This window comes from Apus apus, chromosome 2, assembly GCF_020740795.1.
Source record: "Apus apus isolate bApuApu2 chromosome 2, bApuApu2.pri.cur, whole genome shotgun sequence".
Taxonomy (NCBI): Eukaryota; Metazoa; Chordata; class Aves; order Apodiformes; family Apodidae; genus Apus; species Apus apus.
In genome coordinates this window covers 132,855,265-132,970,954 of record NC_067283.1, presented here as the reverse complement: position 1 = coordinate 132,970,954, position 115,690 = coordinate 132,855,265, and the positions used below count along the sequence as shown (strand labels likewise).

At 42.5% G+C, this 115,690-nt stretch overlaps 2 protein-coding genes across 6 annotated transcripts; both read right to left on the bottom strand.

The window, feature by feature from the left end:
* Positions 1-1,129: 1,129 nt before the first annotated feature.
* On the bottom strand, positions 1,130-54,533 carry LOC127380810 (neural-cadherin-like; the record flags this gene model as incomplete). The annotated part of the gene is given in 35 exon segments (XM_051610292.1): positions 1,130-1,916; positions 2,302-2,456; positions 3,365-3,618; positions 4,997-5,177; positions 5,760-6,024; positions 6,689-6,855; positions 7,249-7,429; positions 7,512-7,644; positions 7,782-7,909; positions 8,714-8,841; positions 9,143-9,357; positions 10,794-11,071; positions 12,418-12,650; positions 13,280-13,464; positions 14,230-14,323; positions 16,065-17,682; positions 18,622-18,905; positions 20,536-20,638; positions 20,640-20,680; positions 20,840-21,026; positions 22,957-23,084; positions 25,764-26,013; positions 26,906-27,073; positions 27,188-27,360; positions 30,386-30,556; positions 31,769-31,937; positions 32,269-32,441; positions 32,713-32,855; positions 33,790-34,039; positions 37,130-37,241; positions 37,645-37,849; positions 39,159-39,384; positions 40,032-40,226; positions 53,540-53,780; positions 53,862-54,533. Coding segments are annotated over 35 exon segments (8,508 nt in total), but the record flags the coding sequence as incomplete, so codon positions are not given.
* Positions 54,534-59,616: 5,083 nt separating this feature from the next.
* Positions 59,617-93,875, bottom strand: DPY19L4 (dpy-19 like 4). Of its 5 annotated transcripts, none has more exons than XM_051610200.1 (19): positions 93,756-93,871; positions 90,967-91,074; positions 89,873-89,949; positions 89,118-89,208; positions 87,294-87,415; positions 86,306-86,451; positions 84,365-84,488; positions 83,779-83,913; positions 82,396-82,527; positions 82,213-82,311; positions 80,839-80,912; positions 78,892-79,050; positions 77,409-77,528; positions 76,187-76,307; positions 74,642-74,698; positions 70,245-70,327; positions 68,377-68,509; positions 67,924-68,082; positions 59,617-64,799 (listed from the first exon to the last, which is right to left on the bottom strand). In XM_051610200.1, the coding sequence occupies exons 1-19, from the start codon at positions 93,763-93,765 to the stop codon at positions 64,635-64,637; spliced, it is 2,115 nt and encodes a 704-aa protein (XP_051466160.1). In that variant the 5' UTR covers positions 93,766-93,871; the 3' UTR covers positions 59,617-64,634. The 5 variants fall into 5 exon arrangements, with proteins under 5 accessions (XP_051466160.1, XP_051466159.1, XP_051466161.1 ...); XM_051610199.1 differs by having other exon boundaries at positions 89,873-89,997; positions 93,756-93,870; XM_051610201.1 differs by having other exon boundaries at positions 82,396-82,470; positions 89,873-89,997; positions 93,756-93,870.
* Between the last annotated feature and the right edge of the window lie 21,815 nt (positions 93,876-115,690).

Here is a 115,690-nt window from a genome sequence, read left to right as displayed (position 1 = left end):
GTAGCTCCTACTGACTCTTTGCTCCAAATCTCTCTAATAACTATTGGTACTTTAGTATCCTTTAGAGACATACTTATATGGAATGAACTCAGATTGTTTTACTCCATTTGCATGGTGTTTTTGTTCAATCAATTTTCAGTGTAAATTATACTTGTCTTAATAGTATAAAAATCTCCCTTCTAGTAAAAACTAATTTACATTTGCATTTTTTATGCCAAGTAAAATGATGATCAGTGGTGAAAGACTCAATTTAAAAACCTTATTTGTAAATTAAAGGAAGTGTCAAGACTTCAATTAAAAAAAAAAAAAAAGAAATAGAATCATGTTGTACTGGTAATGAAAAAAACACTGAGTAGAAAACAATTTAAAAAACGTTAGCACTTTGGAGCTTTCAAGCAGTCTGTAAGCACCTTTGTTAACATTCACACATCACCCCAGGCATTGGGAGCTGCCAATATTGCAGAGAGGTACGAAAGAGAAAGAACAAAGTGATTTACAGATGGTCACAGAGCAGAGTGTTCCAAGTCAATGTTAGTTTTCAGAAGCTCCTGACTGCCTTTCCATGCTCAAACCAGTCCTTTTTTGGGAAGTGGGAGTAAGTAAAGGGGAATAGGGTAGGTTTCTCATGCTTTCTGAGGATCCCAGTTTTTACAATTACTGTCCTGATTGACAGAGATCAGTTCCAACTTTTGCCTGGATTCTCTTCTAGCTTCTGTTCACACCTTCTATCCCCTTGTCTGTTTTCCAGCTGCAGACTTTGAAGAAGGGTTCGTCATGGAAAGCAAAGTTGGAAAAAAAAGCTTACTGAATATTGACTTTTCCCAAGTCTGAAAACCACTTTTAAGAGTGTGAATTGCCATGTCAGCATAGTGCTATTCACAGCTTGGATCTTTCCACTATTTCTCCCTCTTTACAGATAATTAGAAAAAGGGTCAGGCAGAAACAGTGTCACATGGTTGGGCAGCCTGTAACGGTGAGTGGGATGGTGTGTCTGATGGTGAAGGAAATTAGAAGGGTAAGACACAAGTTGACAAGAAACCCAGAAATTTAAAATGTTTTATATTTGACATTTGCGATCATTACTTCACAGTCTAAAATGAATGCAATTAAAAAAAAAAACAAAGTCCTACCCATTGCTATCCACCTGATAGTAATCATATTAATACTAGGGAGAAAATAATTCAAGTTCTTGCATCCAGGACAATTCTAGTAAGTCACTGTGGTCTACACAAATAAAAAGGGATATTATAATGCTATTCTATACAAATCCTACATTCCAAAGTTTTCAAGAAAAGTCATGCTTTAAAAGTCTCCACATTCCTACCATTAAATAACTGTACAGCGCATATAAAAATACTGGATTATCACTTCTGGGAAAAGTGAGTATATCATACAACTGTCACTAAAAACTCGCATCAAGTTAAGTGACTTGATGTACCTTATATATAAAATTGGGCGTTTTTAAAAGTAGTGTCCGCATGTCATGGCAACGTGTCCAGTTCCTTTAACTCCGGTTACAAGTGTTCATTTGGGACCTTATAGAGTTCTTTAAGCTTGTTAAACTTTGACCCCCACTCTTGAAGGCAATCATAATTTATATCTTCATCACCACAAAAGGAGTCTAAGGAACTAAGGCTCCCTGCTAGAGAGCATTGCCCTTCTAAGCAGTAAAAATGTATAGTGTCAGCTGGAAGACTCTGTAGATCATTGTCTGCATCCCAGATGATTTGAGAAACATATTCCTTGAAGTCTGGGATGCTGGTAACAGCTACTGTTGATTGTTTCTGATGTGCATGTTTCTGGAGGGAGTCTCTTTTTGGGCCAGCGGGTGTTCTGGAGTGTGGAGCAGCTGCTCTCAAGGAGAAGTGGGGAACGGTACGCAGAGGTTTCTTCAGTTCATCTATATCGTAAGCATTCTGGGGGGGGGTAAGAGAATGCAAATATCAGAAAGAAACAAAACAAAAATAAATGGGCTCAAAAAATATTTTAAAACTTAAACACAAAACTGGATGATGTGAGTTTTGAAGAAAAGAGAGAGCCTAGTTCAGAGAGCTGAGTTCAGATCACACTGAATCCCTTTGAGTGGTAACAGTCTTCAGCTAAAGCAGGAATGCTGTGTACAGAGCAGCCCACTCAAAGGTGGCCACAGATGAGCATCATGAAAGGTATAGAGTGCATTGAAGCAGAAGCCTCTCACTCACAGTTAAAATAAAAGCCAATTGGATCAGGACAATAAATAAATAGTCAGGGAAAATAAGGTTGGGGAAAATTTGCAAAGACTGGATTCACACAGCATCATACCTGGTCATGTTCTCCACCTCCTTCTTCATTATAATTGAACACATTTTCTCTAACATCCTCCCAGCTTTCACGCTCTTCAGGAATGTGGTAAATTCCTCCTTTCCGAAACCCTGAAGTTCCCCACTGACTCCACACTGTGTAGGAGACCAGGAGTGCTGGAAGAAATAAAGAGACATATATGTTACCTGACCAAGTACGATGCATGATAAACTAGTAATTATATGACTCCTGAGATATTAAATCAACTCTTAATTTGACAACCAAATTCCCAGGTAGAAATGCATAATTGTTAATATATAAAAACAACTTATATTTGGGAAAGTAAAGAATCATCTATGCATATTACATCATAAACTTCATTAAAAGGGTATTTTACTTACCTAAAGGAATCCATTTAAATAGAAGGCATTTTGGCCAGTCTCTGGCCTTTCACCAATCCTGAGTAAATAAGATACCCAAAGTAAGTAAAACACTGTTTTAATGAAGGTTACAAGTGTAATATAATAATGGAGTCTTTGCTAGTCTGAGATGTGTGTGCACTTTATCAATATGAGAAAACAGTTTTGTGGTGTTATAAACTTTTCAGCCAAAGTGTGCCTGAAACTGGACACACCATGAACATCTCTCTCTGCCTCACACTCTTCCTGAGGCTTGCCTGTTAAGATCATAAACTTTCTAGAGAATGATCTCTGCCTTCCTAATCTGTGAGTAGCATGTACTATAGGTCCTACCTAATTCAAATGTAAGGGTTCAGGGCAAGCAGGGGTTTTAGGTTGATGTGGCTGCACACAGATTTGCCCACATAGATGGAAAGTTCTTATTTAAGAAGGACTGAAAAATAAATGATTCTGAAATAAGTCCTAAATTTGCTTGAACTGGCTTCAAAGCAAGTAAACTTAACTATGTGCTGATACCAGTCTTTTAGCATTCTCACATGAACTCCCAGCTGGTGATCTGCAGAAAAAGTGAAATACTGATCACAATTTCCAAGGCTAAAGCAGACTTGATTCAATAGAGCAAGGTACCAGAATAAAAAGAAAGAAAAAAGTACTTGCTTTCCTACCTAGGAAGACAAGGAGGCACATGCTGATTGCCAGAATAGAGCCAGAGCTGAGTCCAACAGGTCTTCCAGCCTTCACCTGGCTAATTTCACACCATTTTCCCTTGTAACCGTCAGGGCACTGGCAGACAGTCTTGTCTTGGGCTTGAGCCACACAGGTACCCCCATTCCTACAGGTCCAGTGTCCACAGGGTGATGGGGTACAGTGTCTAAGCCCTGTAAGGTTGTCAGTCACTTCTTCTTTCCCAGCTGGACACCTGAACAACAGAGGCAGAAGATACCTTTTAGGCAAGCAAAGTCCCTGGAGTGGTATGTTGTCTTATGCAAAGTTTTTTACTATTTCTTTAAAGCCAGTATTAAAATCTTGTCCAGCAAACCACAAATCCACATCGAGAGTATGAAATAGGTGTGAACTCTAACACAGTGATCTAGTAGGCTTATGAAAACATGAACATATGTTCTGCTTTCCCCATCTAGAAGATATGCAGAAGAGCTTCTCTCCTTCCTTAAAAAAATGAAGGAGTTTGTTAAAAAAAGGAAGGATTCTGTTTTGCTTCTGAACAGAATAACCCTTTTTCTACAAACTTGTTCAAAACCCCTGGTAGGATGCCCAAGATCAATGGCTTTAGCATGCACTTAGTATGAGCTTTGCAATGTTCATCTGAGCCTCTGCAAGAAAGATGTCAGTGACATCCTCAGAACGACCTGTCTTGTCTTTTAGAACTTTAATTGCCAAGTAAAGTGATTTCTTCTGATGTGTAAATGGAGAGGCCATGCAAGAATACTGTAAGGAGCATAGATCTACTTCCTTGCAATCTAAAAAAGAAATACTAGTGAATACATGAAAGAGCCTTCATATTGTTCTTTCACAAGTAGACTGAAGAAAGGAGTGTCCCAAGGCACACACTTAAGAACATCTCACAGCCTCTTTCAGCAATCACCATGTATCAGAAGTGCCAAATTTTGGCTGAATTGAAGGAATTCAGGTGGCTTCTTCTCCTAGTCCTGCATGTGTTTATGTTTTGCTTCTTTAAAAGAAATGCCTGTATTTTTATTTGTATATTTTAATATATATTTTGAAAATTTTATTTAAAGAAAGAAACTAACTGCATAGGATTCCAGCTGGTGGGCTGTGATTCTGACCCTGGGCAGCCAATTTTACAATCCAGTTTTGTAGACAGTTTTGTGACAGTCTGATTTTGAAAGTCTCATTGTTTCATACAAAACATGATTAATTTTTTACAAAAAATATATGAAAATATATATTCTATATGCAATATATGTTGTATATATGCATAATATATATATGCTGTATCAGAAAATGTATTTTCACACAGAGAAGGAGAACCTAAAGCTTTTGCAATCCACCTTGTACCAAAGGGCCTTTCATTTCCTCAACGGCCTGTGATCTTTTCACCATGGAAAAAATGGTGGGATAAATAGGCTCCCTGTCAGACTTGCAGGAAAGGACAAGTTTGTTCACAATGGGAGAGAGGTTGGAGAGCAGGATTTGTCCTTGGGATGCCCCTCTCTGACCAGCAGCAGTAGGGGGTTTCACTGTTAAAGCGAGCTGCCTGAACTGAGGTAGAAAGAGCTTCCCAACCACCCTTGGATGAAAACAAAAGCTTTATGTACCGGCATTCGTATTTTCTCCACAGGTCTACACAAAGAAAAGGGCTGTAACAGGGCTGGCTGCTGCAGGCACTGGAGTGGCATCCCATCGTGACACCTTGCCTCCTCAGAATTGAGCCGAACTCCGTGCTTTTGCCTTCCACCAGGAGCGGCTGGCCATTCAGCTGGACATCCCTCATACAACCTGCATCAAAGGAGGGGAGCACACAGAGAAACAGGTTCAGTTAGTGACTTCCCCACCTCAAGCCCTGCCCCCGACACGTGCAGAACTCAGAGTATTGTAGAAAAATTAAAACATTGATTACACTGCTTATTAGTTTTATTTCAGAAGAAGAGCTACAGGAGATGTCTATGTGCCCTGGCCAGTCTACAGATGGACGATACTTCTCCAGGACAGCTTGGTTGTACCAATACAATGATTTAGCAGAACTGTGCTGTGAATGAGAACAGCTCCACTAAATTAATCTAGAGTTAAAATAGAATCTTTAAAGTAGGGCTGAATGAGAAGCAGCAGAATCCAAAAAGCTGTCTTCTGTTGAGCCACAATCTCCAGTCCCAGCACCCCACCTCAGGAAATGGAGACTGTACTGTGAATTGCCTTGCAAAGCCTTCTCCTCTTACCAGGAGGTGTTATATATTTGTCAAACTCTTCTGAGGCAAAAAGGGAGTGAAGATCACAGCATGGGTTTTAGACTCTCCAATACACCCAAACATGCCACTTTTATGTTTTAACTCCCTCCTTTGGGCAACCCATCATGTCACTTACCTTGGAAATCGCTCTCGGAAAGATTGGGAAGGCGGTTTCCTAGCACGATGCTTGCCCAATCCATTTCAAACCATCTGTTTGTACCCAAGACAGAGGTCACTTCTTGATCGCCTCCACCACTGTTAATGCGCAGGGTAAATTCATTGTTGTAGCGCTCCATGGTCAGAAGAACCCATTGGCCATTGTTTATACGCAATGTCCCCAATCTCAGAGAGTGATTTTTGTCCCCTAAGCTGAAGTTAACGCTAAAGAAACCCTCAACAACCTAGAGGAAGACAAGAAAAACCTTTAATAACAGAAATGCACTTCTAAATGTTATTATACAGTTCTGCCTCAAGAAACGGACCTGAGTATTTAAAATGAAAATGGCACTCTTGTCTTTAAGTGCTTTATTCCCAGATAGAAATTACCACAAGAAAACTGCAGCTCCAGGAATAATAATGTCTTTTCTTCATAGGCCACTCTTCTGACTCAGATGAGCCTTTCCATCAATCTTCTCCCTATTGATGTCTACCTCTAAGTCTTCCCAGCTCACTCTCCCGTTACAACTGGAATAATTTGACTCTGTTTAGCTAATATAATCCAGACAGCTTTTTTCAACAGCAACAAAAGTGTAGAGACAAGTTTTGTAGCCAGACAGACAGAAGCAAAGGGAAAAGGCAAACAAGACAAAACAATCTTCCCCACTCACGTGTATCACGTGCACTCACTGTACTTTTTGCAGAGAAAGAACTGGAACCTGTGTTATGAAAGGGTTATTCTGAGATGGGCAACACGAATGAGAGTAGGTACCCTCATGTTAGAAGTTGTTGCTTTTTATTACATTAAAGAACAAGTGTCCTTAATTGGAAACTGCATCCTTTTATTTTAACAGGATACTCCAGAGCAAATTAAGAGCACTGAAGTGGCCTGGCAGTTGGACTGCTCACCTCCAGTCGGACGTATCTGTTCCCATCTGCGGAGGCCAGGCTGAGGAGGGTGCTGTGGGAGATACGGGTGCGCACCATCAGCTGGATCTGGGTGCTGCGAGTGCTGAGGATGCGTCTCAGCTCATAGTGGATCCAACTGTCCCTTCCAAACGCCCATTCTGGAAGAACTAAGTACACCACACACAAAACCAAACAGAAAATCTCAGAAATTACTGTGCTCTCAGATCTCCACCAGTTCTGAATGTCAGGATTTTAGTTCTTAAGAGGCTGTGACAACATAAGAAAGCATCAGGGAAATCACACCCCCACTGTAAATTAAGAGAAAAAGAACAAATCAAGGATACAGAATGCAGGTAGGAAAGGGACAATTACATAATGTCTCTAACACTATGCCTGTCAGAAGCGATACATTCCACCCAATCACTCCTACACTGAGCCAAATAACAAAGAGAATTCAGTATTTCTTTCAGTTAGTTTAGTCAGTTGCTTAGTCCTGTGGTTAGTAACCCTCACTGTTAGAAAATAGGCACTTCCCATCTTCTCCCTAAAACGTGCAGTACCTTTTGCACAGGCTGGTCCAGCATATCCCGGGGAACAGTCACAGTGAAAGAAATTCCAACCACCAACACATTTGCCATGGGCACCACAGGAGGCCATCCCACTGCTCTGGCACATTTCATCTGTAAGGACACAGCCAGGAGCGCTGTTCAAGGACTCTGCAGGGTGCTCTAAATCATAGACCTGGCAAGTGACACAGAAAAATGCCACATCAGGTGTCTGCAGTTAACAGCAGTTAACCCAAGACTGGTCTTGGCAGCCCTACCTTACTATCAACAATGAGATTGCGGATGCAGCCTATAAACCCTCTGAAGCGCCTTTGCGAGCTGTGGAACGGCAAAGTCCTCTTCACTCCACCCAGCTGCAGGGGCCGATGGCCACTGAAGAGCTCACCCATGCTGAAGGCAAGGGAGGGAAAGAAGTAATTAGTGGCATGCAAAATACAGCAACTTGGCTGATATTTTTTCCCCTTTTCCCTTAGCTCTTTTGAGTTATTATGTTTCCATTCCTTGTTGATCCTTTTATTTTTTTTTACCTTTGAGATCCCACTGTCTCTCCAGAGGCTTCACAGGTAGACAGATCCATTTGGGAGCTCTTCTTAATGACACTGTCATTGTCTCTAACTGAGACATTTACGCAGTGGTCAAGAATCAGCTTCACTTTCTAGAGAAAGGCATTATTTACAACAATAGCACCCAGAGATGTGGATACATTTTCATTACACATTTTCTTTCACTTAGTAGAAGGGGGAATAGTAACTAGTAATTACAGTGCAGGAAACATTATTAAAATAATCAAACACTTTCACATACTAATCTGGAAGGTTACTGCACATGATGTATGATTAAAAAGGCACACAAAAGAAAAATCTGACTCATGGTAGAAGGAAGGTGGAATTTTCTTGGAGTTTTCTGCCAAATCAGAATCCAGAGACACAACCTAGCAGAAGAGACAATCTGCCAGGCTCCCCAGCCCAGATCCTACACATGCTTGTCTTATGGGGGAGTGGAAGGGGGAGCCTAGCAGATGTCTTGTATCAGCAAGATGTTCACAAAAGCAAGATGTTCCCTTACACAAAAGCATCTCTCTCCTTTGTGCTTCATGTCAAAAGGCACTTGGTGGACAGAGTTTCACACTCCAAGAAATTAAGGATATTTCACTCCATCAGTACAGGAAACATTTAGCCCCTGGATTATCACAACTCTGTGATCAAAGTGGATAGGATGATTACACAAAAAAATTTGCAGGCCCCATTTAAAAGTTGGATCAGACTTCTCCAGGCCTCCTTCTGCTTCACTGGCTCAAGACTAAGGGGATGTCTCAGCTAACAAACTTCAATCCCTGCTGTTGCAGAGATGATGAAAGACTGATTGATGAGAGAGCTCTACAGAAGGGAGAAAATACTTAGGAGGGATAACTAGGTACATGGATTACTGCTTCTACAGGATTGTCCGTGTTTATACTCACCTTTCCATCATTTATAATTTTTATATTGTGCCAGCGGCGATCTGCAACATTAACTTTTTGTGACAGCTGCAGGAAAAGCCCACCAGAGCTGTGGCTCAGGGTCAGTGATGGGATGCCTCCAGAGAGCTCTGCAAAGAAAAGACTCTTACTGGATGCACACGAACCATGTTCCCACACAAACTCAGGTGAGCCAACAGTTGTAGTTAGGTTTTAGTTTCAGAAATTCTTTAGCCAGTTAAAAAAAATCCAACTTTTAACACAGGATACAAACTGGGCATGCTGGCACATCCTTCTGGATTCTCCTTTTTCTCCAAAATGAACTTTCTGAACCTTTTATTAAAAAAAAAAAAAAAGCCTATCAACTAGTACTTTCAACAAGCAGAATCTCAGCTTCACACAAAGAACAAATCCTCTCTGAAAGCTGCTCACCTAGAGCAATGAAATCTTCCCGTTCTCCAGGCTGCCCCCACACCACTGGCCCGTGGTACAACAAAAGGCCATCGGCGACTTCAGTGATGAACTCCAGGGAGATGCGGCTCTGGAAGCAAGGCTTAAGAGGAGGGAACCAGGCATAACCAAAGCCTCTGAAGCTGTGTTTTGTCTGCTGGCAGTCTGGTCCGTGGAAATTTGCAGAACATTTGCATCTGGTAAACAAACAAACAGATAAATCCACTATCCAAGCAGAAATTGCAAAGGGCTCTTCCCACAATAAGGACTCTCCTCTTCAAACCCAGGAGCCCATGTGGCTTAGGCTGTAGTGCCGGTTAAACACTAGCAAAACTTCCATCATGAAATGTTGCCTATTGACTTGTTTCTATATACACAACCTAGCTTTAATTCTACATGATAGCATGTAATAATTCTGTGAACAAATGACAGACACGACATAATACAGAAAGCACCTGAAAACCTCTAATCTCTTTAGCCAAGATAAGAAACCCACTTTTCACTAGGCTTATTTATCAGCTTGTTTAAAGACTTTATTATGTTGACAGGGAAAGCAAAGGAAAGGTGTGGGAAGGTAATACCACCCAGAAAAAGTGAGAAAAAGGATGACAGCTGTAGATTTTGGTAACTTCACTCTTGCTGTCAGCTAATTACTGGTTTATTTCCTTTACACTAGGAAAAAATAGATGCTTGGGGTTCCTTCCTTAATACTCAGAGGATTCCATAGAAAAGAGTAATCACAACATGACACTAACAAAAAACTGTAAGGGGAAACTAAAGGAGCAACAGAAACGGGCAGGAGAACAGGGAGGGAAAAAGCTGGGCCCCTATTTCTTAGTTTCTGCATCCCATGGATTGCTAGTACCTCATGAGAGCAGAGCTTCAGGGATAGGATGCAGGAAAAGATCACTCGAAAAAACACTGAAAACAGAGCAGACGTAAGGAAGCCTCAGAGCTGAGCAAATGACAAGTGGCAGAGGCCACCCAAGGCCTCTGGGAAGCAAAATTTCCCTGGTTGGTTACATCCAAGCAGCAATGGCAGGTGTAGATCTTTACTATGACCAGGCCTTCTCCATTGTCAGTCTGAGTCCTGTCACCCATATCAAGGGTCCTCAGAAAAGGCAGGAGAGTTGTCTCTGATTTCCTATGTTAGGATGACAATTTTTTAAGCAAACATGCTCAAGGCTTGCCTTCTGGAAGGAAACCAGGCTCATTCTGAGCTACTATAGCTCCATCACTTTTTTCACCTTCATACTGTTTTGTCTATGACATGTCATTTTTGGATTAACAAAAAAATGAGGCAAGGAATGTGGGGAAGAGGTTATTATGTGACATGATTCAAATGTTTAACAACGTGAAGGTAGCCTGCACAAAACAAGAGCATTTTGAAGGATGATATTAAAGGAACCAGTGCAGCCTGCAAACTTCCCAAGGCTTTTCCAGAGACTATGATGAACCTAAGTACCTACCTGAAAACAGATGTTTGTTTGCAAGGTCTGTGAGTGAATTATAACAAAATACAGATCTGCCACAGTGAGAAGACATACAGTGATGCCTTCTAAAGCTTCCAGTCCTCCTCCTTACAGACTGAATAGAAGCATTTTGTTTGCACACCAGACAAAGCTTTACCAACCTGTAGCCCAAGTCAGTATCCACGCATGTGCCACCATTGAGACAAGGGTTTGTCTGGTATGAGGAGCAGGAGAGGTGAGGACTCTCCCGAGCTGCACAGCCACAGTGGGCATGACTCAGGACTGTCACAGACACCAGCGAAACACTTCCAGCTGTGGTTATTGTTGGCAGATGAGTTTGCTCATGCTTGCTGATGCATCCGCTGCTATGACTGCAGTTTGCAGTCACACATTCATCAATGCCAATCTGGGTGATATTTATATCCAAGATGTTTTCCAGCTGTGGAGAACAACTAGTTGCATTCATCTGGCTTTTCCACAGAGAAAAAGCTCACAAATGACAGCCACAAGAAGCCCAAGTCTTATGTATTATCAAAACTTATTGCTGTGCCACTTCCAACATCTATCTCACTCTACCCAGTCTAAGGCAGCTCAGGCTGGCACCTGCTAAAGCTGAAGCCTTGCTGTAAGTCAATTATAGTGTAAGCAAGCACTTAGAAGACAAAAACAGTCATATCATAAACTGAGTGGATAAATTTTAATGTCTGATGGTTATGGGGGACTACTTACATAGCTATTTGTCATTTTAACTTGGACTTCTGTCTTTAAAATCTTGGGAAGGGTGGGCCTTTTCTGGCCAGAGTGAGTTGTTACTGCACCACTGATTCTAAACATAATTCTTATTTCATGCCCTGGGTACCAACAGACACACTTCCAAAAGGGTGAGTCATTTAAATCACTTCACTCAAAACTTCCCCTCCCCCCGCCCCCCCCCAAGAGGGGCAGGGACTTTACTAAATTGTCAATGCACATTCCCAACCTGTTTTTCCTCTGGAGAATGGTAATTTTACTGCTTTGCCCTCTTAACTTAGAAAGTTGGAACTTTTGTCCAGTTTGTGAGTTTCAGCTATGGAATGTTTCTGTGGAGATGACTATAAATTGAAATATTAAGACACCATTTAGAAAGGCAACACCCAAACACATAGACTGTAAGTCTTTTCAATAGGAAAAACACGTTCACATTTCTAAAAGCTGTTTGTATTTCAGTGACTTACCCTGTATTTATCAGCTGGCTTTTAAAACATTCATATTTGAAACTTGTAATATAAATGTTTAAGGACAGTTCAACTGTTTGTATCCTGGCCTGCAACAAAGGAAGTGTGGCCAACAGGTCAAGGGAAAGGTTCCCTCTCTACTCCACTCTCACAAGACCCCACCTGGAGAACCGTGTTCAGCTTTAAACTGGAAGCGGGTAGATTTAGGTTAGACATTAGGAAGAAAGTCTTTAGTATGAGGATGGTGAGACACTGGCCCAGGTTGCCCAGGGAAGCTGTGGGTGCCCCCTCTCTGGAATTGTTCAAGGCCAGATTGGATGTGGCTTTGAGCAACCTGATCTAGTGGGAGGTGTCCCTGCCCATGACAGGGAGGTTGGAACTGGATGATTTTTAAGGCCCCTTCCAACACAAACCATTCTACAATCCTATGATCAGTGATTAAAACTATCCATCTTTCTCACACATTACTCCCTCTGTCATTCTAAGTGCACACATTCACTAGGCAATGCATATTATCTGAATAGATACAATGAGAAGATGCTGTGGTTTCATATGTAGTATGGATACTTACCCATGCTCTGGAGGCAGCTACATTGCCATTAAGTTTCTCTGCTTTATAATAAGGTGGACCATAAACTGCAAACCAAACATCAACTCCTTGGGTTTGATTTGGACTATTTAACACACTGAACATGTGAACATTTTCTAGTTGGACTGGTATAATTTCTGAAAGCAGCTTCTTCATCTGGTAGTATTTACTCTGTTTTTCAGGGGACTGGGATATAAACTCCTCTGGAGTGATATCTGTAATAGAAGTTAAAAGCTTGACAAACACATATCTTGTAACTGCTGCAGCAATAAAAGAGAGGAGCACCACAGAATAATATTAAGGTTGAAGAAAATGCATTCATCTGCAAATTCAAGAGTATTTGCATTTTAGGTTCTGAAATTTTCCATGTTAGCTTCTGCTCAGGGTTTCTGTTCTGAAGCTTTTTGACTCTTATTAATTCAACATTTTAAAAAAATCTTTTAAATCAGAAACAAGTTTAAGAAGATTTTACTTTTCCACAAAGATTGACATAATTTGGTGAATTTCAGGCAGACACTTGTTCAAAAAAAGGTTTTTTTCCTGAAATATAAATTGCTGTTTTGTTAAAAAGTTGGTGTAGAAATCTTTCACCTATTTTCTACATCAGACAAGGATTTCTTGCTTTTTTCTCCAGAGAAGTGCCTTCACATGCAGTGTCAGAGGACCATGCAAGATGTATTTTCAAACCCTTACCTAGAAAACTATTAACTCTCATCCCATTTCTAAGGGCGTTAGAATTACCAGTGACACAATAGTCACATTGAAGAGGTAGATTTCAGAATTATGATCCTAACGTGATAGATTTCAGAATGATGATCCTAACGTGTTTCATCACACTGCTTACCTTTTATTCGTATAGAACCAGCATTATGGAGGGCATCATCTTTGATTTCCTTCACTATAACCTTTACGGTTGAGACAACATCTGGCCAGACTCCATCAATGACTCTAACTTTTATGTTGTATGTTCCTGGTGGGCTTCCTTCTTTAATAGTCAGCAAACCTGAGTTATCGTTAAGGATAAAGTACCTGTAATAAGGGTTAAGCCAAGGAACAATGTATGAGAAGTTCAAAAGCTAAGAAGCAATTATAATCACTGCTGTTTTTTTCTGATCCACTTTATTTTGGGGAAGTTACTAAAGAAAGTAGATGTCTTCCCCCATGAAAGGTCAAGACAGAACAGAACTTTTTAACATTGCCTCTGTTGGCTCCTAAAGATTCTTCACCAGTATGGCAAGAAGGTTTCTTCCTCATTCTATGCCATATTAACTGTGTAGGAAGACTCAGGCTACTATAGCCATAATTTTAGAAACAGTGCAAACTCCCAGTTTAGATAGATTCATTGAGACTGACACCTCTGCCAAAACCTCCAAATGCCACGTGTACATCTCAACCCTGGTCACAGTCCAGGCACTTTGGTATGAACACATCTAATATAAATAAGGTCTTAAATCCAGTGGTGATGCAGAAACATCAATTCTCCAAGAGCTTGGATGAAGGAGGGTGGAAGTCAGTGGGTGTTTCTTCTCTAGTGGGTCTGATTATGGGCAGGACTGTTAATAAAAATTTGGAAGTGTTCTAGCCCATCAGGAAATGGAAAGCAGACCAGTTTGGCATACATTGTTGCCTACTGGGACCTCACACTCAGAACAGCTTTTGGAGAGCTACAAACAAGCATCTAACAAAATTCTTTTGCCCACTTGTTTTCAAAAAAAAAGAGAGTTTAAACATGTTCTTGTGTGTGCACAAGTCTTGCATACACGTCACCCAACTCCCGTTTTTCTCTCCAAATACCTTGATGTTTTCCCTTCAAATTGGTAGATTTTGCGATCCCAATCATCATCGTCAGGGGCAGGGACCTGGCCCAGTACAGTTGTGGGTAGGATACCTAAAACAACATTGCATGTAAGTGGCATGCTCAGGCATCTCACACAAACAAGTTGGCCATGCAAGTTTACTGGTTTAAGTCTAAAACATCTACAAAAATAGTTGTGATGGCTCCTGAGATATGTACACCAACTGCAAATTCCACATGGCATCCCGCTTATCCTGTTTGCTGTATGGCTACATGATTTAATTCAACAGCTGGCTGCAATGAAAAGCAGATGAGAAGGAAAAAAGACAAGCCACCTCTGAGGAAAGATGTAAGAGATATTCAGAAACAACATCAGAATTACTCATCTTCGCTATTTTGGCTGCAGTATTCAACCAGCTTACAGAGTAGTTTAGACAGGGATTGGAGTTTGGCAGGTGAAACAATACAATTTGGAGGAAATCACAGCAAGATAGAGAGGATGTCCAAACTACAGTAACCAGACTTATTTTTAGTAGATGGTGAGTGTTTGGGGTGAGATGGAAAGCAGCATGTATTCTGCTGGTTTTGCATCCTCTCAGCAAAGGTAACAAATCAGTATTTCATTGTTTTACAGAAGTTGTTTCTGAACTGAAAGATCCACAGATACCTGAATGAATACATCTACGGAGTAGAGATTCAAGGATGCACTAAAAAGAGGAAAAAAAGTGAGACTTCACCTTGTGAAAAGGAACAGCACAAACCCTGACAACTGAGTGACTGCTGTGCAAAAAGGAAAGTGTACCCTGCCTGCAGCTGTGGCAACATTCATTGGATATTTTGCAGGAGCCACATACAGGGTGCCCTGGAGTCTGGCTCTCACATTATATGAATATAACATACAATACAATAGTAGCCTTTTGATTCTGTCTCTCCTTAATATTTTAAATAACCAAAGATCTGAGGACTTCAAGAGACCCACCCAGAAATTAAGAGCACAGATGAGCTTAACTTTTAACAATGCAACTGAAAGGGAATTCAGGCTTACTGAAAAGATCTGGTACTTAGGCTGCAGGCAGAGTTTCTCATGAAACAGCAATGAGACCTGGTTTCAACTTTACAATAAGCTGAGCTTGATACTAAGCACACCACAGGCAGAACAACACGTCAGTGCAAAAAACTGGTCAACAGCGTCTACACAGAAGTAGTTCCGAGTGTGCCCACAATAGGCAACCTATTTAACATGCTATCAAACCACAGGATACACAGCAGACCAGAGGAAGAGGAAGGAATGACCTGAGCCTCCATGGATGCTAGCATCCCAGGAACTTGTAATCTGTGTGGTTTATTTTGCTGTTGAGTTTATTATGTGGGGACCCTGGATCACAAGAGAACTGCTAGCTAATTGCCAAAGCAAGACAGGAAAGGTGGCTTGGCTCCTCTCACACTGCCTGCAGACAACATGCACAGAAAATCCCCCCATACCAGCACTTGTCAGCTTAAGGCTTATATGAATATCTCAGGCAGTTTACATGTTAGCTCATCTAAGAGTATTCACTAAAACTGAATTCAGTCTGCAGGAGGAAAAAGGTTTAAGGAGGAGGAAGAAGGTTCTCAGCATTTAGACTCATGATTTTGCAGCAACATCATGAATTTCGTTAATACTTTCCCTCTGAAATGTTCATGCTGCTGGAAAACTGCATCTGAAAACAGGAGATCATTACGCACATCCCTACTCAGATTTTAGCTTATGTGGACAGATTCCTCGTGTGTATCTCACAGCTGCTCCTCTGGCCTCACTGTTACACTTGGAAGTAAGGATCAGGCAGTAATTTACCATCATAGCTGTAAATGAGACACTCCATGTGGCCAGGGGAATGTGGGTGATCGTTTTGGTCCCCGATATTCACGGTCAGCGTGTTAGTGGAGCTCATCGGCGGGATCCCGCTGTCCGTGATCAGGATGGGCAGGTAGAACACCTTGTCCACTTCCCTGTCAAAGGTGCGCAGCGCCGTGAGCAGGGCACTGCCATTGTGGAAGTCCTGCAAGTCGAAGTTAGTCAGGCTATCAAAGTCACTGAGAAGCTGAAAGGAGAAAGGGGCTCCGTTAGCAGCAGTGTCTCGGTCCTTAGCATACAGCAAAGTAGAGGTCTCATTCATTTGGACAGCCTGTGGAGAAGCTGTGTTTTCCCAGACCACTGGGTTATAATGAGCCTCAAACTCTGGCCCGTTGTCATTTATGTCCTGCAGAGTCACTAAAACAGTGGCACTGCCAGTCAGAGGGGGCTGCCCCATATCAGTGGCAATGACAATGAGCTGGTACTGTGTTACTGTCTCATGATCCAGCAGTCCTGCAACTATCACCCACCCGTCGCTAGCCACAGAGAACTTGCCACCTGGATCAGACTTGTTTAGCAGGTGGAAAGAAAACCTTCCGTTCAGGCCAGAATCCAAATCAACAGCAGAAACCTGAACAACTTTGGTGCCAAGAGGTGCATCTTCCCCCAGTGCAGCCACTTCATAGAACTGGGGGTAGAAGACAGGAGCATGGTCATTGGCATCCTCCACATAGATCACACAGTGAGCGATGCTGAAGAAATCCATGTCCTCTGCTTTCACAGTCAAATTGAACACCCTCTCATGAGGCTTCTCAAAGTCAATCTGCTTCCGTAGCCGGATAAACCCACAGTTATTGACTTCATCTGTCTCTATGGAGAACTTGCGGTCATTGTCTCCATCAAGGATGCTGAATGTCACCATGGCATTTTCTCCCTCATCTCTGTCCATGGCAGACACCACTGCAACCTCAGTGTTAATACTCGCATTCTCAGAGACAAATGCAGTGTAGATCCTTTGCAGGAAGACTGGAGCATGATCGTTTACATCAGTCACCAAAATAGTAGCAGTGCCTGTCCCAGTGAGCCCTCCTCCATCTCTGGCCTCAACCACCACTACGTACTTGTCTTCCTTCTCCCGATCCAGGGACCCAAGCACTGTATAGATGGTGCCACTAACTGAGTCAATTGAGAACAAATTCAGATTAATTTCATTCTGGACATTCTGAATGATGCTGTATGTTAGTACAGCATTTGTACCAGCCTTTGGGTCATCGAGGTCCACTGCTGTCATTTCCATGACAGACGTTTCTGCTGGAGAATCCTCAGGGACATAGCCCATGAAACAGCCATCCAGCACACACAGGAAAAGGGGTGCGTTGTCGTTCACATCCTTCACCTCTATGATCACATCTGCAAAGCCAGTCAGTCCCTCTCCGCCCTCATCCGTTGCGAGAACAAGGAAGCGCCATGTCGATCGCTTCTCATGGTCCAACCTTTTATTTGCACTGATCTCACCTGTGTTCTCATTGATGCTGAATTCACTACTGGCCCCCTGCCCGTGCAGAGAATAGTTAATGGCGTTTTGATCAGCTGCTTGGTCAGGGTCTGCTGCAGAAACCTGGAACAAGCCACAGCAGTTAAGTGTTTATGTGAAAGAAGAGGCGAAATCACTGTTCCTATATTGATGGCGGTTGGTGTCGTGCAGGCTAAATAAACACTATGCATTTTAACAGCAAACATCTATTGGTTTGAGTAATTCAGGTCAAGTACTCTTTCAATAAACATAATGCACAGCCTAGAGAAACAAAAAGATCAGTTTTAGACAAACTAATGCATTCTGCTTCCCAGTACATTTGGGAAAGAGGAAATAACTGCAGGGAGAACCAAGTGGAAGTAATAACAGATCTGCTGAGCAAATGTTTCCTGTAGAACTCTTCAGAGCTGGAATACAAAGGCAAACAGGGGCTGTTTCTCTCCAAGTGCACAGAAGGCTGTGAAAATGTGGTGGCCATACATCCAAGCTGATTTATCAGCACAGGCCAGAGAGACCTCCCAGCCCCTGATTTGCATCCAGGGATTGTTTAGGAGACTGCTACTTGGGCCAGCCAAGAAGTCCTCATCCCAGGGACTGCTCTAACAACAAAACAATGAAGATGATCAAGTTCCAGAGGCAAAGAACAATCCCTGCTAATGTTCATTTGATAGTATAAACGTAGCCACAGAGTCTGTGACTTAAATGCATGAGGTACATGTATGCTTATACAGTTACTGAAAATATGCTAACTGCTTTGCAAAGGAAAGCCATCACGTTTTTCAACATCTAGAATCATAGAATCATTTAGGTTGGAAAAGACCTTTAAGATCACAGAGTCCAACCATTATTTTTGCCGTTCAAGGGAGCAAGTCTATCACACAAATTCAACCAGGCTTTCTTTATTCTCTTCCTTACAGGTAGTTGCTAGCTAAATCCTAATGCCAGGGCTCATCCACCCTAAAGAAACTATATGTTTGGATTTGTGTGAATGGCTGGGATTGAGCTACGTGCCTACTGTTTTACCTTTAGGACAAGTACAGGCAGATCTGTGAGCTCCTCTAAGACACTGCCCTGGTATTCGTTTTGAGTGAAAACTGGTGCTTCGTCATTCTTATTGACAACATTGATGATGATAAGAGTGTGGTTTTCCCATTTTCCATCAGAAGCTACAAGGCGGAGCTCGTAACGTTGTTCTTGTTCATAATCCAGCGGCTGAGCAATGAAGACAGTTCCAACCTCAGGTTCCACATCAAAAACTCCTTTTGCATTTCCCGATGTGATCTGATACCTTAGTTTGGCATTTGCACCTGCAATATAAAGCACATGACTGTCCCCTCTCTGAATGCTCACTCCAGCTACACACAGTGGGCATGTATCCAAGAGAGACCTCGTTTGCCCAGACTGTTGCAAACTAGTCTCTTTGCAAATGAGTGTGTGGGAGATTACACAGCCACAGGCACAAACAGAATGATCTGTGTATCTCATTTGAAGAGGTTGTGTATGGTAGATTGGGGTTGGGTCTGCATTTATATACACACATATAATTTCCAGTCACAGAGAAGCACCTGTTTATTAACAATGAAGCAATCATGTGCCTCTCATTTATTTCGCGTTCATTTGCCAATAAGAAAAAGGTAACATACTATTAAAATACCGGAAGCTATTTTTTCCTAATGTTGCCTAAACATCCCATTTCAGGTGCCAACAATCCTTGAATATTTTTTTTTAACCACTGGATGGTGCTAAAATACAACAGAAATCCTCTATTTTGAGCAATCATTCATCTCAGAAGAACACTGCATGTGTACAACAGCACTTGTTTAACTGCTGCAAAACTTTTAGGAATTAAAAAAATTAAATTGGTGCTTCAGGTCTACTTACTTGAAAAGGGGAAAAAAATGACACTGCATTCAAGGACAAAAAGCAATTTCCCAAATTATATAGAGGAACTGCTAAGAACACAAAGAACGTTCAGCATTTCAAGTTGTGAGTCATCTGTGGATGAGAAAACTAGAACAACATGGATGGCAAGAAAGTCAAAAGGCTGTTCTCAGCACTGTTTTGTGCTTGGAAGAGTCTGGCTGCCTTTGCAGGCTGCCTTTCAGCACCACTTGCTAGCTGCTTTTGCCAATTCCTCTCAAGTGCAGCAGTCAGGTTTAAATGACCTCTTTTCTTCTCCATCACAGGCCCTGAGGGGCACACAAGCACTGCCACCAAAAGGAATGGTCGACTCCCACCTGCTCCCAGCAGCATGTTTCTCTGGTGCTCATTTGGGCTCTGTCACCAGTGAACCCACTTGCTGTTGTTTTAAAAACAGGTTTCTTTTCCTCCAGCAAGTTGAGATGGACCAACTCATAAAAGGAGCAAAAGAGCCCCTGCAGACACAACAAAGGGAACTGGCTGGTGATTGGTGCTATTGGAGTGGCTCAGTGGTTCCACATCATGAGAGCTGCCTTATTGCTGCCTTCTCCCTGCTTTCATTTCTGGCCAATGTCATCTCACATTTTCCACTGTGTGACAAATTCTTCCACAAGCAGATTCAACTCATTAACTCATGAAAAAGCCCACAGGTTTGGTTTTCTTGTAACAGTAATAAGTAAAACTGGCTCACAGGCAACTCTGGAAAGCACAGGACTCAGCACAAAACAAGCACATGCTCAGGAGTGAGTTTTTATGTTACCTCCTCTGAAGTTACAGCAGGGTTGTGACTCCAGGTGATTTCATTTTGCCCCAAAGAGACTGCCAGCTACCTTAACCTCTGCACTGCCAACCTGAGCACCTAATGAAAGAAATGCTGCCGTATGCCCAGAACTTGTCTCCTCACTTTTACAAATCTCCTGAATGCAGAGATTTGTTTGCCCAAGAGGCAGCCCTATACACAACAGAGTAACATGAAGAAGACTTACGGAGAAGGACATGCAGGGCAGATCTACTCACCCTCATCTTCATCATCTGCTGTTGCTGTCACAACAGGACTTCCAACATCCCTGTCCTCGTCTATGCTGACCTCATACACTGACCGAGGAAATGCTGGAGCGTTTCACATTCACATCACTGACAAAAATCCTTACGTAGGCTGTGTCTAAGGAGGAGATGCAAGAGGAACATGCAGACTAGAAATAGCAGAAGTGAAACACCTTGGTGTATTCCAGACAACTCACATGCCCCTCAAGTCCAGCAAAGCTGAGGAACCCGTAAGCTGATATCTTTTACCCAATATATAATTCCTTACTAGTTTTACCTGTGTTGGGCTGCCCATGAACACCAGGTCTAGCAGATTCTGAAGAGTCCTGAGACTGAACTTCAATCAAATAAGAGGCTCTCTTCTCTCTATCAAAAGATGCGTAGGTGGAAATAATTCCTGTCTCAGGCTCAATGGTGAAGAACTGGTAATCCTCACTAGCATCTTTCAATATTAAGTAGTGAACCTAAAAAGGAAATAGGAGAGGTTGCATTTTCCACTTTCATTTGTATGCCCAAGTGCCAAGAGCTCCCCCTTCCCCAGTAGCCTCCTGGGGCTGCCAGCTAAGTAGCAAGGCTCTAAGTTTTTTGTAGTCTTTTTTGCACCTGTGTTGGGGCAATCCCAAGCAAAAATACAGGCTGGGTGAAGGTTGGATGGATAACAGTCCGGAGGAGAAGGACTTAGGGGTGATGGCAGATGAGAAGCTCAACATGAGCCAGCAATGTGTGCTTGCAGCCCAGAAGGCCAACCATGTCCTGGGCTCCAACAAAGAAGCATGGCCAGTAGGTCAAGGGAGGTGAACCTGCCCCTTTACATGGCTCTTTTGAGACACCACCTGGAGTACTGTGTCCAATTCTAAAGCCCCCAACATGAGAAGGACATGGAGTTCATGTTGAGAGTCCAGGGGAGGGCCATGAAGATGATTTGAAGGCTGGAGCACCTCTCCTACAAAGACAGGCTGAGAGAGTTGGGGCTGTTCAGCCTGGAGAAGTGAAGGCTCCAGGGGGACCCTATAGCAGCCTTCCAGTACCTGAAGGGGCTGCAGGAAAGCTGGGGAGGGGCTTCTTTCAAGGGCTTGTAGTGAGAAGACATGGGATAATGGATCAAAACTAGAAGAGCCGAGATTTAGGTTAGACATTATGAGGAAATTCTTCAGTGTGAGGATGGTGAGACACCGGCCCAGGATGCCCAGGGAACTTGTGCAATCTCCATCCCTGGAAGTGTTCAAGGCCAGGTTGGATGGGGCTTGAAGCAACCTGGTCTAGTGGGAGGTGACCCTGCCCTTGGCAGGGAGGGTGAAACTAGATGATCTTCAAGGTCTTTTCCAATTCAAACCATTCTATGATTCTATGATTCCATGAAACAAACTTTCCCTAGAATTGTCCAACAGATGAATAGCTGTCCCAATCATATCAAAGCCCATCAAGTCCAGTATCAAATCTCCAACACTGGAGATTAGATACAGCTATCACTGTTAAGAGAGATCATGACTGACAGAAGGACAGAGAAAGTATGGAATGACATCTTTGTTGGTATCTTCCCAGCTTCAAGCAACCCACTGGTCTTCTGACGTCAAAAAAAAAAAAAAATGGGCTTAACTGAAGAGTTTGGGTCCTGTTCAACAAGACTGAACAAATAAAAACATCCACTGATGAAAGCAATATTTTTTTTTTCCCTTTAACAAAGGTTTGCCTCCCTCCTCTGAAAAAAACATTTCCACCCCCACCTCCAAGTCATGCCCAGTCACTGCCAGGCAGTTCTACCACACAGATGGCTCTTCAGAAATTGCAAAATGGAAGTTACAAAACAGCAAATCTCTACCACCCAGAGGTCTCTCCCAGAAGGGCTAGCACAATTTTTGGAAAAGGCTTAGGAAAATGCACAGAAGAATAGCCATTTCCTTCATAACACTGCTTTTTCCTACGATTAGTTCATTATGACAATGATGGTCAAAGGTTGGTTTGACCAACCATTTCACCAGTGATGGTGAAAAGTTATTTAACTGATCACACTTAAATATCTGTATCTAGCTGACCATAATCACTGCTGGTCAATTAAATAATGAGCTGAAGAGGCAAGAGTTTAGAAACATGTTCTGCAGCCAGCTCCACTTGTCTTGTCATGGGAGCAACCCTGAGAATCACACAGTGGTGCTCTGTCATGGTTGCTGGATCAGGATGAGCTGCTATGACACAGGATCCCAAGACCATGAACACCATCTTCTCTGCCCGCATTCCATATTATGCACATGTGGCACATGCTAGACAGATGCTTGACGAGTGCTGTAGGAAGTGCTTGTGGCTCATTACCCTGTCATCTGCTCTTTGTGCACTCTCACTAATTAGAGTACTAAAACTTGCCTATTGGGAGGAAAAGAATTGGATGTAAGGTCAAACCTCTCCATGCAGGCCAGAATCCAAGTCCGTAGCTAACACCTGAACTACAGATGTGCCAACATCAGCTCCTTCTGGCACAGACACCTCATAGTTAGAAGACGTGAAGAATGGAACATTATCGTTGACATCTGCAAAAGGAGGTAATGGGGACCATGGTGAGAAAATGTTTGAAATCTTTTTTTTACTGTTTGTTTTTCTTTTCCCCCACAATTGTAATTTTGGTTTGAGAAAGAACTCACATTGTTCACAGTAAGAAGCAATCCTGCTTTGGGTCTTCCCATTTTCATGGTAGCTGTCAGAAGGCATTTTATAGACATTGAGCAGTTTCTGCGAGACAGTGGCCTAATCCCTGCTAAGATACTAGCTAACAATTTGATCAGTGATCTCCTTATAGTAAGTCCATGAATGCCAGAACCAGGAGACCTTCATTCACAGTCTGTGAAGAGCTGGTTATCTACAGCAGTAGTTAATGTAAGCATTTTATGAAGGGCTGATTAACATGCAATGGAAATTAAAATTGCAGAGTCTATAGAGTTGGCAAGGAAGGTGTGTAAGACAGTCTTTCCTGGCCTTTGCAGGGCAGCACAGCCAGTTGTGTTAGGCTGTAGGGCCTAATGGTTATTTAAGATGCAGTTGCACATTAGCTTCATTTAACTACTGGCTGATGTCCAAAGGAAGTATGCTGATCTTCTCACTCTTGTCATCCTGCTCTAAGCCATGGGATCCCCCTTCCCATGAGCTGGATCAGGTGGCTGCACGTCAACACTGCTCATTTTGTTGCTCTGAGAGAAGACTGACTTTCTGGAGAGAACAGGGGCAGCTGATCTGACACGTAGCCTGATCCAACACAAGGGACATGGTGAGATCACAGAGGGGAAGGAAGGCCCTGGTAGTGGCCTTCTGCAGCAAGGTCAGGTGAGGCACCATGCAAAGCCACATTAAGCTTACGTCAGTGCTCGTCTTGCTTCTCATCCTTGCCTGACCCCTGTAGAGAGGTAAACTGGAAAACATATGTCCAGTGTTTTGAAGGGCCAGTTTCTGACAAGTTTTCTCCCTGAAACTGCTGTGTAGGAGCAGATGAGCTCAAAGAACAGGCCGGGGAATTATGACAGCACTGACTTGGTTCTGTTTGAACTGCTCTGGAATCACATCATCCTGCTCAACCCATAACAAATCAGTCCAGTGTTCCTCTGTCTATAAGACAACAATACTCAGAAATGCTGCATAGTCCCCTATATCTAATTGCACTTTTCACAGTTTAACAGCTACATTTTAAGAAAGTAATTTTCCTGTGTTGTGGCACAGTGCCAAAATGGCAGAGCTGTATTAACAGTTCCTTGGATTCATCTGTCTTTATGAAGAGCAGATAAAATTCTTAATATCTCATTCTGCAAACCCAAAAAGACACATCAAGTTTTACTACTGCCACATGACTCCATTGATTCTGACATACAACTATTTGCAGGACCAATGTCTTATATTACTTTATTTTTGCAAGTTGTTTGTATGGGCTTCTGTAAATTCCAATTTTCTTTCTCTCTTTTATGCATAATCATCTGTGAAAACTTACTTTCTAACAGTCTTTTTTTTTTGCAAATTTTATAGAAGATAATATGTCTTCTTAGAGATAGGTTTCAGCAAATTCACTGAGCAAGGTAAAGAAAATAAGATGCTACAAAAGACTTCCTTTTCTGTGTGCTAGTGCATAAATAAAGGCCTATTCTGCATAGGAAACTTTCTGATGACTATTTCTGTTTTAAAGGTGTTTAACTTGCTTTTCTCTTCCATTAATGCATACAAGTATGTTTTTGGTTTTGTGTTGTTTGTTTTTTGGTGGGTTTTTTTTTAATTATTTTTTATTAAATACTAAGTTATTTAAAATGGATTTTTGCTTGTAAGCAAAATGAAGTTTCGGCCAAATTCTGATACCAATAACTGCTCTATAGGAAAAATCTTCAGGGATAGGGTCCATAATCTGCAATGAGGTTCAGCCCCTGACATGAAACACTTGTCCTCTACAAACCTGAAGGGTTTTCTCAGTGGTGGACTGTGGAAGACAGGGCAAAGCTGTGATAAAGTGAAGCAGGGAAGTTGAATTGCCATTCAAATTACCACTTAGATCTCTCATTTCTGTGGTGGTGAGCAAGACAAATGTTTTTGCTGGAGACTTCACTTATTCATATTTTCATCTAAATAACTACATATCAAAAGTAATCCCACTAATGCCTCAAAAAACAGAATTAAAATTGGATTTTTAGTTTTATTTGTACAGCTTTACAAAAAGATTCCCCTATAAGTAGGATTGAATCAAGTACTTGAAAACTGTACCTATTATCAGGACCCTCACCTTTTCATTTCTACAATTTTAACCACAATGTCAAATAGAAAATTCTGAATGCAACAACAATCCCTAAACAGACTTGGTTTCTGTTTGATATCTACCTGAGCTGTTTCTCTTTCTACAGGACAGAAGATTTCTAATAATATTTGTCTCCTTTCAATAGTTTGGGAACATTTATTAGATTTTTCCTCTTATTAAAAGAAAATCTTTGTAAGTACACTTATAAAAGCAGACACTAGTGTTACATAAACATTCACGCAGCCCATTTTTGCATTATCACATTTTCACATTTTGGAGTTGCACTTAAGAGATTGTCCCAAACATACCTTTTTAATGACACCACAACTTCCTTTTGCAGTATAGAAATGTACAAAGTGTTCTTAGATGACCTGGCATTTCATGGATGGCACCTTAATTCATGGTGTTATACTAAAAATAACAAGACTCTTGTTCTGAATGAGCTTACCTGTTATGTTCACACAAACAGTGGTAAAGGAGGCTAAAGGGGTCATGGCTACGCTTTGTGCCCGGACTGTCAGGGTGAAAAACTTGGTTGTCTCAAAGTCAAGCGGTTCAGCGACTAGAAGAGAAGCAGATCCATCCGCTCTGTTCGGCTTCAGATAGAAACGAACTGGCATGTTCGTCTCTGGAACCTGACCCTCCTCCAGATTGTATGTAACCCTGGGATCACCAAGGGGGGATGTGGCTTTGATGGTCTGAAGAAGAAAAGAGCCAGCACATACATTCATGAAGCACAGGGTTCCGAGTGTTACATGTTCAGCTGATGCCAAGAACATACACGCATAGATATTCTTCAAGAACACAAACGCCTGTATGATTTGGATAACAGATGTGAAACAATTTACAGAGCTGGTTTCATTTTACAACATTTAGATTCGCTGCAGGTCTTTAATCAGCAGTAGATTTACCTGCCTGTAAATGTGCCAAGCAAGAACTGCATCACTGGCTAAAGGAAATACTTCCTCACTACTCCTTCCAAAACAGAAGCCATCCAAAAGGAAGCCAGTTCTTCACCAAGCTGTACATTTTACCAGGAAAAATACAGACAAAAACCCCTCTGTTTTTAAGTGCTATATTACTTGCAGGAGGAGGAAGGCAGGAATTATCTGGCAATTTACAGACAAGACTACCCTTAATGAATAAGTCTCTACAGGTTAAAAAGAAATCGGTTAGAAGAGCTCCAAAGCAAACTACAGCTAGTCCAGGCTGTAGAGCTAAACTGACAAAAGCTATAGCCAGGCAGCACAGTCCACTGGGGATGGAGGAGTGAGGAGCTGGGTCTTGGTGGGAGCACTCAAGGACTTTCTAGGCGGGCAGGGCACAGGATTTGCTTCTCAGTCTGCCTGTGGGAGCACATCCTGAGAGCCATTAATGTAAAAAAGTCACGGGGAAAACTGCTGCCAGCTGAAACACTGGCCTATTCTGCAACAGGTACACCTGACAAACACAAATGGAGTGCACAGGTGTGAAAGCTGCTAAGGAGACAGCACAAGGCATCAGGGTTGCCCTCTTAACACGGAGACAGAGAATAACAAAGAAGCGGAAATGAAAAGAAGAAGGAAGGAGGTAGCTGCACTTTGAACATACCACTATCTTGGTGTCACGAAGGGTGTTTTCAGGGATGGTTACCCAGTATCTGTTCTGCTCCCACCGGGGCGGCTGGCTGAGCGTGTTAGTGACAGTCACTGCCAGCTCCACAGTGCTGCTCCTGTTCCCTCCATCTGTTGCTACAATATAGCGACTAATGCGTGTTGTCTATGAAACAAAGAAGATCCAGGATATTTGAAAACCATTTTGTACAAATCAAGAGATTGCAGTTAACCCCCTGAGGGTTTGGAGGCTGCTTTCTCCCAAGCAGAGTCACATTACCTGGGACAGCGGGCGGTTCACGTATACCCAGCCTGTGCTGGGGTTGATCTGGAAGTATTCCAGCTGATGCTCTAACATCGAGTAGCTGATGGCAGCATTCACACCTTGGTCATTGTCATGAGCTGCAACACGGAGGAAACTTGTCCCCACTGGAGTGTCTTTGCTGAGGAAGTCTTTGAAAAGACAAAGGCAGTGTCAGCAGGTCTTGCTCTGATTTACGAGGCTGTGTAACAGAAATATTAATTTCTGTAATGAGGCAGGTTATAAAGTATTGCCACTAACAGAGTCCCTACAGTCCTGTTTTAGCTTTCCCTTCCCTTTCCCCAGACACGGTGGGTTAAGTGAGCTGGTTAAGGTGAAGAAAGTCCCGGTGGCAGCATCGCCAGGGGGAGGCAGTAGGGAATCACTAAGCATGAAGACTCAGGTCATAGTGAAGGGCCCCCGAGCACTCCAGTATTTTGGAGAAGCTGCTCAGGGCGAAGGCAAGGATCATTTTGTACATCCCCCTTTCCTTAGGTCTCACTCCCTGTTTCCAGCAATACACCTGAGACAGAGGCTGTGTCTTTGTGTCCCTAGTCTTAGACCAGTTCTTCTTTGAACCAGCTTTGATAAACTTAATCCAAAAATCTGGTGGCAGAGTCCACACAGCTGAAGTACTTATATCACAGAAAAATAATTAATTTTGTCTTCCCTAAAGCCTGATTCCTGGCAACAAAATGATGGGAAATTGTGAGCAGTTATTCCCTATTCCTCTCCTCTCTGTGAGGCATAATCCTATAGAAAGCTATCCCTGCTGGCTGCCCCTCTTCCACAACCCAGTCTTCGGATTGCTCTGATCTGACTTTTGTCCTGCTCTTCTCTCCATCCTCAGCCATCCAGACCCAGTTTCTCCTCCAGGCAGCCACGGGTGTTTGCCTGACTGGCAAGCCACTCCATGGACTACAGCTCCAACAGCTCGGTGTATTGAAGTGCATTGAGAAGGCTGTTGCAATTAGGTTTAGACAACTCAGTCAGTCCACTTAATCACTTCTTGTTCAGAGACTGTTTCATATCTTTGATCTCCATTGTATTTGTCTCCTTTAACGTTTTTGAGGAGAGACAATCAGATTTGCACACTATGTATAAACTGGAGTGGCCATGTTTTCCGTTTTTGTTTTTTTTTTTCCTTAATATCTACAGTCTTTGGTACTGGGGCAGTAAAACCTTAAACCACCATCACTGCTTGCTCCATGAACAGCAATTTGAGCTTTAATTAGCTTCCTTTGTCCCCCAGGACATTTAATTAGCCAGAATTCATGCTCCTTGTATGTCAGTAACAATCAAAGCTTCCCTCAGAAGACATGTACTGGCAGTAAAACAGATTAATGAAAATGCAATTTATTGCTAAGAAACACTGTAAAATATCTGGGTTTGTGTTTAAATTTATGCTTTTACAGTCAAATCTGGTTAAATTGCATTGTAAGAAAAAAAATATACTTGGAAGGGCCATTCTCTCTCATTTCATGTACTTCTGCTTGCTGCTGGCATAACTCTTACAATTACTATACCATCCCTACTGCATTGAGTTAAGCATTTCCTTATTGTCTGTTTAAAAGGCAGATGACAAGATGCATGGCTTAAATCAGGGATTTGACCAACATCCTAGTGCAGAGGAATAAAGAACCAGCAGTTTCCAGGATGAACAGAAACCTATGACTAATAGCATTTGATCTTGTTAGAGAAGAAGCTATTTTTATTTCTGTGACGTGCAAACATTGATTACTTATGTATAGATGCTGGATAAGTGCTATGCATAAAGTGACCTTATTATCTGTCATTTCCACACCCCAAAGGACTGCCTTTGCTACAGGACCTTTGCTGGTTCCCTGTGTTCATGAAAAAAAAGAAAAAAAGTCTGCCCACTCCTCAGAAATGCTGAATTCATCATAATTATCAAATGCAACCTCTCAGCTTTACTACTTTTGAAAAAAATAATCCAGGCCAGTTTCACCTGAAGGACATGTTTGAAGGCAGAGTAGAAAGGTTCATCTTTGCACAAACATTACCTTTACCTCAAGGACTTCTCTACTCAGTCCAAAAATATTTCTCTCCAGTGGAACCATTCCCACTGTTAGGAACACAGAAATTACTATTCCCAGTCTGCACATTTTAACCAGTTTGGCACCTCGAGTTAGTCACTATAAGATACTCTAAAAGGTGCAACACAATTTTCTTTCTGTCCCTGTGCATAACTATAAAGTGTAGATGCATATTTAGACTATTTCCTAGCAAGTCATTTTTCCTTCTTAAAATCCTGTCAGCTTCTCTTTGAATCCTGCCAAAATTCTGGCCTCTGTGATACTAAAAATGACTTATTTATAAGCCATCTTGTTTTCAGTAAGTCATCGGTCCCTGCCTGACATTTCCATAGAACTGGCAGAACATGTCCAAAATTGAGTTGTTGTCACATGCCATGTCATCAACCCTTTTTTTAATTGCCATTCTTGCTGAGGCAATTACACAAGGAAAGGTCTGCCTTAGTCCAGCAGCTAGGGAGTGCACTCATCACATGTGGGTGACTCCAAGTGTAGAGGTCCAAGTGTATTGAAGTGCAGGATTCTACTGGAGAAGAATCGAGTAAAATAAAATGGAAGACTGATGAAAAGCCTATCATGTGGGGATGAAAAAGGGAATGGCACCAGGGCAAACGGGAAAAGCTAGCTCAGCAGCACAGTCGCAGGAGGCATTGGAGCTCACAGCCAATCTCAGGCTAGAAGCCAAGGATTTTGGCTTGTTTGACAAGAGATAAATACCATTCCAGCCTATTCAAACAGAGGTGCTGTGTCAAAGAGACACAGATGATAATTGCTCTTCTAATCAGAGCTGATGATTTCTCAGCAAGGATGTCATGTTGTGTCTTGGGACATTGAATACAATGTCAGTGTGCAGTAAAACTAGGCATGGGAAAGCTGGAACGGGAAGGGATCAGATTTGCCTGATCTGCAGGAGTGAAGACTGTCAATGTTCTTCTGAATATTACACTGAATAAAGAGGACAGTGAGAAATTCTGCTTATTTCTACTGAAGCTGGGTTAAGCAGTAACTGGCTTCATTGACAACAAAGGAAGACTGGTCACCTAAAAAAATGACCATTGTTATAAGGAACTGCTAAACAGGTTCACATTGCAGTACTGGGTACACGCAGTGAAGAAACACTCACACTGATAGCGACTGTTCTCAAACGTGGGGTCGTTGTCATTGACATCAGCAATAAGGACGGTGACCTGACAGAGGCCGATCAGCGGCTCCTGTGCCTGGTCGGTAGCAGTGACAGTCAGCATGTGCTCCTTCTGCTTCTCCCGGTCAAAACTCTGCGTGGTTGTGATGACTCCTGGGAACACAGACACCTCCTGTTCTGCGTGTCACAGCCCTGGGACTGAATTTGCAGAAAGGGACCTGCACGTCTCCTGCACAAGAGGAAGCTCTGACCACACAGCACAACCATCAAGCTTAATCCACACCAGCCCTTCAACAGATACCTGGGACAAGACCAAGTCAAATATTCCCCTCTTTCTCCCCTCCTCACATGTCACATCCTGCCAGCAGTCAACAGCTTTCTCTCCTGCTGCCCTGATACAAGGAGCTTCAATCTGAATACCTTGTTATCTCACTCCTTATGGAGCACAGAAGGACTTTCTATTCCTCACTGAGAGGCCTCTCAGATGTACTCTAGTGATAGTCCAAGTAACTGAATATTCCAAAGACAGGTCATTATTATGCTAGGTCACACCACAGGAGGCACAAGTGATGTGACCAGAGTAATTTCTACTACAGGAGCTGGAAGCTGCTTCATTGAACCAATTACAGTAGGGCAGAATCACCTAGTTCAGTTAATAAATTGAACTCCCAGTATTCAGCTTTTCCTCTCTACTGACCAAAATTCTCCCTCTCTCAGATCTTTTCTTCTGGTTGGGAAACTGTCAGGGCCACTTCCAGAGCTATGTTTCTACTATGCTAGGGACCACAATTCTGCTGCTCTGTTGTCAGTTCTTCCAGTGCCATCCTGGACACGCACGTATCAAATCTTACTGTTCTGACTACAGAAACATCCAGAATGTTTATAACTCCATCATCTCAAGTGCATCAAGACTGTCTGTCTGTCAGTCACTGCCTTGTTCTGATAGGAGGGTTTTGACTCTACAGGCACTGCTCTGGACCTCCTATTTGCACACAAGGGGAGAAATAAACCATTTTAAAGAACTGTCAGGCCACACTGAAGTGAATAAACACAAGCTGTTAGAATCACACTTTCTGCTCTGCGTTTTTTTAGCTACACTCGATCCAATAGGAAGATTGATGATACAGAATTTATTTCCCTACTTAATTTGTCCTTTAAATCACTATTGTCTTTATTTATTCTACACGCATGGCCAACCATACACCCTGAACTTTTTTCAGTGCTTATTCTACAAGCTGTTATTGCTAACCCAGTAGTTACACTGTTAAGGCCAAGAGCCCACTTGGACACACTCATACGCTGGCATTCTCAGTACAACCAGCAATGCCATTTTCACTTTATCTCAGTAACCTGAAAGCTACTGACCTGTGTCTGGGTCAATGCTGAAGCCAAGGGAAGCTCCATCTCGGTGCATGAGCCCGTACTTCACCTCCCCATTCACGCCGAGGTCTGCATCGTGAGCTTCTACCTGTAGCACGTACGTGCCTGGAGGCTGATTCTCCAGAACCCAGGTGCTGTCGCTGTAGTAAGTGCACTAAAAACACACCCAAATATCCAACCCTATGTATATTACACAGAACCATATGAATTTGCTGCACAGTATCAATGCTTTTTCCAGCAGAGCTGAGAAAAAACTCAGAAGGAAATCACTTATACTCACAAAGAACTCAAGCTCAAAGGGAGAGGAAGGGCAAAAAGAGAATGAAGACTTTGGACTATAAGTATGAAGAAAGTTGGATGCGTGTTCTCTTACAGATTCATTCTGCAAGCACAGCCCCTCCAGCCCACCAGCAACCACCAGGAGCCAAGAAGTCTATAACCTCAATTATGGATGGGAAAAGAATATCTGCAGAAAGACATCTTACCTCTCTGAAGACAGGCTTGTTGTTGTTAACGTCGTTAACTCCTACAATAACCTCAGCAAAACTGCTGAGAGGGGTGGGTCCCCCCGAGGCGTTGTCATCTATGGCAGTGATGTTCAGGGTGTACTGTGGCCCCTTCAGGCTGGGCGGTGGGTTTCTGCGGAGTTTAATGATACCTACATTTGGAAGCATCAAGTGTCATCTTATTTTACTGTGTGAACAAACAAAATCAAGTGAGCATCACGCTTCTCTGCTGCTGTATTTTTGGTTCAGTTTGTATTTGGGTTGCAAAACATTGGAATTGATCATCTAAGACCACAAAGTTTTTGAACCAGGATCTCAAGTTTTGGTTAGTATTTGGAGAAAAGCCATGATATCGAAGAGCAAATTATCACAGATGCTATTTTCTCAAATATAAATAACTGTGTCTAAAACCTCTTTCCTTACCTTTCTGACTATCCAGTTCAAAGTTGCCCTCCTCATTGCCTCCTGTAATTAGATAGAGCACCCCATCTCCATCAGGGTCCTTTGCCCGAACAGTAGCCACTAAGGTGCCGGGACCAGCATCTTCCGAAAGGAAAGTTCTGTAACTGACGGACATAAGGGAGCAATGGCAGCACGTTCAGTACCAGAGTAACCATCACCATGTTAACAATCAGTCAAGGGTTATAAAGTCATTGTGAGTGTAATTTTCTCCAAGCTTCAGGCATGCAACCATGCAATTTTAATCAGTTTAAGATGGGACTTGCAGCATCTTTGTTCAGTACAGAGTATGTATTTTAGGATTGTAATCCTGCATTTTTGCCATACATCATTTCCAAGGACCTTTTGGAAGACATGAGTATGCACCATAGTACACTGCAATGCAGACCAGGATCACTTTTCTCAATCCTAAAGATGAGAAAAAGGAACAGTATCTGTCCTGTGGTGTTTCCATTAGTAGATAGGGATATGGCAAAGCATCAAATACTACAGAGATGAATGCAAAAAAGTATTTCATTTTGTAAATAAATGTGTTTAAGTTTTATATTTAAAACATGTCCATAGTTTAAACTTAGAAAAATATTAGTTGTATTAATTCAAGAAAGGAAAGAAGGCATTTTGAACAAACAGGGCCACATAAAGTTGGCTCATAATAGAATCTGCTGCTGGTAAAATTGTTTTAGCATTTGCTAACTACCAGCTTAATTTGTCATATATTTATGTATCTCCAATCACTTGGAGAACTAGAAGGCAACACAGTCAAAATCATTCCCTACAGAGTTAGGTCTTTTACTCATTCTGTCCTCTCTATATAAAGTCAACAAAACTCTATAAAGTCAATATTCTGGTATCACAACTGGCACATTTTTTGGATACAATCTGGAACTGAAGGGCCAACTCCTACAAAATTCATACACACTACCCCTCCATTTCACTGGTTATTATAGTTGCACGAAACAAGAAGATTTAGCCAAGTGATATTGAGATTACACATATGAGGAGCATCATTAGAAACCAAAGCAGGCATTCCAGCTGGCTTACACGGACTGGGAGAAGACGGGAGCCTCGTCATTCACGTTGGCCACTCGAATCCGCACGGACGCCATCCCTGTCCGAGGGGGGAGGCCTTGATCGACAGCTATCACCACAAACTCATACACATGGTTTGCTCGCTCAAAGTTCAGCCTCTGGTTAGAACTGATGACCCCGTGATGTGTGATGGAAAAATCAGTGCTCTGGATGAAGTAAGTGATCTCAGAGTTGGGGCCAGAGTCGCAGTCTGTTGCAAGCACTGTCAGAGCACACATTTAGCAGAACGGTCATGCTGCGGAAGAGGTTGGTTAAGCTATTTCCTACCAAGTAAACTTCAGATACTTTTATTTGAGAACAGACGTCATCCAAATCTGTTTCATCCATACAAGCCTTATTTTTGTGCTAAGAGTCTGGGAACCCAGCAGGAGGTTAGGAGTGAAAAAGCAAAACAACTCTTCCCCCCACTTCCAACCCAGCCTGAGTGATCGCAGCAAGGAGTTTGCAAGAGCACTGTGATCCCAATATGACACAACATGTTTTTACAAATAGCAGTCAACACTGGTAATTACCACACAATCAATATGCATGTCGGTAGAACATTGTCAGTCATAAACTGTGTCCTCACTCTCTCCAGGGATGCTGTTCAAACTTAATTTGCTGCCAGCTATGTTATAGCTAAAGTACTTTTTAATTACCTGGTGCTTCAAGGTACAAAGAGTGATTAAATGTTCCCCCCCAGCAAGTGTTTATTCAGTAGGCTGGGTGTCCCATCTGCTTAGAAGCAGCAAATTAGCAGAACAAAGAGCTGGAGCTCAAAACATAGTATCAAAAGTAATTTTTAAGAGCAGGAGCTTACCTCTTTAATTACCCTGCCATTTTTCTAGCCAAACAATGAGGCTTCCACTAATACTCACACTGGTATTAAACAAACACCTTATTTTACCAGGAGGATACAGATGCAGCCATCACAGCACACAGCTTTTTGGAAGCAAAACAGGTTGCAGGGCAAGGACACTCACAGCATCATCCAAAAATGAGATGAAGAAACAAGGCTCCATCAGGATCAGAATATTAACTCAAAGGGGTTAATTCTCCTCAAAGAGGAAAATAATTATTTCAAAAAGCACACTGAAATGCTGTGCAAAATTTCAATGCAAAAAACCTCAATTACCTTTGCCTGTGAAAAATTGCTCATCTGGATTTACAAGGACATTTAGGGTAGTTGTAAGATTTTATTTAACGTCTCTCAAAATCCTGCTGTGAATAAATGTTTGGGCGTGTTTGCAGACTACAAAAAGCAAGCACTTTAGAGTTAGTCACTTTTGCTGTACTGAAATGAAAGTGACTTGAACAGTTACATTTAGTGGTTAAATATTGTTTTTAGAAGGAACTGATACACATAGTTGATTTGAAAAGTTTTAATTTAATCTACAAAGTCATTACTGAAACACTGTAACCATAAAAAATAATAATAATTTTGTGTGCTTAGTGATCATACTTTTTTTCCCCAGATGTTTTCTGGCAAAGAGGGAATGTGAAATGTACTTGTTCATGACAAAAACATGCATTACTTCCCAACAGCAACTGGGAATTCCATTCTCCTTCCACTTCATTTGATCCTGCAAACTGCTCTGCACTGCAAAGGTATTTTGAGGATCACACAGCAACAACACACAGGTCTGTCCTAGCTCTGCACGCACTCTAAACTGGCTTAGTGCAAGCTCACTCCAGCTCTAAGCCTTCTTAACACAAAGTCGCCAACCACACCTCGGAGCCTTGTTCTGCTGGCACAGTGGTGCAGCTGCAGTACACAAACCCCCGCTGATAGCATCCCTCCATGCCTTTTAGATCACAGCTTGTTTGCACCCAGATGTCTTAAAGCACATGCAGTGAGCATAAATCTGCCCGTAATGACTAGTCAGACTGACTCAGCCAGCATAGGTAGCCATCGACACTACAAATATGATACAAGTCAGACTTTGAGTGTGTTAAAATAAAAATTATTGACAATTAAAACCTTCATTTACATCATCCACAGTTTTAACAAATGGCATACATCATGCTATCTTTTTCAGTGCCATCAACAGCAACCCAGTCAGCCACAGAATGGCAAAGGCTGTCTCAAATTTGCATTTGTACTTGTTTGCGGCACATTCTGAGCTTGCAACATCCCACCCCTCAAGGAACTACAGCAGAGCACTCACCCAGGACAGGGTACCAGTGACTGCACATATGGTTTCCTTGCAGCCACTACCAATGCTGCTCAGCCCTTCAACACCAAGGTGAGCATTCACCCACACATCTTCACTGACTCTCACTATACTTCCCCCTCACATTTTCTTTCCTAAGAAAGCTCTTCCTTAAATGTATGGCAAGACAACCAAGCAGCAGGCAGCCACTCAGCTTTGCCATTTTGCTTGCTTTGGACATGAGACCTACATTTTTTTCTGCACAACTGGGTGACATTTGATCAGCTTTATACAAGTCTGCTGGAGAGAACAGCATTCATCTCTTTAAGGAGAATTACATGCTAAGGAATTTTAAGGGTTAGTCATTCCAATCAACTTATTTATTTCCAAGAGCCATTAAACCAAAAAATGAGCTACAGCAAGCTCTGAACTCTCTTGATAAGTGTTTAGAGAAAGCAGGCCCTGCAGCCCTGTTATCAGCATGTGGCTATGCAAGGGAAGCTAAGCTTCTTATCACCACTGCGGCCTGCAAGTGTTCAGCTTCAAATTAAGGAAATTTACAAAAAGACACAACATAGACATGTAATTTTTTACTAAGTCTGGCTTTGGCACTCACCCATTTCTCACAGGGTTCGTAATCCCTCTGAGTTCTCAGCCCTTGCTTCAATTACCCACCCTAGCACCCACCCCTGCTCCAGTGTGAATAATGACAGTGAGCCTGTAAGTACGCTCCCAGTTTTAGGCAGAACACATCTGTGACAGGTATTTTCTTAACACATTAAGAAAAGAAAAACTAGTTGCAGTTGCTTCCAGGACATAAAGATTATGAAGCTGAGTTAAAAGACAGGGCAAGATTTAAAGGAAACAAGTTATGGCAATCCAGTAAGTCACTGCCTGTCAGCTGCCTTAACTGCTCCTGGGATACCACAGGATCCCTCCTTGGGCACAGCTGTGTGACCCAGTATGGTTGTCCTCACCTGGAGACACTCCCAACTCTACTTCCAACATACCTAAAAGCCACCTACAGCTCTCCAGGAAGGCTACCATCCACATCTCACAAAGGCACTGCTTGCCTGGCACTTCCTCATGGTGAGAACATGAACATGTAACACAGGTCCTCAGCAGGACTGAAACAAAAGGTCCCAGGATGGTCACCTTACCTTGCAGTAGAGATGTGCCAACAGGAATGGTTTCAGGAATGTTGTCTCTACTGTAAATGGAGTGCTGGAATTCAGGAGAACAGTCATTTTCATCGGTGATATGGACCATGACCTGAGACAAAAGGACATGCTGAGAGGGGATTTTAGTCTTTACACTTAGGAAAATGGTCACCTTGTTCTGGTCACTGCCTGGGCAGTCATTGCTCTTGCTGCTGTCCCATCCTTATGCCTCCAATGCTAAACTTTTCCTCACACTACTGTAACACAGAGAAGCATTATCTCCTTCAGTTCCAAGCAGATGGGAGGCAAAACCAAGAGAAATAACAAGAGCTATTTCCCAGAGCCTAGATCTGAACCCAGAGCGGGGAGCCCAGCCTTCTGCCTGTACCATAAGGTCTACAACCTCCCAAGCATCTTCAGGAGTTTTCTAGGCTATCCCTGTGTGTAACTGGTCCCACTAAGGAGGTAACGAAGGTTGCAGAGACAGTGGGTAGGAAGTGAAGTGACCCACGTACCTCAGTCACGCTGCTGAGATTGCTCTCAACTTCCATGGCTTTCAGCAAGAGGTGGTAGAGGTGGTGCTCGCTCTCGTAGTCCACAGGGTGGGTCAGGCTGAGCTCTCCACTCTCCTGTCTCACCTTGAAAAGGCCACTGGGGTTTGTCAGCAGAGTGTATGAAAGAGGCTGGCTCTGGAAAGAAACAGCCTCAACAACTGCTACTCTGTAAAGAATGAGAGAATAACCGTTTGCTTCAAGACAACAACAACAAAAGCTGTCTCCTGAGCACCTGGAAGAGGAAGATGAGGATGATGAAAGGTGAATTGCTCACTCTCTATCAAGTCTGGGCTCAGCTTTGTATTTGGACTGGAAATCCCTGTGCTACAAGGAGCCCACCTACCCTCTCTTCTCTCACCAATCTGATCCCCTGACATAGCAGGGCTGGGTTAACAACCCATTTCATCTTCCTACTAAAATGAATACATCTTTTTCTTCCTTTTTGTACCCTTCCAAATACTTGGCAGCAGTTACTGGTTCGTTTTCAGTTTCAGACATAACTGAGCTACTGTGGTTTTTACTTTCTTTGAAGCTGTATATTCAGAAAAGGAACTGGTTCAGAGATGGATGGGAAACCCACGAAGCACAGGGTCTTTCCAGACCCTGCTGTCCCCCTTGTCAGGACATTAAATGTAGGTTTGCCTCCCTGCCATGACTTACCCTTTGCATCTTCATCTCTCACAGCAGTCTCTGGCCAGCCTGACAATATACTTTAAGCCCTTTGTGGTGAATGCTCCAAGAAAGGAGACAAATCTCCCTCCTTCTCCTAATTCAGTCTATTTTAAGGACTAAGTGGCACATCTCCATTAATTTTTCCTACTTCATCAGCTTATTTTGAGGTTTCCTACTCCTGAAAGGCCCTATGGCACTGCTCCACCTGCTACATGGTGCCATAAAAGCCCATGCTGCTCTCAAGCAGCTGAACAGTGACAATAAAACCAGAGCCAGCTCAGCAGCATCTCTCCACTTGGCTGAGCTAATCTTCATGCAACAGCAGAGCCCCTCAGAGACCTGGCTGTATCTGTTTGCACTTCACACGGGTGTTGTTATCTCAGAAGCCTAGCAATGACTTGCCTCTCTAAAAATGTAAATACAAGGCAAACGGGATACAAACAACTCCAAATCTGGTTAATTAAGGCAGTATTTTTCAAGTACTCATTTATATCTGAAGTGCTCCAGGAGATGCACAGCCAGGAGCTTGGCTGTTTTAATTCACAATGCAATGCAGTAAGACTCCAAGAGCTCTAAAATAACAATTTCAGCAGAATTCCAGCATCCCAGACTACACCATGAGCCACACTGGAGACTCTCAAACACCAGAAAAGGCAGCATTTATTTTAGAAAATATAATCTGATGTTTAAAGTGTATCAGGCAGACACATATGCATAGCCCTGAGAAGCAACAACCCAAAAATGTCACTTTTCTGTGTTCTCAGACTGCAGGGAGGGATCTCACCTAACAAAGTACAACTTACTTTTCTCCTGCTGGAGTATTTTCAGGGACAAAGACACTGTAGGACATGTTAGTGAACTGTGGAGGTCGGGAGCCTGCCAGGATGGAAATGGAGGTGTAGGGGCTTTTGTTGCCGTACTCATCGGTGGCTTCCACAGTAACCACGTACTCCTTGTTCCACGTCAAAGGCAAACCAGTTGTCATGATAATGCCAGTATCCTTATCTACTCGGAATCGCTCTTCCCCACCTATCAATACACACATAAAGTTGGTCTGAAAAATGCCCCACAGCAAGAATGTTTACATCTTCACTGTTTTTAAGGTAAGCTGTCCTCAAATCATCTACCCACGTCCTTGCATGCACTTACTTCTTCTCCAGTTATGCACCTTATCTTTCACTCTCACCATGCTCTGTTGACTGGTGCAATGTAAAAGAGATGAGAACAGGCAAGAAATAGTGCCTTAAGCTAATGTTAAGGACACAATCAATGTCAAAATAAAGACAACAATGTAGTAGCAAGAAATATTCCCATCCACATAACTGTTTTACTTAAAGCACCTCCACCTTCTACTGCTGTATCTGCTGTATCTTTAAGGATTCCCCAAGGGAAACATCTATCAACAAAATGATAAAGTGGGAAATGTCAAGAAAAATCTGCCACTTAACAAAATTTTACCTTTTTTTTCAGAACAGAATCATAGAATGGCTAGGGTTGGAAGGAACCTTAAAGATCATCTATTTCCAACCCCCCTGCCATGGGCAGGGACACCTCCTTCTAGACCAGGTTGCTCAAAGCCCCATCCAACCTGGTCTCGGACACTTCCAGAGAGGGGGCATCCACAGCTTCTCTGGGCAACCTGTGCCAGTGTCTCACCAACAGTAGAACAGACCTACCTGCAATGAGTGCGTACGTGATGCCAGCACTGGTGTTTTCATTGTTACTGTAGAATGCAACAAGCTGGTAGATGAGAGTTCCTTTTCGGGCATCTGGATCAACACGTGCCTGGTAGGGGTATGGGTACATGCCCCAGGACAGAAGTTCCTCTTCTGGGGCAAGGAGTGTCACATGGCAGAGGTACCAGTCATTATCTGCAGAAGATGCATGGATTTCTAGACAGCTTGTTCATGAACTTTCATCAGGAATGTTTATCTATTAGTATCTGTAAACAAGCTGAACTGCCCATCATATCCATCCTACCAAATGCACAAAAAATTTAGTACAGATACAGACTCTGGCAACTCAATGTTCATTAAGTGCAGTTAACAACTAATTAAAACCAGTCTCAATAATAGGTTTTAGTTAGTTAAAATATGCATATTATGTAACTATGCTAGTTACAATACTCGTCATGACACAGTTTTAAGCATATACTTAACCAAACATGGGTGAAATTTGGCCTTTTGATTTTCAAGAAATTCAGCATAAATATTGCCAGTTTTACCAAATCAGGTTTAGGGCTTTTTAAAATATTTCTCTTCAAAATCAGTGGAAGTGGTAAGCAATCAAAACACCCTAAAATTCTTCCTTCTCCAACACAAATTCATTTAGTTTTCTCAAACCACTGGTATTCAAGGAAAGGCAGACATGCCTTCCCCTTCTGCCCCCAGAATCCCATCTGGTTGCACCTTAGGTGAGTGAAACACCAGCTTTCAGATGGAACCTCCACCCCAGGGCAAAGCCTTGGGCTTCACCTCTGCAGGGAGGGGCAAGTGAAGGGGCAGGCTGGCCAGCAACAGCAGGGAGAGAGCAAACCCTACGTGCTGGCAGGGGAAGCCTACAAGAAGCTGCTCTCTACAGGGTATGGAGGATCTGGGATTGGAAGCAAGCACCTGTACCTGAATCCCTGGAGAAAAACGGCACGTACATTGACTGTGCCTGTGTTGTTTCGTGGCTAAGAAGTGAGCTCTGACACCTAAAACAATGGGTGCAGACAATTGCATATGCCCAACTCTGGACTGTTTGACTTGGGAGCAGCCTGGAAGGACCTGCACCTCTGAGGTCTGACCTAGATCTGCTCTGATCTCTGACTGGTAGCACAGTCAGAAGGCATTCAGGTAGCAGGGCTGATCATCAGTGGGACGACTCCTGGGATCACCCCAGATCTTCTCCAGAGGTGGCTGTGCCACTGCTAGTGCCAGCCCAAGAAAAGGGCTGAACCCCTGATGTGCAGAAAGGCTCTCCAGAGAAGAGAGAGAAGGAACCTTCTCCTGCAAAGAACCCATAGAGATTTAATCACAGTATTTTTACCTCTTGGGAGACCTAAATTCAAGCCTTTTGAACTCACAGCAACTTGCTAACAGATGCTAAAGCTACATATGAGCTTCATAAAGGAATTTTCCTAAGCACATTTGTATTCCAGAGATGGCCTTGAGGTTTGACTTGAAAGCAAAATTAATATATTATGGAATACATAAAATAAACTCAAATATATTAAAAAGAAGACAGCAAATGTAGAAATGGTGGGAAGCAGTAAAGTACATATGAAAAATGCACATTGTCTGCCTGATAAAATATGATTGCATACTTGAACAAATTGCATTGAGGTTGCAGGTCTCCTAAGGGCTATGCCACTATCACATGAAACCCACCCGGGTGTACCTGTGTCTCATACAGGAAACCCTGGATCTCTGCCTCCCAGAAGGCCACATTTCACACAGGATGGAAGAGGACAGCACCAGCATGTGGACAAGACCAGCACCAAAGGTAAGAAGTAGGCTATAAATTCCAAACAAATTGTAACTGTAGACCTCAGAGATCTGATCCTAAATAAATCTGATCCTACCCACAGACAGAAACATCCACTGACACACAAGGCCTGCATTTGCAAGCAGCCTTACCCTACAGTAAAAATATGTGCTGGGTAAATTTACCAGAGGTAATAATTCCATGAGGGAAAAGAAGTCATTGAAGTTTTATGGGGTCTTTAAAGTATTTAAAATAATTTAAGACATGATTTCTTTAACTAGAGGAAATTCTAAGATTACGTGGTTTCTGGTTTTCTAATGTACTGACATTGCATACATGGGAACATTTGCTAATCACAGAATCATCCTGTTTGGAAAAGACCTTGAAGATCATCAAGTCCAACCATAACCTAAATCCACCAACCATAACCTAAATCTAATCGCTTAAATCATGTCCCTAACCACCACATCTATATTTCTTTTAAACACTTCCAGGGATGGTGACTCCACCACCTCCCTGGGCAGCCTGTTCCAGTGTCCAACCACTCTTTCGGTAAAGAAATTCAAAGCCATGAAGATGATCAGAGGACTGAAGCACCTCCCCTATGAAGACAGGCTGAGGAAGTTGGGGTTGTTCAGCCTAGAGAAGAGGAGGCTCCGTGGTGACCTTATAGCAACTTCCCAGTATCTGAAGGGGGCCTACAAGAAAGCTGGGGTAGGGCTTTTTACACAGGTGCATAGTGAGAGGAAAAGGGGCAATGGTTTGAAGCTTAAAGAGGGGAGATTCAGGCTGGACATTAGGAAAAAAATCTTTCCTGTGAGGGTAGTGAGATGCTGGAATAGGTTGCCCAGGGAGGTTGTGGATGCCCCCTCCCTGGAGGTGTTCAAGGCCAGGTTGGATGGGGCCTTGAGCAACCTGATCTAGTGGGAGGTGTCCCTGCCCATGCAGGGGGGTTGGAACTAGATTATCTTTAGGGTCCCTTCCAACCCAAACCATTCAGTGATTCTATGATTCTATAAAAAATACATTTCTTCATTCATTGGTTTAATTCAGGCAGCTCTAATTTCTGTGAAGATGAATATCTAGTTAAGCATTTTTCCCATGTAGTGAAACGTAGAGAATTATTTCAAAGAATTATAAGTATATAGCTTATGCCTTAATATTGTCCCATGTAGGCGATCCAAGTGTTAAGTATCAAGCAATAGCAAAGACCTATCCCACTGTAATAACTGTAAAAACCACCACCACCTCAAAATGTCAGCCCCAAACCAGTGCTTTATGCTTTAAAAAAGATGGACAAAAGAATAAATTTCACCAACTTCATGATACCATGTCAGAGGAAATATTAATGTTGTTCAAATTAACAATAATTTTCTGAACTTCAACAAAAACTTTACCTCCCCCATCTCTGAAATGTATCTTTTATAAGAATTGTAGAATCACAGAATCACGGAAGGTTGGAAAAGACCCTTGAGATCATCAAGTCCAAGTGTTAACGTAGCACTGCCTAGTCCACCACTAAACTGTGTCCCTAAGCACCACATCTACACGTCTTTTAAATACCTCCAGGGATGGTGACTCCACCACCTCCCTGGGCAGTTCCAGTGCCTGACAACCCTTTTGGTGAAGAAATTTTTCCTAATAACCAATCTAAACCTCCACTGGCACAACTTGAGGCAGTTTCCTCTCATCCTATCATTTGTTACCTGGGAGAAGTAATTCCCATCTTGCTACAATCTCCTCCCAGGTAGTTGTAGAGAAAAAAAAGGTCTCCCCTCAGCCTTCTTTTCTCCAGACTCAACAACCCCAATTCCCTCAGATGCTCCTCATAAGACTTCTGCACCAGACCCTTCACCAGCTTCATTGCCCTTCTCTTGACATGCTTCAGCACCTTATTTGGGTATTATATATACAGTACATATATTAAATTAATATATTATATATACATTATTCGAGGTGCAGCCTCACCAGTGCCAAGCACAAGGGGACAAGCACTGCCCTAGTGCTGCTGGCCACACTCTCTCTGATAGAAGCCAGGATGCTGTTAGCCTTCTTGGCCACCTGGGCACAGTGATGGCTCACATTCAGTCCTCAGTGAATCTTGGTAAAATTGGTGACAGTAGCAAGGCCTCAGATCACAGACTCATGGGATGGGTAAGGTTGGAAGGGACCTCTGGAAGTCATCTGGTCCAACCCCCTTCTCAAGTAGGGCTATCTAGAGCTGGTTGCTCAGGACTGTGTCCACATGGCTTTTGAATATCTCCAAGAAGGGAGACTCCACAACCTCACTGGGTAACCTGTTCCAGTGAACTAAAGTTCTGGGGACTGGATATCAAGAGAGATGTGGACCAGCTGGCAAATGTCCAGAGAAGAACAAAGGGCACAAACTGAAAACATGGCCTGTCAAAAGAGATGGAAAGACCTGGAGATTTTCAGGAGACTGCAAGGGGCATGCTAACAGTGCTGTAAAGGACTGGCATAGGAAGTCAGTCAGCTGTTCCCTACCCCACAAAGCAAAAAGTAACAAACTCCCATTACCGATTAAAACATATGTGTTAGATGTTGGGGGGAGGGTAATCCCTCAGCATTTTTTTAATTATTAGGATAATAGAACACTTGATAGTGGCTAGAGAGGCGAGAGATCATCCATCAATGAGATCTTTAAGACCTAACTAGACAAGTATCTGCCAGCAATCACTTAGTTACAGCAAAGCCTGCCTCTAGGCAGGGGCACAGTACCAGCAAGACTGTTAAATCCTTTCCATCACACTTTAATCCCCCTGCCCTTCAGCTTTTGTATCTCATTGATTTCCGAAGCCTACATGTTCACGCGTCACTCATTCCTGAGCAGCCTGGGGGAACTTCCAGCACAAACGTTCTTTGGACCTTCTGTTTTTCTTTGGTGTTTGCTTAAACATAAGAAGTGAGGGAAGGAGTGAATGCCACTCTAGAAACAGGCAGCATCTCACATGAAAGGAAAAACACGGGATGAGGGCAAACCTGGAGGGCTGTGCTACAGCAGCAGGTCCTAATAAACTTCAGATATCAGGTGGAAGGTCTTTCTGCAGCTGAGACCTGGCTCACTCCTTCAGCCCTTCAGCATTTATTTCTGCTTTTGAGGCTTGACAGATCAGAGCTTCTCTCTCTGTGCAAGAAAACAAATCTTAAACTGAAACAACCTGAAAGTGTGCAGACAGAACAGCCCAGGTTCTCTGCAAACACACATCAGAGCTCTAATTCTGGCAGGGAGTGAATGGAAGTAGTGAGGCAGGTGTCGTCCTCTTATCCCAAGTAACAAGCGATGGGATGAGAGGAAACGGCTTCAAGTTGTGCCAGCAGAGGTTTAGATTGGTTATTAGGAAAAATTTCTTCACCGAAAGGGTTGTTAGGCACTGGAACAGGCTGCACAGTGAGGTGGTGGAGTCACCATCCCTGGAGGTATTTGAAAGACATATAGAAGTGTGCTTAGGGACATGGGTAAGCAGTGGACTTGGCAGTGCTAGGTCAACACTGGGACTCAATGATCTTGAAGGTCTTTTCCAACCAAAATGATTGTATGATTCTATGAAGAAATGTTTGTTATTAAGGTCCTCTGTAAGTTGGAGCAAATCCCAAACTCAGAAGAAAGTGATGCTGAACAAGCACCAGAGACTAACCAGAGGCCAGTCAAACAGCACCATCCTGCCCTATCATTTGGGAGAAGCTGATCAGCTTTGAGCCTTCACTATTCAGGAGCAAGAACATTTCTGTTCTGGTAGCTGTCTGCTCTTTGCACAGACACCAGGCATGAGAAACTCGAAGATTTTAAAGTGTTACAGACACATGGCAATAAAATACTAAGGAAAACTATTGCATTGACTTGAAACAAGTCAGTGAAACAAAAACAGTCTTAATAAAGTAGGGTTTTTTCCAGCAACGCATTGTTTTTCAACTGTCGTAACTGCAAAGGCATGAACAGATCAAGCCTCTGAAATCAATACTGTTTTATTTTGTTCCACTGACACAACCACAGCATTCTATTAAATCAAAATGCAACATCACCCAGTGATGTTACAGTTCACCCATTTTGTCAATATGAATCATCCACTAAAAGGAAGGAACTAATCAGGAAACCAGGCTCTATAGCCTGTGAAACAAGACTATCAACAGGACAAACCTCCCGGCCTCTGCACCACGCATTTGAAAAAGTTTTGATATCATCAATCTAGAAGAGAATAATAAGGGGCTGGTTTTGCTTGAGATATGAGTGTATTCCCAAGGTTTCAGCTCTTCCCCTTGTTTACAGGTAAGAAAGACATGTCAGGGATGGTGTGTAAGGGATGTCAACCAGCCACCAGCCAAGAGGAGACTAAGTAAAAGGGTAAGGACGTAGTGAGTGCAAGGATGGAGGAACTCACCACATGGTCATCCATGAAATGAAGAGCTGCTAACTTTCTGTCTTTGAAGGCTAAACACACTTCAGATCAGAGCAGACAGACCTGCACCATCCTTGGAAAAGAGCATGAAAGCAAAGAAAGAACTGGAAAAAGATGTTAAAGTACAAGTGGCTATCCTTCAGAGTTTGTATCAATCCAGTGTTCCTTTAGTAATTTATTTTCATCCCTTAATGGAAGAAGGAAACATGATTGAAATCTTTTCCTTTTCACAAAATGGGCATTAGAGCCTCACTGACTGATGTGGGTTTGACAGAACAAATGTTGGGAAGCAAAGGAGTAAAAAATGTGCATAAAAAATGGTAGTTAATGTTTTGTTTATATCCCCTCTGGCAAAATGAATCACTTGAATGTAAAAGAGACAGCATGGCATGTGAAGACGTTCTGAAGTACCCAGCTTGAGAAAGGACATAGCATAGACAAGTGTACTCTTCACTGGGTAAAAAACTGGCTGGATGGCCGTGCCCAGGGAGCTGTGGTAAATGAAGTCAAATCTGGTCAGCAGTCAGTCACCAGTGGTGCCCCTCAGGGCTCAGTTTTGGGGCCAGGCTTGTTCAACATCTTTATCAATGACCTGGATAAGGGGATTGAGTGCACCTTCAGTAGGTTTGCAGACAGCACCAAATTGGGTGGGAGTGTTGATCTACTCCAGGGTAGGAAGGCTCTACAGAGGGACCTGGACAGGCTGGATCGATGGGCCAAGGCCAATTGTATGAGGTTCAACAAGGCCAAGTGCAGGGTCCTGAATTCTGGTCACAACAACCCCAGGGAATGCTACAGGCTTGGGGAAGAGTGGCTGGAAAGTTGTCTGGCAGAAAAGGACCTAGGGGTGCTGGTTGACCGCCAGCTGAACATGAGCCAGCAGTGTGGCTAGGTGGCCAAGAAGGCCAACAGCATCCTGGCCTGCATCAGGAATAGTGTGGCTGGCAAGAGGACAAAGGTGATCGTGCCCCTGCACTTGGCACTGGTGAGGCTGCACCTCGAGTGCTGTGTTCAGTTCTGGGCCCCTCACTATAAGAAGAACATTGAGGTGCTGGAGCATGTCCAGAGAAGAGCCACCAAGCTGGTGAAGGGTCTAGAGAACAAGTCATACGAGGTGCAGCTGAGGGAACTGGGGATGTTTAGTTTGGAAAAGAGGAGCCTGAGAGGAGACCTCATTACACTCTACAAAGCAGGAACACCTCCCACTAGACCAGGTTGCACAAAGCCTCAACTCAATACTTCTGAGTGTGTCAACTTCTTTCCAAACACTTGAAAAGTTATAATCAGAAAAACTCCAGTATTCTTTTTCAGCAGCAACAGTGTGGTTCATATGTGCAAAAAGATGCAAAAAACCCCCCCCATTGTAGCATTATTTTTTATTGACACCATTGGATGGAACTGTGAGAGACACACCTCAAACCCAGCAGCACATGCACCTTTGGTAAAGGTGGGCAGCAGCATTTAGAGGTGTGTTTGGATTAAGCAGAGCAGAAGCCTCCAAAGGAGCAGTGTGCCAGTCCCTCTGCTGTATCCTAAGAAATTAAAAGGTAGAGTTGACAGCCTGCCTTCCAGTGCTCCTTATATACTAAATTTCTAAACAAATCCTCCTCCCCTTCCCTTGCTGCTCTGCCACTCCTCTCTCACAAAGCAGATCTCTGTTCCATAGGTACAGCACTTGTTTACTCAGTCAGAAGCTCAGCTAACCCACCTGATGTAAAGCAAGTGTGTCCGTAGCCATATGCACAAACTGCTCCATACTCTACTCTCACCAAGCACACTGCTTTAATGTCCTTCCACCAGCGATGAGCAAGACAGCAAGAACTTACAGGAGCAGAACTCCAAGTCCTTTCCATCAGCCTGTTTCCTAAGGTCAAGCTTTTAAAGGCTTTTCTCAAACATTCTGCTTAACTTTCTCTTAAATTTTGGACAGTTTCCACTAGCATGCCAATCTCTCTGCTCAGGCTAAAACTCCAGTCCTGTTGTGATACCCAATAGCTAGAGTCTGACTGCTTTAATGAGGAAACACCAATGCCTGCACCAAAATGCCTGCTGAGAAGCCTCCACTGCTCTCCAGCAAGGACAGCAATCAGGGATGCATGAAAGGGAGCAAGATCAATTCCACTTCAGAGCTGCATTCCCAAAGGAAAAGCTACATGCATGTCTGCCAGAGGATGCTTATATTAACAAACTGTCTGTGCAAACATGGTAGGCAGACACAAAATTCATGGTAGGCATGAATTTTGGGCCTCCCATGTGGAATGCAGGCATGAAAAGGCAGCCACAGATCAGTCAGCTCCTGCCTTTCCACAAATATCAAACCCTGCTGTGCAGCACAGTGCTCTTGGAGCATGAGACAACACTGAGAACATGCAGGGACGTTTCTGGCATGATGCAGCTTTGATCTGGGTCTAAAACAGATTTTTAAATGCCTTCCTGCTGTTGTAACATAATGAAAGCTCAGAAATATGAAATAATGGGCTATATAAAAGGATTTAAGATGTTAACATTAAGAATAAAGGGCTGAATATTCTATTTTGAAGGTCTCCTATTGCTTTTCTCTTTAACTTCTTATGATAAAAGCTTTCTTATAACTTAAATAGCTTCTTACACATCTTACTAGGAGTATTTGCAACAAAAACTTTACATTTATCTTTCAGTTTTTAAGCTTTTTGTTGGTTTCTCAGCTATAGACTTTATCAGACATTCATACCACTTATTCATTGCCTCTGAGTAATTTTAAATTTTACAACAATATTTTTTTAGAGTAAGATTCTTCTAAAGATACCTACAGACAGGGTAACACAATAACCTTTACCCTGGAGCTTTCTGTTGTCTAATGACCCCTGGCCATTAAAATGGTTTCACGGTTTAAGTGAAGCAAGATCTTTCTCAGTTGGCACCTGAATTTGAAGGCACAGCAATGGTGTCCACAGATGGTTTTAATCAACCTGATACCGGGAGCCTGGCGGGGGGAAAGCAGCACATAGCATGACCTCCAAACCTGATTGCCAGGTCAGATTTCTGTTTCTGGAGTCAGATTTGTTTTGTTCTAAAAATGTCATGGGGTGCCAGGAAGCTATGGGCCACTTCTGCCTCCATAAAAAAAAAATCCCAAACCCCAAGCTATATCTTGACTTGAAATCATAGCCAGCAACGTATACGGGTTACTTGTTAGTTTTTGCAGAAGCTGTTATCAATGTAGATTTCAAGGCTTTCCTTTCCCAGTAGGCATCCTGATGGAAGTGTTTTTAAGAAAGCACGGGGGACTCAAACCACTTAATGTTTCTGTGGACAGCCTAGGCTGTATTTTCAGGAATTTCAAGATTTGACAGATGCCTTTGTAAAATGTAGTTTGCTTCCAGTGAGTCATAAGGGTTCAATATTGATCATATTCTATCACAAAACACTAAGCCTGAGAAAAAGCACTGTGCTCCAGCCTCCTCTGTCAGATTTGAGACCTGTCTCCTTGGAATTCAGGTGTAGTAGTAAATAATTGTTATCCCACCTGAAAGAGAACCAGGGACGAGAGATCCCTCTTACTTCCAAAACATGGAAATACTGAACAGCCTTACAACTGTTTTATTCATTTCTGTCTTAAACTACCTGCTGGTGTTTGTTTCACCTCAATGGCCTCAGATTTCAAGGGCTGCTGGCCTCAAGCTTATTCTTCAGAGCACTGCAAACATGCTGGAGGGGGAAGAGATTTGTCTTGCTGGTCTTTCAAATCTCCCTTCTTAAAGAAAAACAGCCTCTGGAGATTATGGATTGACTTCTTATCATGGGTGTTTTCAGTTTGACAGCATGCAGGCTGTACCTGTGGTGCTGGTGTGTGCAGGAGCACGGAAATCACCCAGTGGGTCCCATGACTTCAAGGGTGCAGTGTGTGCTCTATAAGCCCTTCATGGTAGGCTCTTCAGATTATAAAAAACAAGCAGAGCGAAAAGTCTGCTTGAGTCAAAGCACAGGACAAGAAATTGTGCTCCTTTCCTTTTTGAAACATGATAATACTGGTGCCCCCAGCTACAGAAAGTACAGCTCTAGGTGGAGGAAGAGGAGATGGCTGTGTAGCTGCACAAATCCTAGCCTGTGTAAGTCGGTAACAAGCACGAGAACCTACTTGCTGGTGTGGGCAGGTGTGCATGAACAAAGACAGACCTGGAAGGGAAAAGGAGCTACACCCCTTTCACCCCTTCCCTGCCACCCCCAGCTCTTCCATGTTCAGGCTACACGCTGTTCCTCTGCATTCTGATGTTTCCAGGATGTATCCTGTGTTTCCAGGATGTTAAATGTCCCAGAAGAAAATGTGGGTGAGGAAAGGACAGGTTAGTAGCTCCTGTCTTTGTGTAAGAGTCTTGTCTGAACTCCAGGTCCTGACCCCACAACTACGCTCATGCAAAGCAAGGCTTTGAATCATGGGGGCAACCTGCCAGATTCCTACAGAAGATGCTAACTGCTTTGTCTAGGTAAATAAAACAATTCACAGAAGCTGAGCAAACTTCTTTGTGTAAACTACCAAGTGTAAGCTCAATGGCGGAAGGATCGTATTTTCACAGTGCAAGCTATGATGTCCCCACGGATGAGACGGCAGCCCCATACACATCACCACTATGAGTACTACTGAGCAACAAGTAAGATTCAGGTTATCCTTCTCCACACTCACTTTACTTCAGTATTTCAACCATGTAACATTGTTTTCCTAGGACTACAGTTTCAATAAATAGTGCTCGAAGTTACTGTCTGACCTCTTTTGTTTTTACTGAAAAAACAACAAAACCCCAACACATGCTCCACTGGAGAAGCAGCACCTGTGAAATGCCTGAGACCACACATGGCTTTTACATAAGAGATGGCAATTAACAAGGGCCCAATAGTTTTGTTTTTCAATTAATGAGAGGATTAATAGTTTGGCACATGTTCCATAATATTGATTACTATGTGACCGACTGTTAATTATATTTAGGAAGTAGCACAAGGAGAAATGAGGAGCAGGCAAAAGTTAAGTCTGTTTGGCTTTAGACAGTTCACCAGGTTACCTCAGACAAAAAAATGGATGCTCAAAGCCTCCCACCATTTCATCATCTTCTTGTAAAATAAGCAGCCAGAAAAGATCCCAACTTTGCTTCTGTACAACGTTGTGAGATAGTTTTGATTTTAAAAGTAGCTTACAGGAGCATCTAAATGACCTTGTCCCACTTGATCATTGAATTCCTTTCTCCCTGAGGCTCATCTCTTGTCAATACATTATCAGTGCATAGACAGTGGTAAAAACATGTTGTACAGCACCAGATTGGAGAGGACAACATGATTAATCATTTGTACAACACTGCTCACAAGGTTATTTGCTTTCATTATGAATAAGCAAGACAGTCAAGCAACAAGTCACTTTTTCAACTCCAGCTTTAGTTTGAATGAGAAGCCCTACTTTCAATGTAGGGTGATTTGTTTAAAGTTAGTATCTAAAAATCCTTTTTACGATGTTAAATGTTTCTCACTTGCACGACTCAACCCATTCCTGCAACGATAAGTCTCCCAAGCAGGCAGCTCTGGGTTTCTCAGCCTGCACACAGTGGTAAAGAAAGACACAGCCCCCAGTGTGCCTCAGCACACTGGTTTTCCTCCCAGCTCTATGTTTTGCATTTCCTGAGCATTAGGCTGTTAAAACCATTTACAGAAAACTGCAAATAACCCCTCCTACAGTGAAGTTGTAAATACCTAAGGGGAAAAAAAAAAACAACAAAATACACAAAAATGATAACCTGTAACGTTATCAGAGACCTGAGCTACAGTTACAAAGACCCTATCAGACTTACTTACTCTGACACAGATGAAAGGAACACATGGGAAGGGTGGCCTTAGGAACCATAATGTACCTTAAGTTTAACACGGTTTAAGAAGTTTGACAAGTCCAGCCATTCTCTTTGCTGTGTTATCAGGAGAACCACATACATCACACAAGCTGTTGATGCACAGAGGAGTCACACAGTGGTATACACTTTGCTCTCTACACCAACTCCTAGGATTCCAGATTCAGTCAGTCTTTATGTTTTGCTTGTCCTAGGCTCACTGTGCAGCGGCTGCTTTCCCTTCCCAAGTACTGCTCTGCAGCTGCTGGAGCTGCCTTCAGCATCACTTTAGCGGGGTTCAGCCAACAGTCACAGAAGGATCCCTGAGCAGTGGGCTGCAGCTGCAGGTCTGTAAGCTCTCACTCCCAGGGCAATGTCACCTCTCTCTTCCCAACTCACAGAGACCACAGTGAGCAGACAAGGGACTCTGGTAACTCGACCCTGCTGTGAGACAAGCTGCCTGTTGTAATGTGCTCCCCCCTTCAACTGCTTGCTAACTCATAAGCAGAGCCCTCCACTTCTACAGACTGGGTAGAATTCCTGCTGAGACAGAATACTTTAAAACACAACATCAATCAAAAGACCATGATCTTCACCTGTTCCTTCAAAGGCAGGAGGTGAAAGCTTCTCTCCATACCTGAGAAGACTCAGCACAGAATCAAAGAGTCATAGGATGGTTTGGGTTGGAAGGGACCTTGAAGATCATCTAGATTCAACTCCCCTCCCATGGGCAGGGACAACTACCATTAGACCAGGTTGCTCAAAGCCACATCCAGCCTGGCCTTGAGCACTTCCAGGGAGCGGCCATCCACAACTTCTCTGGGCAACCTGTTCCAGTATCTCAACAACCTCACAGGAAAGAATTTCTTCCTACTATCTAATTTAAATTCTCCAGCTTAAAACCACTGCTCCTCATCCTATGACTACAAGCCTTGTAAAAAGTACCTCCCCGGCTTTCCTGGAGCCCCTTCATATACTGGAAGGTGCTATAAAGTCTCCCCAGAGCCTTCTCTTCTCCAGGCTGAACAGCCCCACCTCTCCCAGCCTGTCTTCACAGCAGAGGTGCTCCAGCCCTCGCATCACGTCCGTGGCCCTCCCTTCGACTCGCCCCAAGAGCTCTCTCTATGTCCTTCCTGCGTTGGGGGCTCCAGAACTGGACACAGTGCTCCAAGAGAGGTCTCACACGAGAGCCGACAGAGGGGGAGAACCACCTTCTCGGACAATATCCCCCCGCCGCCAAGCCCAGCCCAGGAGGCAGCTCCCACAGCCGCCCGCGGTCCCCACACCCCACGGAGGGCGGCATCAGCGCGGCCGCAGCTCCTCGAGTGACACGCGCGACCCCGCTCAGCGCCCCTGCTCCCGAGGGTCGACCCTCCGTCCCCGCCCGCCCGTTTCGCGGCCGTCCCGCCCGAGGCGGAGCAGCGCCCTGGGGAGACCCGCCCCAACCCGCTCCCCTACCTCGTCCTCCGCCGCCGTGCACCTTGATCAGCACCTCGGCCCGGCCGCCCGGTCGCAGCTCCCGCCGCAGGTAGAGCCGCCCCGACGCCCTGTCGACCCCCACGGGGGCGGCACCGGGAGAGGCCAGCTCGAACCAGCCTCCCCCCGCCGCCCGGTCGCGGCTCTGCGGGACGGTGAAGACGGTGTCGCCCACCCGCGCCCCGGCGGGCAGCGGGACCGTGTAGCGCCGGGAGCCGGGCCCCAGCGGCCGCTCGGGCGGCGGCACCGACCGGCCCCGCCGCCGCCGGCCCGCCCGGGCCGCCCCCCGCCGCCCGCCGCGCACGGCCAGGCGCAGGCACCGCGCGGGGCTGCGCAGCGGCCGCGGCCGGCCGTGGTCCAGGGCCGCCACGCAGAGGCGGAGCCGGCGCAGCCCCAGCAGCGAGCCCACGGCCAGCACCTGCCCGCTGCGGGGCACCACGAAGAGCCGGCGGCTGCCCGCGCCCGGCGGCCAGCGGCGGTAGGTGAGCCGCGCGTTGGCTCCCTCGTCGCCATCCGAGGCGCGGAGCCGGGCCACCTCCGTGCCCAGCGGGGCCAGCTCGTCCACCTCCAGCGGCTCCGCCGGCGGCAGGCGCGGCCGGTGGTCGTTGCGGTCCAGGACCCGGACGCGCAGCAGGGCCTCCCGCGGGGCCCGGCCCCCCCGCCGCCGCCCCGGCCGCAGCCGGAGCCCGTACTCGGGCTGCGCCTCCCGGTCCAGGCGCTCGGCTGTGCGGAGCAGAAGCAGCCCCCGGCCCCCGCCCGGCCGCCGCTGCAGGGAGAAGCGGGAGGCGCCGTCCCCCTGCAGCACCCACTCCCCGGCCGGCTCCCCGGGGCTCAGCAGCCTCCGCAGCGGCACTCGCAAGCCCCGCACTCGCGTCCCCGCCGGGCTGTTCTCGGGCACTTGCCCGGAGAAGCGGAGCAGGAGGGGAGCGCCGCGGCGCCACGGCCCCGCCGCCCCGCACAGCAGCGGCAGCAGCAGCAGCAGCAGCAGCAGGGCCGGGAGCCGCCCGCAGCCGCCCCGTCGCGGCCGCCCCATCCCGCCGAGCGGAGCGGAGCGGAGCGGAGCGCAGTGCCCTGCAGAGCCGCTCTGCGTCCCGCAGCCGCCGCGCCCACCCCCCGCACGTGGAGACCGGCCCGCCCCGCAGCCACCCCGAGCCAGCCCTGCCTCCCTGGCTGGAGGCGGAGCCCCGTCTGTGTCAAAGCGAACAGCAGTTCCAAGCGCATTCCACATGTTCCCCAATTCCAGAGGTTTCTCCCTGAGCTCCTCTGCCGCGGGCGTGCGGAGCGTCCCCATGTTCCTTGCCGCTGCTCCGCGAGCGAGGCGGACACAGAAGGTGACTTCGGGGAAAACGGGAAACCTCCCGCGGGCCTGAGCGTGTATGGAAAACTCCAGCGAAGCTAAAAGAGCAATGGGTAAAAGAAACAGGGGAAAACGCTATTGCTTAAGGGAAAGAGGGCTTTGGGATACTTGAATAGTTGAAAAATAGTTATGACCAAGGAGACATAGTTTTCTGGCCTGTCATGAGTGAACACACAGGTTGCTGCTCCTTCAGGAAAGATGCGTTTTTGGCAGAAGGGGGAAAAGCAAAACACATCTCAGTGTAATATATGAATAATAGCACCAATTATCACATTTAAAATTTCAGTCTTTGGGTGAAATATATTTAGGAAAAGCACAGGGTGTGCTGCTCTTAAGAGCAATACTGAAACGGTCCTTCTGAGTTAGGCAAGCAAATCAGTCCTGCTAAACGTGGGAATTGCACCAGGAATGACCTTATTAATGGCAGCATAAATCCAGACGGCTCCAATGCCAATCACTCCCCACTGCTCCTCAAACCAAGAGCAAGTCCCAGCAGCATCTCCCATCCCTGCCTGTAAACAGGAACAACAGTATCTCCCTTCACACAGTGATGGTAACAGCAGCTTGGGAAAAGCCCTTTGCCAAGTGTCCACACCCGGCTGGTCAAACCCTGTTAATATTTTTTTTCAATTAGAAATGCTTCCTCTTACTGTTTTGAGGGCAGGTTTGCTGGTTTTAGAGCAAGGCTGTTAGCAAGGCAGAGGGGGTGTAACTTCAGCTGGAAGTGAAGCTTTGCTTTAACAAGCCAGAAACCATTTCACTTAGTCAAATATTAGAGGCAACAGCCAAAGCTGACAACCAAATACTAGATCTGCACCTCTGCCACCTGGGTAATTAACCAGTTTTAAGGAGAACTGATCACTGGGGGATCACATAATGTTACAAAAAGCTATCAGCATTTGGTTTTACCCTGGGAAGGTGAAGGGATGATCCTTCCTAAAAATCAGCACAATGCAAGATTTCAGACCAAGAAGGCAAAAAGTAACACTGAATATTTTAAGGAGTTATCTACAGCAGCAACAGGAAATTAACCATCAAGATCCACCCATGGTTAATGTGCTACAGCAAGCTTTGTGTGCATTGTTTTCACGTTGTGTCCTGTGTAAAAATCAAATATGAAGAATTATCTGAAGTTTATGAACTAGAAAGCTCATTAACTTACAGCACTTAATGAGCCAGCCAGACCACCCAAACTGTTCAGTTTAGGACAAGTTTACATCAGTACTGAGATGCAGTGCAACATACCCTCTTCTGAAATAATGTAGCATCCAACTGGCCCTACACAAACTCTCAACACACACATGAAACCCTCTCAAAATCAAGTGCTCATATTTAACCTACACTGCAAGAAGTGCTGCCCTTCCTATTCTCTTATATTCACACACACACATTTAGAAAAACACGGTTTGGTCTGCAGCCTCTCAAGACTGGAGCTGGATGTTATTCACAGTACTCCTTCACGCAGCTGAACCCAGGTACTGTTAACACGCTGGTTCAGACATCATTTCGATGATGCAGATTTAGGCTGCCGCTGCATGTCACTCCCACTGTCGGAATTTAGGGTGCACCTTACAGAGCAGGACCAGCGACAGCCTTGCCACCGTGGATACTTGCAGGTTGCTCAGGGAAGTTGTGGAAGCCCCATCCCTGGAAGTGTTCAAGGGCAGGTTAGATGGGGCTCTGAGTAACCCGATCTAGTGGGAAGTGTCCCTGCCAATGCATGGAGTTGGAACTGGATGATCTTTAGGGTCCCTTCCAACCCTAACCATTCTATGATTCTACGATGTAATTTAGTTGCACAAAAGCTGTGCAGTAGCAAAACAAATATATATTGTGGACACACATCCTACCCTACCATTTAAAGAGATGCAAACACACTTGAGGTGTGTTTGACTGATTACCAGCTCTAAAATTATGTGACTGCATCCCAACCAGACATGGCTGAAATATTGGTTATATACACACTAAATACCTCTTTTGAAATGGGAAGTTATTCATAATGGGCTGTTCAGACATCTTTTTTCAAGCTACAACAAAAGGGGCAAACTGGATTTACTTTGTTGGAAATACAAAAGGAGTGATGAAAAGATGAAATGTCTCAATCAATCTTTTAAATTAAAACTATTTTTCTTCCAGAATTGAGGGGCAGTGAGGAAGGTCCAGTTCATGCTGACAGAGACTGGGGAAGTAAAAGCACAGGCTTGTGTTTGGGTCTCTTTAGGGTTAGTGGGTGATTTTCTGTCTAGTAACTACTTCAGAAACTAGGAAAAAAAAATTCCAGTGTTCACAGCTGACTCTGCGTTCATGAGGGATCAACAGACAGCTGAACAGTTTAAGGAATGGTAAGTAATTCTCAGAGGCTGTACGATACATGTATAAGCATGAACATTATATACTGAAGTGCTACAGGACTGACCATTCCAGAATAACCTTGTTTCCTTCTCAGGACACTGCCAAGAAAATGGTACAGCTCTTTTTGTGTAGCCATCTTTTCCAAAGGAACTTGACTCTTCCTGTGAAACTGAAGAAGAAACCAGAGAGACTGGTGCAGGGTTAATCCAAGAGGTGACCTGAGTAAGGACAGTGGAGATGTCCTTGGCTCTGACAGGAAACACCATGGAGAAGTAAATAGAAATTAATTAAATAAGCTCCTTTGAGATCTTCTGGACACTGTCAGTTTCTTCGGCCAAAGTATCATAGTGAAATGGTGTTTAGGATGCTTCTCAAACAAACCCAATCTGGCGAACTGAGGACTCTGAATCACAACCACTAAATCTAAGGATTGCTATTCTGAGGCCAAACCACCAGCAAGCCCAGCAGTCCTCTGGCCCACTCTTGCAGCTGGTACAAGTCCCTAAAATGCAACCAGCAGTTCAGCCTGCAGCTCAAATTATCATAAAACGGGCCAAAGTGGAAGGGGGGTGGGGGGAAAGAAGAAGAAAAAAGCAATAGCATTTATCCAGGTGTTAATAATGAAGAAACAGATGCAAATTACACTGTTAGTCTCCGTTTCAGAAAGAAGTTTTCACAGTGAAATGAAAACAAGAGTTGAGTTTAATGTACTTTTCTAAAATTGCATAAACAAGTCAACCACTCCTGCAGCAGTGATTTTGTATGACCATCCAGAGTTGAAGGTAGATCAACCACGGAATCCACACATGCTCTTTCTGGCACCCAACAACTACTCCAGGGACACCACAGCTTCTCTGCTCAGTCTCAGACAGTGTAACATGACACAGTGCAGAGAAGGCAGCTGCAGTCTTGCTCATCCTTTGTCACCTTTCTTCAGGGGGAAGAATGGCTTAGGGCATCATTTTATAACCACCCTTGCCTTACAAAATCTGCTGGTATTTGTTGCAACAGTGTAAAGTCAGTCTTAATGTGTTTTTGGTCTTCAGTGCCATCAGCAGTCAGGGCTTGACAGGAGACATGACAGTCAAAACTTTGAAACACAAAGAAATTCCAGTGGATTGTGAAGCTGCTCAAAATTCTGAAGGTAAACTTAAATACTGCTGGTGTCTTATAACCTACTGAATAGTTCTGTAATACTCTTTATATATATTCTGAATTTGTAATTTCATTCATTACTATTTAAAAATGGCTATTGTGTTTCTTACCTAAGCAATCAGAAAGCATAGAGGAATTGAAGTGTGCCAGGCTGGGTCACAGCAAAAATTGGAACATATGGGAAACTAGGTCCTAGAAACCAATTATAGAGCTACTACTTATGGGGGTGGGGGGGAAAACCCAAACCAAGAGTGATCCTACCTAACAACTCTCAAACATTATAATCGGAGTATATATTTTATACAGAGAAAAATGCATGCACAAAATATATATTTTATATAAATCTATGTATATACACATATAAATTATATACAATAGAATAAACTGTATCTCACAGCTGTTAACCATGGTCTCAGTTTTGGATGAAGACATGGAAGAGTACAGAAACACCAATATATATTTCATGGTGGCAGGAAGCTCCATGCCCCTTGCAGCTGAGCAATCACAAAGCCTGGGTGCTTCATGGATAAACTTGAACACTCCAACAACAGTGTTTTTCAGCTTTTCAAAATTAAACTTGTTTCCTGACTGGTCTAAAAGGAAGAAGCCTGAGGAACTGTTGAAACCCATTAAGAATTAAAGAGAGAAATACATGTTTTTAAGGTTCTGTATAACCGTTTTTTGGAGAAGCACTTTATCAGATATTTCTATCATCTTTAGAATTTAACTAACATTATGTCAAGGTTTTAATACCATTATATGGTAAAGTATTACAAAGTAGTTTGCATTCAAAGATTTCACTCCGACTTATAATATCTTAAAAAGGTTCAATATTTGTAATCATTATGTGTAAAATTCAAGACAGATGATAGATTAGTTGCTTAAAAAAAAAAAAACCAATAACCACCAGTAAGCATTTGATATTGCGTGGCAATTTATTTCCAGGTGACATGCTTGCTGTAGGAGGATCTTGAGGGAGAAAGCCAGAGTTCAGTAGTTTCATATGAGTTTCCTCCTATTTTGGTGCTTATTCTCACACCAGTGTGTGAGCAGGCAGACACACTCAGCATGGCATATGGATCCAGTCTGAGCAGGCTGCTAATCCTTGAGTATTTATGCTGCCCCATCCAGAGATGGCAGCTCTGCTGCAGTCTCCACTGGGCTGAAAACTGCACATGCAAACAACACAACAGACTACAAAAATCATTTTATTACTGCAACAGAGGAAGGAGGTTAATTCATTACAAACTACATGTTTTTTGTGAAAGGGTGTCAGACTTCTCCAAAGAAAGCACAAAGCAGTTTGTGTCCCAAACAATCCATATGTTCTGGATGTGGCTTTTATTACAATTTTCATTATTTTTTCACAGAAAATTTTGTCACGAGAGAAAAATATTTACTGCGTAGACATTATTTTAATAAAAAAACCCAAAACTGTCCAAGACATCAAACAGGATAAAAGGAAATGGATTCCTTAGGTTTATTATTAAATACCTGCACACAGATATGCCCATATGCCATATACACTACTGCTAAATGTCACTGTTCACAAGGAATGCACCACCACCAATTCTGTGTTACTGAAGTAATGAAGTTTGAAACTTTGAAAGGCATGAAACACCCACTTCTGTTCCATCAAATAAATAGGTAACCTTAAACATCACTTGAAAGGCAGAATGGCATATATTTAACTGCGCCCAAGTTGAAAACATTGCCAGATTAATGACACATTTAAACATCCAGTTGAGGTACCAAACAATTCAGAAGACCTTTAGGCCTTTCTAGCTCTGCATTTGGCATAGTAAGAGTGCAGCAGCATCGTGGTGATATTTTCTTTTAGCTGTCCTGAAGATGTAGAAACTATTATTAAAATAACACACACTGCAAGTTTTCATTTTCACTTTGCCCACCCCCCACCCCCCCAATAAAGTTTTAAAAATAGTACTAATGGGATGACTATGCAGATTTGTGTTGAGGTATTACTTCACATTAAATATTGCTTGTGTTGGAATCAGCTTTTCTTTCATCTCTAATACCGTAGTACTCTGGAGCCCACCTACCCATCAGTATTTAGGAGATGTACAGATTCAGCTACCATCAGCCATAACAGAATTTACTCATCACATCTCCAAATCACAACAGTAATCCAGACACCTCTAAATGCAAACACAACACACATGCCCACGCACTCACACAAACCGCCTACGCTTCCTCCTGCTAGATTTTTGGTTAAAGAACAGGTTAGACATAGTTAGCAACATAATTAAGTGTTTCAATGACAGTTTACAAATCCCTACAACGTGACCATGCAGCTCCTGTTCATATAAATTGTATGGGAAAGCTTGTGAAATCACAAGATTTTGACACTTTCTTAGTCAAAATAAAGTGGTAAGATGTGGTCCCTCAATTTCTGCTTTTCAGTAAGTAGTAATGCCAGCAGAGCAAATAGTTTTAAGAATTTCCAATGTCTGTTAAACCTTTTGGCCCTTTCCTCCATACTTGACTATCTCCTCCTTACCCCCACAACGGAAATTGTATTTAAGATTGTATTCAATTATATTTCCGTTTACAATGGAAGAAATAAAACTAGTGTTTTTAAAAATATGAATAGAAGTTGAGGTTCTGAAATGCCTTTGCTTAATTAGTTTCAAATATCTCCTGGCAAGTCTGTCAACCCAGTTCAAGTACATGGGAATTCAGGAAGTGAAAGAGCATTTTCTTAAGATTAAAACAAAACTGTACATGTCAGTTTAGCTGTGGCTTAAACTATAATTCATAAGTCTAAAGGTAACAGGTAAGTGCCAAATACTACTATCCTCCACTTAGTCTTGCAAGGTATTTTTGTTGCATTTACTAAGATGAAGTGTACCAGAAACCGGAAATGTGAAGGAGGAAGTAAGCCAGCAAAACAGCAACACAAATTGCTAAGCAAATTCTCATTCTTCCCAATGAACAGCTGTTAAATGGTTGGCATACATCCAAGCTGCACCACTTACTACACAAGCATCCTCAGAGGCTGGGGTACTAAGCCACAATGGAAGCTCTAGAAATTGGAGGGACAGGAATTAAAAAAAAAAAAAAAAAATCACAAAAAGAAACACAAACTGAGTTTTTTGTTTGTTTAATAAAGCTTGCAAGGCACATGTTTCAACTGAATTGCAGCAGCTACAGCAAAACAGATCAAAATTTGCAAACAGTTCCCCAGTGCTTCAGGGAGTTAAACCTGTGACCTGGTTGAAAATTGAGCTAGAGCTGTGTGTACAAGTCAGATATAATGATGCTCTGCTGTTGTCCTTCTGAGGGATACCATGAAACTTGCTGTGTCTTTTTCACAGAAGGTGGATAGTAGAATAGATAATAATATTTTTGCTAATCCACAGCTGCATAAGAAATTCAAGCTGATAATTTTCTTTATAAGATATGATTCTTCCAGTCACTCATTTTAAAAATGATGCCTTTTTACTGGATCAATGATGACACTTCTTCCATATAAAAGATTCCTTCTGTTACTTAAGGCTGCTGTGCCAATGGTGCTGCAATACAATTTTCTCTAATATAAAAAGCAAGGTAAACATTTTAAATGATTCTCCTAAAGCAGAATCAGTTGAAGTATCAAGAATACATCTTAAAAACTATGACGAAACTAGTAAAAACAACTATGTCACAGTTCAAATGAAGTTGAACATGTTTGTTTAAACATGTATAAAAGGCAATGTGCTACAGGAGACATTTTCTTCAGATGCACAGTTGGCCTCATTTGTGTTTTTCTTCATGTGTGCTCTACATGTATGTATTCAAACTATGTCCTGTGTGGTAACACATACAACGGGCAGTCAAGGACAGCTAAGTATTGCATCTTGGCATGGCAGGCTAAGGCATGAAGCCGTAAGCTGTGCGACTTCATCCACCCAAGTGCAGTTGTAACCCTGAAGTTTGCTGCCTGGAATGCCTTATTGCGGTTCTGAAATGGTATTCATGAGTGATTAACTTCAGGCAAGTAGACAACAGACAGAGACATGTCATTCCTTGCAGTGATTCAAACTGAAATTGTATAAGGAACTTCAAACTTACTTCAAAATATTACATCTACATCCATACTAGCACATCCAGAGCAGGTTCCTGCAGACCTGCCATAGCTCAAGTGAATACCCTAGCTTCTGTTGTTGTATGGTAACTGACAAGTCTGAAACAGTCCAGTGCAGTAAAACATGTGCAGTTGTGCTTAAGCAAATAAATAAGAGACTGCAGTTGGCCAGAGACACACATGCACTTTACCCTCAATACAATGACTGTATCACCAGAAAGGATATTTACTTATAGCTTGTAACTCACTGACACTGATAATTACTGCTCTCAGTTATCACATCCAGTATATTAAATGGATTTATCTGAGCACTGGTTTCAAATAAAATACATAATTTAACATCTTGTTGAGACTCACAGGCCTAAAAATATAACTGAAAGTAAAAAACAGATTTCAGATATGTTGACTTTAACAGCAATAAAGCTTTTTTTTTTTTTTAAATCACTCTAATAGTGATAATAGCTTTTAAAAAACTCTTGGCACTACTACTAGTGTAAAGTAAGTAAATGTATCTGCATAGAGCAGACAGGAATTGTGCATGTACACCAACATGCTGCAGTTTCTAGTAATTTCAGACTTAAAATCTCTGAATTTGCATTTTATCAACAAGTGTGGTAAGGACTGTTTAGCAGCTCTAATTTGCAGAATGGTTTGCAGATTCTTCAGCTGAAAGTTAATCCTATTTTGCCAGATCCTTCATTAAAGGCATCTGCGCTCCAAAGAATCATTCCCACGCCTGATAGACTGGTCTCTGGGACAGGTGTTGAAAGAATCTGTAACTGTAGGTAATTCCCAATGGGTGAATAACCTTCTCCAGAACTTATGCCCTGGCTTTTTGTCCAGCTATACCTACATAAGTGAAGATACCTTTACCTTTTCCTGGCTCTTCCATTTGCAACACCAGGATTAATCCCAGAGTTGGAATTAGAGAATCATTTATTCTCTTGAAAGTATATCAGACAACAACAGACAGGATGAACAGATAATTTGGTAAGAATAACAGCTGTAGAGGCAGGGGGGGTGTCATAAAATGAAGACAAATTTAAGCAGGAAGCAAGATTGCAGAGTACTTTCCCAGATTTTCAAAGATCTCAATCTAGTTGCATAATTTATAGAAAAATAGCTATGAAAAAATGTACCATTATTTATTAATGGTGGTGATAATAGTGTTTTAAATTACAGTGATGGCACTATCCTAATATAACTATCACGTAAAAAGTTGAATGAAATGAGTATCATCCATCCCTCCCCATACACACACATTTATACCAGCACACACACACAGAGGGTGAAACAGAGGTGCACAAGTCTCAGCAGCAAACCTAGCTGTCCTGCTACACTTGTCCAAAACCACATATGGCAAATTGTTGTATACTGGCCATCCTGATGGTGGCTAAAACACACATATGCAGACACACATACACATTTAAGCATGGAAAAATTCTAAGACAAGTTCTTTCCAAACTGAAGATCTGACCTTGCCAACTCTGGTCTAAGTCTACTTCTACCAACACATCTCTATAGAGATCAGTGCCTTAATCTATGGAAACATTGCTTAAATAAAATCTTCCTTATTTGACTTATACAGACACTATAGCTACACATAAGATGTATGAATGTGCGTTAGATAAACACAGAAATGTTTACAGTGGAAGACAGGAAGAATTCAAACAACGAAACCCCAAAAAACCCAAACACTTACTTGAAGAGACTCTGGATACCAATTGCTTTCTTCCTAGAAAATAAATGCTATATTACTTAAATGAGCTGTTTAAATAATTTTTGTGCATTTACTGAAGTCTACCCACATCAGCTCTCTAACACTAAAGTTAGAAATCTCAGTCCCATAAGAGTAACATGATTTATAATGGGAAGAAAAACGCAAAAACATGGAAGACTGTCACACTCTGTAGAGACTGTAAAACTGATGTATTTTCCCATTTCCTTCAAGGATAGTATTTGTGTATGTTGATCTGTAGTTCAAAGAGTTCCAGTTGGGTAAAACACACGTTGTCAATACATTGCACGTGTGCTCATGTATCTGCAAAAATATCTTCCTTGATCAAAAGGAACGTTCCCAACTGAATTTCATTCACAATCAATTCTCAGGAAGAAGCTTGCAGGCTTTTTCACGACTGGAAGGATATCACAGTGTTGATTCTATACACGAAGTAGGATCTATTCCAGTACACCCGAGTAAAGTAGTTCACATATGGAGAATAGTTCATTTTGATTTCATGACAAAATCGTCCATATTTTGAGTAGGCATAACTGTCACCTTCCTCACAAACCACCTGCCAGAAAAGAAGATCTAATTACAATACTGAAGATAAGCGGTCACAGAACATAACTCTTAATTTACTTCTGTATTCTGTACATTTCCTTGACAACAGACATTTAACTTCCATTCTGTACAGTTCCAATAGGCTGAAAACATTAATACCTTTGTCAGGATAGCAGACATTAAAACCAGTGTGCTTCATTCATATAATAAAGAACAACAGCAGTGGAAATTACCCACGTGCCCCAGTTACCCAGTACTTCACATCTGAGCTGCACATGGCACACATACCACCTGTGTACAGCACGAAAGTCTCAATAACCTTTCCCAGGCCAAGTAAGTTTGACACACCTCATAAAGACTGAAGATACATGCATGTATCTGCCTATATGTTCCAACCAATTGACTTGGAAGCAAAGTGCTCGTGTGTTTTAGTATCTACTATCTGATGTCCTTCAAGAAATCTCTTTGCTACTTCTTCTGATGGGACAAGTTTACATGGGTCTAAAAAAAGGTGGTTGGACAAATTAATGGAAAAAAATCTATCAGTGGCTACCAAACACAAAAGATATTTCCCCTGAGCTACAGTCCTCAGCAACAGACCACTGGAAGACATTTCTGTCTTGCCCTATTGACATCTCAGCCAGTGTCAGAAACAAGGTATCAGACTGGGACTAAAGGACACAGTCTAAGGTAAGAAGCAATACCTATCATCTTAAAACCAGCAATTTGGAAAACACATCCACGGATCTGTCAACCGCGTAACAGCCTGTCTGTTGTCTCCCTCTGGGAATAAGTAAATGCTGAAGTCTTCAACTGCATATGCATTGGCTTCCACTTGTTTGGAAAGTCTTGATAACTCTTCAGTGACTATTTTTCTTAGCAAGCAAAGTGACAGTTTAGTTTCAAAGCTTCCTGAGGCAACACACTATATCAACATTCAGAAATAAACTATGTCAACTTTCTGAAAAAAAACCACTTTACTCCTGTTGGCCATTCCAATATTTTTTCTACAACTAGCATTTTTAGCATCCAAACAAGTACAGACTTGGGCACAGACAGGAAGCATTACTAGCCAACAACTTTTCTTCTAAAAACACTAAATACTCAGTAGTCAACATTTAAATGTATATGCCAGTTGTTTTGTAACAGATTTAGATTACAGACATGCAGCAGGGCAGATTTAAACTGGAACTCTCATCCTGAACCTTCTTTTTCCACTCTTACTCTCCACTACAAACAGGATTGTCACTGTGACAATAGTCAAGGACTGCTTTTCTGTACTGACAGTGCAGTGTATGGCATTTATCAAAGTCATGTTCCTTGCACTGGATACTATCTTTTGATGTTTTTTCCCTCTCTTTGACTCAAATTATCATTATTTCAGAGCAACAGCTGCTCAGAAAAGTACCGGGACACATTCCTTAGGATGAACTGCTGAATAATGAGGTTCTTGGAATTGAAGGAGAAGAAACTCATTCTGATAGATGAATCAAACAAAATGTTAAAAACCTGACAGCAAAACTGTGCTGCTGAAGTTAGGATGAGATCAGGATTACGTGTGAGAGAGAAGCATATGGGAAGCATGGAGATGAGAGATACAGGGATACGAGGGAATGGAATTCTGAAATAGTGGGTTAATTGTTCCAGCTGACATCCTACGTGTGAAAAGGGAACAGGAACTTACTCATGCAAAAACAGATCTGAAAAGAAACTGAGAGACAACATGTGCTGGTTATCAGTGATGGAGGTTACTCATAGATACAGACTCTGTTATGGCATAGTACATTTGTTACAGTACGGAATAGTCATGACATAAAGGATTCTAGTAGCAAGGCAAAAAAAGAGAAAGGATAGATTTCAGCAATGGTAAAGAAGTTAATGGAAAAACAGACAATATCTTCCATGGAGAAACTGGCCAGGAAGACGACAAGTTAAACACCAGTTTTAGATTCCTGGGGAGATTAAAGAGTAATCCCCTAAAAACATATCATCCCTATAATTACTGCCCCAAATGAAAGCAACTACAGAAATGAAATGCCTGCATTACAAAGTATTTTGAAAAGTATATATAATCAAAAGTAGAGCTTATAAAACACCTAACACAATTAACAGTTTGTGTTCTTCCCAAGAATGGAATGCAAGACTACATACAAGAAACATATGTATCCTCCCCATTAACCAACAACAACAATAAAACCCAAGCATTCAAATTCAGGATTAACTTGGTACAGTTAATACACAACAGGCTCTAACGTCAAACAGATGCTTAAGTTCTTTTTCTTAGTCAGGAAACCAACTAAATTAAGATAACCTATGGTTGCTTAGAAGAAACTGGTGACTTCTCCCCTGTTGACCTGAGACTAGGCAGTCAAACCCAACAGAGTCTACAGTCACTCCTGCCTTTATAAAGTCAAAACTTCTGTTGGATTCCCAGGAAACAGATGAACAAGTGGTAATTACATCACTTTATAAATCCCATCCCCTGCCCTACTTCAGCAGCAACAGCAGCACTATCACCATTCAGAACAGACATGACATGGCAATGACTGATGCAGCATTCATGTGTACCTTCGTAACTCTACATTTTATTCAACTTATCTTTCTACCAGCTGTGGCTTAAACTATCTGTTGGGGTGCTAAGGTATCTGCAAGGCTGAACTGAATAGACTTGGAACCTCATCAGTACCAAAAAGGCTGTATTGAGTGGAATGGCAGGCTGATCCTCATGTCAGGCAGAGTTTTAAAAGAACTGAGTTTATCCATTTTAAACTTTCATCTTTAAAACTAGTAAAGAATGCCCTGAGGCAGGGCTTTACTGCTTTTGTAATAACCTCTTCAGATGTTACAATCTTAAGACATTTATATATAGTTAAATGGTATTCAATGGTTGGCAGAAAAGCAGCACAGATACTAATGTAATAGGAGGGATTAGGACAGTCAAATAATAGTATGGGGTAAGATTACAGGTGTATAAGAAACAGACAAAACAAAAGTTAATTGATCACTTTTACAATTTATGAGTCCACCTACACGTCAGTTACAATCAGAAAACATAAAATCAGCATTATAGGAAGATTTATTTCAAAATTAATTATTTATACATTCAACATTCATTCTTTCTTACTGTTACTTACGTGACCATTAGCAATATCCAACAGATCTTTAACTCTACATCCTCTTACAGGTCCCACTTCATTGCAAATTGAATCTTCAATAATCAGAAAATTGGCTTTGTAAGATGTCAGTATCTTATAAATATCTTCTGCTGACCTCTTTGAATAGATCTGATAAATCTATAAATCGAAAAAACACATTCATGAAATGCAAAAATCAGCGATATATTCAACACTAGGGGGTTGCAGTATTTGGAATAGAGCTCAGGTGTAGTGGTGGGGGCAGCAAACAAATGGTGTGCATTGCCAGGTGGCCTGGGCGGCACAAACATGAGGAATGTTACAGGTCATCTTCTTTGGAGCATTAACATCTGACAATACTCCCACACATCTCAATCAGGCACTTGACTCTCACATGATGGAACAGTCTGTAAATCACTGATAGTACACACATATATGGAACTGGATACTCACATTCTCATTTCTTTTTAGAAGATCATCATCATTATATAAAGGCAAACTCGACACCATCCATCCAGTACAAAGCTTAATCACACCCATTAACTGTGGGCTGCCTGCAAACACGGCAGCCACCGGAGCCTGTCGTCTGCAAAAGCAATGTCAGGATACACATCTGACTAGAGGATGCAATTCTCAAAACACAGTTTTTAATTTTAAACACTATGTGAATCTTTTAAGGTCCTATGGTATGAATTGGAGAGCATGAAGGTATCATTGGGGGTCTAATTACAACTGGTGTTAATGTTGCATTGGCAGTAGTTTCCTTGCCCGGAAAAGTTCAGACCTGCAGCAACATGGGGTTTGCAAGGAAGGTCTCCTGCTGGGGTTAAGAGCTGATGGCCGTGCTCCTCCCCTCCTTGCAATTCATGGAGCATTGTTCAGAGTGGTCCTGGAATGAAACGAACTATTGTTTTTCTGAATGGTTGCTGACTTGTGACAAAACAAGCATGGGAGGGAGGGCAGGCAGAAGGAGAAACAAGATGATCTTATCTCCTAAGGCAAAGATCTGTGATTATCTCCATTTGATCTCTAGGACCATGTATGTAATCATCTACAAGTAAATAATGTCATGATACAGAATAACATCTATAGTAATTATGTGCCTGGGTTTGGTTTCATCTTTTGACTATTCATGTTCCTGCATTAGTGAAAGAGAACAGTTACTGCCACACTTCATTACAGACTTTGGACAACTTTTCCTGCAGAGAAAATTCAAAATAAATTCATTTTATCAGAGATAATATGGATATCAAAGTATATCCTAAAAAAAAAAAAAAGTCCTCATTTTCATTAAAAATAAGAACAACTGCTACAAATAAGGGTAGTCAAACGGCTCTTAGCTGAGTGAATCTCACTGCAATTCACCATGATTCATTATGTACTTGAAGTCTAATATATGCAGACTAATGTAAAAGCCATTAGGTACTTGTCATTATTCCACTTGCTGCCTTGAAGAGCTACAGCAGTGACAAACAACATACACTACTATCAACAAAAAGAAGAATTGGGCTGGAACACCATAATTACCAGCCATGACTTTTCTGAAGATGAGCAGGTTGACATTAAAGGCTAGATAAACACAGAAAATAGTATTTTAAAGAAGTACAGTTAAAGGTAAGTTATCTGAACACATGAGATCTAGCTTTCAGAGAAGTGCAATTCCTAACGACACTGTTCAAAGTCAGAACTGGATTCTGGCCTCATTCATTCTGAAACTTCTGGTGAGAAGAAAAATGTATTTGTGAAAATACATTGACTCAGCATCAGCTATGTATGTGGCTCAGTACAAGTCTATGCAACAGGTCAGTATTTGCTATGCCCTGCCTAACCAGCCAGAAAAGAACCTTTCCAGCCTCCTGGTCAAAGGGGATGTTTGAATTATTCATGTTACACTGCATGTTTTTAACTGAAATCTTCAAACTGTCACATTCAAGCACTTCATTTTACTGGTTCATGCACAGAAAAAAATTCAGTGTTTCTGTCTCCTGTAGAATTAAAATCAACATGAAACCTCTAATCTACTGAGAAGGTGCTATGCGAAGAACCAAGTACTATGATGTCCACCTTTATTTGGAAATTAGGTCTAGTAATAATATTAAACATGACTTGCTCGTACATTTCAGGATCTTCTCTTGGAAGCAATGATAAATTCTTGGTTCTTCTCAAAGGAATAATACCAAACTTTCTCCTCCTATCTCCCCTATATCATGTACAGTTTTAGCAAGGGAAAATTCAAATTTATTGAGGTAGCCCCACAAAATGCTGAGATAAAAATACCTTGACTAAAGAAGTAAAAAAGAAATGTAGGACTTTGTACTTACTTTATCCATGTCATGAGTTCTACTGTATCAGGATCGTAGAATTCTTGCAGTTCTGAAAGCTCTGTCATTATCCTAGGGAAAAACTGATGGAAACATATTTTTGGTTACTTACAGTTAAAAAAAAAAAATCATGTATAGAGCACCTCATATTAAGGCCTTGTCTGGTTTGAGCCAGGATGAAGCCAATTTTCTTGCTACTGATCTTTTTCTTCAGTGGACTCTCTGTCAAGCAGCACACTTGCTGAACTAGCAACAGATGTTCCTGCTGGTGGACTGGTAACACCTGAATGTTTATAGCTACTGCCGAGAAACCAAGAGCACTCTGCTCCACTTGTTGAATCTGCTGCTTCAGACATTAAAGGAGCAAAAGAATTGTATCTACAACCCTCCTGTAGGGAGGAGCAGACTAGACAGATGGCAAATTGGCAAAACAGATTATTCCATCCATATCTACATAGCTCTCGGAATGAATTCAGGGATTACAGAAGTCAAGCCCTTCTTCTTCTTCCCTTCTGTCTATGGTTGGTGTCCAGGGAGGACTCTGTCTATCCATCTCCTTTGATCCCTAGGCTCACATTCCAGACCCTCCTAACTCTCCCCTCAGCTCCTGTCTGCTCTGCCACTATCTCCGACAGCAGTCCAGGACTTCATCAGAACTGCTCACAGCTCAGGAGTTGCTGGGGGTTGGGGAGGCAATACGGGTTTTGTACATTCCTGGACATAGTTGTATATAATTGTACATATTTTATCATTAGTATTTGATTAAAGCTATCTAGTTTAGTTTTAAATCCAGAAGCCTCTCTCTTTATTCTGTCTCCTTTCCCTACCTGGGTGGGAAGGGGATCATGGGCATTACTGTCATTGGTTTAATTGCCAATCCTGAGTCAAACCGTGACAGGCCTTAACTAACACAAAGGAAATGCATTTCATCTGAGTTTTCCCTCCTGATTGGTATTTTTGTTTGAGTATTTTTGCAAAACATTCTGTTTATACTTATCTCACAGCCAGAGACCTTCTACAAAATAAGTACGTTAAGCATAAATTCTCATATCTCTCTATTTTATTAGAATACTTATAATTAAAATAATGAGGAACAAACAAACAAAACACCCTATGTGGCAATAACATTAATCAGCTTTAACTGCACCAAAACCATAGTCCAGGTTTTCATATGCAAATACATATATATAGATGCACTGAACCAAGAAGCTGATGTATCACCTCTTCTTAAGCAGGGGAGGTTGGACTGTCATGGCTTGATGGAAAGGTGCTGTGCCAGTGTAAGGGTTATGCTGCTTACCACAAAAAATAAATGTCTCCCATAAAACTATCTCAACATATAAGGACAATTAAATGGACACCCCTCCTGCACAGTGCCTCTGACACCTGGAACCGCCAAGAACCAAGACACTGGCTCCTTGCTGAAGGGTCTACTCCCCCTGCCTGTGGCTGGTCTGTCCTGCCCCATGACTCAAGATTGGCTGGGCCAGGGCTGGCATGCAGATGGGATAATGCACTGGGCACCTGAAACTCAACCTTACCTAAAGAGAAGCTACCAGACAGCACGGCGGGGCTTCTGCCTCTGTGAGAGAGGAGACCGGAACTTGCCGGTACCTTGGGGGCACACTGTTGTGCTGTGGCCTGCCAGGCCTTCGTGGGATCCCAGGGGTGGAATAAAGGCTGAAATCAAACGGTTCTTTTAAGAACAGAGAGCTGAGAACCCTGCCTGCAGCCCAGGACAGCACCGAGCTGAGCCAGGAGCAAGTGGGAAAGGAGATAAGAAATGTCTTGAAAGAGCATTATGTGGATAACCTGCGCTGGATTTTCCTCTTTTACTTTAGTCACTGCAGTGAAGGGAATTATGCTTTACCATATGAAATAGGGTATCTCATTTTATGCTCTTGAAAAAACATTTTGGGAAAAAAAAGGATTCTGGGAAACTGGATAGAATGCCAACTCCTGCAGACCAGCCCAGATAGCAAGCCTGCAGCACCACTTTCCTATCCTGTCAGTTTTGGGGGGTGAAGAAACAACAGGTCCTTTGTTAATATGGGCAATTTTAGAATAATAGAATGATTTAGGTTGGAAAAGAACTTTAAGATAATCAAGTCCAACCAGTAACCTAGCACACTGCCAAGTCCATCACTAAACTATATCCTTAAGTACCAAATCTACATGTCTTTCAAATACCTCCAGAGATGGAGACTCGACTACCTCTCTGGACAGCCTGTTCCTGTGCTTGCTAAACCTTTCAGCGAAGACATCTTTCCTAATATCCAGTCTAAATTCCCCCTGGTACAACTTGAGGCCGTTTCCTCTTGTTCTATGCCTTGTTACTTGAGAGTAACAAGTAACCAACCCCCACCTCTGTCCAACCTCCTTTCAAGTAGCTGTAGAGAATGACAAGGTCTTCTCTCAGCCCCCTTTTCTCCAGGCTGAACATCCCCAGTTCCCTCAGACGTTCCTCCTAAGACTTGTTCTCCAGACCCTTCAACAGCTTTGTTGCCCTTCTTTGGACTCGCTCCAGCACCTCAATGTCCTTCTTGTACTAAAGGGTCCAAAACTGCACACAGTTCAGGTGTAGCCTCACCAGTGCTGAGTACAGAGGCGCTATCACTGCCCTATTCCTGCTGGCCACACTATTTCTGATACAAGCCAGGATGCTGCCGGCTGCCTTGGCCACCTGAATACATTGCTGGTTCATATTCAGCCATCTTGTAAGTCTTAGAGCCATTCCAAGCATTCATCTGAAGACATGACTAGAAGCTGACCAGCCTTGAGGAGCTGGAGCATGTTCACGCTTTCATGAATGCTACTGGATACCTCCTCTTTTTGAAAAGGATAAAGTTTACAGGTTATGCCAAATTAAAGGGACAACTTTCTTTGTAATAGCCATAGCAGACAGACAGCTGCAACAGGGGCCTGCTTTTAACTGAGGAGTTTCCACCCCCATTACCTGGAAAATCAACTGTCAAGTGATAGCAGTCTACAACCAGACACGTTACGGTCGCACAACAACAGCTGCCATATATTCCTTTCAGAGATGAAAGTCGTGCTGTTACATGAACACCTGAACTGTCTGTGGAACAAGAAAGGGATGGAAAGAGGAACTGCTACTGCCATCCCAGGGAAAACCAGTTTCACCTATCCATCAGAGCCCTTGGAAAAGTCTAGTCAGATGAGGGACTATGTCAGACTGAGTCAGAAGGTGGCCAAGCAGAAAAATGCTGAGCTGTACACTCAGCCATTTATAGCCATGGTAACAGACTAAGAGCCTCAAGGCATTTGCACAGTCCTGTAACTATTAATCAAAGTTTCCAAGCTCAGGGATGAGTTACAAACCTGGAGAGCAAACTGTCCACCCCTGCCTAAAAGCTAAAGCTGGATCTGCAACAGATAAAGCCCTCTAGAGTCCAAACCCCCACACCGCTTTTATTAAAAAATAATCTGAAAAATAAATATTTGGTCAACTAACCTAGTTTCCTTTATTGTAATACATTTCATAACTCCTTTGAGCAACTTTAGCAATTTTCAGAATATCTGTTGCTCTGGCAGAAATGTGTCAAGAGTCAGACTACATTGCAACCATCATTTCTATTATAAGATAGATGTTTCACAATCTGTTAAAATACTGTTGGTCAAGACTGGCTTTTATATTTGGATTCTTTTTATGAAAATAATTATTTGAATTCTTTTAAAACTATTCAAACTAACTATTTTGAAGCTATGTCAGTATAGTAGAGGCTTATACTTTATGAAGTATTTCCCATATTTTTTGCACTTAAGGAAATTAAAAAAATAAGTTCCAAATATTCCTCCCCACAGTCTGTTTGTGACTTGCAATAAAGAACTCAGTATTTATTTTAAACATGGAAACATCTGTAGCTTTTCTTCCCTTTACTGTAGCATATACATAACTCTACATAGTGCTCCGCATGAAGGATTTAACTCCATTATAATTTCATGTGATCTTTTCAAACAGATTATTTTTGTATGGCCTCCTGTAACTCTACTTCCATCTAACCTCACTCCTTTTCACTAAAACCAGGAATAAGGCAACACAATTTTTAATATCTCTAGCTTCTATTTGGCAGTATCTTCTGTGTCAGTTTACATATGCAAAGCATAGCTGAATATAATAAAGTCTTCACTGAAATTTAAACACTTTGTAATTACCATAAGTGTTAACAAATTAAGTTGTCAAATACCTCATACTGAAAAATGTGAACAGTTTTGTTTCAAACAAACCAAAATACATTTTCAGTGGATGACAGCTTTTATTTCATCATTATTTCATTGATTTTCTTTCACTAGATATATTTCATTATATTTGCTCACTATTTTGACTCAAATTTTCTCTATGTACAAAACAAAAACCACGAAGGTTCTTTTCTTACCTCTTTCCACAAGGTGAATCCAATTATTGTGGGAACTGCCATACTCAGAATAAGAGCCTGGAAAATACATTTTAGAAGAAATGGATTATGGACTGCCCTCCATTCTCCAGCCTCGGACTATCTGCTGATCCTGTTCGTATCACAGGGTACAATTACTCCAGAAACCTCAGAGTGGCAGTAGGTTAAGCTTAGTGGTTTTCTACCAGGCAAAAACTCTCCACAAACAAGAACTTGCCTAGTTCAGCACGGAAGAACTTATCTGACCCATCATAACTTTACCATCAATATTAGGGATGGTTAATTACTACTCACATAATGATGCAATATGCACATGATGTAGGGAACAGAAGAAAAGTAAACACCTCACATACAAATGCAGTGAGATAATCTGATAAAGGGGAAAAAAAGTATGAAACGAGCATTTCAAACATCTGATCTTGTTGATGCTTTTGTTCAGATCAACAATATTGATACACAAAGCCCAGAAACCCATTCTTCAGCACATTGTCGATCTAGCTCACTGAATTTTTGCTTTGCAAAAAGGAGAAAAGAGCTCGCATGGTTCAGGAAACATTTGGTAAGGAATGCACACATGGCATTCTCTTAATAATAAGCTAGTTACATATCTGCTGTGTTAATAGTTAAAAATCAGGTCTATACAGCAGAAAGCATGAGGTATGTAAAGGAATGTGTTTACCATGTACATTGTTACTTCTTGATTGGAAGGATCATAGAGTCGTACACTATGAATGCTTCAGATAGAACAGTGTATGGCACTTTCACAAGTGAATGAGTGAACTCCTGTTTAAGTATAAAATATTTATTCCTATAAACCTCTCAAAATTTAGGTATTATTCTATCCTTATTTTATTAATAAAGCAAATGCACAAAGCTGCTAAAAATTGCACAAAGCAACTCTCAGCATATTAAGAATAAAAGTAGGGTTGGAAGTGGAGGAGTTGTCTGCACTATAGCACAAGCTCATCTTCAATTACAATACTTCTCTACAATGGCCACACATGAACAAATCTTAGGCAAAGTAATTCCACTTAGCATTTCTTATGAAGCAGCTTTAGTCTTATCAATTAAATACACTTAACTACCACATCCTTAGCCTTATTTCTTAGTGAAGCAAGGCTTATACTGATGCTTACCTGTATGCTTCTGCTTTTTTTCCTGCATTCTTCCTAAAAAGCACATGACCTTCTTGGCCAATCACAAACTAAATATGTCAGAGCTTGAGGTTTCAAAGATTTGTTAAAAGAAACTAAATAGATGAGAGAAAGAGGGAAAGATGAAGACAGCTCTGCTTCTTATAAGGAAAGGCTGTAGTGTGAATATAACTTTATCATGAGGTACCACAGATCATGTGGAAGCGTGATATTAAGAATGAAAGACATAGAAAAAGCAGACTATATGAGATCCACTGCTTGCAGAACTATGTGCTCTTTTAACAGATTCTTCTACAGGTCCCAGGTAACTGTTGTTTGAAAAGTTATGTGCTTCACACCTCTAATTCTCTAGACACTGGCAACATCAACTCACCAGCAATATTGGGTGCACAGCTTTCAGTCGAAGCCACTTGAAAAGTGTCATCCAGAGTTCAGGAGAGCACACACCAAATGCAGCAAGCATACAAACATAAGGTGTCCATAGATACTTCATTCTGAAAAACACTGCAATAACTTAGTTGGGACTCTGTGCATGCCTCTGTATTCAAGCTATTTATAAAAACAGGCTTTTTTTCATATGCCAGTCACAGTCTGGTTGTTAAAGCAATCTGAGATCAAATTTGATGGCACTGAAGGGTAAACCAAGGAAATCTCTAGCAGAAGAGCAGGCACCTGATTATATGCTGCAAGATGTAGGAGCAAGATCCGAGGTCAAAAATGACAAAATCCTTCACAGAGTTCATGGGAGGATGAAAGAAAAACAGAGACTAGTAAAGTCACTTGGCTGTTGCGGTTTTCCAGCCAAGCAAGGATAAAGAGCAGCTATTCAGCAAAGCTGTACAGACACTGTACAATAAGGGAGCTCCTGAAGAAAGGAAAATATTTAATAATTTACATTTTGCTGGTATAGTCTGCCTCTTAAAGATAGACTAGTCAAGCTAAGACAACTACATGGTAACACAAGAGTCTGCTCACTTTAAGAATTTGTGAACATTCAGATTTTAGGATGACGAGCGTAATACAAACACGTATCTACCACCTTCAAGCTGATTTAGCTGAGAGTCAACGTTAGAATAGTAACATATTCCGAACGTTAGTTTCTGTAGCTTTGAGGACTAACACACTGCCTTTGAAAATAGTTTTGCTACTGCTTTAATATGTCAAGCAAAGGTATACGTCATGTTAGACACAAGACAACAGATAAGGAATGTTCTGTGTTCCAATATTTCAGAACATACTGTGTTTATCAAAATACTACATAAGATCTTGCTAGAATACAATATTAAAATAATTACAGCACAGTTCTTCACTTAATTACCATAAATAAAGTTATCAAAATTTGCTTCAATTAATGTCTCAAATTTTGGCTGCATTAAAGCTTGGAAAACACGTTAAAGACACCAAGCACCATCTATCATACACCTGTACCCAATGTGTAGTCAAAATTATGTTTGCTCTCTCCCCTACTAACGAGTACCACTGTATGCCAAATACACTTCTGGAAAGGGGTGAATTACAAAGGGGTCAATGGTGTATCACATACAGTAAGGAACTCTCTGTTGCTTTCAAAAGAGATACATCAAAATCAGACTTACCCTTCCAAACACATCGCTAGACAACCAAGCAAAATTGTGTGAATTACATGATAAACTATTTCTGGCCTCTCTCCAATTCGACCATCTTCAAGTTTAACTGTCTCTTTCAGTGGTTCACCACTGCAGTTGGAGAAAATGAGATATCACTTAATTCAGACATTATCTCAGGTAAACGTGCCAATAAAAATACTTTTATGATCGTTAAGTCAGCAGTACAATGAGATCATCCTGTGTCATACCATACAATGCTTATTTGATTTTGGTACTTCATCAATGATCTATCAGAACCCCCTGTCCCTTGTTTCAGACTGTAACCTCTATGGAACAATGACTGTGCATTAATACAATGGGATCACTGTCTATGACTGTAAATCCTATTTTAAGATAATTTGGTAACAAGAGAGTCTAATTTAAGAGCATGCACACTCTGCAAACTTTTACATGAAACATGCTGTACATGCATTCTAACCAAGTTTCCTCATCATTAGCTTGGTGAAGAATTATCCAAGCTGTAGGATGATAATTGTATATGAAATGTGTGTACCATTTCATGACAGACCAAGATAACAAAACCAGTTTTTTGTCACCTTATTATAAATTCTAGTAAGATACAGATAGATATATATAAATAATAACCAGTAGCTTACAACAAACATTTTTCTATAAACGAGATTGCAAAGCACACAGTAGATGTGTGTGATGTACACAATCATGATGTAATGTAAGGTTACAATTTCATAATAAGTTTCCTCAGGACAAAGAGAAGAATATATGAAACTATTAAGTAGCTCAAAATTAAAAAAAAAAAAAAAGTAGGTAGGTATTTCAATCACAAGCAAAATATCAGAAGTTTGTTTAATTGTTTTGAATATACTATCACACACCCGATGTGACAAACATTTCCATTCATAGCAGTATAGTCTTTATCTATCAGATGTCTTGGTCCTTGGAAAAATCTATTGATTTTTACTGCAGACAAGTGAGAAATCTGCCCTGATACCTGAGCAGTTACACCATTCACTGTCTACCAGGACGAGATAATTCCCTAGCCACTGAGATTCCAAGACAAGTTATGTTAGGATCTACAGTGTTGCTATTCTTAGTCTGTAAGCAGTCCAGCTCCACAGCCCTTCTCTCAAGGGAACTGTGAATCACTGTGAAACTAAAAATAATTGAGTCAGTTTTACTTCAGCTCTGTTTCGAGCAGCAAAGGCTGATAGACCTTATCACAGTAAGCAAGAGGCTAAAAAACCCCCCAAAAACCCAGTGAAGTATTGGGAGTCTGAAATCCTCTCAACTCCACCCATCTCATCCTTGAAAGTATGTGAGAGGCCTCTGTTGGGCCTTTGCTCTGGTGCTCACACCTTGGCAAGCTCAATGATGCAACAAACTTTGGAGCAACAAACATCACAACCATTCACTTAGACACCCATTAACTTCTTATTTTTAACTACTTATTTTTCAGGATAAATAAGTTACTTACCAAATTCTCCTAAAAATGACCTGAGTTACAGAAAAAAGGCAGATAATTAATACTAATATATAGAAAGGCAACAGTGATGACTGTGTTAGTCGCAAAAAAAAGTCTTGGGAGGGTGCCTGAAGAGATTCTTGACAAAGGAGCCAATTCATTGTAAAATTCCTAGTAAGGCAAAAACATCCCATTAAAAACATTAACAATACCCCAAAGATTAGAAAAAAACCCAGCACACAACCAATCACAGTTTGACCTATTCATGCCACAGGAAACTATTTGAAATTAATCTTTGAAAAGTTATATTTTTATCATTTGAAACTGCTTTGCAAGAACTCTTTTGAGTAACTATCAAAAGCTTATCTTCTAAAAAAGAATCTGCAATCTGAAGAGACCAGACCACGACTCTTCTATATCACAAAAACCCAGCCTCCCATATAACTCCATTATAGGGACCACAAAGCACTTCATTGTTACAACGGATTAAGATTTTACAGATATTGATGCAACAAGGTATGCTTGCCCTCATTCCAAATGGGGAGATGAAGAGGAAAAGTGGTCATCTGAGATCACAAACAAGCCTAAAGCATTGCCAAGAATAGAATCCTTAATGCTGAAATTCTAGTTCTGTAGCCAGACCCACTCGATCGTTCTTCTTTCTCAATTAATGAGCAGAAAGATTATATACTCTACCAAGAAGCACTATCAGTACATATTCTTGCTTGGAATTGCTGCAGCATGTGATGCCATGAATGCATTCTTGTCTTACTCTGTTTCACTTCCCTCCCTCTTTTCTGTTGATGGAAGACTGAACGAGTGGACCACTTTCAATTAAGACAGAATCAGTCTAAAGATTAACAGCTGGGCATGTCCAAACTGGCCATAAAGGACAGATCTTGAAGCTCTTGTGCTGCTAACCATATTTCCAACGTACAGTTACACAGTTTTCTAGGTGTAGTTGCACTCAGCTTGTCTCACTGGCTTCACTGCAGAATTTGACTGCCTGGCAAGTAACACGTGGCAAGTCCCAGGATTAAAAAAAAATTAAAAAAAATCCAGAATACCTGGTAGCTGAATAAACTGAAATCCTGACCAGAAGCAGTTCTTTCTTTTCTTGCAGAACACTTAAAGTGCATGTATGTGTGTTAAACAATGCATCTTACTCAACATCATCCAAAAATTCCCCAACAATTTCAATGATGTGTGATGCCATTTTCCACTTCTTTCCCTGAAAGGCTGTGAAGTAGCTTTTTAAGAGATGCAGTTCCCAGGAGAGAGTCCCAGTTCCTGAACAGAACGGCGAGCATTGCCTTAGGTCCAGGGGATGTCTGAGTCGTTAGTAACAGTCCATTTGAAGTCTCCCAGAAAATCTGTAGCCATGTCTTCTTGTAGACCAACATTCAATTCTTTTACAGGTGCAAACGGTTTTTCATAGAATTACAATTCCCTCTGACTTTTAAATTCTCTATTGTCCTCATTTCTTCCAAAACATACCGGTCTTTCTTACAAAACTAAACATACACATAAACCCCACAACCCAACCCTGTTTTGATATAGCATCGATAGTTCATGACTCTCTTCAGAGCCCTTTCCTTTCCAGGCTATAAAAAGATAGAACCACCACCTTTACCCTATTATCTTTTCTTTCAAGACTTATTAGAAACACTAGTCAGGGTACTGAAAGATTTTGCTCTTCAACATCAAAAGAAAACAAAAATCCAAGAAATGCTTTCATCCCAAAACAGGAAAAATATTGAGGTGCTTCAGAAACATCAAAATCCTAAGTAATCTCTCAATATGTATCTTTTTTCAATTCAACCTTAAAATCAGGTGATAAACAGAAACTGCTCCCTAATTTGTCTATAAAATTCTCACAAGCCACTACAATTTTATACTTCTCAGAGCAGTTTAAGAAGTTTGGATATCTTAGAAGGTGTCAAGAGCTAAAAAACTTACTTAGTAGTGTTTAAGCCGAGTTTTACTTCAATGAACTTCAGCAAATGCTCATTTTCTTTATGAGGAACAAGCATCTGAAAATTAATTTAGCAGAGACAAATCTTATTCAGTGCTGCAAGCATCTTTCATATAGTCACTTCATTCAGGTAACAAAATGGCAGGGAACAATCAACTATTCAAGATTTAGTTAAAACTAAGAAATTGGATTAAATGTGCCGATAAAGGTATTGGTACAGTATTGCAAATCTTCACTTAAATTAATATATCTTTTGGGTTTCCTTGAGAATGTAATTCCCTTAATTTCATTCATGTACCCCAACAGAAAGGCAAGTGAAAAGCTGCCAACAAGTTGTCAAAAGACTACTGAGTGGTGTAAAAAGGATCATGAAAAAACAAACGTAACTTACCCCCAAGCAAGCCAAAGAACATTGTGTTTGGCTCCACTAAACAATAGGACTGCAGCCTAGCAAAAGTTATGAGCATTTGTAATCTTCATGTAAATTATTTGAGCAGCCAAAAGTTCATTGTACTGTCTATGTCTTTTAGTTCGTATTTTTCAAGGTTAGGTTTTATTTTCCCAGAGACTGCAAGGATAGCCAATCTGAATGGCACAAGAAAACAATCAATACTGGGCATTCTCTCCGAGCTTTTAGGCTTCACTAGGTTTTTTTGTTGTTGTTGTTGTTTTAAAGTTGACACTGTTAATTAACACAGCCAGAGTGAGTTTGACGTGTAGAGAAAAAGCAGAGTAAGTTAGCAGAGTAAATTATGTAAAAGGCAAGAGCCAGCTAGAGAGAGTTGCTTATCAAATATAGGACCAGGCTAAAAGCCCACTGTATAATCTCCTACACTAAGTGAAGGTCTCTGTTCCTACCCTGAGACTACTCACACCTGTTCCTGGCTACTAGGTCTTCCTCACGCACAAGAATATTGCTTGAATATTGAGACCAATTTGTAGAGGCAATCCAAGTTACAAAAAAGAACACATCTATGAAATAGCTAACGTATACAGGTACAAAATTACTCAATTTTAGTACTTCAGATAGCTATGAAGTAAGCTACTGACTCTCGGATCAATAAAGGTGGTGAAGCACTGGGAAAGATTTCCCAGAGAGGTGGTAGAGGCCCCAAACCTGGAAAAACATTCAAGGTCAGGCTTGATGCAGCTCTGAGCAACCGTATCTAGTCAAAAAGATCCCTACACACTGCAGGGGGGCTGGACTAGATGACTGTTCAAGGTCCCTGCCAACCCCAGACATTCTATGATTCTATTATCAGTAAGAAAAGCAACCTTACAAATGATTTTCTGAAGTTGTATCTGCAACTTTCCATTTAGATTTTGACAATTAAAATAACTTTTTAGAGGAATCTTACCTTAAGTAAGAAGTTTAGTGTCACTGTTATTGTAAGTACCAAATAAATGTACATTATTTTCAGCAATCTTGACATAAATGTGCCTTTTTTCATGTTCATCTGCAAAAATATTTTAATAATATCTTATCATTTGGAGGCAGTTCAGATAATAAAATCCATACTTAGTTAGAGGACAGTAGTTACCTGAAGGCATTTAGAGAGCATTAAAGCTGTTACAAGGCTCAGTAATGGTGACACTAGTAAGGATGAGTTTTCAAACTGCAAAAGGTACCCCAAGAAGAGAGAAAACAAATATATTTTGTACACTTCATGCACCTGTTGAAGAAATAAAACACAGTAAAATAAAATTATAGTGGATATAAACTCTGATTTTTGGAGCAGTAGATAGTTCACTCCATCCCTGTCAATCAGGGGATTAACAAATCTCTATCCTCCAACTCATTAATCCAGCACGCTCCTGCTTGGCTCTAAGTATTTCACATTAAAATGATCCTGGTCAGCCTCAGTAACCAATGCACAACAACTTTACAAGAATTCTGTGAAAATGCCAAAAAGAGGTAGTATTTTACAAGGTCTCCCTGTTCTGTAACACCTCACTGTGATGCAGCATGAAGCTGTAACCACAAGGCAACAGTAGGAAAACACAGTTTGTGTGAAAGAGCTGACTACTGTGAACATGCACTTTCCTTGCCCACACAGTAACTTGTTCATTTAACCTATCTCGGGAATACATGGAATGTTACTGATGCTTTGTTTACTAACTGATAAGCAGATCTTATAAACCCTGATACTTGGCTCTTTTAGACTTTTACTAAAACACCTGCCTTCCTCCATATATTTTAAGGACTTGCTTTGAAGTAAGATAAAAAATTTCCCACTGCTGAGGAACTGAAAAAAAAAAGCAGCTGGAAGCAGAGGTGATGAATGAGTATTGCACACAGTTTGAAATGGAAGTTACATCTGACAAAACTAGAAGGCACACATGTATGAAGTAGCATACATACCATTGCAACAGGCAGAGTATAAAAGCCTTATTTGCTCCAACATTTCCAAGAAACATTTTGCAAAATAAATTCTAATACTTTCTTGTCATCAGTTGTCTTCAGCATCTGTCTAGCCTATTTATCAGCCAGATCAGTACATGGTGGCCATTCAGGGTGAAAACAAGCCCCTTAACCACACAAAGCCAACAGAGCAGTTTTTTGGTCAGCTCTACCCTGCTGTGAATAGGGAAAGAAAAAGTGGAGGCAGCTAGGCCAAAAAGGAGGCATGACTGAGTATCACTCATCACTCTCAGCTCTTAAGGATGTCTGAGGTCTCAGAAGCTTTGTTTAGCTTGTGATCCTTTTGTTAGGAAAGCTGTCCCCAGCAACAGACAAAAGCAAGTTTAAAGCCATTTTATTCTTCCTATGGACATGATGTGCACTTCAGCTGGACCCAGGCTGCAAGACACTAAAGCCATCACGCAGCCTGTGCCCTTTGGAGCTCCTGAGCAGCACGTATGGTAGACACCTCTCAGGCTGTATCTAAGTCCCCAGCCTTCAGTAGGCTGAAGAGCTCTAGTACCTTCTCTGTCTGTGCCAGGGCAAAGCTGTCCAGCAGAAAAAGAGAAACAGCCTGAACAAACAGGAGATAATGACTGTATTCCCACATCATCATGAAGGTGTACGTTGAAGCACTCACCAAAAGGTAACAGAACTTCTAGGGGAAAAAAACAAACAAAAAAGTGCATTAGTTTCATACCTATGCATCTGTCACTAAGTAACTCAGAGGTCATTAAAACAGAAACTATGGAAATTTATTATTATTTTAGGAAATAATTAAAATACTGACTTCAGACATGCTTACCACGTTCTCAGATGGAAGAAAGTAATCACTGAAACATTAAAAAACATTTAAAGCCATCTCTGACAGAGAAACAGCACACAGCTCATTTAGACCCTGTTCTCTCTGAACCCTCGTGGGGGCACAACAGGGCAGGGCACAAGTGGCTTAGCAAAAGCTGCACAAGCCTAGGGGAAATCAAAGTGTCTGTTTTGAAAAGAACAAAACATCTACTGTTTTCTGCCTAGTGGGGCAATAGTGCAGAGGTAACTACTCTGGAGCACAGTTGTACCAGCAATTTTTTTTTAATAAATTAATTTTGCTTTACCTCAGCAGAACAATTTAGGTTTTTTTTTAAATAGCCTGTGAGAGCTGCTACTTGACATGCAAAATATGGCAAAGCCCAATTTTCCCTTGATGGTATGGAGTAATCAATTCTTGTTGTATCTGTCCTAGAATAAAGTACAGAAAAACAAAATTATTAAAAGATTTATGGAATGCAACATCAAGGAAAGCCTAAATGCTGCTTCTAGCTATCAGCATGGCCTTGCAATCAAACTATTCCTGTAGTAGGTGTAAAGTAACACCAACACAATTTCACTGAAGATACAGGTCACAAATTTAACACAAGCACAGAAGGTAGAAGGTCCAATCTTTACTCATTTGTTCAGCAGGTTTCCTTACAAGGTGGCATTTATAGGACTGAAGCCAAAACCACCTGCCTCCAGCCCACCACAATACTGTGTGAGCTGGACACATCACACCCTGCTTCTGCCCATCTGCACTGTGATCAGAGCCTTCTTTGGCCACAAGCAGTATTCAATGGTCTTATGCCCATAAGCAGGAGACTGCAACCGTAACAGCAGCTTTTCATATTATGATGAAAATCAACTTATAGCTGTGAGGAAAGACTCCCTTCAGTTCTCATCCAATATGTTTTAAAGAAGTAATTTAGGCTGTCAAGCACAACATACTTAGAATCCACACGGCTCCCTCATAGCAGCAGCACCAGCAGATACTCTGTCTACAGGGAAAATTCTGCCCAGCAAAACAAGAGATTAGAGACAGATGGGGAACACAGGCCAAACCAGCAGCAGGGTCTTCTCATGGAATGACTTGACACTGGCTGCACAATTAGAGCTGTAGGAGAAAGTTTTAAAAAATGCTAAAGTGACTTAGAAGCATAAGTCACACTTTCAAATGTAATCAAAGGCACCAGTTTCAGACACACACAGTCTTCTTTGTGTCCACTGTGCTTTCAAAAAGGAGTCTCATGCTCCTTTATCATTTAGGTATTTGAAAGTGTCACCTTTCATTTTTACCTCTGAAGCCTTCTACAGAGTTATATTTGGAGCTTTTTTAACTACTGGACCTTTCAATTTGTTAACATTGTTTAATCTTCTTCGCTGTTGACAAAAAGTACAGATTTATTCACCATTTTTCCTACTTTCCACTGTTCACACCAGCTTGATGAATAGTATCTTCAGCTACTAATCACAGATTTGGTCTCGATGACTTCACACTCCTAAAAGACGCTTCCCAACAGTTCAACTTGAAAGGTCTGTCTCTAACATTTTCCTTCTTCATAGCTCTTTTCTTTCAAGTGCTCTCAAGTTCACAGAAAGCCCCAGTGCTACCTGGAGACAAACCAGGAGCCTGAACACAAGTTCTCAATGCCCAAATGATGCTCCCTATTATTGCGGTGTTTCATAAAGGGAAGGGATGTTTTCTTGCAAGTGAAACATTTTTAAATTTAAAACATCTTGAGATCAGGATCATCTAAGATTTCACTTTGCACAAAAACCCACCACAGAAAGCCGATTAAAAAAATCATAAAATCTAAGACTTTTTACAAGAAAAACACACTTGATTGTTTCATTTTAAGCAACAGAACAACTCTTGTAGTATTTAGAGCTGGCCACAGACAGCAATTCTGTTTTGCAGCAACTCCAGAAATTTGTTTTCATTCTTCACTAGCATAAAACCAAAACCTTCTTTGCAAAACGGACTTGTGTGAGAATATTCCTGTATTCACATACATCCATAAAATCAGTTCAACTGGCAGAGTGGATGGTTTGGACAACAGGAGGCCTTTCCATTAATAAAAGCATCATGAAAATCAGTGCATCTCTGGGAGATGTTTTGTATTTGGCATAAGAGCTTGCTCTCGCAATGAGAACACAGAGTTTAATAGAAAGCATTTAAATCTGCTCTACTATTTTTAAATGCCTTATTGACAAACTAGATTGTATAAAGATGTTTTTCTTACCTGTTAATAATGAACCATGCTACAGTCAGCATTCCTGCCAGCCAAGTCCCACTCATAACCCAACTGGTTACAAACAATGCAGTCACATAAATTCCCTGCAGTCCAAAAACTATACCAATGTAGAAATACACTGGCTCAATAACTTCCTGAAATTACAAATAAAAACGAAGAGACATAGCGGCAACCGAGCTGAAGCTGGAAATGATTACTATTTACTATTTGCATACTGCTAACAGTGTGCTAGGTGCTTTACAAACAGGTAAGAGGTGGCTCCTATTCTAGGAAAGTATTGAACATGCTTTTATTTTGGGCTTAGGGAAAGCAAAGCAGTGTGCACTAAGAGCACACTTCAGGACTCAAGCTTGCTAGTACCATGATTTTTGTATTTGCTTTAGCATGAACACTATATGTGTCGAATTTAATTAATCTATTCGGCAGTGAGGTATCAAGTTCACAGGACTACTGGAAGAAGTTATGTAGGGGAGGAGCCTGGAGAAGTAAAGATATGGCAAAAAATGGTTTCCAAACATAGAGAAGCATATGTAAAATAAATAAACACATAAAAAGAAGGATAAATAAGTGAAAATACAAGTATGCTGTGTAAGCAGAACAAAGCCCAAGTAGAGCAGAAAGCGACAAAAGCTTTATCTACAGAAGTGTTTTTCCCATTTATCTGCACAGGAGTAGGTAGAGACAGGTACCATTACAACTGACTTCTGTACTCTGAAGGAGCTTTCTTTCCTGCTTTTAATGCCTAGCACAGATACTCTCCACATTTCTAAATAACTTGCAGAAGCAAAGAGTAACAGACAGAAAAGCCCCAAAATCCTGTGCCAAAGACTGATCAGAATTGAGGAAAGCCTTGCGAGAGGCTTAGCTCAATTAATTCAACAAAAATGGCATGTATTTATTGTATACAATGTAGAAAGTCCCATACACACATACACAACCATAACAAAAACACAGAAAGTAGGAGAAATGCACATACTTCGCTACCAGATGCTTGATATAAAACACTGGCAATTAACTCTGGGTACAAAGTCATTTGCTGGACTGCATTTATTGTCTTCAGTGATATCGTCTTATTGTTGTGTGTCAACTCATAAACACCTATAGACAAAAAAAAAATATTCTTGGAATCACTTACCATTACTCTTCTTAAAAAGAGGTGACAAGTGTACTCAAAGGTATGAAGATTTGATCATTAAAGCTACCGACTGATTCACCACTCCTAATTTTAAAGAAAGGAGAAATTTCTATGCCAGATGCCATTCCATCCTACTGATTTAGCAACAAAGTTATTACAATTTTTTAATGTAGTCTTTGAATAGAAGGCCCCAAACTAACCAGCTGAAGTGTAGTCTTTTCACTAACATACTGATGCAGCCCTACTATCAGCTACCTACAGATCACCTTCACAGGACGTTCTTTAGAACTGAGGCAAAGATCTAACAGGGATCAGCAGGATGTATGAAACCTCTCTACAAGGTCAGATATGATGGCCTCATCACCCTTTTCAGCTCTGCATTACTGAGACTTTGAAGAATCACTTAATATGGCTCTGTATGGGACTGAGAAGAAATTGAAGCTCGCATACTTGAAGGACACATAATTCTGAGTTAATATAATTGAACACTTGTCATTACTTAGAACAATAGAAGGAAGAAGAAAAATAACACAAATTAGAGCAGAAGAAAAAAAAGAACAAAAACCCCAGCAGCAATGCAACAGCCAAACAAGCTAACTGTTTCCAGCTCTGGGATATCTTGGTGTGTGGTCTGCAGCTGGTTCTCCGCAGGCCAAACGAGGTCTTGCAGGACTCATAACTGGGTCCAGCACAGCTGTGACACACCTTTGAAAACTGGGTGCCCCCATAGTACCTAGTAGACACGAGTCTGCCTGTTTGCAGAGGCAGCTTGCCTGAGGCAGTCTATCTACCCACAGCACGGCTAATCTGCCCAGAGATAACGAGGAACTGACTGTGCCCAAGACCTATTATACATTGCTGACGTGGTACACATCAGCTGGGGAACTGTTCAACCAGTAAAACTATACCTACAAAGTTTAACTGGCTTCAGATGAGGTTTCATGAGGGGACTGTACCAATTCAATGGTTGACTGCTGCAAGACAGGGTTGCTCACTCCCTCTTTTCCCCAGGAGCTTTCACATTTTCCCCATGCTAGCTCAGATGCCCTGCTGAACTCACTAAACTAACATGGAACCGTTCTTTCTTCTTCTCATTGCTTTAGTTTTCTGCTGGTTAGGGGTCGTAGGGCCAACGATCTCCAGAGCCAGTGTAGGACAAAGAGCAGACCACTGCTACCCGGTTTGCACCCCTTCCTGTTGGTTTCTGCTCCATCACTCAGTGCTCATCCACATCTATTCATCATAGCTCACAGGAGTAGAAAGCTCTGGCAGGGAGAGGATCGAGCAGGCCAACTCTTGACACAAACTGTTCCATCTTCTGACAGAGGATGGAAAACAGTAAATTCCATTCCTAAATTAAACATCAAGTACAATTACACGGCAGAAAATTCACTATCTAGCATAGGCAAACCCAATGATAACTTTCATATGGGGCAATATGAGAGTAATATGAATCCTATTCCAGAATACTGGTTAAAGGTAATCTGCTGGAATACAGGATAGTAAAATAATCTTATGTTTAAAACGCACTGAAAAGTTAGGACAGTTTTTGACTGATATAGCTGTATAAGTGTATAAAATCAGTGCCTCTGGTATGAATGAATTTTTACTGTCTTCAAAAGGAAGAGAACTTTCCAAGGTTAATAAAACAAACAGGTTTTGTACCTCTTTCAAAGGAAGGAGCCTTCAGCAGTTCTTTATAGAATGAATAATAAATGGCACTGTCACCCTGAAATGTAATTTCTCGTTCAAGTTCCTAGGGAAGAAAAAAATTTTTTTTATATATATATATATTCACCCCCTGCAATCTCTTCCCATACAAGACTATATATTTCAGATAGACTGGTTTTGTAATACAGCACATGGTTATGACTCCACTGTACATCTTCAAAGTATTCCATGAAATATTAATCTTCTCAACACCTCTGTCAGGTATATAATGTTCTCTATAACTTAGTAAACATGCTTGGAATCAGAGCAATTCAAATCCATAGAGTCAGTTAGCACAAGATGCACAGGATCCTTTCATATTCACAAATCTGAATTTCATTCAGCTTTCCATACTTCACTACATAATTCAGTTCTTAAAAAAAAAAACACCACATAATTCCCCTTGTTTAGCTCATCCAATCACAGCATGCTTCATTTTTTTTCTCCAAATTTTAGAATAGTATTCCAGTGATAGTGGATGGCATGGAAAAACATACAAACACATTGCCACAACTACGGTTGGTAAAAACACTTTAGATGAAAGGGGAAGGTACAAAGACAGATAAAAAAAAAAGATTATATAAAAGACTGAAGCCTGAGTAGAACGACATGGGATTCTGCAAGCGAGTAGTTCCAACCTGACACAGATCAGCTTTGATTCTAAGGACACAATTTGGCTTTTGTTTCAGTAGTTTAACTTTTTTCTTTACCTGCCTGCTGGAAAACCAGAATTTCCGCTCATGATACGTTGACAGGTACACAGCATACATCATCCCACTAGTAACTGCTGCCAGACACCCAAAGAAAAGTTTTGCAAAACGTTGAATTAACAGATCTGAAAAGGGACAGTGAAAAAGCTGAAGTAGTCCAGAGGACTTAGGAACAAACACTATGCCCTATATATGACTTATTTCTGAAGAGCAAATAAACTTACTGGTAGCAGAATTAACACAACATGATCAGCACAGATACATCCAGAACCGGTTTGTTATTCCTGCAGAGTTTTAGTTCCCAGTTGTTACTACTCCTTCACAAGACTCTCAGATAAAATACTCAAACATTACACCGCAAATTCCTCTCAACTCTGCTAAGCTTAATTTTCAAATTAATTCCAAGACAGAAAAGTGTCTTCCAAATAAACACAGTGAACTCTAGATTTTACCCCAAACCAGTTTGTAACCACAAACTTCTTACATTAACAGACAGAGGTGCCAATACCACATCTAACATCAATACTGAAACACTATTCCCCATTCTGTTTTTTAATATAAGAGGAAGGAAGTAATCTGAATTTTACCAAACTCGTTCCATGGGTATCTACTTCACCTGTACCTCCCTCAAGTTAATATGAACTTTCTGCGTAAAGGATTTTGGTACTTTGATGAGCACTTGCCTAAAACTACACCTGATTTTAGTTCTGTTTCTTGAATAGCTGTAAGAACTTTTTGTCTGTTCTTGTTTCAGTACCATTACTTCATGCCTGCCAGCTTGTCAATTGAAAGATCATTCCAGGTGCAATTAATACTTATTTGTACTGAAATAGTAACAACAGTAAGACTCTTAACCCCTCTGCCTCTCCACCCCAACCTGAAACAGTCCAGGACCACCATTTTACTCTGCAATACAGAAATTGTCATTATCAAATAATCCTACCATACACGCCTCTTATTTCTTGAAACATTCAAAAACCTAATTCAAAATAAGCCTGTTATAAATTACTGCACTACAAACATCTTCCCATAAAATGTAAAAGACTAACGAAAAAAAACAAAATCAGAAGTTGGAGAAAAATTCTGTAGCTTACACTTTGGCGATCTTCCCAGCTTTGAGTTTTCTTTGTTTCTCTCCTCTGGAGCCATTTTGTCAGATTCTGTGCAGTTTTGCTTCTTTCTCTGTCGCAGGTCTGCTGCCCCTGAAGACATTTTTTTGAAGTTATTGCAACACAATACCTGAAATGACACTCTGAGAAACCTACACAACAGCGGGTAACAGCCAGTTATTGCTACTAATTCAACCCCACAGCAGATATATTTGACAAAAGGACTCAAATAAAGTAAGTCATACGTGTAACTAAAACAACAACAAAAAAATACCAAAAAAATCAATTCCTATCTTATTCCTTAGAAAATCAAAGTTTTCTCCTGAGGTCATACTGTGGGATTACCCAGAACCCAACCTGAAAGACAACTGATTTATTCCATGATGAATGTACTATACAAATGAAAGGAAGTTGTAATTTAGGCAAGCTGATACAGACACTGGGAGACACTGATGCCAGTTTCATTCTACTCTCATCCTGGTTTTATGCTGCTATAGTACAGAAGTGTGCTAGTCATATAGCTGTAATTTCATAACTGGGCTTATGCATTATTTTTAATTCAGCTGCCTGTTATTTTTATGGCAAAAGATTTTATAAAGTAAATATAGTATCACTTTATTTTTTTTCTTGCCAGATCTACTAGAACAAAGCAAATTTATGAATTCTTATCATTAAAAAGCCCAGTCTGCTAGGCCACAGAGATCACTTCTTCGGTTTCTGTTAAGCTTTCTGTAAGAAATAATGAAAATTCTAAGCCCTGGTCCATTTATTTTAGTCAGAAAGGCAACCAGGCTAATTGACAGAGTGCAAGTCTCAGTACAAAAAGACTAATTGCAAAAAGTCTGTTATAATTACTGTATTAAAGATGACATCCCACAACAGTTATGTCACTTTAGAAGTGTGACGAAAAGGTTTAACTGTAACTCAGGCTCCAGAGTTTTTAGCTCTCCAGTATGACCTACTGTTCACCATTGCTTGAAATTTTGCAGCCACCAGTCTCCTCTGGACCTAAAACCACCCTTTCATAAAGCCATTCTACTTCAAGTTTGAAGTGTCAATCTCCACATCCCACAACAGAGCTTTTAATTATTCTGGTTGTACATTACACTTCAGGTGTAGATCAGTCTATCTTTAACTCCCAACTATGAGATTAAAAAGTTAGAAACTAGAGATAGTAATACAAAAAAAACCTGTTAAAGTGGCGTCTGCCTGTATCAAGACATGTTTTCATGCTTTAACAGGATTTTAAAGGAATTTATAAATTATTCTGAGCAAGGGATGACCTCAATGATAACATTTTTAATGGAATGAACAGCCTCTAACATCTCTCTATCCAGCACATAATTTTTCATACAAGATTGCTTTCAAGTTCCCTGTAAGCTCCCAGTAGATTTTATTTTTTCAACTCTTGTTCAGACAACATGCATTCCACTCATTTTTGTGTATCTATTGCAAAAAAAGCCTAACTCATTGCTCCTGTGTGCCACTATTTTAATCCATTTTTCACCTGCAAATTGAGCACTGTCTGCAATTCTTGTCCTCTCACCTAAAGGATATGTTGGAGCTGGGAAACATTCAGAGAAGGGCCACGAAAATGATCAAAGGTGTGCAATGGTACCCATACAAGGAAGCAAACTGAGGAAAAAAGCATGACCAACAGCAACATGCCCGTGGTCTACAAGCTAGTGAAGTGCACAGAGATGCTTCACAGACAGCAGTGATTCACCTTCTAATGCTGGAACAAGAAGTTATCAAACAAACTCAGTGAGTCAGGCTAAAAGGAACCAGTTCACCTCACATCACCTTCAAGCAGACCACTCCTATCCAAAGAATGTTCTGTAAAGAAAAGTTTACACAGATTCAAGAGAAGACGGACGCATTTGTGGAGACTACTAAATACACAGAAACCATGTCCAGCTCAGAAAGCATCTTGGCTGTGAACAGTTAGGAGGCTGGAATATGCCATGGGACAGTATCACATATGCTTGCTTTGCTCTTGCGTTTCTCTGGATGTCTACTTACAGTCATGTTTCTGTGGATTTCCTCAAGAAAACTAACTCCTAGTCCCCACAAAAGGGGTAACCACACAAGCGACCTGAAGGAAAATGATGGTGTAGGGGGCTAAAAGTGAAATGAGTGACGATACAGACTAAAATATGCAAACGGGGAAAGGGAAGCAAAGCCAAAGGAAAAGCGCACTCACGGAAGCAGGCACGGGATGCTGCGCGGGGGTGCCCTGCACAGGGGCAATGCCAGGCGAGGGAAGGCAAGCAGAACCCGAGTCTCGGGGCCTGCGCTCCCCCGGCTGCCTCCCGCTTGGGGCGGCCAGCCCTGGGCTGCCCGGGCGGGGAGAGAGGCCTCGTTAGCGGGGCCGAACTGAAGGGGTCGGTCCGGCCGAGCCGGCCCTGCCCCGGCAGCTGCGGCGGCGGGAGCAGCACAGCGGGCCAGGCCCTCCCCGTGTCCTTCGGCCACTGTTTCACCCCCGGACCCGGCGACGACCCCGGCGCGGACCTGAGACAAAACCGCGAGCCCCGGCCACACTGCCCACCTGCGCCAGGGCAAGCGGCCCGGCCACCCCCGGCCGGCCCGGCCCCCACCGGCCGGTCCGAGACCCGCCGACCGGCCCGGCACCCCCCGGCCGGCCCGGGACCCACCGACCGGCCCCCGCCCCGCGGCCTGAGGCGCCGGCCCCGCCGCGGCAGCCGGTGGCGCCCCCGGACAGGGCCCCGCGGGAGGGCACAGGGGGGACCCCCGCGCTTCCTGCCGCCCCTCACCTTCCTCCATCGCCAGCCCGCACCGCCGCCCCCTCCGGAGCCGCCCCGCCCGCGCTCCGGCCGCCGTCCCCCGCCTCTCGCCCAGCCCGGGGGCGGGAGCGCGCTCGCATCACACGGCGCGGAGCGCAGCGCAGCGCGGCGGCCCCGCGCTTCCTGCCGCCCCGCGCTTCCTGCCGCCCCGCGCTTCCTGCCGCCCCGCCGCTCCCGCCGCCTCCTCCGGCGGAACTGCGCTGCAGAGCCAGCCCGCAGGCCGGGGCGCTGCCGCCGCGCACCGGGCCGTACCGGGGCCGCCCAGCCCGGGCCTCCCCTCGCAGCCTCCGGACCAACATCGCCCGGGCGGCCAGATGCCGTTCCCCGCCGCCCCCGCCTGCCAGCTCGGATCCGGAGGGGCCGCGCCCCTTCAGAGGGGGCCGCTCGGCACCCACCTCTGCAGAGAGCCGCCCTCCCCGGGAGACGAGGGCTCCCTCCCGGCGCCCGGCTCAGGCTGTAGCACCACAGCCCTGGCCCTGGCGCGGCCACGTTCCGCGGTGCAGCGTTATCCAGAGAGCCCGGCCGGGATGGCGATGCGCGGGGTCCGGGCCGCCGGCCTGGGCCTGGTGAGAGGCGGTGGTCGAGCCCCGCGCACGCCTGCTTTGCTCTCCTTGTTGCGTCGCCATGAGCTGCCAGGGCAGAGGCTGTGCGAGTGCGGGAGGCTGGGCTGTATTTGGGTAAAGGGAGGGCAGGGAAAGAGCGTAAGAAAGAGATGAAACGTCCTTAAGCAGTGGAATAGGTGGGCATCTCCGTGTACCAGCTGCCAAATGATTGTAGCGGTTATTGTCAGCACCCTGGAAAAAGAATGATATGGAGGGATGGGGTAATTTTGCGGATGTGAGCTGGATATGCCTTCGGAGCTAAAAGGATAGTGTGGGAAAGTGTTTCCCTGTAACTTAATAATAGAGCTGGGGAAGCCAGCAGGTTCACTGATGGGTGCAGTTAGAGGTAGTAGCTAAGTTAGGAGGACAGGACTGGTGATGAAGCATCTTTAAAGTGAAGTTAATGTACTTATGCTTGAAATGACAACAGATAGGAGTCCGAGGAAGAGATGAAAAGAATGAGATGATGTGGCTACAACCCCCATGTCCTGTGTTGTGTTTATTGCAGGAGTCCTCATGGGCTCCCCCAGTCAAAACCTTGTCATGTTGGGGAATCTGTGGATCACAGCGATCAGTTTCACCAATCCACAAATAGTTGCACCCCAAAGAAGTAGCAGCTTGGATTTTTGGTAATTAAAGTCCTGAGCTCTGACCATGACAATAAGCTGAGCTGATTTTAGTCACGGAGCTGGTTTGTTGCAGGATAACAATCCCCTGATTTTGCCGCTATGGCAACATAAGCTGCTTCTCAGTAGCTCCCAGTGTCAGAACGAGGGGCAACGGGTACAAGTTGCAACATAGGAAGTTCCATTTAAATATGGGGAAAAAACTTTTTACAGTGAGGGTGACAGAGCACTGGAACAGGCTGCCCAGGGAGGTCGTGGAGTCTCCGTCTCTGGAGATATTCAAAACCCGCCTGGATGCAGTCCTGTGTCAAGTGCTCTAGGTTATCCTACTACAGTGAGAGAGTTGGACTAGATGACCTCTAGAGGTCCCTTCCAACTCCAGCTGTTCTGTGATTCTGTGCTGCATTCAGGATGCCAGACTAAGGCTGGCACTCTCCCTAACATCTGCCTGGGGGAACATCTCAGGAGGTCACCATAAGAAGGAGTCTTGGTACTGATGACATTTGACACTGCAGACAGCCAAATGCTTGATTCTTGGGCTGGGATTGTCAAGGACAGTAGTTCTCACCAGGCCATGCTCCAAATCCACTTGCAGATCTCTGTCATGGGATGGGGGCTCAGGCTGAGTGGGCTGCTTGGACCACAGAGGAAGTTTGTGTTCTGTTAGTTGGCCACAGTCCTGGGGAGGGCTGGGGAGGACCTCCAAGACTTGCCCAAACCTGCTGTGTGGAGAAGATCGAGACAGCTGGTACAGGACCTAGCTTAAGGGGAAGGGTGCTCCCAAGCAGCACATCTGCCAAAGCGCACCTTGTTGCCTCCTTCCCCGTGTCTTGCTACAGCTCTAGGGGATGGGCTGAGCACAGGCACAGGCCATGGTTGGCATGCAGCCACTCAACAGACTACAGCTGAACTACAGGCTAGCCTTCCATGTGGTTTATCTCCCCTCATCAGCTTGGTCAGGGTGAGTTTTTTAATAGGCGGTGAACAAGGCCCCATGCATTAAAAATAGGCTGAGAAGCTCCACAGTTTATAGGACTGTTGTCTTGGCAGATGTAATCTAGCAAAAGCTGGAGAGGTGGGGCAAGAACTGATGCTTACCTAAAACAGCTTATAGTTTTCCATGTCTGCGGTCAGACCTTGCAGTGTCAAAGCTTGGGGACCCCTCTTTAATGATGCACGGCATGTGTGTTGGGGTGCACTGAGGTTCAGTACCAGGGCACAGACATCGTTCCTGTGTTAGTGCTCTGGGCTAGGTTCTGCCACCATCTGAGAATCTTGCCCTGAACGTGAACTACCAGTTTAGGATTGTCATCTCTGGGGGCAGGATGGATCAACCAAATATTGAAAGATTGCTGAAGACACCCAGACACTTGCTAACTAATGGTTTAGAAATAATCAGATTTGAAATAACTGAGGCCAGGATCTGTGCTGTCTGCACCTCATCACGTGTAGGTGTATGGAGGGAGTTCCCCAGACACAGTCTGCCAAGGGCTGTACTGCCTGGGCTTGATTTTTGGGTCAGGAGGTGGTGACCCCAGCAGCTCTAGGTGGCCATCCCTGTCTGCTGCAGGGGTGCATCGCTGAGCCGAGCAGCTGGGCTTAGGTAAACCTCCCAGAAGGAAGCTGTTGGAGGAGCTAGCAAGGAGGTTTGTGGGAATCGTCCGTGGGGACTGCATGTCTTCTGACATGTCTTCACAGTGCAGTTGAGCTGATGGCTGATCAACTGCTGGAAACCAATTCGGTTACTTGTCTAGCAGCTGCAAGGAAAAACTAAACCAATTTGTGTGTCCTATTGGAGCGTAAAATAAGATTTATATGTTCCCTGGATTTTTTAATATAATCTAAAATACTTCTGCAATTGTTGATTTATTGGATATTTAAAAGAGTTGCTTATGTTTTTAATGATCCATAAATTATCGATTGCATTTTTAATGTAATTGGTTTTGATCTGGTTTATTTTTTCATAACTTGATTCTGTTGTGAGTTACTGGAATATGCACAAATAATCATTGCAAGCAAAACAACAATAGTAATTTAAAAAATTTGTATTCAGACCATCAATACATGGACAGAAATAAAACAAATGTTTGTACAGCTTTGCTCTAAATTTTGTTTTTCTTAACTCTTCTTGGTACCTGCTGTTTCATACTCTCCCTTGTTGCAGTTCTTGTGCAACTCCTGTTTTCTACTAACGCTCCAGCATGTGGATCATCCCACACCTTGCATTCAGTAGAAGTATAAATGCACATCAAGTTACTTACATGCCTAATGGTACAGACAGCAGAGAAGTAAAAAATCCAATCTTGGTTTTCATTTTTTTCCCGAAGTTCTTCTATGGAAAAACTGCACATAGGTGGGAGAACCAAAAATCATCTTTCATGCAAGTTTCTTTCGCCCAGAAGGAATAAGCTGAAATAATTTTTACCGTAATGTTGCAAATGTTATTACTCTGGCACCTCAATCTTCCAAAATGTTTTCTGTAACTAACAGTATATGGAAGTTATTTCATTTGGCAGCTTATTATGTGCCCTAAACATTGTGCTGTAATACATTACAGTGAATAAATACAGGGATGTTGTGTTCTTTTTCTGAGCTTTCCCTGCACAAATAAGCATCATGTATCTGCATGATGACATTTGTTCTCTATTTACATATTATTTCTAAGCCCGACAGACATAACTTTACTTTTTGTTTTCAGGACTGTGATATTGATGCCCTCTAGTTTAACAATCTTTCTCTCTTTTAGAGATGTCAGGAGGGAAACACAGATGTACCTTAGTATAAAGCACTAATACTGCACATACTTGTCATTACTAAAAAATGAAGAATATGTACTTGTCTATTTTGTAAACAAGTCAAGCTGTGTTTTTTCTATGTTTGATACTTCCTTGCCTAAAATTTTTTGTGAAGTTTAGTTTCAATAATCAGGAAATGACTGCAGTATTTCACCTGTTCTCCTAATTTCAACCTTTTTGGGGTTAATTTTTTGGCTTCTAATTTACAGGTCAGGTTTATCAGTTTTCCAAGGTTTTGCTTATTTTAATTATCTCGGACCGTTCTCTCCCCAAAGCTGGATGTGTTCTACCAAGATGTGCAAAATATTGCCTACATAAGTGTTCATGGGTTGAAGGTTTTACACTGTGCTCTCCCAAATCGTATGGGGAATGCAAGGAAATAAGTGGGGAAATGTTGTGGGATAATGACAATATGGAAGCGTTAGTTAAAACTGGACATAAGAAGTCAGAAAATGAAGCTACACAAACCAAATAGAAACTTTGGGATTTTTTTTAATCTGTTTCACTCTCGTCCTACTTTATCTCAGCACAGCTTTGAGTGCTTTTGATCACTTCAGCTCCTACCTGCCTTGCCCGGGATGTACGTGAGTCAAGTTCTATTGTCACTTGCTTCATTGTAAAGTCTGGTTAATATCCATTAAATCAATGAAGCCAATTTAGATTTGTACTGAAGCTGAGCTAGGGACATGGAAACGTGCTTTGGTTCTGTTCTCTCTTGGCTTTTATCCTCTGGTGGTAAATCTATGTTTTGATTTCTACTGGGGCCTTTGTAATTTTTTTATCCCTCTTAGCAGCTCACCCCCACAACGGAAGACACTACTGATGTGATTACCATGACCATCTTTTTATTCCATCTTCCACTCTGCCTTTTGTATTTACCGTGTCTTCAGAGATGCATTTTCCTATACTGTCCTTGAAGCAGCATGATATTCTGCATTCTCATTTTCTTTACTTCTTCCTGTCACTTCTGATGCTTCCCTATAATCTGGAACTAACTCATAAGTCAGCCTATGTTCAGATGTGTGTAATGATGTACAGCCTCTCATCCTGTCCACTTTGTCTCCTACTTCCCTCTAACAATCCCATCATCTTCTTCATCCCTTTTTTTGTACCACCTTAAATTTAATTCCTCACCCTTCTTTGTGTTTTCACCCTCCAAAAATGCATTGATCCATATCACAGTTGCCTTTATCTGACCTGTAATTTGCTGTATTAGTTTCTTGCTTTTCATCTTTCTTCATAAGACCAAGCCACGTCAGGTGGCTAATTGCTGTATTGCTCCTCCAGCCCAGGTGCCTGTAGAGCACTGTATCAGTAATGAAGCCATGGGAAAAAGACTACGGGAGAAAAAACTTGGTATTTGTTTTTGTGTTTGTTTAAAGACACACACCTGCCCTTAGTGATGTCACTTGCTTTCTGTACCATTTCCCTCTTTCTTCTCTTGCTTTAGGTCTTGTTTGTGCTGCAGATGAAGTTCCGTGGGGCAGGAGCCTGACCCTTGTATTTGTAAAACACGCCACGTATTACGTGCCTGGCCAGAAATAGCTGTAAGGGAGCATAACTGGCTAATAGCAGCCTTGCCCTCTGCTTGGCCTCTGCTCTGCAAGGAGGCCCAGGGCTCTGCCATTGCCTCTCTTCTTTCCTGCTCTCCTTTTTTCTCCTGGAGCTGTATCTTTGACTTTTATCCAAGGATAAATCCCTTTGAGGTGGATGAGTCACAGCTCAGCACTTCCTTTTACTCACTCTTTGCCATCTAGGACATTGGTCAGCTCTTACTAAACTGCAGTTTATTTTTTTTAATTGCTTAGGACATTCCTTGCAGCACATGTCTCTGTTTTCACCATCACTTCTGTCAGGTCAGAGCTGTGCTTGTTTTTCTACAGCTGATCAAAGCTGTATTTCCCCCTTTCTCCCTCCCCTCGGGTTTGATAGCCTTTGTTTTTTTAACCAACCCTTGCAGATTTTGGAGGCTGGAAGCTCTCTTGTCTCCAGATCCTGGCTGTTGGGGCAGCATTTCTGAGGAAGAAGGAGCTGCTTCCTGCCATAACCTGCCCTGTCAATATGGAAAGGCAGCCTGGCCCCTTGCCTCCCTGTGCAGCATCATCACCGTTAATCAGCTGCTTGGCTGTGAGCAGCGCAGCCTCCCCAGCTCCCAGCGGCGTCCCTGGTGACACTTGTGCAATGACAGTGCAGTTGGTGGCATCACACAGGTGCTGATGATGAGAGCTTAGCAAACACTTCAGCTGGTACAAAACAAGCCCTGGAATCCAGGTCACTTCCCAGCCAGTGTGTTGTCCCTGCAGGGCAGGACTGGCATGACTGGAAGTCACTGAAGCCCAGTCCCTGGCACTGACGTCAGCAGGAATGACTGATCACATCCAGGAAATTGCTCTTGGAATATCATGCTTGGTTTTTCATGTAAGTATTTTTCAGAGAAGTGGTGTGGTGCAATCAATGTATTTGTGCCTTAGTGTCCTATCAAGTACAGTAGTCGGGTGCAACATGGCAACTCCCACCTTTAGCCCCATGTTCTTATCTGGCCAAGTTACTGCTGGCAGAAGGAAGAGCAATATCACTGCTTTTGATGGGTTTCCAACTTTAAGCAGGAAGGAGTTTGGCCTGATGCTTGAAGGCTATAAATCAGGAATACAACTCATAATCGTAACACTAAACAGACACTAGATCCTTTCTCAAGAGTTGTGTCCAGTGTGTTATTAAAACATCTTGGACTCAAGCAGCTCCTCTGCAGCCGGTGCTGCTTTTCAGTGCAGTGAGTAGAAACAGACTTCAACACGGGTAAAACATGCTCTGACCAAGCAGATTAGCTATTACCAAGCTATCAAACATTTTGTTCTCTGGTAGGATTTCTTAGACAACAGGAAAAGTAATGGATGGGACTATATGCCACTGCTAATCGAGGGTGCACCTTCTATCTGGGATTTTGGATTTTCCATTCCCTGACAACTCTGAAAATCCCAGCTGCAATTGTCTGAGGAACAAACATAAGCCAGGCAGTTTGTTGCAGAGAGGTGTTTTGACTCCATTCCCAGAACTGATGTTCCCAAAGCCTGGAGCTGTTTGAATTAAATTACCACATTGGAAATTACTACTTTTACTAGCACCTACATCAGTCTGTATAACTGCTTTTATGAGACACAGGGCATTACGAAAAACAGGGAACAAGCAGACCTAATGCAGAAGCAGGACACGCATTGCTGTATAATTATGCATAACTACACTGTTACATAAATGCTTTTCTTGGGGAATCACCGGTGACGGCAGCAAGATTTGCCTGTCGTGTTTGAGCAAGTTAAAGCACTGATTCATCATACCTTGAATACTTTGTTTTCTGCTTGTTGTACAGTAAATGGATTACTGCCTACAATTTCAGTAGTAATTAATGAAGATGAGAAATTGATCCAGTGATAAAACTGGGTCATCTGAAAAAGAGTAATGATTTACCCCATGTGTCCCAGCTCACAATATTAATAGAATATTGCTAACTTGTTTGCAGACTGGCTTCCTCTTCCTGCCAGGTGCTTTTCCATCAGCTGGGGTAATAACTCTAAGCACACAAGCCACGCTTTGCTCTTTTATTCCTTCTCCATCTGAAGTTTCCGCGTCCTTCTATTTATGCCACATGCATTGGACTAATTTTTGCAGTTGCATGTTTCTTCTTGAACAATCCTGCCATCCAACGCACATCAGGTTGATCAAACCTTGAGCACGGAGAAGCAGCACAGCTGAATGCTTGCCACGCTTGAGTTTGTGCTTTGGTTCCAGTGACACCTCTGGTGCCCCTGACAGCTTGTTCAGCCCATTCAGTTAGTTGTGGATGAAACCTTATTGCATTGAATGAATATACCTAGAGGGAGAGGGTAGAAAAAGGGAGCGATGCCATGAGAGAGAGGAGCTGGCTGGGCAAGGATCTCAGCTTTTTCTATTCAAATGGAAGCTCTGGAGGAGATGGCCACACTGCTTTTTTAAAGCACATTATGAACCCGGGAGGAAAGGCACTATATTAGTGCAAGGTATTTATTACTAGTAATATTATTACTGGTGTTACAGTGGCTGTTACTGTAACACTTTATTGCAATGCTTACACAAGAAGCAAATATACAATGGCAAGTGCAGGGAGGGAAGGAAAGCTATGAGTATGCTTCAAGCAAAAAGTGGCTAAACTTGACATTTGATCTGACTACAGTAATCTCAAAACAAAAGCAGATTCTTTGCTTCCTTGTAAATCTTTCTGGGCATTTTTGAGTTCATGATGCACAGGTAAAACAGACAGCCTGGACGGTAGGTGGATGAGAGATCTATCACTAATGAGCAATTTATTAAGAGATTAATTTATTAAGGGCTCAGATGAGCAAACATTTAACGTGTTGGTTCATGTTGCTAGTGAAAGTGCCAAGTGTTTATATGGTTTCTGTGACGGAAGAATCTGGGGAAACCAGGCTTTGTGGTTGAGCTTAGCTGGCTGTGCTACTTTTTCGTGTGTACATCATGTAATAGTCATTTGTTAAATATCCTTCCTGGCTTTATGTAACTCTGACCTTACAGGTGAAAAGTTTGGTCCTGCCCTAGGAACTGTAAAGTAAATTATGTTTGTTGATGGAGGCAGATAATACCTTCCTCTTCAGTGAGTCAGGATGTTAACAGCCATGTCTTGGGACAGGATTGGCAGGAAGTTTAGGCTTAGTCCTTGAACTCATCATTTTTGGCAGAGGTGTGAAGAAATGAAACACAAAGAGATGGAGGGGGAAATTTGGATTCCCTCCCATAGAGAAAGTTTACTTGAATTGCTTGGTCATGGTCTAGATTGTTTCATTCACAGAAAGCACAACGGGTAGTCTCAAGAGAGACTGCAGTATCCATCCCCACTACATCAGGGACCCAGAGAAGCAGAAATCATGTAACCCCTCCCTGCAATATACTTCAGGAGGATATAATTAATCACTGTAAGGGACGAATGTGGCTTCACTGAATTAAAATAGTCCCACAAATGTCACTGAAACTTCTCCGGTGGGTTTTGTAAATGAGATTTGTCTACAAACTAAAACCAAGAGTAGATGGTGAGTATTCAAAATGTCAGTTAATTTTATCCTGAAACAATTTCTTAGGTTAGACTTTAAATTTTCATTAGTTCAAAGAATTGGTACTTTTTAGGTTCATGTCTTCCAGATGTGCAGGATTGCAAATCAATAGCCATTCTCCTGCAATAAATGTTTGTCTTAAGACACTTTATGTCCAGGGTAAAGAGTACATATGTAAATAGGGAGAAAAGGGAGAGACTGCAAGAAAATGAGTGTGCCTGCCTTTCCTTAGAAAGGTTAATGGAAGTATCTGCCTGTGGATATATTTGCTTGTGGAGTTTTCTTCCCTCCTCCTCACCCCTGTTTTTGCAGTTGGCATTTGGAGAAATACCAAACTAAATCCAAGCTAATGCCTATGCCACATGATTCCTCTGAACTGAATGGAGGGGCAAGAGGCTGTTAGGACTAGTTCTGGGAGATTCTGGCTGCAGTTTGTGCCTGCAATAGGAAGCAGTGAAGGGAGTTCAGGGTCTTATGAGAGCAGAGTCCAAATTAAGGCAGACTCTGGCAGGGAAATGGAATTTGTTGGAGATGCTGGGGCTCTGAGGTGAGCAGATGCCACCTACTCCACTCCCAGGAGGCTCGTGTTTCTCAGAAATGTTATGGCAACACGTTGCAGCCTAGATATTAGTTGTACTTTTCATATTGTCATTTTGATCAGTAGCTTTTATTCTGTAACAAAAACATAGTAATATGTGGTAATATAATAATATTAATACAAACAAAGGTTTTCAAGGACTTGAAAGAAGTGGCAGCATTCAGGTGTGCACCCTTGCTGCTTCCAGACTTGATTGCAGTGAGCAGTTCCTACTCTCAATGCTGAATTACCATCATTACAAAGAAAGGATTCTCAGTAAATACAAAATTGTTAACTCCATCGGTAACACGTATCATTTTTCTATTGGATTAAATGTACAGAAATTGACAGGGCTCATCACTTGCTGGCCAGATTCAAAGGTAAGTAAGTCAAGAAAGCAAATTCAGATAGGGAAGAAAAAATCCTACTTCTACAACACTGCTCAATGAACAGTTTTTGCCCTGTGAAATGTTCGGTGGTGGGGTGGATATTTTCCCTCAATGGACCCTGCTGAACGGACACACATCAGGAGGCTTATTTATAGCTCACATGTACATAAGATACTGCTCTCATTTGACCTCGTCCCTAGAAGGCTGGAACTTTATTACTGTAATAAATCTGTGTTTCTCCTTCCCTGCACCTGGGGGATTTAAACGTGCTTGTGGCAAGCTGCTGTCTCCTTTCTGGGCAGTATATAATCTAGGATACATGCAACTTGATTTCATATGGGAATTAGAGAGGATGGAAAAGATTTGTCACAAGACATTTTTGACCCTTGTTACATCAGCCTTCGGTAACACAGTATATCAGCTAACATCAAGATTTGCCCTGTGAAATAGGTCATTAGCACTGATAAACAAGGCTTCAAGAAGGATGGAGTTGAGAGTCAGGGGAGCCTGAATCCCTGTATTTACCCACAAACAGGCGCAGGGTGGAGAAGGGCAGGGCAGTCTTTCTCACCTGGCAACAAGCATCGTGCCCCATCAGATGCCAACCATTGTGGTAGACCTTTGGCTTTCTTTGAATCCTTGTTAGCACTCGATTTGCCACTTAATTTGTAAAATGATCAGCACAGAATTCAGCCAGTCTTGTGCTATTTTTGTGTTTTATTCCCAATGGCACCAGCCTTCAGTTTCTTAACTATTTATGGATTTAATGGCTTTTGATACATCTGATCTGGTGCCACCTGGCAGTGATCGCTAAATGTGTTTTCTGTGGAAACTGCTCTCTGAACTCTAGTATTTGAAACTGTTTTAATGGTTGTACTGGATGATCTTAAAGGTCTTTTCCGACAAAACTGATTGTATGATTCTATGAAGGGCAGCAGACCCCTTTGCTTGAACACTGCTTTATAAATGTGGGTCACTTAAAGTGAGTCACAAATTAATATTTCTGCCTCACTTTTAGAGCTTGGATTAAGTGCTTTTCATCAGCAGCTCCCGGTGGAATCAGATTACTCCTTTGATTGTTCTGTTTGCTCCCTTTCCTCCGGGGCTGAACAATTCAGTGACGTGTAATCCTGGGAAAACCAGGAAACAAGAGTTACTGGGAAAAGCGATGGGATTGCTCTCCAGTATCTTAAGCCATCTGAATGCCTGGCTTGCTGCTCCATCTCATCATCCCAGCTCCAGCTGAATTAGCGGACAGAGACAACTCCTGGGGGTCTTATGTCCCATCCTGAGAGAGCTGGCTGGGAGAGGTGTAAGGAATCACACTCGGCACTGCGTGTCTCTGGGGTCCGGGTGATTGTTGTAGCTGTGCTGAGGGCTGGAGGTGCATGAGATGCATCGAGCCTCAGCAGCACAACTGCAGAGCTTAGAAAGAGAGGAAAAAGGCTTAACACCAAGAAGCACAGACTGAAGTTGTGGATACACAGGACGAACACAGGAGAAAAAGAAGATTTTACAATGTACATTTCCTAGTACTTCATTAATAAAAAACAAACCCCTTCTTTCATTTCTTTCTAGAAACCTTTTTTTTTTGTATTGTGTATTTTGTATTTTCAACTGAAAACAAGGTGATTCACAAGTTTGTCAACAAACCCCAGAAAAACCTCCCAGGAAAGCTAACAGTTAAATCTCATGACTCCCTTCTTGCCTGCTGAGTTTTCAGCAACCAGACGCCAGTACTTCCACCTGCTACCAGTAGCACCCTTCATGCATTATTAACTTTTCAAAACACATCATGGTGCACATTTACTGTATGTAAATAGAGAGTTTTATTTTTATTTACTTATTTTTTATTTTATGTACATAGTACTGCAGACTTTAAGAGCTTTTAAAGTGCATATATATATTAAAAACTGTTCCTCAGAAAAATTATTGAGCATATGTTTAAAAATCTGGACCAGACCTATAACGTCTGCAGTGTAGGTCATCTGTCACAATCATTATTTGCTATATGACCTCAGAGTTTATTTACCACCCACAAAATTAGTCTTTGCAGTGGTTCTGTTTCTTATGACTTCTAAAGCTTTATATGTTTTATGTTTTGCTTTTAAATCACATTCCAGAAGTCACATGCCTGGGGAAGAATCTCAGTTATCTTTCTGTTTTGCTTTTTGTAGTGTTTGTTGTTTCTTTTTTTTTTTTAGAAAAAAAAAAAAGGCAAATTTCCAGCTTTCAGGGTTAGAGAGAAATTTGGAAAGACTCAAAACCATGAAGGCAAATGTAGCCGAAATATATATATATATATTTGTGGCCAGCAAGTAGTTCAAGGGAGGTGATTCTCCCCCTCTACTCTGCTCTTGTGAGACTCCACCTGCAGTACTGTGTCCAGCTCTGGAGTCTTCAACACAGGAAAGACATGGACCTGTTTAGCTGGTCTGGAGGAGGGCCAAAAAATTATCAGGGGGCTGGAGCACCTCTCTTGTGAGGACAGGCTGAAAGAGTTGGGGTGGTTCAGCCTGGAGAAGAGAAGGCTCTAGGGAGACCTTATGGTGGCCTTCCAGTACTTAAAGGCAGCTTATAAGAAATATGGGGATAGACTTTTTGGTAGAACCTATTACAATAGGAAAAAGGGTAATGCCTTTAAGCTAAAATAAGGGAGATTTAGACTAGATGTAAGGAAGATGTTTTTCATGGTGAGGGTGAGGAAATACTGGAACAGGTTTCCCAGGGAGATGGTAGATGCCCCATCCCTGGAAACATTCAAGGTCAGGTTGGAAGGGGCTCTGAGCAACCTGGTCTAGTTGAAGATGTCCTTGCTCACTGCAGTTGGGTTGGACTAGATAATCTTTGAAGGTCACATCCAATCAAAATTATTATATGATTCTGTAATTCTATGATATTACTCTCATGACTTCTAAATTAATCTCCTGATGTGAGGTTTGTTAGTGCATGGGAGGCTCCATGCTATGCTGTAATTTGTGAACCCCATGCTGCCCCATGAGTAAGCAAAGAAACAACAGTCACAGTCGGGATTTGGTTTAGAGGTGGTGGGTTGCTTTCTATGAGGGCTGCAAGGTTGTTTTAACAGGGGAAAGGGACAGAAGAATGCAGAAGTCAAGAAACAGAACCGATTAAGAGAATATGGGTTAGAACAAGGCTCCTTCTCCTTTTGCAGTGTACTTCAGCAATTAGTAACCTTAACTTGGGGTTTGTCAGTGGGTGATGCACTGACTAGTACAAACACAGGGCTGTCCCATGTGTTCCTGGCTCACTCCATGAAAGGTGCTGGTAAAGCAGTGAGCACCCCATTGCGCACTAAGGGGGTGTTTGAATCCTCTGATCACATCTGAAGCACCAGTAGCTGCTTTGTTTTGGAAAGAAGAAAATGAAAACAGTAACATTCAAGCTGTAAATTAAAAGCCCACTGCAGATGTGGATTTCATGAGCAAAGCTATTAGAAGTATTAGTATGCATATTAGAAGTAATTAAAAACAAGCAAACAGGAAGAATGACAGGTGAGAACATGAAGGTTGGAGGAGAATTCTCCACTCAGTTACACAAGAGCAAATGAATATCTTGTAAATAAATCCACCATCATTTCCATGGGTGAAGTTACAGTCATGCTGCTTATAAGTAGCTTAACCATAAGCACTGGAAACCAAAACAACAGCATACCATTTACAATAACAAGAGGACAGAAATGAAATGGAAAACAAAACCAGCTTGTCTGTCTGAACTCAGCAGTGCCCTGGAAATGAGGTTATCCCTTCTGAGGATGCTGATAATTTGTTGAGGCCTTTGCAGGGCTGGGGCCTCTCTGATATTTTCTGAGTAATGTCATAACTGGTCTGTTACTTGAAGTTGTTTGTCTAAAAAGCCTTCTCTGATACTGTTACTGTTTTTTAAATTGTTTACAGTTATAGGTGCTCATACTATTTCATTAATGAATTTCTTCCCTTTTGAGTATGTATTGTGGTCCCTGTTTTCTCTACATCAGTTCCTTATTTGCCAGTAATTCAGAGAATAATTTTCATTTCACGTAATGTTTATTCCTTGTGTTTTACCATTAAGCTATAAAATGCATCATTGTACTTGCTCCTGACTAGAAAATAAAAAAGCTTTTAAAAGTAGGTATAATCAATAGCAATGGTCTTTTGATTAAAATAAGTAAAGGGTTTAGAAATATTCTCAAGATGTATTTTCAAGATGTATTTTAATGTCTGGGCACTGCCCGTCTAGTCAAGTAAAATATGACTCATAGATCCCACTAGGAAAAAAAATACCCATCTTGTTTGCCCAAATGCCAGCCAGTCTCTTAATCCTCTTCAGATTAGTTTACTCATGTGAAATTGATATTTCAAGGTGCTGCAGTACCTGCCAGAGCAATAAGTTACCAAGCAAGCTGGACTCTATAGAGCTTCTGCATTCCATCAGGTTACACAAGGAGCCTCAACTGGTCTGCGCTGACTGAGAGAATTTAGGCCAGGTGAAATGCCAAGCTCATTAGCTCATCTGCTGCAGAGAACAGGTCTGCAGTGTGCCTGCTCAAGTCTGGTTACGGGAATAAATCCGACATGCCTCTCTCACTAGGTCAGAGGGAGTCTGCAGTGTCTTGATACGCAGCGTGCCAGGGTGTCGTGTGTAACACAGAAGCCGAAAGCACCATTAGGTTGTACAGGGACACACTGGAAAGTTAAGAAATGCCTACATTAAGGATGCTTGCTTGACTGACACTTGTCTCCTGGTGGCAAAGTATGATACAATCTCTAGCCCCATGATTGACCACTGGTGTCTTCCCCTTCTCCGGTGCCCAAGATGAGCAGTTTGTTTATTCTGTATTGAGTGTGCCCGGCCCATGTTTACTGTACACTTCTCAAACCCTGCTTTGAAAACAGAGCTATTTATTCTTAGGGTTGTTTTTTTTTTCATATGATCATATGTCTGGAGTAGCTTAGAAAAACAGAAGATGCGCAGGGAGTCCCCATCATTTCCCATCTGTGGATGTTTGATCTGACAACTGCAATAACACTACTGTGCTGCAGAGAAGGGGGGAAGCGGGGTGAGGGCTTCACCCATAAGGGAGTGGGGAAAGCAAACCAAGGGCAAGGCCCCCAGACAATATTGCAGTGAAGGCCACCCGACTCACCAGTGAAACTCAAAGCCTCCTGCACAAGCAGTCCATCTCCATCTGCAATTCCTCGCCCTGGTGTAATCTTCCTCTCCTTCTAACCTTCTTCCTGCATTTTATTCTGCCTATATCATATAAATCAGGCCCTAAACTTCCACATTCAAATCAGGTGAATTCTTCTTCATGGCTGCATCAGCAGGTCACGTTAAGGACCTAATATCACCATTTCCCCTTAGTTCTGCCATCTAGTCCTCTCTGGACTGACAGCCCTTCCCACCGCTAACTGCAGGTAAGGCAACTACCAGCCCTGGGCTGAAGCACCCTGGAAATTCAGGTGTGTTGCACTAGCATCTCAACTGGGTATTTGTTGATTTATTTTTCTCCCAGATAACATAATTTACCAGATTTCCCTAATTTTCCTATAAAATTGCACAAAGCAGATCACCAGGAAGAAATAACAAACTTCTGAGTGTAGAGAAATCAGGCTTCCTCAAAAGAAAAAGCTGTCAGTGTCTATTTTTAACAGGCAAAATTATGTCTTTTCTTCAGGCCTCACAGCTGGACACAGGTGTGCTGATTTGTCTGAAATCTTCCACAGTAATTCAACAGGAGTCAGAGATTTGGAATGAAAAATTTCAGGCCAAGTCTGACAAAATCATAAGCAACAGAAAACAAGACTCCTAATGGGACATACTGCAGACCTTACTAACAGATGCTGTCAGCAGCTCTGCTTATAATAAGCTGTGGAAATTGATTGTGTTAATTTAAAAATAATTTTCATATTTAAATGTTGATGGGACTTATTGGTCAGATACTGTGTGCAGGGTAGATAAAGGAAACAGTGTTACTAAGTCATCAGTAGTTCTGCAGGAGTATTTCTGTCAAAACTGCCTTTTGCGTTTCAGAGGAGGATGGGATTTGTCTCCATCACAGCTGCAGAAGCTGCAGATTTGGGGCATGCAGGTCTATTTTCCCAAACAGCCATTTTAGTGCCTGCTCAGAATAGCCCCTGGTGCTGTCCTGGGTGTGATGCACAGCTGTTGCCCTTTCAGAGACCAGTCCCCACATGGTATCTAGGCTTACTCCGTAGGCTTGGGCTTTCTCAGGATGCTAGTCAGTGAGGTGCTGGTTAGGAAACCCCAGCACCCTAACTGGAGTGACTGATGGGCACTTTCAGTTGCCTGGCTGGGCAAACCCAGGCTTTACTTCAGTGGCCAGAAGACAGTTATAAACTATTAGGAAGTGACCTCAGCTGATGAGTATATCGTGTTCTTTCATTCTATTCACTTATAGCATTTACAACATCTCCCCATTATCCTTTAGACTTTTACAACTCTTAATGACCCTTTTATCAGAGCAGCAATAACCAATAAATCCCCTTTGGCATTTATTGCCCTGTCTCTAATTCATAAAAGCCTCAATTTATAACATCCCATGAAGGCTAAAGATCATTTTTCAAACTACTAGTACTGTAAAACTTCTTCAAATCTCACTACAAAAAGAAATGCTCTGATAAAGGCCTTGTTTCTGTGGTTTCCTTGGCATCAGCCCTACATGAAATTCAGACACAATCAGCAGTAAGCTCTGGATGTTGTATGGCAGAGAGAAACCAGAAGGGCCAAAACGCCTTTCCTGTGGGAAGGTGTGGCATCCCAAGACTGCTGCCTGCCTCCTGCCAGGAGTGCTTTTGTCCTTGGCTGCCAGGAGAGGTTTGAGCCCTGGATGCATTCAGCAGGAGCTCTGGGGACAGGGACAGAGCTTTCATTGCCTATAGCCATCACAGACAGTGGAGGTGGAGCTTGTGCACCTCACATGCTCAGAAGTCAGATAACTGCAATCAGTTGGCTGGGTTTTGTCTGAAAATGGTGGAGAGAAACAGGCACCACCAGGAGAGGCTGCATCCTATCCTGCGCAAGATTCCCAAGAGGGACACTTGTGAGGCACACTGTCTCAGATGCCCTCATCCTTTTGACACAGGTGGAGCTATGATGACAACAATCATCTAACTTCAAAGCAGCTAAAATTAGATGTCACAGATATCTAGGTCTTGGTTTGCAGCTATGACATCATAACTTTGTAGTTCTCTCTCTGTTATCACAGGAAGGGGCAGAAACCAAAGGTACCTTGTTTACTCATCCTTGTAATCTATCCCAAACATCCAATAGTGTCCTTACACTTTCTGTAGGGCATTTAATTAATTGCCATTAGTAGAATTTGAAAGTGTGCCTTGGCTTGATTGATCTGCAGGTACAACACATGCAGCCAAGGGACCCTGCAGAAAAGAGCAGGATCTCTGCTCCCACCTTGCTGAAACCCTCCCCAGCACTTCCAAATCTCAGCAAGCAGAGCACAGCAAATTAGTCCTTAGGAATAATTTCAAACTAAACCGTTAATGAAGGCAACCCAAGGATACAATGTGCTCCTGGCAACAGTTTCAGTTTTGCTAGCTATATTTCTAGACACCAGACTTGGACTTGATTCAAAGCCCAGCACTGGGAAGACTTGACATCAGCAAATTTTGGACAGGTCTGTAGATACTTCTATGTAGCAAATGCAAAGATGCGCAGGCTAGATCTAAGCGAGCTGTTGCCCAGGACTCTAGGTTGGTATTGCTGTCCTGGTGAGACACTGTATCCCAGCTCATTAGCCTTGGTTAGAAAGTGCTTATTTTGATTTGGGCAGAGAGCTCAGTCAAGACAGTGGTTTTCCTCCTGACATGAGCTAGCCCAGACATCTCTGTGCCATATAAAGATTACTTCAGTGTCAGTGCAGCCAGGCCTGTGTTGGAAAGAGCAAACACGCTCAACCCATCTTGTTTCCTATCTTCTCAGACACCCATTCACTGCTGTACCCATGTCTATTGCCAGGTCCTCTCACTACCCAGTCTCTCATTTCTCCCCTGACTCCTGCTGACCCTCTTTTCCTCTGCAGAGTCCAAACAGCTCCTGAAAGAGCTTTTCATTAATATAATTTATTAGTGAAATCCTTCCTTTGACCTATTTCCATTCAACTACCATGTCTCCCCATTCGCTCAGTATAATTGGTACAGCACCTGAACTCCACTGCTGGGGTTTAAATAGTCTGACATATATCACTGAGTCACAGGATATTAAGAGAAAAGTGAGAGGATTATTGGCACGCTGCCACTGGGATCAGATTGGATTTCTTCTCCAACCACTGAAACACCGGTTGTATAAAGAGGGTTCACACAGGCTTGGCTTAGGCCTTACTCAAAGCTTGGGTGCTTGAAAACAACATGGAGGTTTCACTAAGGCCTGGGGCTTGGCAGTCTGAGGAAGCCCTCCTTGTGCACATTTGTCATGTTGATTTTTGGAAGGGAATGGCCTGCACGAGGTTCTGCAGGATGGGACTGGCGAGAAGAGCTGTGCCAACCTGCCCTCTCTGGAGCTGGAATCACATCAACACTCTTCTACTGCCTGGCTGTGCTGACCCACTGAAAGAGCCGGGTGCAGGCAGCCTGGCCTCGCCGGCCAGCCCGCGTGTGGCCCCAGCTGCTCCCATCTCTATGAATTTTTCTTCAGCATTGTGGTTCTCTCCCTACCGATCCTCTTCTTTCTAAGTCTAAGGAATTGTAAAGTGCTGAGCTGTAGGTTTTCACTGATGATTAATTTTGTTGCACAGTCTTTTCCCTCTTTAGAATTATAAAACATCAAAGGGCACAAAACACAGCCCCTGTCTTTGCCAAGAAACATCCATTCAGCCTTTTTGTTCTTTTCTGGGGGAAAAAAAACCACAACTGCCGATGTCATGTGTGTTGGTCAGGGTCTTTGCAACTGGCTCTTGTCTTTTTTGGGCTCCTCCTTCCCTTCCTTGGTCTTTGCTCGTCCCCCACCCCATACTGAGAGGTAACCAGGGAAACCGAAACCATGGCAACCTAAAGCAGCACAATTTGTCTCTGAGGAAAAAAAATGTAAGCATGCAAAATCCCTTTAGTGTTTATACCAGGTGCCTGGGTCCAAATCTTCTCCTTTCCCTCTTCAGAGGAAGGAAGCAATGGCCCTGCCACCTCTTTGCTGGGCTGCTGGTGCCATGAGCCTTGGGCGATGCTCACCTCCCACTACATCCTGTGCCTGGCCCAAGCCCTCAGATCTTTGTGTCCCTGCCAAGTCCATGTGGCAGCAGGGCCTCAGTTTCCATCAGCATAGTGGTCTGTTACACCAAAAGAAATTGGACATGCTAGGACAGCTCTCCTGGCAGCATCTTGCTCCCGGCTATTAGCACAAGGATTTGGTTGTCCCATCACTGAGTGCTTCCAGTTTTGAATACTTGTCTCAACAGGACACTTGTGGTGTAGGGAAGTGCTTTTATCACTGACTGGAGACAGAGCTCAGGCACAGAAGGTTTAGGGCTAGGTTTTCAAAGGATGAGCCAGCTGGGTGGTTCTCTGTAGCTTTGGACATCTTGTCCTTGTTGCAAAGAGAGTCTGCAACAGAGGAGAGAAAAGTGGGCTTTCCTGGTCCCACCAAGCTGTTCACCCTCAGGTTCCAAACTCTCTGGCTGAGGGATGAGGCTTTCTCCCTAGCGGGGTAGGCCAAGGGTATGTAAGTCCAGAACACAGAACACACATTTTTATTGCTATTTACTATAAACTAGAGATGGTGTCAGAGCAATGCTATTGTCATTGATCCTCCAAAGGGTGGGAAGGGAGGGCAGCTGGGGAAGGAGCAACATGAGCCCTGGGGAGGCCTCATCCTCTGCTCCTCATCCCCTTTCCCTGCAGCCAGACCAGTCTCCAGGGGGGGTGATAGTAAGATCCCACCCTGTCAGAAACCCCACAGCCACCCTTTCTCCAAAGGGATACCACAAATGGTGTTCTGGGTGGGGTACAGGAGACTTCTGCTATCAGCTGTGGAAGCATCAGGCAGCATTGCCCAGCACTGCTTGGAGGCCAAGTCAGCAAAGAGGTAACTGGCAGGTTTTGCTACTCTAAAGGAATGCAAGAGACAAACTGCTTAACTTTTAGCTTATTTCCAAAATAGAATGCTGACTATAAGTTGCCTTCTTTAGGAGAGAAACAATGACAGTAGTAATAAATTGTACACATTTATTTTTGGGTTTGCAGATGGGTGAATGTCGAGCCATGGCTGGGGAGAAAACAAACAAACCCTGGCAAGCAGCGTTTTTTATAGGATAGCTTTGTGTTGAAATTCTATAAGTTGGCAAGAGAGTCGTCATGAGACCTTTCACCCAGATAAGATCATGCCAAAATCTTCAGGAAACATCTTGTGCGTTTAATATTTTATTTACAAAAACGGAGGGAGGGAGGGGAATGAAGGCTCAGGGGAACATTTACAGACGTACAGTGTCTGCTCTGTAAGGCACCAAATACTTTCTATTCTGTGGATGTAAATGGGACTTTTTCCAAATCTTTCACTTGCTAACTTCAAATCTGGGGTAGCTCCAAGTCAGGCCTTGCTCTGGATTTGCTTACAGGCTGGGAAGGGAGGTGTCACCAGGCAGGGTAGGCAAAGTTCATGAACCTTAAGGGCCAGTCTGGGATCTCTCACCTTTAAGGTCAATGAGCCTGTTGAGCCAAGGGTGGCTCTCCAGTCTCCAAGGACAGTGATTTTATAGAGAAGTCAAAACTCTGCTGGTCATGTTGTCCCTGCCTCCCTGCCTCCCTGCCAGCAACCAAACAAGGTGTGTTCATGAGAAGCATTGAGCCAAGAGGTCATCTGCTGCCTCCATGACTTCAGCTCCAGGCCTAGTCCTCTGGTAATTAACTTATTTATCAATGTTTACTGCTTGTGTTTAATATCTAGGAAATGTCTGGGCTTTCTTTTCTACATCATGAAAATGTTGCTCTGTGTGTGCATGCATGTGTTCATCCCTAGAATTTGCACCATGAAGAAAACAATTTAGGATTAAATGCTGGCTCAAAGGCAAAGTATGCTATGCTAAAAAAATCTGGAATCCTAAGTGCTGCTACAGATATTTTCTGGTTAAGAAGAGATGTGAAAATTCTGTTTATTTGAGATGTTCTGTTGAAACCTGTCAGCTTGCCTGCAGAGGGGAGGAAAGGGTTACCTACTCTGTGAGAACAGAAATCTAAGACGGGAGTTTTATAACTGGCTCTGTGATGTGAACATTAGATAGTAGTGCTTCAAAACTAAACTATTTAAGCAGCTCCAGTGTCTATGTTAAATTGACTCTAGCATGTTTGCAACCAAAGGGACAGCTGCTTCCCAAAGAGCCTTTCCTAACATTTATAAGGATTAACTGGTTTTGTGTTGAGGTTATTGAGATCATCTTGATACATTTATCTTATTTTTATTTGTTGTCTTCTTTTCTTTGTAATGTTAATAACTTAGCCTTAGGAGTGTCTTTTCCTGGATTTTATTCCCTTTGTTTAAGCTCAGTTTCTTGTAATAAATAGGGGCCAGAGGAGGTCAGAAATTGACACCAGTTGGCCATCTGAAAGCTTGACCACATCCTCCAAATGTGTCCACGTTTCCCTTTCTAAAGGCTCTTAGTGAATTCCACAATTTTCACTCATGTGTGTAGTTGCAAGTATCTCACCAATGTTATCAATGGGATTTGTTGCAAGTCTGAGCACTGAGGGAATTTTTCAAAAGACTTTATGAGTAGCACCCAAGTCTTCTGAGTATTACAGAGATTGTTTGCAGAGGTCAGGCCTGGGCCTGAGCAGGAGGTTGGTCTCCACTGAAGAG

Excerpts from the sequence above, each read along its gene's own strand:
- DPY19L4 (XM_051610199.1), bottom strand. Across the intron at positions 86,452-87,293 it reads ATCAAGCATCTGGTAGCGAA|GAAGTTATTGAGCCAGTGTA; the intron begins GTATGTGCATTT and ends TTGTAATTTCAG. Across the intron at positions 80,913-82,212 it reads CACTAAACTTCTTACTTAAG|ATGCTTGTTCCTCATAAAGA; the intron begins GTAAGATTCCTC and ends ATTAATTTTCAG.